Source organism: Notechis scutatus, chromosome 7 (assembly GCF_049901735.1).
Source record: "Notechis scutatus isolate UNSWTSFEM ecotype Mainland chromosome 7, rNotScu1.2, whole genome shotgun sequence".
Lineage (NCBI taxonomy): Eukaryota > Metazoa > Chordata > Lepidosauria > Squamata > Elapidae > Notechis > Notechis scutatus.
The window spans coordinates 3,526,756-3,648,651 of record NC_142015.1 but is presented as its reverse complement, the minus strand read 5'-3'; the positions used below and the strand labels follow the sequence as shown (position 1 = coordinate 3,648,651).

The window sequence follows — 121,896 nt, the reverse complement described above, 5'->3', positions numbered from 1 at the left end:
GCCATGCGGACAATAGCGGGGTCGCGGCCCCTTTAAATCGCAGCTCCCTCCTAACCTCCCCCCCCTTCCCTCCCCCCCGTCTTGTTTATACCGCGGTGCCACCGAACTTGAGCCCGTCTCCCCTTCTCCCTCCACCCCTACCCCCGTCCTCCCGCCGCGCCGGCCACACCCCCGCTCTGCTCCCATTGGCTGAGCTGCGGCGGGCGGGCGCGGCCATTGGCCCGTCCGCCGCAGGCAAGTTCGGCGGCGCTCGGAGGCGAGTCAGCTGACCTTCCCCGCTCCGGCCACTCCCCCTCGGAGTTGCTCCGGCGGAGGCTGCGCTCGCCGCCGCCGCTGCTGCTGCTGCTGCTCGTTTGGTGTGTCCGTGTCCGGTCGGGGTCCAGCGGCGCCTCCGGGGATGGCGGGCGAAGGCGGCGGCGGTGGCGGCGCCTGGTTGGTGCTCTTCTGCGGCTGGGCGGCCGCGGCGGGCGCCCTTCGAGACGGCGCGCCGCCCGATCCTGAGCCCGGCGGGGATCCCTGCCCGCCCGCCTGCCCGCGAGTGCTGGGCTTCCGCCTGGAGGACGGCGCCGCGGCCACGGGGGGCCTGGTGCGGGCCCTGCCGGGGGCCACCTTCCGCCTGCGCCTCTACGGCACCGGGCTGCACAACCGCAGCTGGCCCTGGGCCGCCTTCGTGCCGGAGGAGGCGCCCTGCGGGGGGAACCCGGGCGAAGAGCCTTCCTCCTTCTCCTCCTCCTCTTCCTCCTCCTCGGGGGCCCCTCAGGTGCTGGCCCACCACGTCCTGCCCGCCAGCGAGCATGCAGGGCTGGTGACGGTGCGAGTGGCCCCCGGGGCCCCCGGAGGACGGTACCGCCTCTGCAGCCCATCGGGGCCCGGCCGCCCCTGGGCCCCGGCTGCCCCGGGCGATGCCATCCTGGTGACGGAGGACGAAGGCGGAGGGGCCCGGGTGGCGGCCGAGGCGTGGCCCCCACCCATGCCCCCCTGGCTGCTGGGCACCCTAGTGGCCCTCTTGCTGGCCCTGCTGGCCCTGCTGCGCACCTTGCAGCTCAGCACCCTGTGGCTGGATCCGGCCGAGCTCTACGTGCTGCGGGACTGTGGCTCAGAGGCAGAGCGGGGCGCCTCTAAGGCGCTGGAGCCCGTCCGGCACCGGGGGCCCTTCGTCCTGTGCGCGCTGCTGCTGGTGAGCGCCGTGGCGCAGGCCGCCCTGGCTGTGCTCTTCTATCGGGCCGTGGGGGCGCTGGTCCCGGCTATCCTCGGCGTGGCCGCCTTGTCCTTCCTGCTAGCCGAGGTGCTGCCCTTCGCCGCCAGTTCCCGCTGGGGTCTGTGGCTGGCCCCGCGGGGCCTGTGGCTGACCCAGTTCTTCATGCTGCTGACGTTCCCCGTGGCGCTGCCGCTGAGTCGGGTGCTGGAGCTGGCCCTGCGGCATGACAACAGCACCTACCTCTTGCGGGAGAAGATCCTGGACATGGTGCGCAACAGCGACCCTTACAACGAGTTTGTGCGGGAGGAGTTCAGCAAGGGGGCCCTGCGGAACAAGACGGTGGAGGACGTGCTGACCCCGTTGGATGAGTGCTTCATGCTGAACGCCGATGCCGTGCTGGACTTCAACAACATGTCCACCATCATGCAGAGCGGCTACACCCGCATCCCAGTGTATGAGGATGAGCGGACCAACTTGGTGGACATGCTCTACGTCAAGGACCTGGCCTTGGTGGACCCCGACGACTGCACTCCCCTGAGCACCATCATCAAGTTCTACAATCACCCGCTTCACTTTGTCTTCAATGACACCAAGCTGGATGCCGTGTTGGAGGAGTTCAAGAGAGGTAAATATGCGTCTTTTATATTGTCACAGCAGACACTGGGCATGTAATAAGTAGGTTGTTGCTTGTCCTGTTTTTTTTTTTTAAACAACAACAACGTCGGGAATGATACCAATGTCTGAATCCTGGTGCGCATCTGGCTATATAAGAGACGGTTGGTTTTCAAACTATTCTGAAAGTTTCTTTCGAAGCTTTTCCAGCAAGATGATCATGGATGATGACCAAACATCCCCAGAAAACATCTGTAGTGGATGGTAGAGGTAGGATAGGATAGCATAGCATAGCAGGAACCATAGGATAGGATAGGGAATAGGATTGAGAATAGAATAGAAGGGAATAGAATTGAATAGAATAGAACATTGGAATGAAGAATAGAATAGAATAGAACAGAATAGAATTCTTTATTGGCCAAGTGTGATTAGACACACAAGGAATTTGTCTTGGTGCAAATGCTCTCAGTGTACATAAAAGATACATTTGTCAAGAGTCAAGAATCATACGGTGCAACACTTAATGATAGTCATAGAGTACAATAAGCAATCAAATCATATTAAGAAACAGTCAATATAAATAGCAAGGATGGTTGTCACAAAGGTGCTTTTTCAAGAAGTAACTGGACTTTCTGGTTTTTCTTTTGAAGACCTTTCGCTTCTCCTCCAAGAAGCTTCTTCAGCTCTGACTGAACATCCCACCATCCAGTCAGAGCTGAAGAAGCTTCTTGGATGAGAAGCGAAACGTCTTCAAAAGAAAAGCCCAGAAAGTCCCAGTTGCCTCTTGAAAAAAAAAATCACTTTTGGGGTCCCCGGAAGACAGCTTTCATAAATAGTTTGCTTATTGCCACTGATTTTTTTCCCCTCCACTCACAGAATGTGGTTGAACTTCTGCCTGTTTGGAATCCTTTTGGTAAGATCCTGCAAAGTTTGTTCACGCCTGCGTTTGTCGCGTACATGTCTCGTTCTCACAGTTCAATATTGCCTGCATGATATTTTCTTTGCACAGCCAATCATTTCATTCTCAGAATAGCCCTGTTGAGGTTGTGCTTACAGTTCGTGTCTGACCCAGAGTTACCCAGTGAACTTCAGTAGAGAGTTGGGGTTTGAATGGACATCTCTCTTGTCCCAGTTCAGCATTCAATTGCTCACATTTTCTGTTTTGAGCACATTCTCTTGAGGGTTTTTTTTTAACAGCAGTCTGCGATTCCATATTGAAAACAACTAATCAAGGCAATTTTTTCCTGAAGTAGTGAAAGTTACTGTTGCCTTGTCCTCTTAAAAAGAAGAGAATCATTTGAATTTCCTAGAACAAACCAAAAGTGTGCAAAAGATGATCCAGGATTTTGACTTCTCTAGAACTGTTAATGGGGGTGTGTGGGGGGGGGGAGAGCAAGAATTGTTGATCATAATTTTGAAATTGTCTTCCTTCTTCCCTGTTCCCCCACTGTTTGTAGCATCCTGTCTCATGAACTAGACTCTTACCCTGTTTTAAAGTGGTCCAGGGGTGGTATTACCTGGGGTGTTTTGAAGTTAGAAAATTTGCAAGGATGTATTGTTGGTTTATTTCATTTAAAGGGATTTAGCAGTACACTTGATGAATCAGTTTTGCACTACTTTGAAAGACATTTCCAAAGTTGTCTTGTAAGCAATACCCCTAGCTTCATACCGCTTTGTGCTTTTGCCCCTCTTACTTTGTCGCCAGGGGAAAAAATGGCATTAGCACTTATATACCGCTTTACAGTGCTTTTCAGCCCCTCTCTAAGCAGTTTACAGAGTCAGCCACCGAGGGAGGGAGGAAGGAAGAAAAATGGCAATAGCACTTAGACTTATATACCGCTTTACAGTGCTTTTCAGCCCTTCTCTAAGCAGTTTACAGAGTCAGCCTCTTGCCCCCAACGATCTGGGTCCTCATTTTACCCACCTCGGAAGGACGGGAGGCTGAGTCAACCTGAGTCAAAGCGAACTTGCTTTGGACACCCGAAGAGAACGAACATCCCTTTAACTCCTGCGGTTGGGCAAAAACCACCTCAATGATTCAGTGCCTCTTTAGATCCAGGTGCAGTTCTTACCAGCCGGTAAAAATTGAGGCGACAGATCCGTCTCTGCAGCCGATGAGATAGCATAGTAGGAAGTGTATGAAGAAATAATTCCATGGACTTAAAAAGACAGCTTCTCTAATGCCAGTACATTCTGATCTTGGTGCTTTAATGATTTATCAGTTGTTACAAGAGCCAGAGTAAAATGATAAATTTTATTGGGCCGGCTAATTACCTGTGAACATTGCTGGCTGTTGAACTCTCTAACCTCTTGGTGCGCTCTTGAACTATGCAAACCTATCAGCAGAAATGCATCATAAAAAGGCCCACGGGGACTAACGCAATTCAAGCTAGGAAAGCCAGTTTTCCCTCCAGATTGGACTTCTCATGTCGAAGCTAAAGAGAAACACATCCTGAAAGGACACCAGGATGGGAGGTTGCTCCAAATGTCATTCCTCAATAGGCATTTCCCTACATAAGTTGGCACACTGTGATCTTTCAAGAGGGAAGCAGTTGATTGTTTCACATGCATATCCCTTTATATTATGGACCTTTGTATCTTCCTGAGATATATGTGCGTAAGATGTGATCACCGTGGCCATATCTTGCCTGCTGTTTTCTTGCATGTGAGAAAGCAGTGCTTGGGGGCTTAAAATGATCCTGTGGCCATAAGATATGGGATTGGGGGAAAGAAAGAAAGCTAGCAAGCCAGCTTTTTCAACCTCAAGGACTGCTTATGAATAAGTCTCTGTCTGGCTTGGGACACAGTGAGTTGAGTCCTGCAAAAAAATAAACACCACTGGACTGGCCCAGTTCTGCAGGCTGGGACTCATTGGATGGAATACATGTTTTTCCCCCCCCATATCCATCATTATAATTGTTCATAGAAAATGATTGCTCAGTCAGAATAGAGTTGGAAGGAGCCTTGTAAGTCATCTAGTCCAGGGGTCGGCAACCTTTTGGACCTCAGGGACGACCAAAATCACAATTTTAAATCCTGCGGAACAGAGACCCTGGGAAAATCGCCCCAAAAGTCTGCAGGAAAATCCCCCACCCCCATGTTGTCCTACTGACTGATTGTTCTTTATTTGGGATCACAGGATACCGTCTTCAGCTCCGTTCTCGGGGAGAGAGAAAGAGAGACTTTTGGCTTCATGCAAGGAAAGCAGCAGAAGTCTTTCTTTCTCTCCCCCAAACTTATTTAGTTTAGTTTACTTTATTGTCATTGCACTCGTACAATGAAATTAAATACCATATTCAGTGTACAATTTATGACTATGAAAATAAACACAAACACACATCCTTTGCATTCTATGCAATTGAATTGAAAACCCCTGATATTGCATTCATGCAAGGAAAGCAGCAGAAGTCTTTCTTTCTCTCCCCCAAACTCCGCCAGAAATGAGTCTTTGCCGTCGCAGCCTCTTGGAGCAGGAGGCCTTGCAGGGTCCCAAAGACTCATTTCTGGCGGAGGTTGTGGGAGAGAAAGAAAGACTTCCGCTGCTTTCCTTGTGCGCAGCCAAAAGGAGAAGAAGAAAGAAGCGGAAAGAAGCAGCCCGGTGGCCAGGCCAGGCATGTGGGGCAAGTTCCCCCCACTGCCCTTTCTCCCCTCCCCTCACTACCTCGTGTTGTTCACAATACAAGCGATGCAAGCCATGTGTTCCCATGGGTCATGTGGGTGGAACAGCCTTGTGTTCCCGTGCAGCCTGGATTCATTGCTTTGGGGGTGACGTTTCTCTGCGGGCCACCAAAATTTTCTCGCGGACCACCAGTGGTCCCCGGCACACTGTTTGGTCACACTGGGTTCTGGCACATGCATGCGCGTTGGCCAGCTGGTCTTCGCATGTGCCTGCGTGCCAGAAACCGGAAGCTCGGCTTCCTGGTGCGTGCATGCACGCTGGGGAGCTGCTCTTCCAGTTTCCGGCCCTCTCCCCGCGCGCTTCCATTTTGGCACTCGATGCTGAGAAGGTTTGCCAACACTGCCCTATACAATTTAGGACAAGTGGCTCCCCCGGTCTCTTCTTAAAAACCTCGAGGGGTTTGTTTGTCCTGTGTTAAACAATACGTGGTCATTAAGTGAATTCAGCTTCGCCCACTGCTTGTCGGAGGTGGCTGGGAAGGTTACCAACCATGATCCCATGATCCAAGGACCATGGCGGTTATCATGAAATCAATGTCGGTGGCCAATTTTTGATCACGTTACTGTGGGGTTTGGGTGCCATGGTCATAAGTGCGGAAACTGATCATAAGCCATTTTTTTTCAGCGCCGTTGTAACTTCAGAGCATTCCTGAATGAATGGTTGTAACTCCAGGATCCTTTGCCCTGGTTCCATTAGGCAATGTAACATTCAAAAATTATTTCAGTTCTCGGTGACTCAGTGATATTATCTGCATACAAAAGTACATTCGTGTTCAAAGCCAACATTCCTCCTCCTTGTTATTACACCACAAACATTCCATCAATATATAAACAACCAAGGGAATATCACACATCTTTGTTGTGCTCCTTGTTCGGTGTTGAATTGTCAGGCATTCTGTTTATTCTGCTACATGCTTCACTTCCATCATGTACTGCTCTTACCCCATTTAGCAATGAACTTTTGAGGTTTTTTTTTTTTGTTATATATAGCCCTTTAAAATTCTGTGCAATTCTGTGTACAGTTGGGTTCAAATCATATTAAATCCGATTAAAAAGAAGAGCTATTAAAATGCAGCAAAGCAGCAACTCTTTCTATTGTAGTCTCAATCAATATTAATCAGAATACAGCTGGAAGGGACCTTGGAGGTCTTCTAGTCCAGCCCCTGCTCAAGCTGGAGAACGTATACCATTTCAGACAAGTGACTGTCTAGTCTCTTCTTAAAAACCTCTAGTGATGGATCACCCATGATTTCTGGTGGCAAGTTGTTCCACTGGTTAATTGTCCTCACTGTTAGGAAGTTTCTCCTTAATTCTAGGTTGCTTCTCTCCTTGATCAGTTTCTAACCATGATCAGTTTCTAACCATTGTTTCTTGTCCTTTAATCCAGGGATCCCCAACCTCCAGGCTGCGGCCCGTTATTGGGCCATGAGCCATTTGGAACTGGGCCAGGGAAGCGGTGGGGAGGCATGCGCCTCCCCACTGGAGCAAGCAGCGGGCGAGCATGTGGATGCATGCTCCATTTGTGCAAGCGATGTGCGCTTTGCCCATTGTGCTCGTGCAAATGGGGCCGTGCACACATTTGCCAGTTGCAAGCGTGGAAACATCCCCTGTCGCCCACCGGTCCACAAAGCTGGAAAAGTTGGGGAACACTGCTTTAATCCCTTTATTCAGGGTGGAATCTGGGCGACCGAATGGAGCTGAGCGTTTACTGGCCGGATGCCCTTCCCGACGCCTATGTGGAGTTCGCAGCAGATATATATATAGTTTTTTACAAAAGTTTTTTTGAGTAAATTCTTAAAAACATTGGATGTGGTGTGATCGTCCTGACAGTCCTGTTTGTCATACGTATTATGGCATAGAGTACATGTTTTATATACATTTATACAATATTTTATATTTCTAATCATCCGTTCTGCCAACCCTACTTCCTTTTGATTCTAGATCCTTCCTTTTTTCCCCACCATTGAAAGAATTTATCCCATACTTTTATAATATTCTGTCTCATCTTTATCTTTCATTTCCAAAGTTAATTTGTCCATCTTAGCGCAGGTCCATACCTTTTTTATTACTTCACTTTTATCAGGAATCTTTCCACTTTTGACCAAAGGCTAACCTTGCTGCTGTGATTACATGTATGATTAAATAAATCACCTCTTTATTATATTTTTCTGTTACGATTCCGAGTAAGAAAAATTCCGGTTTATATTCCACTTTATGCCCGCAGCAGATATATCTTCTCTTTGCACCTTGGTAGAGAAACATTTGCCGCTGCCTAGGATCGAACTGTCAACCTTCCAAGTGATGGGCAATCCTCTTCACTACTTTTTTGCATCCTTATTTAGCATTCCATGATTCAAGGCTACTTGCTTGATCATACACTTTCTCTAAATTAACATAAGATATTCTTTCTCGTTTGCATACATTTCTGTTGTGGTTCGCCGGCAGCAGGCCTTGGCGAGTGAGGACTCAGATGAGGGGCCTGCGTGTGATGCAGGGATGGGACCAGGACCATCAGGGAGTGGAATGCTGCCTTCGGAGAGTGTGGAGGCTGGCAGCAGTGAGGAAGAGGCCCCCGAGGAGCCTGTGCCCAGTGCACGTGCGCGCAGGGCTTCTCGAAGGAAAGAGCAGCTGCAGCAGCACCGGCAACTCGGGAGTAAGGCTGCAAGGTGACGTCCCCTCCCTTAAGAGATAAAAGCCAGCTGAGAACCCGGAGTTCTTTGCAGGAAGCAAAGAAGTTTTTGCACTCAAATCTTGTGGATGTTTGGACTCTCTTAGTTTGTGTTTGGAGACGCTTTGATTTATTGTTTAGGAACTTTATCTGTTGTTCTTGGCACAGACTTGGCAAGGGTCTTTCTTGTCAGAGCTAATTAGTTGGAAGCAGCCCTTTATCTGTGAAGAAACAGGATTCACTAATGAAACAATAAAAGGTTGTGCTGTTACCTTTGTTTTGTGTTTACTCTCTGGAACCAGGTTGGGTCAGAACAATTTCTCAGCTGCTACGGAGTAAACCTCTGATCTGCACATTTCCTGCCCACTTAAAATTTCTCTTTCCAAATCCTGCTCATTATTACATCTCGCACTCTTTCAGTCAGAATTCTACATAGTGTCTTTTCAGGGAAATTTGACAAACAAACCCTCTGCAGTGTTTATATTCACTCTTTTCCTTTATATACAAGAAATGTAACCATGTTCTCCCTGCAGAGATGCAGCTTTCCCAGCCTTCACACACACTTTTTAAACAGATCGAAGAGCCATTCTTGAAAGAAACCCCTTCCATATTTTAATATTTAGTTTAGTTTACTTTATTGTCATTGCACCTCGTACAATGAAATTAAATACCATATTCAGTGTACAATTTATGACTATGAAAATAAACACAAAACACACATCCTTTGCATTCTATGCAATTGAATTGAAAACCCCTGATATTGCATTCCTATTGCACTATACAGTGGAATTCAGTAGAGTTACTGACCTAGGATAGAAGCTGTTTTTCAACCTATTTGTCCTTGTTTTTATTGCCCTGTACCAATAGTTCAAAAAAAAAAAAATGGGTTCCCAGGGTGAGATGGATCTTGGAGAATGTTTTGAACTTTCTTAAGGCAGCAGGAGCTATAAAGCTCTTCCAAAGAGGGGAGAGGGCAGCCAATGATCCTCTGGGCAATGACGTTCACCCTCTGGAGTGCTGTCCTATCTGCCCCTGTGCAATTGGCAAACCCTACAGAGGTGCAGTAAGTTAAGATAGTCTCTCTGGTGCAGTAGGAGAAGGTCACCGGCACTTTTTCATTCAGTTGTTTTCTGAGAAGCCTCAGGTAATAGAATCTCTGCTGGGCCCTTTTGACCAGGGCTGCAATGTGAGCCCCCCAGGTCAGGTCCTCTTTTAGGGTAACACCCTGGAACTTAAAACTGGCCACTTGCTCCACTCGGGTTGCATTGATAAGTAAGGGCTGGATGTCTGATCTGATCCTTCTATAGTCCACTTGTTGAAGTTTGCCAGCAGCAGATACAGATGGCTGAGGTCACGGAGAGCGAGGACTCAGATGAGGGGCCTGCGTGTGAGGCAGGGATGGGGCCATCAGGGACCATCAGGGAGTGGAGTGCTGCCTTTGGAGATTGAGGAAGAGGTCCCCGAGGAGCCTGTGCCAAGTACGCGTGCGCGCAGGGCTGCTCGAAGGAAAGAGCAGCTGCAGCAGCACGGGCGACTCGGGAGTCAGGCTGCAAGGTAATGGCCCCTCCCTGAGGAGATAAAAGCCAACGGAGAAACTGGAGTTCTTTGCAGGAAGCAAAGAAGTTTTTGCACTCAAGCCTTGTGGACGTTTAGATTCTCTTAGTTTGTGTTTGGAGACTCTTTGTATTTGAAATACTTCTTGGCAACCTTATCTAGTGTTCTTGGCAGCCTTGCACAACCTTGGCAAGGCTCGTTCTTATCCGAGACCATTAGTTGGAAACAGCCTTTTAACCGGGAAGGAACGGAATTCATAAAGAATCATTAAAAGGTTTTGCTGTTCCCTCCGTTTCGTGTTTGTTTCCTTGGAACGAGGTTTGGGTTAGAACACCACTATAAGATCCTCGGTCTTATTGGTGTTGAGGACTAAATTATTGTCTCCACACCACGAAAGCAACTGGTCCACCTCATCTTGCTTATATTGTCTACACCTGCAGATGTGACGCTTAATTTCCACACTGCTCTGCATTTTCCACCTCTTCTCCTTTTCATCTTAACCATGCCTTCCTCTTTTCTAAACGGCACCCTTTGCAACGACTTCTTTCTCTCCAAGGTGCATTAATTCAGTACAGGTCATCTTCCACGTAACAAAACTACAGGAACCATTTGCATCACCCAGGTGACCCTGAAGACACAGATAAACCTCCAAGTGGCCTCAACGACCCTCAGAAAGGATGCAAATGACCAGCTGTCTGCAAGGAGTATCAATCCTTCCATTCCTCACTATCCAGTCAGAGTTGAAGAAGCTTCTTGGATGAGAAGTGAAACGTCTTCAAAAGAAAAAACAAGAAATGTCCAGTTGCCTCCTAAAAAAAGCCCCTTTGGGAGAACCAGGACCTGGAGGTCTTGAGAATCTCCATAGACAGTTCTTTCAGTTATTAATACTTTTTCCATATTGCAAGATTTTTGGTTTCTCTTCCTGCAGTCACACTGTGTGTCTTTTACTTCCTTTTCTTCCAGTTATTATTATTTTTTGCTAAGACGCATTTTGATACTATTAAAAAAGAAAAAACTTCTGTCCCACATTAACACACAATGGTGCCTCCGCTCTTTTCTATCCCTCACTAATCCGCCTCCTTATAAGTAGTCAAGCCAGTCATGCTTTTAGATTTATAGTAATTCCTTTCCTTTGTGAACGTAGGAATAGACGTAATGCTTACGCTAGGTATTTCAAAGCAGCAGACCTTAATAAAAGCAGGTACATTTTTATTTTTATTTTATATATAGGAGACCCTACACCATTTCTGACAAATGGCAGCCCAATCTCTTCTTGAAAGTCTCAAGTGATGAAGCTCCCACAACTTCTGAGGGCAATGTCTGTTCCATGGGTTGATTGTTCTCACTGTCAGAAAGTTTCCCCTTATTTCCAGGTTAAATCTCTCCTTATTCAGTTTCCATCCACTGTTCCTTGTCTAGCCTTCAGGTGCCTTGGAAAATAGCTTGACCCCCCTCCTCTCTGGGGCAGCCCCCTCAAATATTGGAAGGCTGCTATCCTGTCTCCCCTGGTCCTTCTCTTCCCTAGACTAGCCAGGCCCAGTTCCTGCAACTGTTCATCGTATGTTTTAACCTCCAGTCCCCTAATCATCCTGGTTGCTCTTCTCTGCACTTTTTCTCGAGTCTCAACATCTTTTTCATAGTGTGGTGACCAAAACTGGATGCAGTACTCTAGGTGTGGCCTTACTAAGGCTTTATAGAGTGGTATTAGTACCTCACTTGATCTTGATTGTATCCCTCTGTTAATGCAACTTAGGACTGCATTGGCTTTTGTGGCCGCTGCTGCACACGGCTGGCTCATATTTAGCTGGTTGTCCACTAAGACTCCAAGATCTCTCTCCCAGTTACTGCTATCGAGCCTGGTTTCACCCAGTCTCTATGGATCCATTGATCCATGCCAGATATTACGACCTTCATTGCTAGGTTATTAAGCAAATACTGTAATTAAGGGAATCACCCAGCCGTTGAGCAAAACCACACCCCCACACCCCAATTGACTTCGCTTGCCAGAAGCTGCTTGGGAAAGTTGCAAATGGAGAGATCGTGTCACTCCAAGATGCTGCAGCCGTCATAAATACGCACCAGTTGCCATGCTGTTGAATTTTTATCACAAGACCGTAGGGATGCTCTAATCGTCATAACTTTGTGTACTGCGTCCAGTTTTGATTGCCACGATATAAAATAGATGTTGAGCCTCCAGAAAAAGTGCAGAGAAGAGCAACCAGGATGATTTGGGGACTGGAGACTAAAACATACGATGTTGCAGGAACTAGGCCTGGCTAGTCTAGGGAAGAGAAGGACCAGGGGAGACAGGAGAGCAGTCTTCCAGTATTTGAGGGGCTACCATAAACAAGAGGGAGTCAAGCTATTTTCCAAAGCCTTAAAGCCTTAATAAGGCCACACCTAGAGTACTGCATCCAGTTTTGTTCGCCACACTATCAAAAAGATGTTGAGACTCTAGAAAAAGTGCAGAGAAGAGCAACCAGGATGATTAGGGGACTGGAGGCTAAAACACCCAATGAACGGTTGCAGGAACTGGGCCTGGCTAGTCTAGGGAAGAGAAGGACCAGGGGAGACAGCATAGCATCTTCCAATATTTGAGGGGCTGCCACAGAGGAGGAAGCCTTTTAACAATCACAGGATTCATTTAACAACTGCAGCAAAAATGGTCATAAAATGGGGCAAGCAACTGCCTCACTTAGCAACAGACGTTTTGAGCTCAATCGTGGTGATACGTCAAGGGCTTTTAGTGAGGTAGAAACTGGGAGATGGGGAATTCCAGTCCTCCTTTGTGCACGAAATCCAGCTGGGTGACTTTGGGCCGATGACTGTCTTTTAGCCCAACCCACTTCAAAGGGTTGTTATGGGGAAAACGGGAGGGCATTACGGGCGCCATTACGTATTCTTTTGGGTTGTACAAAATAAAGGCAGGATAAAAATCTAATGACTAATTGCAGGATGTGGTCAGTTGCAAGCTCTTTGACACACCCTTGAGATTGTCAGCTTCCATATTTCAAAAGAAATGATTGGAAGGATCTTTTTTTTTTCCTCCCAACGCCAAATATATTCAGTTTTTTCATTGCATTAGCATTCATTTGAACGTAATGTTTTAAATTAGCAAAATTGGTGTTGTCCTTTTCTGGATTCACACAGGACAGAATAGGGAATAGAATAGAATAGAATAGAATAGAATAGAATAGAAATAGAAATAGAAATAGAATAGAAATAGAATAGGGAATAGAATGGAATAGGGAATAGAATAGGGATAGGAATAGAATAGGAATAATTAGAATTAGAATAGAATTCTTTCTGAGCTGGGTTGGTAGAAAATCCATCTTGTTAATCTTCTGCTCGTTACTTAGCATATTGTATGAATGCAGCCCGTTTGTGCAAATCCCGCAAATGAATTGATATTAAATGAAAGAAATAAAGCATCTTGTATGAACATAGCCATGATACGTGGACTATTCCTTCCCAGTCTGGCAAACTGTGTCCGTGCGGGACTGCAGTACCCATCTTTCACAGATAAAGGCTGCTGTCTGAGGAAGATGGGAGTTGTAGCCCAAGATTAAAACTTAATTTATAAAAATGATGTTGAGACCCTGGAAAGAGGGCAGAGAAGAGCAACCAGGATGATGAGGGGACTGGAGGCTAAAACATACGATGAACGGTTGCAGGAACTGGGCTTGGTTAGTCTAGGGAAGAGAAGGACCAGGGGAGACAGGAGAGCCATGCTCCAATATTTGAGGGGCTGCCACAGAGAGGAGGAGGGGATCAAGCTATTTTCTAAAGCACTTGAAGGCCAGACAAGGAATAATGGATGGAAACTGAACAAGGAGAGATTCGACCTGGAAATAAGGAGGAATTTTCTGGCAGTGAGAGCAATCAACCCATGGAACAGAAGTTGCCTTCGGAAGTTTTGGGAGCTTCATCCCTGGACGCTTTCAAGAAGAGACTGGACCGCCATCTGTCAGAAATGGTGTAGAGTCTCCTGCTTGGGTAGGGGGTTGGACTAGATGACCTACAAGGCCCCTTCCAGCTCTGTTAATCTGTAAAATAAGTGGAAGGCCATAGATTGAGAAAAGGTGGTACAAAAACTGCATGTTAGTTAATAAAAGCCGATCACTGCTCTCTTTCCGTCCTTTAAAAAAATATTTTACCAATAAGACGAGGGTGCGTTATCGTGGTTAAGATGTTGGGCTGAGCGTTGAAATCCACCAGTCTTAAAAGTTTGCCACGTTTGGGGACCCCTCTGCATTTGAGTGCACCTTCAAACGGCTCTCGTGTCAGTTAAGTTATTTTCTCTCTCTCCCCACCTTGACTCGAGCCTTACCTTTCCAAAATCCCACCAGAGCAGCCTTTTTTTCCCCCTTCCACTTTTCCCCTTCCCACCTTCCATTTTCTATTTCTGGACTGCATTTATTTTGTAGAAACTGGGATGGTGCGTGATTGAACTCCGTGTCTTTCCAGCAACAACAAAAGTCAGCAGGTGCCCAGGAAGAAGGAGCAAGGGAGGGCAACCAGCCACGGGGGGTGACGCAAAATTCCAAAATATCAAATGTTCTCCACCGCCGCCGCCACCCCCCAGTTCCTGTTTTTGCTTTCTCCCAGGATACGCCCAAGGCAAGTAGCCCCACTGAAGCCTCCCCTCCTGGATTTCAAAGGACCAGATAAAATATTAGCAAGAGGGGGAATGTTTGTTCTGGATTTCGGTGTAATCTCCGCTTTGGGGAATTCAGGAAGTGCTGGGGGGGAAAAAAACCTTTAAATCAATAAAAACTCAGACCTGCCTAAGGCGGTGGCTCCAGGAATATATTTGTTTGTTCATTATTGTTTTTTTATTATAAACTTTATTCAGTTTTCAAATTTTAAAAACATAAAATAAAATTACATACATCATTATGTCAACGTCAAGACATCATTTACATTTCCTTAACGTGTTTCTATATATACTTTCTTATTACATTACCGTTGCATATTTCTTTCCTTATTGTTATTACAAATTAGTATATAGTACAAATTAATATATTTCATATATTTCCATTTTCTCCACAACAGATATATACATAATTTCCTATTCTTTGCCTAATCACCATTTTAGTTTCTTTTATTCTTAAGCCATTTGTACCAGGCGTCCCAGACTGTATAATACGTCGAATCCTCTTTTATTTCTTTAGTTTCAAAGTCAGCCAGGAATAGATTTGCCGTTGCCATTTTTTTTTTTTTTTTTTGGCAAGACAGGGTTCGCCAGAAGCTGGTCTTCTGCAGAACGAACGTCGGTCGTCGGTCGTCGTGGCGGTTGCAAAAGGCTGCAATTCTCCACGAGCAGCGGACCAGAACGAATGGCTCTGCCCAGCATTTCTCCCGTCCACAAATCTATTTAAACTGGAAATGGTCTTAAACAGACTTTTCAATGCAGAAGCCAAGAACAAACCCTCAGCTCCGTAGCTGGCACGCTTGGGAGGGGGAAACAAGTCAGGTCTGGTTTGCATGGCTTTCTAAACAAAGTTGCACCTCCACCCGAGGTGTGCCAGGAACCTTGTCTTCTAGCAAACCCCCCCTCCCCTCCCCCTTACTATGAAAAGAAAATTCTGGAAGCTGGAAGCCCTTCTGGACTAACTGTTGACTTCTGGGCTGTTTATTACTTGTAAACACAACCGTTGATTATAATTTCAGGCTATTTACCTCTATAAAGTTTAGGGAAGTGTGTATATATACACACACATTCCCCCCCCCCCCAAAGACCCGTGTGTGTAACATTCCTGGCAATAGCCCAGCTGTGTTTGCCCCTGCCTTCTTCCCCAATGTTTTCAGTTTTCCCAGCCTAGCTTTTACAGCCCAAGGAGGAGGAGGAGAATAGCTGGAAGGGACCTTGAAGGTCTTCTAGTCCAGCTCAAGCAGGAGAACCTAGACTATTTCAGACAAGTGACTATCTAATCTCTTCTTAAAAACCTCCAGTGATGAAGCACGACAGCTTCTAGTGGCAAGCTGTTCCACTGGTTAATTGTCCTCACTGTTAGGAAATTTCTCCTTAATTCCAGGTTGCTTCTCTCCTTGGCTAGTTTAAATCTCCTTGATTGCTACCAACCTGCCTTCCACGGAGGACCTGTATCCTGCACGAGTCAAAAAGAGGGCTGTGAAAATATCTAGAGACCCCTCACATCCCGGACATAAACTGTTTCAACTCCTTCCCTCAAAACGACACTATAGAGCACTGCACACCAGAACAACTAGACACAAGGACAGTTTTTTCCCCAATGCCATCACTCTGCTAAACAAATAATTCCCTTAACACTGTTCAACTATTTACAAAGTCTGCATTACTATCACTATTAGTCTTCTCATCACTCTTTATCGTCCATCCCCTCCCACTTGGGACTGTATGACTGTAACTTTATCGCTTGTATACTTACAATTTATATTGACTGTTTCCTAGTAGGATTTGATTGCTTATTGTACCCTATGACTATCATTAAGTGTTGACGAATGTATCTTTTCTTTTATGTACACTGAGAGCATTTGCACCAAGACCAATTCCTTGTGTGTCCAATCACACTTGGCCAATAAAGAATTCTATTCTATTCTATTCTATTCTATTCTATTCTATTCTATTCTATTCTATTCTATTCTATTCTTCATCCAATATTTATTCTATTCTATTCTATTTCTATTCTATTCTTCATCCAATATTTATTCTATTCTAGTCTATTCCATTCCATTCTATTCTTCATCCAATATTTATTCTATTCTATTCTATTTCTATTCTATTCTTCATCCAACATATATTCTATTCTAGTCTATTCCATTCCATTCTATTCTTCATCCAATATTTATTCTATTCTATTCTGTTCTGTTCTATTCTTCATCTAATATTTATTCTATTCTATTCTGTTCTGTTCTATTCTTCATCTAATATTTATTCTATTCTATTCTATTCTATTCTATTCTATTCTATTCTATTCTATTCTATTCTATTCTATTCTATTCTATTCACTCTACTCTACTCTACTCTATTTCTATTCTATTCTTCATCCAATATTTATTCTATTCTATTCCCCCCTCCTTCCATGAAATAAACCACGGGGTAAACTCAGCTGCTCTTTTGATATTCCCAAAATGATCTGTTTCCCTCTGTGTTGGAGGGACAGCGCAGTAGGGAGCAAACCGTAGAAAGGCCAGGCCAGGGGCATGTCATCAGCTACCTAAGTTCTGCCCTTTGATCTGCCCTGGGCAGTTCTTTAAGGCAGCTCATCCTGCCCCTCTGCCCACAGAGAGGTTCGGTTTACCTGTGGTGGGCGTTTGTGCAGCTCCTTGCCATCCTGCTTCAGGAACAACGAACCAGTGGAACAACTCGCTTCATCCCTGGAGGCTTTGAAGAAGAGACTGGACAGCCACTTGTCTGAAATTGTTACGGGATCTCCCGTTTGAGCAGGGGGATGGACTAGAAGACCTCCAGCGTCCCTTCCAGCTCTATCCCGATGGTGATGGTGATGATTGTAAGATCCATCCTTGACTTGGGATGGGAATTGCACCCGGAAATTGAAGCAATTCAATTCATAAATCCTCTACGTTTATTTCCTGTAGGGTTTTTTTTTTTTTGGCAGAGAAAAAAAATCATTCTGCATTAGTAAAGAACCTGCATCACCCTCCCCGTGTGTGTGTGTGTGTGTGTGTGTGTGTGTGTGTGTGTGTTTGTTTTCTCCAGCCACCTCCCGAAATGCTTGACACCCATGACCTCAGCATAGCTGTGGGGATCTGGCTGGAGAACAAAACAACCGATTCACAGGTTGAGTTCGCCACTCCTGCGCTTCCTTCTAAGAGGGCCAGGTTTAAATCTCCCGAAGAATCTTGTGCTTTTCGTACAGATTAACAGAGCTGGAAGGGACCTTGTAGGTCATCTAGTCCAACCCCCTGCCCAAGCAGGAGACCGTACACCGTTTCTGACCAATGGCGGTCCAGTCTCTTCTTGAAAGCGTCCAGGGATGAAACTCCCACAACTTCACAAAGGCAACTTATGTTCCATGGGTTGATGTTTCTCACTGTGAGAAAATTCCTCCTTATTTCCAGGTTGAATCTCTCCTCCTTGTGCAGTTTCCATCCATTATTCCTTGTCTGGCCTTCAAAGGTGCTTTGGATAATAGCTTGGCCCCTTCTTCCTCTCTGGGGCAGCCCCTCAAATATTGGAAGACTGCTCTCCTGCCTCCCTTGGTCCTTCTCTTCCCTAGACTAGCCAGGCCCAGTTCCTGCAACCGTTCATTGTATGTTTTAGCCGCCAGTCCTCTCATCTTCCTGGTTGCTCTTCTATGCACTTTTTCTAGAGTCTCAACATCTTTTTAATAGTCTGGTGACCAAAACTGAACGTTGGTGTGGTCTTCTTACTAAGGCTTTATAGCAGGGGTCTTCAAACTTGACAGCTTTAAGACTTGTGGACACCCAGAATTCCTCCTCCAGTTGTGTTAGCTCAGGAATTCTGGGAGTTGAAGTCCACAAGTCTTAAACTTGCCAAGTTTGAAGACCCTTGCTTTATAGAGTGGTATTAGCACCTCCCTTGATCTCGATTGTATCTCTCTGTTAATGCAATTTAGGATTGCATTAGCTTTTTTGGCTGCTGCTGCACACTGCTGGCTCCCATTTAGCTGGTTGTCCACTAAGACTCCAAGATCCCTCTCACAGTTCCTGCTGCTAAGCCTGGTTTCACCCCGTCTGTAGGTGTCCTTCTGGTTTTTCTTGCCTAAGTGTAAGACTTTACTTTTCTCTACATTGAATTCTTCCCTCTCTCCCCGCCCAAATCCCCTTCTCTTTGATTGACCTCATAACCCAGAGACTGCGCACCCGACACCTGTCAGGAATTAACGGGCTTTTGCTCCGATTCATCCCGACAGCCAAACCAAAGGAACCTCTTTGTGAGTCTGTCTGTCTGCGTGTGTCTGTGTGAAGTGGCTGCCCGCCTACCGTGTCGAATGGAAGGCAGCGGCTGGGTATTTGGCGTAACTTGTTGGAATTTAGAAAGCTCCAGGCACTTGGATTCCAGCTGGTTACGGAAGGCTGTACCCTACAATCGCACAACCTTTTCCTGTGTCCAAGCTGTGCGCAGTGTGTGCAGAGATGGTGTTTGCCTCGCCCGGCCTGCGCTCGCCAAACGGTTTATAGGAATGCATCGGATTCAAAACCTGAGGGTTCCACTCAGCAAGGGGTCCACGCAGGCCTGTTTGTACATGTCAATATTTTTTTTAGCTTGGTTCGGAGAGAGTGGGAAGAATGTGGCGGTACACGCACACGGCACATTTGATCCCTGCTTAACCTATGGCTTAGGGACGTGGTGGCTCAAAGGCTCAGACGCTGAGATTGTCGATCAGGAAGGTTGGCAGTTCAGCGGTTCGAATCCCTAGCGCCGTGTCACGGAGCGAGCTCCCGTTCCTTGTCCCAGCTTCTACCAACCTAGCAGTGTCATGCCCCTGGTGGCGACGGACTCTGAGGGAGAGGAAGAACAGCCGACGGAGTGGAAGTGTGGGTCCGGAGGTTGTAGAGAAGGCTGGGCAGAGGCCTGCTGGGCAGTCAGAGGGGGACCCAGGCCCATCCCCTCTCCATCCTAGGGCACGCAAGGAGGAGAGGATAAGGGAGCGACGTGGTCTACTGGTGAGGAGAGGGCCTTGATCCTCTTCATAGGCTGCAGCTGTGACAACTGGATAAGAGGACAGAGATGCGTACAGGCGAGTGCTGGAAACAAAGCGTGGAATATCTCTAACTTTATTGTTCCTCTCTGAGTTTGGCGTCCTTCCTAGTGTGTGTTCTGATATCTGTGGACATCTTCAAGCCCTTATCTTGCCTGGTTTGTGTTGTTTTTTATTCTTTATAATTTAACGCCATTTCCTCCTACTTGTAACTATTTGTGGGGGAGTTTTTTGTCTCCAGTCAAGGATATTTGGAGCTTGGAAGCAAAGTGAAGGAATAAAAGGGGCTTTACCTGTTTTTTGTCACTGTGTTTATTTTGTATCCCACCCTGGGTTATCACGGAAAGCATGTAAAAAATGCAAGTAGAAAAATAGGGACCCCTTTGGTGGGAAGGGAACAGCATTCTATGCGCCTTCGAAGGCGTTTAGTCCTGCTGGCCACATGACCACGGAGACGTCTTCGGACAGCGCTGGCTCTTCGGCTTTGTAACGGAGAGGAGCACCACCCCCTAGAGCTGGAAACGACTAGCACAGTGATGGCTAACCTTGTTGCGTGTCAAAAGTGCGTGCGCAAGAGCACACACGCATGCCTGCACCCATAATGCAATACACCCATGCCCCCTCCAACACACTCCCCCCGCCCCCCTGCACATGCGTCTTCCGCATGCGCCCTGCCCTCCCACGCATGCACGGCAGATAACCCAAAATTAGCTGGCTCGCAGGAGGCACGCACGCATGCACAGTGGAACTGAACTGGGGCGACGGCTCGTATGCCCATAGAGATGGCTCTGTGTGCTACTTCCAGCACGTGTGCCATAGGTTCTGTCTCCCAACAAATCCACCCCCATTCAAATCATAGCTGCATCTCTCAGAGAAAATAAAATTGATTTATTAGAAGTGGCCATCTTGGTGTTAGCTGGATGCAGCCGATACTAAAATACACCATTCATTTCCCCCTTAACCCTGGTCTTCCCCCCACCCCCTGGGTGTATATCCTCCAATGGGACACATCCATAGCCAAGAGTCATCGGTTCACCATCACGGGACCAGCGGGGGTAACCTTTACCTTTACCTATGGCTTATCCAGTTAACTAATGCTATTCCAACCAGGGCCTTAAGAGCTGCTCCAAAGGTTTCCTTTCCTTGGAAAACTCTTTTTTCCGCTCTTCTCAAAAAAGCTTTAACAAGGTGTTTTTGTACTTCAGGCATACTAGAAGCTTCTGCTTTCAAGTGATGCTTTCAGTTTTGTTTAGGGGGGGCTATCTGGCTGCCCCCTCTGCTGTCTCAATTCCTTTTCTTGAAATTTAAAAATCCAGGGAAACTTCAGGCTACTGCAATGAACACGACACCGGGATAGTGAAGCAATAGAAGACACCTCTTGGCATTCAATCTATCTAGCGTAGCATCTTCTCCCCTTGACAAAAAAAATTCTTTTCTGCAATTTTCTTTTGAAAGGGAATTCTTTTTCTCTTTTTTTTTTAATCGCATGACAGTCCCTCGGTAGGAAAACCTCCCAGCCACGATGGTTTCACTTCAGTTTCTCTTCTCTAAAAGTTTGAAACAAATTATCTCGCGTCGGGTTAAAATGAGCAATAGAAGAAGAACTTGGGGCTTGTGGTGAACTGGTTGTTTTTTGAGCATGGCTGAGTGTGCTGAACCATAAGTTAATTGTTCTCTGCGTGCGTTCGGACTCTTTGCCAAATGTGGTGAGGGTTAGCTTGTGGTTAAACGTGGCCTTGTGTTCAGCGACGAAGTAAAGACTTTCCCTTGACAATTCGACCATAATTTAGGACAGGATCTCCATGAAGGAACTGGAGAAGCACAGTGAAAATACAGGAAATACAGAAAATCCTTTTAACTGCTGGATTTGGAGAAGGGGATGTGATGTTCAAGCCCAAAGCAAATTAGGAATGCCCACTATGTTTTTCTCTTCCCTAAGCACCAGGGCAAATACTTTTCTCCGGAGGGTCCTTTTGCTTTAAAAACCATCTTAGATATTGCTCTGCGCCTCTGATCTCGCAGTGCTGGCGTTCTTGGAAAGCTAAAACCTGTCACCTGTGCCAGAGTGTATGGCTCTTCCCTGCTTTTCCATTGAAATATCCATTAGTTGTGCAGTTCCCTTAGATGCTCTGACTCTGTCCAAATTCTCCAGTTGCCTGTTCTCAAAAGCACCCGAGGACAAGACCAGAAATAACAGATGGAAGCTTCAAAAGAGACCCAACCTAGAACTAAGAAATGTCCTTTTCAGTGAGGACACTTAGTCAGTGGAACAACTTGCCTCCAGAAGCTGTGGAAGTTTTTAAAGAAGAGATCGGACAGCCATTAGTCCAAAATGGCATAGGGCAGCGGTCCCCAAACTTGCCAACTATAAGACTTGTGGACTTCAACTCCCAGAATTCCTGAGCTAACACGACTGGAGGAGGAATTCTGGGAGTTGAAGTCCACAAGTCTTAAAGTTGCCAAGTTTGAAGACCCCTGGTATAGGGATGGTCTCTTGCTTGAGTTGAAGGTTGGACTTGAAGATCTACCTCCAACATCCCTTCCAACCCCGTTACTCTGTATTCTGCATCTTCTGCTTCTAACTCCAGGTTCTTCAAACTTGGCCATTTCAAGATGTGAGGACTTCCAAGTCCCGGAATTCCTCAGCCATCATGAATTCTGGGAGGTGGCCCACACATCTTAAAGACAAGGGTCTTCAAACTTGGCAACTTTAAGACTTGTGGCCTTCAACTCCCAGAACTTGGCAACTATAAGACTTGTGGACTTCAACTCCCAGAATTCCTGAGCTAACATGACTGGAGGAGGAATTCTGAGAGTTGAAGTCCACAAGTCTTAAAGTTGCCAAGTTTGAAGACCCCTGGTATAGGGTCTCCTGCTTGAGCTGAAGGTTGGACTTGAAGATCTACCTCCAACATCCCTTCCAACCCCGTTACTCTGTATTCTGCATCTTCTGCTTCTAACTCAGGGTTTTTCAAACTTGGCCATTTCAAGATGTGAGGACTTCCAAGTCCCGGAATTCCTCAGCCATCATGAATTCTGGGAGTTGGCCCACACATCTTAAAGACAAGGGTCTTCAAACTTGGCAACTTTAAGACTTGTGGCCTTTAACTCCCAGAACTTGGCAACTTTAAGACTTGTGGACTTCAACTCCCAGAATTCCTGAGCTAACACGACTGGAGGAGGAATTCTGGGAGTTGAAGTCCACAAGTCTTAAAGCTGTCAAGTTTGAAGACCCCTGGTATAGGGTTGAGTTGAAGGTTGGACTTGAAGATCTACCTCCAACATCCCTTCCAACCCCATTACTCTGTATTCTGCATCTTCTGCTTCTAACTCAGGGTTTTTCAAACTTGGCCATTTCAAGATGTGAGGACTTCCAAGTCCCGGAATTCCTCAGCCATCATGAATTCTGGGAGTTGGCCCACACATCTTAAAGACAAGGGTCTTCAAATTTGGCAACTTTAAGACTTGTGGCCTTCAACTCCCAGAACTTGGCAACTATAAGACTTGTGGACTTCAACTCCCAGAATTCCTGAGCTAACATGACTGGAGGAGGAATTCTGAGAGTTGAAGTCCACAAGTCTTAAAGTTGCCAAGTTTGAAGACCCCTGGTATAGGGTCTCCTGCTTGAGCTGAAGGTTGGACTTGAAGATCTACCTCCAACATCCCTTCCAACTCCGTTACTCTGTATTCTGCATCTTCTGCTTCTAACTCCAGGTTCTTCAAACTTGGCCATTTCAAGATGTGAGGACTTCCAAGTCCCAGAATTCCTCAACCATCATGAATTCTGGGAGGTGGCCCACACATCTTAAAGACAAGGGTCTTCAAACTTGGCAACTTTAAGACTTGTGGCCTTCAACTCCCAGAATTCCTGAGCTAACACGACTGGAGGAGGGATTCTGGGAGTTGAAGTCCACAAGTCTGGAAGCTGTCAAGTTTGAAGACCCGTGTGAAGAAGTTGCCAACTTTGGGGGAAACCACCGAGAATTGATTGGGAGCATCTCTTCTTTCTTTTCCATGGAGGCAGGAAAGGTTTTCATGGGTTGTGGCCCACGGATGGAGCTCAAGCGACCTCTTGGCCAGCTCCTCCTTGCTTCTTCAGCTGGTCTCCTTGGGTTCCTTCCAGCTCGCTGCAGGTCTCAGTGACGGAAAGCCAACTGCCCGCTTTTGCCCAGCTCCCCCTCCTCTGGCCTGAGCTGAAAGGCGTGCGTCGTGCCACTGGTGGGCGGCGTCATTCGGAATTTAAGAAGCCTGGAGTGTGTGCCTGAGAACAAAAACAACCTCCCGCTGATATTTGGAACGAAGCTCTGGGCCGGTTTGGGGGCAGGGCGCCAGGTTAGCGCACGGAGCAAATTCCAGGCCGTTGGGCTAAGCCTCGAAACGTTGAGGCCCGGAAGGGCCTCTCCTTGGAGAGAAGAGAAACAACCTAGAACTAAGGAGACGTTTCCTCACCGTCAGAAACAATTAATCAGCGGAACAATTTGCCTCCAGAAGTTGTGAATGCGCCAACACTGGAAGTTTTTAAAGAAGAGATTAGAAAACAGTTTGTCTGAAATGGTATAGGGCTTCCTGCCTGAGCAGGGGGTTAGACTAGAGGACCTCCAAGGTGCCTTCCAGCTATTCTGTTCTCTTCTTTCCTATAATTCCCATTCCTATTCTCTTCTCTTCTATGTCTTCTCTTCTCTATAATTCCCATTCCTATTCTCTTCTCTTCTCTTCTATTTCTTCTCTTCTCTATAATTCCTATTCCTATTCTTCTATTTTCTCTATAATTCCTATTCCTATTCTTCTATTCTATTCTATTTCTTCTCTTCTCTATAATTCCTATTCCTATTCTTCTATTTTCTCTATAATTCCTATTCCTATTCTTCTATTTCTGCTCTTCTCTTCTCTTCTCTTCTCTTCTCTTCTCTATAATTCCTATTCTTCTCTTCTTTTCTCTTCTCTCCTATTCCTATTCTTCTATTCTATTTCTTCTCTTTTCTATAATTCCTATTCCTATTCTTCTCTTCTATTCTATTTCTTCTCTTCTCTTTAATTCCTATTCCTATTCTTCTATTTTCTCTATAATTCCTATTCCTATTCTTCTATTTTTGCTCTTCTCTTCTCTTCTCTTCTCTTCTCTTCTCTATAATTCCTATTCCTATTCTTCTCTTCTTTTCTCTTCTCTTCTCTCCTATTCCTATTCTTCTATTCCTTCTCTTCTCTTCTCTTCTCTTCTCTTCTCTTCTCTTCTCTTCTCTTCTCTTCTCTTCTCTTCTCTTCTCTTCTCTTCTCTTCTCCTATTCCTATTCCTATTCCTATTATTCTATTCTATTCTATTCTATTCTATTCTATTCTATTCTATTCTATTCTATTCCTTCTCTTCTCAACACACTCAAGAAACATACGAGAATGGATGTTTCTCTTGCTTTCTGCAAGGTCCTATAGGGTCTTGCGGCATGCAGTGGGATGCCCAAAAGAGTGAAATCAGGTGCTTTTAAAGAGCTCATTTGTATTTAAGAAACATCAGCGCCCCACTTCCTGCATGGCAACGGGCAAGGCGGCTCGTAAACAAAGTCGGCATTCAAAACCAGCCAGGGGAGGATTATCATGAAAGCAAACAGCTCAGAATTGTCCAAAGGCAGCCAGCCCATCAGCTGCCTCAACTCAGTAAGCCAAGCAAAGCATCCCAAAGATTGGAGATGAACGTTTGGCATCATTGGAATTGTTTTGTGTTTTGTTTTTTGTCTCCAGGCTGTAAGTGGTCTTCTTGCATAGATTTGCGTCCCGCCTTCCCTCCCGTCCCAAAACAATCCCTTCTTCTAGGTGCAAAGAGGGAGAGAATCAAAAGCAACCTCAGGATCAGTTCTGGGTTGCAGAACTCTAATGTGCCACCAGATGGCAGCATTTTCTATCTCATTGCCCCCTAGTGGCTCTCCACTGTTCTTTGCAGCCCAGGTGCAGGAGCTCTGCTACCATGGCTTGGTGAACATTCGTTTGGCTTTCGCAACCATGTCGGCATAAATTAACTAGGCAAGTAACCACAGTTTAAAGTACCGACGATAAGAGCAATAACTCCTACATCTGTGAGCACAAAGACACCAAGATCCAATTCAAAACATTCTTGAGTCCTTCTGAAGAAGAGAGATGCCGTTCACAAAAGCTTCTGCCTTTTAATAAAAAGTATTAGTTGAAAAAGACACTAGTCTGATTTGTTTAATAGGCAGAAGTTGTACTAAGCAGGCTTGCTAAGATTAAACTTGGAGTAACAACTTGATGTTATAATTATATACATTCATGCATGCATGCATACTATACACACACACACACACACACACACGCACGCATATACACACATATACATATATACATACATATATAAAACCTCATGGGACGCAGTGGCTCAGTGGCTAAGGCGCTGAGCTTGTCGATCAGAAAGGTCGGCCATTCGAATCCCTAGCGCTGCATCATGGAGTGAGCTCCTGTTCCTCGTCCCAGCTTCTGCCAACCGAGCAGTTCGAAAGCACGTAAAAAAAAAATTCAAGTGGGAAGGGAACAGCGTTCTGTGCGCCTTCGGCGTTTAGTCGTGCCCGTCACATGACCACGGAGACGTCTTCAGACAGCGCTGCCTCTTGGGCTTTGTAACGGAGATGAGCAGCGCCCCCTAGAGCCACAAAACGACTAGCACGGATGTGCAAGGAGGGGAAGCTTTACCTTTAACAACCTGAGCTTGCCAAGATCCAAATCTCAGAGGGCAGAGGGTCCCGTGGATTGCACTATGATTGTGGCCCTACACCCAACAGTTTCCCCACATCCATGGCTTTGGAAAGGTTGGGGAGCGCCCCCCCCCCCCCGGGTAAGCCTTGGCTGCTGTCCTCTTGCTCAGGGTAGAGAACCATGGCAGCCTTGTCTCTTTTATTTCTAGACTTCACCACCGTGTTTGGAGGCTTCCTTCTCTTCCATATAAAGAACATATAAAGAACAGTTTCAGGAATTGAGTTTTGTCTAGTTTACCGGAAAGAAGGACTAGGGGGGACATGAGAGCAGTGTTCCAATCTCTCAGGGGCTGCCACAAAGAAGAGGGTGTCAAGCTATTCTCCAAAGCAGGGGTCTCCAAACTTGGCAACTATATATAAGCCTGGTGGATTCTGGGAGTTGAAGTCCTCCAGGCTTAAAAGTTGCCAAGGTTGGGGAATTCTGGGAGTCGAAGTCCACCAGGTTTAAAGTTGCCAAGGTTGTGGAGACCCCTGCTCCAAAGCATCTGAGGGCAGGACACGAAGCAACGGATGGAAACTAATCAAGGAGAGAAGCAACCTGGAATTAGGGAGAAATTTCCTGACAGTTAGAACAATTAATCAGTGGAACAACTTGCCACCAGAAGTTGTAAATGCTTCAACCTTGGAAGCTTTTTTTTTTTTTTTTTTAAAGAGATTGGTCAGCCATTTGTCCAAGGTGGTGTAGGGTTTTTTTCCTGCCTAAGCAGGGGGCTGGACTAGAAGTCCTCCGCGGTCCCTTCCAGCTCTAGAAATATTCTCCTTCTATTTCCAGGGAAATCCCACATGGCTATTGTGCAGAAGGTGAACAACGAAGGGGAAGGGGACCCATTCTACGAAGTCATGGGGTTGGTGACCCTGGAAGACGTCATTGAAGAGATCATCAAGTCGGAGATCATGGATGAGTCAGACGACTACAGTAAGTGGGTTCCAACACAGGTATGGCCTGTTTAAGGGCGTCTTCTCTTCTGACTCTCCTTGTTTTCCTTAGCTCAGCTAAGTTTGCGTTGCTAGGACGACAGGTCTCTTTGCCTTCTAGAGCCGTGAAGCCCACCACCCCAGAGAGAGAAGGTTCTAGAACGAGGGAACAAAGCAACTTCTCGGCATACAGTTCTCTCAGTGCTTCTTAAGCTTCATGAGCGACTTTATGAGCCACAGTGGCGCGGTGGTGAGAGTGCGGTACTGCAGGCTGCTTCTGCTGACTACCGGCTGACTGCACTTTTGGCAGTTTAAATCCCACCAGGCTCAAGGTTGACTCAGCCTTCCCTCCTTCCGAGGTGGGTCAAATGAGGAGCCAGATTGTTGGGGGACAAGAGGCTGACTCTGTAAACCGCTTAGAAAGGGGAAGGGTAGGGTAGGGTAAGGTAGGGAAGAAGGGAAGGAAGCAAGCAAGCATCTAATAAGGGAGCTATAAAATGTGCAATGCTCACGTTGATGAAGCTTCTATTCACTTGGAGAACCAGCTTCAAAGTATGAGCCACAGTGGTGCAGTGGTTAGAATGCTGTACTGCAGACTAACTCTGCTGACTGCCAGCAGTTCGATCCTGACCAGCTCAAGATTGACTCATCCTTCCGTCCCTCTGAGGTCAGTAAAATGAGGACCCAGATTGTTAGGTGCAAGAGGCTGAAGGCTATTGCTTGGGAAGGGGAGGGAAGGAAGGAAAGTGAAGGAAGGAAGGAAGGAAGGAAGGAAGGAAGGAAGGAAGGAAGGAAGGAAGGAGAAGGAACCACCCACCTAATAAGGGAGCTATAAAATGTGCAATACTAACATTGATGAAGCTCCTATCAACTTGGAGAAAGGAGAACCAGCATCATAGTATGAGCCACAGTGGTGTAGTAGTTAGGATGCTCTACTGCAGACTAACTCTGCCCACTACCAGCAGTTCAATCTTGACGGGCTCCAGGTTGACTCAGCCTTCCGTCCTTCCGAGGTGGGTCAAATGAGAACCCGGATTGTTGGGGGCAAGAGGCTGACTCTGCAAACTGCTTAGACAGGGGCTGTAAAGTACTATAAAGCTGTATATAAGCCTTAAGGGCTATTGCTATGTGTGCACATCAACTCCAGCATGCCGGAATTAGGGGAATTCTGGGAGCTTATTCATTTATTTAGGAAATTTATATTGCCTATTCGCCCATGGTGACTCGAGGTGGCTTACAAGGATATAAAAACCTCATATGAAAACCGATAAAACTAACCAAAGAGAGAATCATATAATAAATTAATAAAATAATACAATAAAACAACCCACCCCCACTGCACGCCCTGGCGACAGCACTTCACACAAGCCATTTGATGGGCTCCATCCTGCTCTGGGTTCCCCAGGCCCACTGGCAGATCCAGGTCTTCAGTGCCTTCCGGAAGAGTATTAATGAGGGGACCGTTCTAATCTCTGGGGAGGATGATGTTCCAGAGGGAGGAGCCACCACAGAGAAAGCCCTTCTGGGTCCCACCACGTGTATCTCCCTAAGGCAGAGCTCTCCAAACTTGGCAGCTTTAAGACTTGTGGACTTCAACTCCCAGAATTCCTCCTCCAGTCACGTTAGCTTAGAAATTCTGGGAGTTGAAGTCCACAAGTCTTAAACTTGCCAAGTTTGGAGACCCTTGCAGTAGACCGATCCCAACTCACAGACCAAACCCTGCTCCCTTCTAGCACTGATGATATTACCTGGTTGGGTAATGAAACATCTGCAAGAAAACCACCAAAGCTCAAGAGAACATCAAAGACCCCACTGGTTCAACTCTGAGCTACAATTATTCTCTTCTATTAGGACAGGGGCCTCCAACCGTGTCAGCTTTAAGACTTGTGGACTTCAACTCCCAGAATTCCTCCTCCAGTCGTGTTAGTACCAGTCATGTTAGTTAAAATTCTGGGAGTTGAAGTCCACAAGTCTTAAACATGCCAAGTTTGGAGACCCTTTGTTCTAAATGCTCCATTTTCAGCCCTGCTCGCTCACCGAACCAGTTGTTAAACCGGCAGCATCCCACCTGGTCGCATAGATGTGACCGTCAACCGATGTTGAGAGTTGGAAGTCCACCCATTTTAAAATCGATGCGGTTCAGGAAAACAATTGAGTTATTTCAAGGGTTTAGCAAGCAGTCTTCACACTAGCTTCCATTTCAAGCTTTCCTCCCCAAATTCTATCACATTTATTGCCCGGTTTAGCACACCCAAGCATTGAGGACAGGAGATTAATTCTACTTACAAAGCCCACGAAAGCTTCCATTTCTGCAGCAAAGGTCAAGAAACAAACATGGCCTCTAGATGTTTTGGGCTTCAGGACTCTTCTGTCCCTCCCCTGATGGCAGGAAGATTGTGGGAATTGTTGGGAACGTTTATTGAGAGGGAAGTTGGAAACATTTCGGGCTTTTTAAAATGTATTATCTTTTGTCAAAATGTAGTAAAGTATAAAAGGAAATATTTCTCTGGAGCTTAATCGTATGTTCACTGGAGTTAGCAGAACATCCTTAAAGTGAGCTGAAAAGCACTGTTCATAATTTTTATTATGGCAGGTAATGCATATCTCCCTCAGAGTCCATATAATTGTTTCTTGACTGAGGGGTGCACCCTGAACTCGGTTGGTTTTCTTGTAGACGTTTCATTACCCAACTAGGTAACATTATGAGGCTAAAGAGGAGGAGGAGGAGGAGGAAAAGGAGGAGGACTGTGGGGTCCTTGGTGCTCTCTGAACTTGGTTGTTTTCTTGCAGACATTTCATCACCAAACTAGGTAACATTATCAGGATAAAAAGGAGGAGGAGGAAGAGGGGGAGGACTGGGGGGGTCCTTGGTGCTCTCTGAACTTGGTTGGTTTTCTTGCAGACGTTTCATTACCCAAACTAGGTAACATTATCAGTCCTAGTACATCACTAGCACTGATGATGCTACCTAGTTTGGGTAATTGTCTACAGAGATCCTCAGTCATCCAGGTCATGGTTGACCCAAAAGGTGCTTTTTTCAAAAGGCACCTGGGCTTTTTTTTGTGTTTCCTGGAAGACATTTTCTTCAGAACTGAGGAAGCTTCTTGGATGAGAAGCTAAACATTTTCAAGGAAGACCAAGAAAGTCCAGTTGCTTCTTGAAAGGGGGGGGGGGGGACACCTTTGGGATAGTTTGCGAGAAAACCACCAAACCCAGAGCGCACCAAGGACCCCACAGGTCAATCCTGAGCTGCGAATCTTCTCCCTTTGTTGTTTCTTGACTCCTTCCAAGTTGTGTAGCTTACTAAAAGAAAGAAAGAAAGAAGTATTTTTTTCCCTCCTACTCAATGTCTGTAAAAGCAAACCCCGGCTCAGGAGACCTGATACCATTTCAGACAAAATAGTTGTTTAAAAAAACCCTCCGTGATGAAGCACCCACCATGCCTGGAGCTTTGGCCTTTGAGATTCCTTCCTTGGGGTCCCTTGGAGAGGTTTTAAGGCCACGAGGGCTGGAATCTTGCAGCCGTGGGGATTTAAAATGACACCAGGATGCAAAATGGAAGCCTGCACCCATAACGATGTTCTGTGTTGGCCCAGAGTTGTGCAAGATCTTGGTCCACAACCGTTTGTGCAGTTTGATTCTTCTTGCTGTCTCTTCGCCTCCTCCTCCTCCTCCTCCAAACTCCAGGGGAGAACCGATTGAAGAAGAAGCCGCCTCCGCTTGGAAGCCTGATGGACCGCCGGAAAGAAGATTTCTCCTTGTTCAAAGTTTCCGACAACGAGTACAAGGTGAAAATCTCCCCTCAGCTACTCCTAGCTACCCAGCGCTTCTTATCTAGAGGTAAGGCCAGGGGAGAAACGCTGTCCTATTGTGGAACCGTGGTTATTTTATTTTATTTTATTTATTTGTGAGGTCAAAAGGTAAAGGTTCCCCTCCTTGCACATCCATGCTACTCGTTTCTGGCTCTAGGGGGCGCTGATCATCTCCGTTACAAAGCCGAAGAAGAGCCAGCGCTGTCCGAAGACGTCTCCGTGGTCATGTGGCCGGCAGGACTAAACGCCTTCGAAGGCGCACGGAACCCTGTTCCCTTCCCACCAAAGGGGTCCCTATTTTTCTACTCGCATTTCTTTTACATGCTTTCGAACGGCTAGGTTGGCAAAAGCTGGGACAAGGAACGGGAGCTCACTCCGTTACGCGGCGCTGGGGATTCGAACCGCTGAACTGCCGACCTTTCTCATTGACAAGCTCAGCGTCTTAGCTACTGAGCCACCACATCCCTTATTTATTTGTATCTCGCCTTTATTGTTTTTACAAATAATAAAGAGGGTAACAAACATCCTCAAAATAACTCCAGGCAACAGACTCTCAACACAACTTTCTCCTCACAACAACAACCCTGTGAGGTGGGTTGAGCTAAGAGAGAGAAGGCCTGGCCCCAAATCACCCCAAGACGCTGGCTTCCATGGCAAAGGCAGGACTTGAACTCATGGTCTCTCACTTGCTCACCCTGGTGCCTTTAACCACAAGGCCAAACTGATTTTTAGAATTGGAAGGGACCTTGAAGGTCTTCTAGTCCAACCCCAGCTTATCTTTTCTATTTCTTTCTTTTGTTTTTTGTTTTAACTGGGGCCACCTGGAAAAAAATAGAAAACATCCTGTAGAGGACTAGCAACATTTTGTGCTGTTTAATCTTGAACTGTAAAAAAGGAAAAGGATCTCCCTTAGGCTCCCGTAGGTAGGATGGTCATGTTTTTGGGGTATCAAGAATCTCTAGCACAAGATTGTTCTCTTAAATTCAATTTATTTGCTGCAGTATTTTAATTTCTAAGCATAAGATTAAACACAGGGTCAAACCACACGGGGTCAAACCAGTCAAACCACATACCCCAATATCTGAAATATATTTATTTTTACTTACTGAGTGGAGTTTGTTTAGCCAAGGAACCCAAAGGGGCTTTTTTCAAGAGGCAACTGGACTTTCTGTTTTTTTGCTTTGAGGACGTTTCACTTCTCATCCAAGAAGCTTCTTCAGCTCTTTAGCCAGGGAAGAAACCCGTCTTCCAGTTCCACCCCACATCCCCTCTTAAATTTGAGCATCCATGCAGATTAAAAAATGAATGCATAAAAGAATAAATGAAATTTAAACAAAAAAAAACAAAAAAGCTGGAAAAAGCCCAAGACATAATATTTACAGGATCCAATCAGGGTCGGTCCCTGGGATCACAAATTTATTCTTTCAAGGTTTTAGACCCAATAAGCTGGTGGCAAACAGAATAAATAAATAAAATAGCCCAAAACACTCATTCTGGTGACCCAGATTAGATCCTGCAACATTATTCTGGAACGTGTGTGTGTGTGTGTATTTATTCGCCTTCATTCGTGACATAATATTTAGAGACATAAATACATCAGTAAATACCATAATGATTAACTGCAGTCCCTCATAATCCACATTTTAATAAATTCTGCAAACCACTTAATAATTGGAGCCCTATCTTTGTGTTTCTGATGCCAGATACGTCTTTTGATTGCAAGTCTATTTTCTTTATCTGGAACATCTCCCCATGTTCTAGAGATAAAATATAAATATAACAAATGAACTAATGATATGATTCAAAAGGGAAAAAGACCCATGGTTTTTGTAGTCAGTTAAAGAACTCTTCACACGCATAAAACAGTGTTAATAATCTGTTTTGCTGTCAACGTTCACATCATTTCACTTTGATATCTTCAACATTTATTGCCAACTCAACTGTTGGTTCAACTGTTGTTACAAAATCCCTCCAAATTGGCATAAAGGAATGTAAAATTTGTGTATTGTTTTATTTAGTTTCCCAGTACAATTGATGTTGCTTATTTAAGTATCCTGTGACTATCATTGAGTGTTGTATCCTATGATTCCTGATGAATGTATTTATGATGACTATGATCGCGATTTATCCCTTGTTGCTTATATGTGCACTGAGAGTTTGTGCACTGAAGACAAATAGCTTGTGTGTCGAATCCCACTTGGGCAAAAAAAAAAAAAGAATTTCTATAAAGTTACCCAGGTGTCAAACAAACAGATCAAACAGATAATCAGAGTTGAAAGGGACCTTGTAGGTCATCTAGTCCAACCCCCTGCCCAAGTGGGAGACCCTACACCATTTCTGACAAATGGCAGTCTAATCTCTTCTTGAAAGTCTCAAGTGATGGCACTCCCACAACTTCCGAGGGCAACTTCTGTTCCGTTGGTGGATTGTTCTCACTGTCAGAAAATTCCTCCTTATTTCCAGGTTGAACTTCTCCTTGATTAGTTTCCATCCATTATTCCTTGCCTGGCCTTCGGTTGCTTTGGAAAATAGCTTGACCCCCTTCCTCCTCTCTGGGGCAGCCCCTCAAATATTGGAAGACTACTCTCATGTCTCCCCTGGTCCTTCTCTTCACTAGACCAGCCAGGCCCAGTTCCTGCAACCGTTCATCGTATGTTTCATCCTCCAGTCCCCTCATCATCCTGGTTGTTCTTCTCTGGACTTTTTCTAGAGCCTCAACATCTTTTTTATAATGTGGTGACCAAAACTGGATGCAGGATTCTAGATGTGGCCTTACTAAGGGTTTATAGAGCGGTATTAGTACCTCACTGGACCTCGATTGTAATGCAATTTAGGATTGCATTGGCTTTTGGGGCTGTGTGAAGACTCCTGTTTTTAAAAAAAACAAACGATGCCACCGTGTTTTCTGCCTCCCCTGCTGCCACTCACCCTCCTCCCTTTCTCCTCCAGAGGTGGATCTCTTCAGCCCAGGCCGGATCTCGGAGAAGGTCCTCCTGCATCTGCTGCAGCATCCCAGCGTCAACCAAGAATTGAAATTTGACGACTGCAACCGCTTGGCTGCTGAACATTACCTGTATCAGCGCAACCAGCCGGTCAATTACTTTGTGCTCATCCTGCAGGTACGATACGTTTAGGGCAGGGGTGGCTAACCTTTTGGGGGCTCCCGTGCCAAAAACTGCGCTCGCGTGCCAGCTCTCAGAAGGCAAGGCGCACGCCCATTGCACATGCGTGCGCGATCCCCCCCCCACGCCGCCCCCTTACTGGCACTGCGCATGCACACACACCTCCCAGCCTGATTTGGGGCCCGTTTCATCGCTTTCGGTATTTCCGGAAATACAGGAAATGACGAAACGGGCCTGTTTTTCGGCCTCCAAAGGCTGCAGAGGCTTCCCTTGAGCCTCTCAGAGGCCGAAAAAAGGCCTCCAACGGGCCAAAAATCATCTGGGAAGCATGCGCAGTGCAGGTAAGTTTGCTTGGGGTTTGCGTGCCCGTGCAAATGGCTCTGCGTGCCACCTGTGGCATGTGTGTCATAGGTCCGCCATCACGGGTCTAGGGGCACGCAGGGAGGACCTTGAGGGAGGATGGAGGCCCTGGTTCAAGAACCGGGTTGGAGGCGAAAGCAACTTCTCAGAAAGAAGGCAAAAGTCTATCAAACAACGCAACAAAGCAGACTTTGGCCTCCAGACCCAGCCCAGGGGGAGCAGACGGTCACACGGAGTGAGGAGTACTTCCCAGTAGAGCCAGGGGTGTCCAACTCAAGGCCCGTGGGGCATATCTGGTCTGCGGGGTGCTTAAACCTGTGTAAGTTGCGATCGTATGTTGAGGTAGGGCAGGGATCTGGTAACTTTAAGACTTGTGGACGTCAACTCCCAGAATTCCCCAGCCAGCTAGCAGCCAGCCTGGAAGGCATTACATGGAGAGAGTGTGTATATATATATATGTATGTATGTATGTATGTATGTATATGTATGTATGTATGTATGTATGTATGTATGTATGTATGTATGTATGTGTATATATGTTTTCTTAAGTTTTAGCGGGTACTTACATGTATGGTATTCAGCTTTGCTCGGGTATTTTTCCATGTCATTGTAGTTGTGCTTTTAAAGTTGTAGCAACGTTTCGGCAGAATCTCATCTGCCATCATCAGGCTTCTGTATTGTGTATATATGTATATGTATATGTATATATATATATGTGTGTGTGTGTGTGTGTGTGTACACATACACATACATGTATAGATATAGATATAGATATAGATAGGTATAGATATAGATAGATAGATATGTATATATATAGATATGTATAGATATAGATATTTGAGCATCAGTAGCACAGTGGTTAGAGTGCAGTACTGCAAGCTACTTTTACTGCAATTTGGCAGATCGAATCCCACCAGGCTCAAAGTTGACTCAGCCTCCCGTCCTTCCGAGGTGGGTAAAATGAGGACCCAGATTGTTGGGGGGCAAGAGGCTGACTCTGTAAACCGCTTAGAGAGAGGCTGTAAAAGCACCGTGAAGCGGTATATAAATCTAAGGGCTATTGCTATATGAGGGGGGAATGCACCACTGTCTATAAATGGGGAGGCATGGAACCAACCACTTTCAATCCTTCCATAAATCCTATTGCAACTGGAAGACCTGCAACTTAGCACTTAGCAGGTCTTCGTTTCCAAGACTTTAATTTTGCTCAGTTTGTCAAATAAAAAGGATGCCTTCTGCGGCGTCGCTTCTTACCCCCGGAATTCAAAATGGTCCAGTCCATTGTGCCTTTTTGCTGGCATGCCCTTTCTGATGCACGAGTAGAACTCGGCGCAGGGCTCCCCATCTCCTGAATCAAAAGCCTGAAATGCTGCTAGCCCTCGCTCTTCGGCCACTCCGTTGAGGAGGAGGGTGTCGGGGAGGGGGGAAAGCCACTGGCACTGCAATCTCTCTGGGATGAGTAGTGAGTCCTAATGCCATCTGGGAGCGGATATGGAGAAAAGGTGAGATGCCCGGGCCAAGAGGAGGCTGGATTGCTGAGAAAGGAGGATAACTCGCCACAGCCAACTCTTTGAATGATCCCATAATCCCTTGCGGGGGGGTGGAGTCTGGGCAACTGAATGGAGCTAGCTGAGTGTTTTACTGGCCGGGTGCCTTTCCTGTCGCCGTTGCAGAGTTTTGTTCAGCAGGTAGATTCTCATTGTGCCCAGAGAGAGAGAGAAATATCTGCCTCTGCCAAGGATCGAACTCACAGCCTCCCGATTGAGAGGCGAGAGGCCGCTGCGCCACGCCTCGCCACAGCCAACTTGCCACGGTTAATTCGCCGCAGAACAATTCCGTTTTAATTATTTAACATAATTTGAACATGGTTTTTAAGTTTGGTCATTTACAATTTCATTTTGTCCCTTTGGCATCCTTTCTTTAGGATGGCTCTCTATTTTCCACCATTTGCACTTTAAACGAGCAGAGGACAGAGTTTTATCATCATTGCCTCTGATGAAAAATGGGTTTTGGTATCTGGGGGGGGAAAAAAAGCAAAAAAGCAGATGGATGATTGCTGCGTGCGTCTTTGTGGAGCATGTATTTGGGGTGACCCCCTAAACAGGGAAAGGAAGAATTAAGGGGTGGGGGAAGCAGCCTTTTTTCTATAGAAGAAGTTAAGAGAGCAACCACAATCCCGGGCTTTGGGAACCTTGGAAATTCATACTGTTGCTTCTCCACGCACAACGCACACAAAAAACACTCCTAGGTCAAAGGCTCATGTTGCCTTTTTGCTTCCTCTGCCAGGGCAGGGTGGAAGTTGAGATTGGGAAGGAAGGACTGAAGTTTGAAAACGGCGCCTTCACTTATTACGGTGTGTCTGCACTTACCGCTCCTTCTTCAGGTGAGTCCTTCGCTCAGTCTTGAGGTGAGCGGCCCTGGGATGACCCAAAGGGACGTGGCCCGAGGGCAACACAGTCAAATAAGCAATAAGAGTCCCTTTATTATCTCCAACTTTGCCCCCAATGTCCAGGTTACCTCCTGGCTGGAGAAAAACTCTCCCAGGAACAGCCTTTAACTGTAGAAAATTCAGTCCAAAACAAGGGACACGCAAACTGTAACTTAAAATCCAAACCAACCAACCGGAAGTAATTAGTTTGGCAGGGCAGGAGCAGGAATTTCAGACTTGAAATCACGGCAAAACACACACAGTTGGGAAGACGCCAGGAACACAGATAAGCCACGACGGTGCCAGATAAATTTACGTTTGCTTCCAACAACTTGCTGTGCGCAGCTTCCTCTTTTTATACACTGTGTTCCCAGCTGCAGTTAAATGAAGGGAATCAGGGCCCTTTCCTCCTCCGTAAGCCACGCAACTCACGTTGCTCCCTTCTCCATTCCTCCCTGCGTGCCCTAGGGTGAAGAGAGGGTGGGCCTGGGTCTTTTTACTTTTTAGCCAAGGCAACTTTAATACCTTTGGAACTGTGGGCTGGTTTCCGTGAGAAGAAAAGTTTAAAAAAAGAAAACAAAGTGAATGGCTTTGATATCTTATTCCCAAGCCTCCCCCAGTGTTGGAGGCTCTGTTGGAGTCTGACTCCGAGGGAGAGGAGGAACAGCCGACAGGGAGTCGAAGTGTGGCTCCGGAGGTTGTGGAGGAAGCTGGGGAAGGGCAGAGGCCGGCTGGGCAGTCAGAGGAGGACTCAGGGCCATCCCTTCTCCATCCTAGGGCATGCAGGGAGGAGAAGATAAGGGAGAAACATGAATGGCGTGGTCTATGGGGGTGGAAAGGGCCCTGATCCCCTTCATGGTTGCAGCTTGGATGACTGTTTAAAAGGACAAAGTGCGCATGGCCCAGTGCTGGAAGCAAAGTGTGTTTTATTGTTGCCTGAGCTTGTCTGTATTTTGGTTTCCTCCCAACTGGGGTGGCTGCATTATCTGGTCTGCAAGCGTAGTAATTCCTTCAGTGCGGTTTGTGTTTGGTTTTTTTTTTTATTTCAAATTAACTTTACTTTGGGTGCAGACTGCATTTACTCCCTTCGTAAACTGTTTTCTTTAAGAGTTTGATTTCCAGCCGAGGATAATTGGACATTGGGGACCAAGTTGGAGGCAATTCTATTTTTTGTGACCTGGTTATTTTTGTGTCACGCCATTTTGTCATCACACCCAGCGTTGCTTTTTCCTTCTCGACAGTCCACCAGTCCCCAGTGTCCACTTTACGGATGAATCGTCGCGAACAACAGGTTGACGGCACAGATCCCACCAATTATTCAGCATATTGCCCTGACTACACCGTTCGGGCCCTCACCGATCTGCAGTTCATCAAGGTGAGCGCCTTCCGTGATTTGCCAGGTAGAGGCTGGGAGTGGGGAGACGGTGAAAGTTGGGGACGGCTTGGCAGAAATTTATTTATTTATTTAAAAACTAGCTGGATACCCGTGCTTCGCTACAAAACTATGTGGTGAGGCTTACTTTTTGGGGAGGAAAATAAGGGGGGGGGGGGGAATTCTGCCTCTGTCTACCAACATCCATCGGTATTCATCTGGCTAGCGTCCTGTCAGTGTGTGTGAGAGTTGAGGGCTGTTTGAAAACTGGAAGAGTATTTGCTGTGTGAGCAAGGAGGAGACAGTAAGGAGCCTGGGTGTGGCTTAGCTCAACTATTCTATACTAAAGCTGCTTGGTGCTCTGAAACTGAAACTGAAACTCCTCTGCTTGTGTTTTGCATTTGGAAGAGATTTCTTTTCAGGTGGGGAGGGGGAGTAGAACTCCTTAGCATCAGAGCGTGTTAATAATAATAATATAGGAAATACTAATGTTCTGATGGTCATTTCGAAAAATCCTTTCTTAGTGAGCCCCTAGAAGCTAAGAGGAACATATGTGCCAAATTTCAGGTTTGTAGGCTTTACGGTTCTAGTTTTTTGAGGAAAATAAGGGAAAAAATTCTGCCTCTGCCTACCAGCATCCATCAATATTCATCTGGCTAATGTCCTGTCAGTGTGTGAGAGAGTTGAGGGCTGTTTGGAAACTGAAGCAGAATTTGCTGTGTGAGCAAGAAGGAGACAGCAAGGAGCCTGGGTGTGGCTTAGCTCAGCTGTTCTGTACTAAAGCTGCTTGGTAAACTGAAACTGAAAATGAAACTCCTCTGCTTGTGTTTTGCATTTGGAACAGTTGTAGCATGTTGCAGGAGCAATAGCATCGATTATTATTACTATTAACACTGTTTCATCCGTCTTCTGCCCTGCGAAGGTCACCCGTTTGCAGTATCTCAATGCCCTCATGGCCTCGAGGATACAGAACTCGCCCCAATCCCCCGAGGCTGTCGATCTGAAAATCATCCCTAGCAGCCAGACCAAGCTCCTGAATGACAAAAATGCGGCAACAGGTAAGCCCCTTCCACGTCCGGGGCGAGCGGTTGGGACCGTCCCCTGATTATTTCGGTTCTGGGCAGCCCCCTTGAGTTCCCTTCAGAAGCCTTGGTCCCCAAAAGCTCGCAGTCTCCTTCGGCTGTTCTGACCCAAGCCCTTTTCCAATAAAACAAACACAAACCAAAGGGAAAAGAAACCTTTTAATGAGTCTTACGAATCCCCGGTTAAAAGGCTGCTGCAAACTAATTAACTTTGATAAGCACAAGCCTGGACGAAACTCTGCGAGGCTACCAAGAATCAGCAACTTAAGATACTGTAATGTCCACGAGGCTGAGTTTCAAAACGTCTTTGCTTCCTGCAAAGAATGTCCAATTCACGGCTGGCTTTTATCTTCTTGAAGGAAGGAGCCATTCCCTTGCAGCCTTACTCCCGAGTCACCCAGGACTGTTGCAACGGCTCTTTCCTGCACGCAGCCCTGCATGCACGCGCAGTTGGCACAGGCTCCTCGGGAACCTCCTCATCGCTGCTGCCAGCCCCCACAATCTCTGAAGGCAGCAGTCCACTCCCTGATGGTCCTGGCCCCTCATCTGAGTCCTCGCTCTCCTCAGCCGTCCGCACCTGCTGCCGGCTAACCATAACATCGGCCTACAAGATGGCACTGAGGAAAGTTTGGTAAAGGCCGGAAATGGGCCTTTTTCCAGTTCCAAAGAGCCTCCGGAGCCCCGGGGGAGGCCGTTTTCGCCCTCCCGGAGGCTCGGGGGAAAAAGCCTCAGGAGCCCAGGTGCAGGAGGCCGACTAGGCCACGCCCACCCAGCAACCGGGCAGAGAACCCCCTCGCTGAAATTTCTGAAGCCCACCCCTGGAAAAGGGAATTAAAAAGGCCAGGTTGGCACCTTAAAAGCATCGGATATGGAGGGAAGGGGCTGCCCGCATTGCTTTGCGGTTTATGAGGGAAAGGAGAAAAGCTGGCGTCCTTTTTTGAGGCCAGAGATTTGGGGAGCTAAAGGGCTTAGGGAGAAGGCGATGATGGGGCAGGAGGAAAGGATGGTCCAGGTGGGGGTGGGGTCACATCCAGCCACTTAGGGGGTGCCCCCTTTCTCCAGGCGCCTCGCTTGTCATCTCTTTCCGTGGCGTCTGCTTTCTGGGCGCTAAAGGCTCTTTCTCCCGTTTCTCTTTCTTCTTCCTTCCAGCCTTCCCGCTAAATCTCTCTTTCTTTGGCACAATTGAGAACCACATTTAACACAGGCCTCTCTGCCATAGCCTGGAGTCCCTTCCTTTTTTAAAAAAGTCACAAGGTAAATATCTTCAGATTTCTCCTTCATTTGTGTTTTCTTTCTTTCTTTTTCTTTCTTTCTTTCTTTCTTTCTTTCTTTCTTTCTTTCTTTCTTTCTTTCTTTCTTTCTTTCTTTCTTTCTTTCTTTCTTTCTTTCTTTCTTTCTTTCTTCTTTTTCTTTCTTTCTCTCTCTCTCTCTCTCTCTCTCTCCCCCTCCCTCCCTCCCCCCCCTCCCTCTCTCCTTTATTGTCAATGCACAACATGTGTACAGTGAAATTGGACGAGCCTCCCTTGGTGCAGCCCACCCAAGAACACAGAATATATTTCAATCAATCAATCAATTAAAAAAAGAAATCCCCAAATAAGTAATAAGCTAGCACACATTTTCCCACCTCTCTCTCTCTCTCAATCTCTGTCTTTCTCCCTCTCTCAGTCTCTTTTCCTCTGTCTCTCTTCCCCCTCTTTCTCCCTTTATCTCTTTTCCTCTCTCTCTTTCTCTCAATCTCTTTTCCTCTCTCTCTCTCTCCCTCTTTTCCTCTCTGTCTGTCTCTTTCCCCCCTCTTTCTCCCTCAATCTCTTTTCCTCTCTTTCTCCCTCTTTCTCTCTTTCTCCCTCTCAATCTCTTTTCCTCTCGTTCTCCCTCCCTCAATCTCTTTTCCTCCCTCCCCCACCTTCTCTCCTTGGTGTTCCCCTTACGGGGCTTAGGGGCCAACCCTGTGTGAAATCCTCAAAAGTTCCTAACCCTCAAGGAAGATTTCAAACATCCTGGCTGGGATTGGGAAGCCAACATGACATTGCCAGGGGTTGCTCCTCCTCCTGGGTTGGCTCAACCACGCCATGAGGCTCCTGAGATATGGTAGCCAGATTGCTGGAGAATTCTGGAAGTTTGAAAGCTGCCAAGGTCAAAAAAAAAAAAAAAAATACCAGCCTAGACCTTACGGTGATTAGCATGAGTTGGACAAAATGGGCAAAGGATGGCATTTCCTGGAGTGGTGGGAACCAAGAGAGTCCACCTGCCTCCAAGCAATCCCTAAAACAAGAATGTCAGCTTTGCAGGATAGTTCATCATCATGTCCATTAATGTAAGGAAGGAAGAGACGTTTCTTATTTAGCTTATCAATCTCAGGGTCCCCTAACATACCTGTTAAGTAGGTTAGCCCCATTCATTCCCCCTTGCAGGTAGGAAGGCTGATATTGAAAAGAAAAACATCTTCTCTCTTCAGAAATTGGGCCCTGTTGAGATTTCAGCCAAGGCTTTCGGGAATTGTTCCGCAGCTTGCAATGTCCGGCTTTCCCCGGAGAGAAAGTTTCCCCTGTCAGGATTCCAGCAATTGCCCTAATCAAGTCGTGATTCTCGAACCAAACTTCAAAAAATGTCAAAAGGATTTATTAGAGGCGATATACTGGCACTGCCCTGCATGAAGCGAACTCTGGCCTATGTAATTTAAAATCCCCCGTGACCCTGTTTCCTCCCCCTTGGGTGTGTCATAAATAAGTTTCTCCAAGGCTGGGTGTCATCATTCACATCCTCCAATTCAATATATTTGCAGGCAAAAAGCTCTGGTAGTTTAGTTACAATCTTTTCAAGAGAAGAGTTGGGGTGTTCTTTCACTTTCAAACTGTTGCTCTGCTCTTCCAGATGGGCTTCCTCCTCCTCCTCCTCCCCCTTTTTTTATGGCAACTACTAAAACAGGCCTAGGAATGTTTTAGGAGTTGACATCCCCTCTCTTAGATTATTATCCTGTTTGGCTGCCCTGCCACTGCGACGACGGTTGCGCCGTTGCCTTTCACAGCGGCTCCTTGTCTCTCCGCCTTCCAGGGAAACGCCGAAGCAAGTTCAACCTTCAGGAAGAGACCAGCCAGAGCACGGGGGTTTGACTTCAAAACACGTGTGGCGTTTAAGAACTGCAGGCGGGGTGAGCCCAGGAGGGGCACCTCCCCCCCCGTCCCCCGCCTCCCTTAAAACCTTCAGCACTTATTCTGGCTTCAGACGGACTTCTTGTCGGGCACCTGCGTTTCCAAAAGACGGTAGAAGCCCGGCCTTCTCGGGGGGGAAAGAGACAGGCCTGGCTGGACCCAACACCAGCAGCTTCCGGCGCCCCGGCTGGGCTACTAACACATAAGACATTTGTAAGCAGTGCTTGACTTGTGGAGGGTTGGTAGGACCTGGGCCAAAATGTGTCGGTGGCAGAGAGCAGCGGGCAGCAAAATACAGACTGACGCTTTTGATATTTGTGGTGCCAACGGGGAGGCGGCTGCCAGGCCCTTCCTGCTCATTGCCTTCTCCGTGTCACCCGGCCTCTCTCTCTCTCTCTCTCTCTCTGCTTCCACTTCCTCGCCGTGCTAATCTCTCAACCTTCCTTAAAAGCACTTGCCAGATTTTGCGGCAGCGGCCTCAAAGGTTCATGGGTGCCACTCGTCCTTGCCTCGCTTGGTCTACAGGCCCCGATCTCGGCTCTGGGACTGACCCCGCGGGCCTGCCATCTTGCCACGGGTTCTGGGTTCTTGCGGATCTGGGGATGCAAGCCATGACTCTCGTGAGTCCCCAAGTTCACCCGAGTGCCTGTACAGGCCCAACAATGCTCCCGCCCCACCCAGTCCCTCCTGCCTACCCAAACAGTGCCAAAGATCCACTCTGGGGACCCTGCGTCTCTCTCTCTCTCTCTCCTGCCTCCTTGGCATCAGACTTGCCAGCTTGCTGTTTGCCCTGGATCAGCTGCCCTGGACCAGACGGGACTTCCGCCAAGGGACTCCTGCTGCAAGAGGAGGGGCAGGTGGCTACTTACCCTCTCCCCCCCCCCAAAAAAACCTGTTCTCCCTTCCATGGCGGCCGGCCTTGAAAAGTCGAATGTCGGGACTGAGTCCTCCCCGCTTTCTCTGGGGCGGCCCCCCCCTTTTTTTGCCTTCGTGGGAAGGACGCCCGTTTCTGTGGCTTTCCCTGGATTATCTTCGGTCTTGGATTTCTACTTCTCTCGCTGGCAATGCTACGTTTCCCTTGGGCGAGAGAAACTTCCCACTCCAGCTTTGGCAGAGAGACACGTTCTCCCCGTCCTCCTGCCCTCTCGTTGCTCTACACAGTGTTTTCCCCTCAATCCCTCAATCTTATTTTTTAAAGTCAATAATAAAGAATCCGAGGGATTCCGGGAGAAGAGAATCCCCGGTCCCTTTCTCTCCTTCGTTCGGCCTCTTCCCTTTCCCGCAAGCAAACAGCGGAACGTATCCGAATCGTTTGCGTGTCTGGTTTGGGTGTAAATTAATTGTAACCTGCCCACCAGCTGTACCTTCCCAGGGAATTGTCTGTCCTTACACACCTGTATATAAGTCCCTGATGGCAGCAGAAGAAACCTGCAACTTCTCTCTCTCTCTCTTTTAATGGAGGTGAGTATCGTCACGATTCAGGGGCAGAAACATACCATGCTGGAGAGGTGCACTGGTTATTATTATTATTTTTTGGGGGGGTCTCCCAGCCACAAGAACACCTAGAGATGAAGGCCTGATTTTGGGGGTGGGGTGTGCAGAAGGAACACCCCTGTCCTCTCTAAAAAGAAATGTGCTTTTTAGCCTGTTTGCCGTGGTGAGACCCAAGCAGTGCATGCAGGATTAGACACAGTTAAATTTCTTAAGGCAGCAATTTGGCTGAGATGGGGAGGAGGAAGGAAGGGGTACCATGGGAAAGTTCTGACTCTCTCAAGATGTCACACGCGTGCGGTGGCTCTTACACACCAAAGAGAACAGGTCTCTTATTCCTCATCCTTTTGAGGTCACTGCTGGGCAGATGTGAATGTCCCTTTCCCCCATTTCTGTTGTCTCTTGGTCTGCAGTCGCACACAGGCAAAAGCCTGATCCACTCAAGGTCTAGCTCAGAGGTGGTTCACACCGGTTCACACCGGTTCAGGCAAACCGGGTGTTAATTTTACATCTGGTTCACCGAACCCGTAGTTGCAATGACTGGCTGGCCCCTCCCCTCCCTGGAGTCTCCATGCAGCCCACCTTGAATCCCAGGTAAGTGCAGGGCACATGGGGAGGTTCGGGGAGAGGGAAAGTCCTGGAATGGTGGAAACAGGCCCGTTTCTGGCCTCCAGAGCCCAAGGGAGGCTGTTTTTGCCCTCCTGGAGGCTTGAGGAAAGCCTCCGGAGCCCGGGAGGCCAAAAAAACACACACACAGACACACCGCCACTGTAGTGTCAAAAAGGGGGAATTTCAGAAAACGGGTTCCTCCTCCGGTAACCAGATGAAGGGAGTGGATCTTCCTCCTGCCTTCCTAGAGAAGCCGCTTCTTTTTCTTTGGGGAGCGTTAGAGCAGCTACCATCGCGCTCATTCTGCGGGCCGTCATACTTCAAGGAAACGTGTATCCGAGATGCTTTCAAGAAGGCAACCGTGGTGAATGCTGGCCTGCAGGTAGAAAGGTAGCACAGCAAAGGCCAGGCTAACGTTTTGTTGCCTGGAACTTTGGCCTGAAGGACCCCTGCAATCTACATCCAGGGTGGTGACTTTTGGGGAGTTCCTCCCTCCCCACGGAAATTGGGGGCCTTAGATGTCTGTTCAGTGGGTGTAAATAAAAACAATTTTCCTCTCAAGTCCTGTTCCAGCCTAGAAAAGACAGGCGGTTTTTCAAGGCCAACCTTTTGTCGCAGCCACAATTGCTCTCCAAACTCATCATTCAGGACACAAAAATAACTTTTATTATTTACAAAAGAAAAACCACATCACAGCAGCACCGCCCTCACAAAGTTTTTAGGGAAGGAAGCCTTAGTAGCACTGTACAATCTGCTTCCTAAGTGGAGTATTTTTCTGGAAAGCCCGCCAGTCTCGCCCATGCGCCCCCTCCATTCATGGTCAGGGGTCTTGCGGTGGGCATGGACGGAGGGTCCAGTCCTGGGGTGATACCGGAGACCTTGGCCCACGGCTAAACCACCTCAAAAGTCAATCTTGACGCCAGACTGGCGAATTGCCTGCGCACAGGGACCTGGCATGACTTAGACCAGAAATCTCCAAACCTTGGCAACTTTGAAGAACTTGTGGACATCAACTCCTAGGATTCTTCAGACGGCCATGTTGGCTGAGGAATTCTGGGAGTTGGAAGCCCACAAGTCTTTAAAAATGGCCAAGGTTGGAGACCCCTAACAGACCAGTCAGGCGATGAGGAACTATGGTCCTCTTTTATGACCTGTGGACTTTTAACTCCCAGAATTCCTGGCTGGCTTGGGAACCCTGGGAGTGGAAGTGCGCCGGTCATGAAGGAGCCATCATTCCCCAGACTTTTAAGACAAAATGGAGTACAGTATCGTTTGTGACTGCTTTTCGGTTTGTGGGTGGGTGTGTCACAAACCGACGCAAAGAAGTGACGTTGGCATTGGTTTACAAAGGAAAATTCAAGTAATCGTCTCGGCTGCCCTTCCTCTGGAAAAGGGAGAAGAAGGGCAGGCCGGAAATAAATAAATAGTCACCAGAGCCGGTGTAGTACGAATCCCGTTCCAGCTTTAAGAGAGAGAGAGCAAGGCTGGCTTTCATGGATTCCTGTCCCGGCTCTGGGGCACGTGCTCGTTGAAGGCAGATCTTGAAGTCACGAATAGGTAGAGGTCAGTAGGGACAACTCAGTTCCCCCTCCAAGCAAAGGAGTTACTATGGAGTTACTATAGTCCGTCATGGGGCTTGCAAAAGGATAGCCAGCTGGCCCAGTGCAAACTTTGCACCGTTGGCCGTACTTGGCCCCTTTGTTCATTTGGAGGAATTGCGTTGGGAGGTATTGGTGGGGGAGAGCTCTGCCTGTCCAGCAGGACCAAGGAAGACCACCCCCTCTTGTCTAATGTACCAAGGAACAAGGGTGAGGACACTCAGGGACGCAGGGTCAACAATGGGTGGAAACGGTGGCAGGGGAACAGCCGCTGGTGGCAACTTGAGATGGTCAACTTGACATGGCCAACTCAACGCAGGACAAGAGTTACACAAATAGGGAAGAACAGGGGTGTCAAACTCTTTCATTGAGGGGCTGCATCAGGGTTGTGGCTGACTTTGGGGAGCCAGGTGGGCATGGGTGGGGTGGTTGCAGCCAACTGGGTGGGCGTGGCCAGCCTGACATTCACGTCGGAGGCGCCTGGGGTGGCCCAGCTGGGGCTGGGGAGTTCCGTTGTCTCCAGCGCATGCCCCGGGGGGGGTTGGCGGAGGCCCCTCACCGACTCCAGAGCGGCTCCACAGATCTACGGCTGACTGCATTCCAGCCCAGATGGCTGCCACCAAGTTTTAGGTCAGTGCCCGGCCGCCTTCGGTTTCCAGGACAGCCTCGTGGACCCAATCTAACCACACCGCAGGCCGGATCTGGGCCCCAGGGCCTTGAGTCCAAGACCGCTGAAATAAGGGGAAGACGATCGTTAAAAGGATGCCGAAGGAGGGACAAAATAAAATGGGAATGGCAAAAATTAAACTTAATTTTTTTAAAACTCTTTTTCAATTTGAATTGCTGAATTGTCCTGCGGCGAGTTGGCCATGGCGAGTTGTCTCGTCCCAACTACTGGTGGCTTCACAGACTGAAGAGATGGGGGCCCAAAAGGAAGGTGGATATACTGATCACCTGCTTCACCAGGGGATGTTTGACTCATTCCAGAGAAGGGGGGGGGGGTAAGAAGCTCAAGAGGATTTCAATCTGGCCTCCCCTCCAGTGGCCGCAGGCTCTTTCCACCTCTGGAAGAACATTTCCCAGCCCTCAACCCCAGCATCAGGGAGGACCGTGACGAGATGCCCCTTCCAGGGGAGCTGCCTCCCAGAGACCACCAGCGTATGTGCTTTGAAGCCAGGCCTTATCATCCTCCTCATTTAATAATAGAGTCTGGGCAACTGAATGGAGCTAGCAGAGTGTTTTACTGGCCGGATGCCTTTCCTGTCGCCAGTGCGGAATTTTGTTCCAGCAGATTTATTCTCAGTCATCTCTGCTTCTACCTAGGATTGAACGCTCAGCCTCCTGATTTTCGTGAGGCGGGAGCGCCACCTCTGCTTCTTCCCCTTAAAATTTGAGCTTGCTCCTCCACAGATCCAGGCAGCGGCTGAGCCAGCGGCACCGACCCGTGGAGCAGAGAGGCAGCGGCAGGGCTCAACTTTCCGCCATGGACAGTCCCCTAAAAACCTGCACCCCGAATGGGTAGTAGCTCCTTGGATTTGGTCCGTTTTGGCCACCTGGGCAGGGGAACCTCGCACCCTCTCTCTGGCCTTTCTCCTTGCAGCAGGCATGATATTCTGCTCTGAAAAAAAATCGGGGCCGGCCAAAGAGACCCCCCGCCGCGCGCCCGGGGAGCACCCACTGCCTTCCCTCGCCAGGGCCGGGCGGCGGCGTGTTGCACGGAGGCTGGTCTGTGGCTGGCCCAGCTCCCTTTTCCTGCCGCTCAGCGGCCTCCGCTCGCACCGCCCGGGCTCCGCTCAGGTATCCGGCTGGGGCTGTCAAGAGTTGCTACCGTCGGCGCAGCTCCACGCGGCTCCAGTCCGCGTTGCCTCGGGAAGGAAAGGCAAAACCAGGAGCCGCTGCTGCCGCTGCAAGCGCCGCCGCGGCTCTTCCTTTTGCCTTTCCCTTCCTGAGGCAACGCGGGACTGGAGCCGCACCAGCAACTCCTGACTCGGGGCCTCCGAGGGGAGGGAAGGAGGAGAAGAAGGGGTGGGGGGAAAGGAGGGGCGATTCCCAAAAAAATCGGAATTCCGATTTTAATCGGAAGAATATCATGCCTGCCTTGCAGCCCCCTGGGATGCTTAAGCCCCCTGGACTTTGGAGGCTGGAAGGCAGAGCTTTCTTCTTGCCCGAAGCCCCACCAGGCTGCCCTCTATGGGTAGCCAGGAGGAATGCAAGCGTGCCTGTTCCTGTCCCTTACCCAGCTTGGCTAACACGCACAAAATGTCTCCTCCTTGGGAGACAAAGCTTCAAGGAGGTCCTTAGAACAGGGGCCGCCAACCTTTTGAACCTCGGGGACCACCAAACTCGTCATTTTAAATCCCGCGGACCACTAAGATGAATGTTGACTGAGGGTGGCTTGCTGACGTGGGTGGGAAAGTCGGTCCCATATTCCAGAGCTGCAGGAGTCACAGGACGGGCCCTTTGGTCATCCCGGAGCAGCTGCTCCTTCTCCTGGGTGCACCGGCCTGCCACGGACTGGAGCAGCCGCTCTGGGATGACCAAAGGGCCCGTCCTGTGGCTACTGGCAGCTCTGGAATATGGGACCGACTTTCCCACCAACGTCAATAAGCCACCCCGGGGCGGATTTCCCTCCCCGGCCGTTGGTCTCCCCTCCCAGTTTCAGCTCGCGTGGCTCTACTCAAGGTTTGCGCTCGGCCAAAGGGTGGGCAGGCCAACGGAGGGGCAGGCCATGTGGGCGGCACAGCCTTGTGTCCCCGCGCAGCCTGGATTAATTGCTTTCATGGCCGAACATTTCTCTGCGGACCACCAAAATATTCTCGCGGCCCACCAGTGGCCCCCGGCCTGCCAGTTGGCCACCACTGCCTTAGAGCCCAGATGGTTGCCCCACATCAGCTGGGGATGCAAGAAGCCCAGGATTGTTATTACTGTTGAAGGGGGTCAAAGAGATCTGCCCAGTTTGGTGCAAAAAAAGGGGACAAGGATGGTGAGTTGGTCACAAGGTGGAGGAGGCTTGTAGAGTCAACACCTCATTACTTCAAGCCCCCTGCCCTCCCCAAACACACACACACATTCAGCAGCTCCTGGCTAGGCCCTGCTGCCGGTTGGCGCACATTTGAAGCGTTTCCCGGATGCCCGTCTGCCAGTCCTTCACCAGGTCGACTGGGGTGACCGCCTCCTACCAAGACACAAGGGTGGCTCATCGTGAGAAGCAACGTAGATTTTTTCCCCATTGGCCACAGGATGCCATAAAGCTCCGTCTCTGCGGAGATTTCAGATTAAGAGTTGGAAGGGACCTGGTAGGTCATCTAGTCCAACCCCCCTACTCACCCAAGCAGGAGGTGGTATTCAGCCGGTTCTGACTGGTTCTGGAGAACCGGTAGCAGAAATTTTGAGTAGTTTGGAGAACCGGCCAATCCCACCTCACCTCTGACTGGCCCCGCCAACCCCAATCTATTCTTCGCCTCCCTCCCAGCTGATCGGCTGGGTCTTCTTTGGTTGCCCTGCACAGGAGAACGGAGCTGGAAAGCAGGTTAGTGGGGTGGGGAGGGAATGGGAATTATGCAGTCTATCCTTTCCCAGGAGTGGAAAGGGAATGGAGAGTTTGCAGTGTCCTTCCCCTGCCATGCCCAACAAACCAACAAGCCACACCCACAAATACCACGCCCACCAAGCCACGCCCACAGCTGATCGGCTGGGTCTTCTTTGGTTGCCCTGCACAGGAGAACGGAGCTGGAAAGCAGGTTAGTGGGGTGGGGGAGGGAATGGGGGATTTTGCAGTAACCTTTCCCTGCCACGCCCACCAGGCCACGGCCACAGAACTAGTAGTAAAAAAATTTGAATCCCGCCACTACCCTACACCATTCCTGACAGATGTCAGATGGATTCTCAGTTCTTCAGGTCCCAAAGGTGCTTTTTCAAAATGGCTATTTGTAATTCTTTTTTAAGTACCATTCACACTATATTCCCGTGCATTTTAAGTAATTTTAAACATTGTCCTTCTTAAAAATAGCTTTCAAAAAACGCTACATATGGTAAAAGTGAGTGAGGTGAAATTATTTAGGGAAGTTAGATGCAATGGCCAATTTGGATGCGGATGGGGACTTTGCGTTACATTTGCCGATTCCATGGTAACTGGTAATCTAATAAAATGCTGTCCTAATAAAGGCGATATTTATATAACAAAGTTAGATCTTTGGATTTGGCATAGGATTTCCCCCCCAGATGCCCCTTCACTAACAGTGTGGTAGCCGATGAGCACTGCTATAGTAGGAGGAGGGTGTTTCTTTTCTTAGGAACATTCACCTCTCTTGTGTAACTGATAACCTGGACTGACAGCTACAGAACAGACGAGGCTTCTGTTACTAAAGGCTCACCGGAGGTTTTTAAAAAGAGACTGGACAGCCACTTGTCTGAAATACTTGAACAGGGGGGCTGGACTAGAAGACCTCCAAGGTCCCTTCTGGCTCGATCCTGGAACTTTTGTTTCAGTTGCTTTTTGGAAAAAAAAACACCTTTGGGACTTGCTTTGTCTTGTTTCAGCAGCATGCTAGTCCACACGAGGAAGGGCTAGCCTGTACCTGGGCTCAATGGCCACTCCCAACTCTTTGCTGCTTCAATTTACTCATCATTCGGTAGGATGGTTTTTTACTATATGCAGAGGATGTAAAGAAGTAGCTGCTATAAAAGAACCTAATATTCCCACTAAACGGGAAGGCAGCTGCGGAACATTTTCACCTACTGTGCATTGCAACTCTTCCCCCCCCTAGTAAAGTCTACCTTCCAAATGCACCCCGTGCCTGCCATTCCTCCCCAAAACTACAAGATCATTTTTTTTTCTTTCGCTTTTTACTCTCAGTAAAGGTGTGAAGGATTCCCCTCCTTGCACATATGTGCTACTTGTTCCCGGCTCTAGGGGGGCGGCGTTGCTCATCTCCGTTACAAAGCCGAAGAGCCAGCGCTGTCCGAAGATGTCTCCGTGGTCATGTGGCCGGCAGGGCTAAACGTTGAAGGTGCACAGAACGCTGTTCCCTTCCCACCAAAGGGGGTCCCTATTTTTCTACTTGCACTTTTTTTTTTAACATGCTTTCGAACTGCTAGATTGGCAGAAGCTGGGGATGGGAGCTCACTCCATTACGCGGCGCTGGGGGTTCAAACCTCTGAACTGCCGACCTTCCTGATCAACAAGCTCGGCGTCTTAGCCACTGAGCCACCGCGTCCCTTATTTACTCTCAGGAACACTTCATAAAAAGAAGCACGTGTAATTGGAGGTATGCTTCATCCTGAGCTATCTCTGATCGCTTCGGCCACTGCAAGAGACTCCTTGGGGGGACTCTGCTACACGCTGTCCTGTGATTACTTTAACTTGATTGTCATTGCACCTCGTACAAGGAAATTAAATGCCATCTTCAGTGTACATTTATACACAAGAAAGCTATAAAAATAACAGAAAAAAACATCCTTCACATTCTATACAATTGAATTGGAAACCCTTCATATTGCATTCATATTGCATTATACAGTAGAAAAAGTAGGGACACGTTGGCTCGGTGGCTAAGATGCTGAACCTGTCGATCAGAAAGGTCGGCAGTTCAGCGGTTCGAATCCCCATCGCCGCGTAACGGAGCGAGCTCCTGTTTCTTGTCCCAGCTTCTGCCAACCTGGCAGTTCGAAAGCACGTTAAAAATGCAAGTAGAAAAATAGGGACCACCTTTGGTGGGAAGGTAACAGCGTTCTGTGCGCCTTTGGTGTTTAGTCCTGCTGGCCACATGACCACGGAGACGTCTTCGGACAGCGCTGGCTCTTCTTCGGCTTTGGAACGGAGATGAGCAGCGCCCCCTAGAGCCGGAAACGAGTAGCACATAGGTGCGAGGGGAACCTTTACACAGTAGGATTCAATATAGTTACTGCCCTGGGATAGAAGCTGTTTTTCAGGCTATTTGTCCTTGTTTTTATTGTCCTGTACCATCTGTCAGATGGTAATAGTTCAAAAAAAAAAAAAAAGGGGGAGCCCAGGATGAGATGGATCTTTAAGAATGTTTTGAACTTTCTTACGGCAGCGGGAGCTACAAAGCTCTTTGAAAGAGGGGTTAAGGGCAACCAATGACAAGGAATGGTTAAGGGGTTAAGTTAGGGGTGTCCAATCGTTGGCAATTTGAAGACTAGTGGACTACAACTTCTTGAATTCCCCAGCTAAGTTTTTTTTTGTGTTTTTTTTTTGCTCACCTCATTCTGGATGCTAAGATTTGCCCCGTACATCAACAAGGTCTTCACCGCCTGGAATCGTCCTAGCCTGACTGCGTCATGAATAGGTGTATCTCCTTCCTGGCCAAGGAAAAAAGGGATTGTCTGCATTCGCACAACACGTTTGGTTTGGTTATGAATTATCTCAGGGTTTTGTTTTTTTTCCTGGCCTTGCACAGTGCTTTGGACTAACCAAAAAAGACTGGGTTTGGGTTTGGGTTTCAGGTTAAGCCACCAAAACCCGGTCTCGAGTAGGTAGTCCAAATACATCTATTGCTGTGTCGTCCCAACCTTGCCAACTTTTTAAGATTTATGAACTTCCAATTCCCAGAATTCCCCCGTTTTGGCCACCGTACGACATTCTTTTGAGCATTTTAAGTCCCGATCACCCAAGGTTCAGACTGAAGCAAATACTTTCCTTACTCTCAATGTTTCTCCCACAAAAAAAAAGAAAAAGAAAAGATAATTAGGAGAATATCACTATAATGAAGGCAGGTGAGCCCCTGGCAAGCCAGATGTCTGAAACACCACCTGAAGATGCACCACGTGACATTATACATGTCTCAGATTGGATGGCCAGTTTTAACTATTGTGGGTGGGAACTTTGTATATGTGATTTTTCGCACCCAATGACTCAGATCTTGAATTCTTTTGAATGCTACCATTTTGATTTCCAGTAAAAAGTCCTTTTCTCTATAACCACGGAGTCTAAGCGTTTCTTTCTTGGATTCTGAATGGAGCCTCACCTGACAGCAGGAGGGAGATTCTACCGGTTTGGACTGGTTCAGGCAAACCGGATGTTAAATTCGCATCTGGTTCACTGAACTGGTATTTGAACTGACTGGCTAGCCCCGCCCCTCCCAGGAGTCTCCATGTGGCCCATTTTTGATGCAGGTAAGTGCAGGGCCTGCATGGAGGCTCGGAGGGGAAAAACGGGCCTTCTGAAAGTTCAGAAACGGGCCTATTTCTGGCTTCCGGAGCCCAGTGGAGGCCATTTTTGCCCTCCCAGAGGCCTGAGGCAAGCCTCCGGACTCCGGGGAAAGCAAAAAACAGTCCTCTTAGAGGTTCCAGTAGGCCATGCCCACCATAACCACACCCACCCAGCAACCAGACAGCGAACCAGTTGCTGGGATTTTTGAATCCCACCCCTGAATGAAGGTTGGGATGGAGACGGCCAAGATAAGGTACCCCTCGACCCCATTCCTTCCCCCGCTTCCTGCACCTTATCTTGGGCGTTGATCTTTGCTCCACAGGCAATGAGATGTTCAGCGCAGTCAGAGTGGCCGGTACGGACCGCCACGTGCAAAGGGGTGCTCCATAGCTACAACCGGAAGGAAAGGTCCATCGTGAATCCTCGGGAGGTGGCTCATTTAGGTACAGGATAGGCGACCCCTCCATCTTTCCACCACTTACCTTGTCCCGGGTGGAAATTTTGGCTCCGCGGCTGATCAACCCCTTGAGGATGTCCAGATGTCCCCCGCGGCAAGTCCAGAGCAAGGGGGTTGCTTCCAGCTGCACCAAACAAAGCAGAAGATACCAAGATCCTTCTTAGGCCGGCCTTCTCCAACCTTCCAAACTGTGCTCAGCTTTCCATTGTTGGGGGGTGAATGGAGAAGACCTTCCAATGCACCTCATGGAAAGTTTTAAAAGCTGATTTAGAGAAAGTCACTGGGCATTCTGACTTGCTGGTTATTCCTATCCTGGATAGGAAAAAGCATCAAAAGGTGCTAATTGGCTTCCTAGTTCTAAGGTTACCAAAACTACCTTCTAGAACAGGGGTCTCCAACGTTGGCCACTTTTAAGACTTGTGGACTTCAACTCCCAGAATTCCTCAGCCAGCTCTGTTGAAGTCCACAAGTCTTAAAGTGGCCAACGTTGGAGACCCCTGTTTTAGAGGGCCTGGGAATACCATGCAGCAGGCAGTCAGCAGGAGCCTGCAGTCCTGCACTCTCACCACTGCGCCACCGTGGCTCATAGATCGTAGCAAGTAGGCAGAAATGCGGCAAACCCACATCACTTAGAAGCACAGGGTCCTTGGAAGTCTAGACCAACTAGAGGCAAGAGTCCTTAATGCCATCCCAGATAAATGGACGTCCAGTCATTGGCATGCTTTAACCAGCTTTCCGCAACCTGGGAGTGCTGCATCTGTTGAACCCTAACTGTCATGGCCCTGGTGGAGAGACTGAGCAGTTAGGGGAGGACCCAGGCCCATCCCTTATCCATCCTAGGGCATGCAGGGGGGAGAGGATCAGGGTAAAATGTGGTCTACTCAGGAGGAGAGGGCCATGATCCTCTTCATGGGTTGCAGGTGTGAGATCTGCATAAGAATTTGGACCTGCGTGCTAACAGACGCTGGAGACAAATTAGTGTTTTATTCCTAAAGAAGGTTCATCTTGGTTGTCGTTCTTCCAATGGACTGTACCTGGTTATCTTCCTGAAGTTGGCAATTTACTTATCCTGGTCTGTGCGGTTCGTTTTTGGTTTTTGCTTTGTTATCGGCTCTTTGAATTTGAACTGTGTTTCTTTCCTTTGAAATGTTATTTTGAAAATAGTTTACTCCTACGCTGTGAACAATTAAAGTAGTGAAGCCAAGTTGAAGGCATTCAAGGACTTTTAGTTATGTTTTGGGTTTTGTTATATTTCTGATACACTCTGGGTCATCACACTCACTCTGCCAGGGAGGAGAGTTAGGGAGAGGCTGACAAACCAGGGATTCAATCCTCTTTTTTTTTTTTTTTTTTTTTCTGCTGAAGGTCCAGGGGTCTCCAACCGGTTTGCAGGGCTTCAGCAGCGGCAGGAATCCGCGATCGTGCGCGGTTTCTGCTTGCGCTCGCCGCTGGAGTGCCCCGATCCAGCCGGATTCGGGGCTATAGTTACCCCGTAGAGGTAACTGAAGATAGGGGAGATCCGGCAGGTGTCGGGGGGAATCGCAACTCTCCTCCTCAGCCGGCTTAACTCCCTTTTCCGAAAGCGGTGGAGCGGCGGTCAGAAATGGCCGCCACAAAGAAGCTCTCATCCGGAAGTCCATAAGTCTTAAAGCAGCCAAGGTTGGAGACCCCTGTCCCAGATTGCAAAGCCAAGAGAGAAAGCAATTCTTGCTCTTTGCGCGAGACACCTGCAACACCAGCGCTCTCCGGCATCTCGGAAACGCTGGGATTGGGGATTTGTAAGCCGCCCCATCGAGACTCACCATGTCCCTTGGCTCCAGTTTGGCCCCCGCTTCCAGCAGCTTGTCCACGATCTCCTTGTGGCCCCGCAAACAGGCTCGGTGCAGGGCTGTACATTTGAACTGTAGCAGAGAGCAAAGAGGAGGTTATCTCTTGGGGAATAATTCTCCAGCCTAATGATTCTTTGAAAAGATGTTCCAATTCCAGAGACCAACATTTTTTTTTTCCTGAGACAAGCTTTTTTATTTTATTTTATTTATTTTTTATTTATTTATTTGTCAAGCGATTATAAGATAACAGGTATAAGGATAAACATAGTTATGAATACATGAAATGGATATATATAAGAAAAATAAAAGAAACAATAGGACAGGGACGGTAGGCACGTTGGTGCGCTTATGCACGCCCCCTACAGACCTCTTAGGAAAGGGGTGAGGTCAATAGTAGACAGTCTAAGGTTAAAGTTTTTGGGGTTTGGGGAAGAAACCACAGAGTCAGGTAGAGTATTCCAGACATTGACCACTCTATTGCTGAAGTCGTATTTCCTGCAATCAAGTTTGGTGCGGTTTACCTTGAGTTTGTATCTATTGTGTGTTCTTGTATTGTTGTGGTTGAAGCTGAAGTATTCATTGACAGGTAGGACATTGCAGTAGATAATTTTATGTACTATAGTTAGATTGGACCGAAGGTGGCATAGTTCTAGGTTATCTAGGTCTAGAATTTCAAGTCTGGTGGCATAAGGTATTCTGCAACAAGTAGAGGAGCGGAGAACTCTTCTTGTGAAATATTTCTGGACTTTCTCAACTGTGTTAATATCAGATACATAATGTGGGTTCCAGACTGATGAGTTGCATTCGAGTATTGGTTTAGCAAATGTTTTGTATGCTCTAGATAGTAGTGTGTTGCCGGAGTTGCCGGAGAAAAAGCTACACAGGATTAGGTTAACAACTCTTTTTTTTTTTTTTTTTGATAGCTTTTAAAAATAAAATACTATTTTCTTGGTGGAAGGAAAAGAGAATCTGAGCACCTCTTCTAAAAATAATGCCCTTTCCAAACTTCCAAGGCTAAAAAAACAAGTGGATTATTCTGAACAATGTTTCTTACCCAAACTATTTTGCCTGTATTATGAATGGCTCAACTAAAACTCCCAAAATTAGCTGAACACCGAAAATCTTTGCTGGGAACCTCATAGGTTGGTGAAGGACTGCTCCCATCGTCCCTAACCATGGCCATGATATGGTTTATCACTGCTAGGAATTATGGCCAAGCAAATTCTGGAACATTTTAATTTTTAAAAGGTTTTTAATTTTTGATATTTCTGCGAGTATCCATCGGGTCTATAGATGGGGCTCCGTCAACGCCCCTGGTGGCCAGCAGGTGGCGCTTGAGTACCTTGGTAGGGTGTAGTGTTATGAGACCAGCTCAACTGGTAGAAAACCACTTGGGGGGGGGGGAGCAAAATTTGGGATTGCATAGTTCAGAAAGAGGGGAAAAACACCCCAGTTTTCTGCCTCCATTCATTCAGACTTCCTGATCTATCACCCAAAAAGAAGCAGCATGGAGCTAAGTTCCCTATTTATGACCCTGTGGTCCCTACTCAGGGGCTATAAATATAAAATGTTAGAACATGTGAAATATTAACATGAAACTGTTTTCGATTGCAAACTTAAGCCCTCTAAAATGACTTGGGATTGGACTTCCGGTTTGAAGGGCTTCGGCGACAGACAGGAATCCGCGATCGTGCACGGTTTCTGCCTGGGCTCGCTGCCGCAGCGCCCCAAGCCGGCTGGTTTCGGGGCTAAGCCACCCCGTAGAGGTGGTGAAGAAGGGGGAGACTGCCAGCAGGGTCGAGGAGAGCCGCATCTCCCCTCCTCAGCTGGTCAAACTCCTTTTCCCAAAGGCGGTAGGAGCGGTGGTCAGAAATGGCCACCTCAAAGAAGTACTCAACCAAAAAAGAACGTGCAGGAGGAAGATAAGAAGTGAAAGTTTTGGCTGACCGGGCTAAGTTGAAAAAGCAATAACTAAGGTACCCTGGAATCTAAATTTTCCCCTTGGAAAATCTGTTGGGGGGGCAGCGTGAGTTCCTTGTTGTCCCCCACCATACCTTGTCATGGGTATTGGGGTCTCCTCCATCGGCCAGGTATTTATCGATCACAAGGATCCGGTTCTCCAGCGCGGCATCAAGAAACTGCTCTGGCTCCACCGATTCAATCTAAGAAAAGACAAGGCAGGAATTACCCAGAAGTGTTTACTGGGGTGCTCGAAAGGAGAGAGTTGGGGTACAGAAGGGAGGGAGAGTCAACGTGTGGGGAGTTTCCGGTGGCCTTATTGACTTTTTTGACTCCCTGTGGCTCCTGGAGGAGGGTTTGTTTCCTGACAATGAGAACAATTAATCAGTGGAGCAACTTACCTGCAGAAGTTGGGAATGCTCCAACACTGGAGGCTTTTAAGAAGAGACTGGAGAGCCACTTTGTCTGGGATGCCATAAGGTCTCCTGCTTGAACAGGGGGTTGGACTAGAAGACCTCCAAGGTCCCTTCCAACTCTGTGACTCTGTTATTCCTTTTATTAAGAATGGCAAACTACCTTCATCTTGTTGCCAAGGAAACACCACAGGCTTTATATAAAAAAGCCGAAAGAGAACCATAATTTTATCTTCTCATGGCAAGTTTTCATCTGCCATCCTTTTTACATTTGTCCTTTCCAGAAATAGAGGCTTCCCCCGAGACTGAATTGGTCTTACAAAATAGTGCTGAGAAATGAACGAGCAAAGGAGAGCCAAGAAATCTATACATGTATCTTCTCCTTCTTCCCCCTTTTCTTCTCCTCCTCCTCTTCTACATCTTCCTCCTTCTCCTCTTCTCCTTCTCCTACCTCTTCCTCTTCTACCTCTTCCTTCTCCTCCTCCTCCACTTCTCTCCTCCTTCCTCTTCCCTTCTGAATTAGATAGATAGAATAAACTATCCCTTTGAATGTACTCTAATCTACATACATTAAAATGAAATTTTGTTCCATAAGCTCTCAAAGGGTCCCCACCTCCAATTTTACACTACATAACCATGACAGAATAAATAGATAGATAGATAGATAGATAGATAGATAGATAGATAGATAGATAGATAGATAGAAAATTATGTATATATCCACATATATTATATGACACAAGGAACAACATAGTGCTTATGGCAAGAGAATTCAAATCTTGCAGTTTTACCAGGCAGATGACCGAGGGAACAAAGCTGTTCCAGGATCTGGTAGTCCTGCTAGAAATAATTTGAAACTTCCCCCCAGAGGGGAGCAACAGAAACAGGTCATAAAATGGGTGTGTGGGGTCTCTAACGATGCTTTGAGCTCAAAGCATATAGTGCTTATAAGCAGCATTCTGAATAACGGGAAGCCAGCTTCCTATAATATTCTTGGTTGTCCTCACCACTCTCTGTAGGGGCTTTCTATCTGAGGCGCTGCCGCCACCAAACCAAACAGGGATGCGGTTTGTTAAAGTGCTCTCAATCGTGCCTCAGTAAAAAAGTGGCCATGATGAAGGAGGAAGATGTGCTCTCCTCATCCGACACACGAAATGCAGGTGCTGGTTTGCACGTTTCACTAAGGATGCCGTGTGGAGAGATCAGTTCAGATTGTTAGTTATCTGCACCCTCCAGATACTGAATATGTATCTATTATTAGTATCTAATATTAACTCCGATAAGCAAAGCCATTTTTAACCCTTGCCAATGTCTAATCAGGATGCTCAAGGCCAGATCTAATTACACTTCTGAGCTGGACACTTGGATCTTTCAGCGGAGCCCGACGCCTTCTCAAACATGCTGGAGATGCCCTGCACATCGAGGTTCTGCACATTGGAGAAACCTTCCCGAATACTTACAGTGATTTCCGGCTCCTGCGGTTTGGGGAGGACCACTTTCTTACACTTTTTCTTCCTCTGCTTGTGATGCTTGACAATGGCCGCCAAGTCTTCCAAGGTGTCGATCTTCAACCTGGCATTATTGAGAGCCTCAAGCTGGAAAAGACAACGAATGCGAGGAATAATAAGCGGACTCCACCGTTGTTAAGTTGGGACACCAGATCTGAGCTGCAAATATCTAAGGACCCCCTCCTAAGAGTAGCAACGGTGGTTCGTGGACCACTGGTGGTCTGTGAGAAAATGTTGGTGGTCTGTGAGAAAAATTATTTGCATTTTTTATATTGCATTAAATCAGGGGGTCCTCAAACTACGGTCCCCTTTTGTGGCGCTGCAGAGTCTCCCCCTTCGGGGTCTTTTTGTCCTGGTCGGAGGGGGCCAGAAATTCCAACCTGGGGCCTGGTTCAGCCTCCTGGTGTGGGGGGCTTTGGGCAAAGGCTGGAGGGAAAGGCCACTGGTGGCAAAGACCCAGCAGGACTGCATCATGGCCTGGAACTGGCTGACCATCTCAGCCCGCTGAGCCTCCAGGGGCCAGGACCTGGCCTTGCACTCCTGCAGGTCTTCCCTCTGCTTGGAAAGCCTATGCTCCTAGTCCTCAGGGAGGTGCTTCTACTGAACCTCCTTCTCGGCCAGATCCAATTTGATTCAGAATAATGTCAGCTGGTGCTCCGTTCAAAATCCAAGAAAGAAATACTTAGACTCTTGTAATTAGAGAAAAGATATCTTTTACTGGAAGTCAAGTGGTAGCAACAAGAGAATTCTGAATCTGAGGAAATAGGCACGTACATCACATATATCAAGGGAGTGAAATGTTCCCACCCCCCAATAGTTCAAACGGTTCTTCCAATGAAAAGTTGTGAACCTCATCATGTGGACATCTCCAGGTGGTGATGATTAGTTGACCTTGGCTTTACTCAGATAAAGGTTTGCAGTTGCGCAGAGAAGAGAAAGCTAAGCAAGAAATAGAAACCCTGCTCAGTTTATACAATATTAGTTAGTAACACCTCCAGCTCACTTCCCATACATTTCCCCCTTCCACCCCCCGTTACTCATGACAGCCAGAAAGAAGCAAAGCAAAGGAAGAAGATCTTGAAGGCTGACACCAGCTGTTTTGTCAACTCTTTCTCTAACAACTACTTCCTGTTGGGGCCCTAAGGAGCTCGGGCAGGTAGGTGAGGAGGGACTGGGAGGGGAAGGGCGAGTAAAGGCCAGCGAGGCACCCCCACGATGTGTGTGGCATCCAGTTGACCATGCCCACCCAGTCACATGCCCACCAAGCCATGCCCACCCAGCCAGTCATTAGGCAGATCATATTAGTGGTCCGCAGAAGTTAAAATTATGAGTTTAGTGGTCCCTGAGGTCCAAAAGGTTGGTGACCCCCTGATCTAGAAGACCCCCCAGGGAAGCAAGCAGCATTCTGGGTCTCCTTGAGGGCATCTCCACAGCTTTTACAGAAACTCCGCAAACGGCTCACACCTTTTTCTTCTTCTCATCTTCTGCTTTCTGCTTCTCTCTTTCCACCGATTCCCACCAGGGCCCAGCCGGGCCAGAGCGCCAACGTTCAGACTCCCAGGCTGTGCCTCTCGTCCGTGCTGCAAAACAGCCGACTTTCTCTTCGGGACATTCCTCACTTACCTAGGGAAGGAAACCAGGGAGGAAAAGAGTCACAAGAAGGAATGCTATGTGGGTCACATGAGGCCTTCCAAGGCATTTTTTAAACAGAGGTAACAGATAATAAGAGCTGGAAGGGACTTTGTAGGTCGACCCCCAACCCAAGCTACACCATTTCTGACTGACGGCAGTCCAGTCTCTTCTTGAAAGCCTCCAGGGATGAAGCTCCCACAACTTCCGAAGGCAACTTCTGTTCCATGGGTTGATTGTTCTCATTGTCAGGAAAAATTCTCCTTATTTCCAGGTTGAATCTCTCTCCTTGGTCAGTTTCCATCCAATATTCCTTGTCTGGTCTTTGGATGCTTTAGAAAACAGCTTGACCCCTTCCTCCTCTCTGTGGCAGCCCTTCAAATATTGAAAGGCTGCTATCCTGTCTCCCCTGGTCCTTCTCTTCACTAGACTAGCCAGGCCCAATTCCTGCAACCGTTCTCTGTATGTCTCATCCTCCAGTCCCCTCATCATCCTGGTTGCTCTTCTCTGCGCTCTTTCTAGAGTCTCAACCTCTTTTTTATAGTGTGGTGACCAAAACTGGATGCAAGGACTCCAGGTGTGGTCTTACTAAGGCTTTATAGCAGGGGTCCCCAAACTGGGCAGCTTTAAGACTTGTGGACTTCAACTCCCAGAATTCCTCCTCCAGTCGTGTTAGCTCAGGAATTCTGGAAGTTGGAAGTCCATAAGCCTTAAACTTACCAAGTTTGGAGACCTTTGCAGTAGACCAATCCCAACTCACAGACCAAACCCTACTCCCTTCTAGCACTGATGATATTACCTAGTTGGGTAGTGAAACATCTGCAAGAAAACCACCAAAACTCAGAGAACATCAAAGACCCCACTGGTTCAACTCTGAGCTACAATTATTCTCTTCTATTAGGACAGGGGTCCCCAAACTTGATATCTTTAAGACTTGTGGATTTCAACTCCCAGAATTCCTCCTCCAGTCATGTTAGCTCAGGAATTCTGGGAGTTGAAGTCCACAAGTCTTAAACTTGCCAAGTTTGAAGCCCCTTGCTTTATAGAGTGGTATTAGTGCCTCCTTTGATCTCGATTGAATCCCTCTGTTGATGCAATTTAGGATTGCATTGGATTTTTGGGCTGCTGCTGCACACGGCTGGCACACACCAAACCGGAAGGGGAGGGCTGCTGGGAGCCAAGGAGGCATGGATCTAATAATCAAAGGGGGCCAGAAGTTGGCAGAAATTAAAAACAAAAACAAAATATTGACAGCCTTAATAAAGGCGGTGATTTTGTTTCCTCAAATAGATGACATGGGAGCCAAGCCAGGGAACAGAAATAGAAAGCAGCAGTTGGAAAGGGGAGGAGAGGGAGAGGGAGGGGGGAGAGAATTGGCACAAACTTCTTAAGGAAGATTCATGTTGCATATTTTTTTAACACATGCCCTCTTGTTGGTATTCTGCTTTTGGCTTCCTAATTAATTCACCAGCCCAAGCAGGAGGTCCATCATATTAAAATAATGTTTTGGCCAATATAATTGGTTTAGTTCTTGGAGCTAATGAGTGTTTATTCTTCAAACTCTGTTGTTCTATCAGCAATTCTTTTTTAATATTGCTTTTCTTGGTCGGTTGTTGTCGTTACGTCTCTGTTACTTCTTCAAGCAAGGAAAAAAACGAATAGGGAAATGGGGAAACAACCTTAGATTTCAAAAGGTCAACTAGGAAGGCATCCCAAAGTTGCTTTTCCAAGAGGCAATTGGAATTTTCTTTTGTTTTTTCCTTGAAGACGTTTCGCTTCTCATCCAAGAAGCTTCTTCGGTTCTGTAGAAAATTTTGTATTTTAAAAAACTCAGCTAATAATTATGGGAATAAGGAGAACATCCATCTCTTTCTTCCTAGAGGTGCCAGTTCTTCACATTTAGAGATCAGTCTTAGGGAAATGTTATAGCTACAGCTGATTGGTTTTATTTCATTAGCCTTCCAGAACCATGCAGTTGAGATGGGCAACTAGACAAACTCAGTTAATTAACTTATTCATTGCATCACACCCCCTTCCTCGCTTGCATTCAGAAAGGCCCCCTTGAAGGAAGGCTGCATTCAGACAATATTCTTAACCTTACTCAATTCATTTAATCAAAATTAAGTTTGTTATGATATGTACAGAATAACCCTTGAGTAACAAGGATATAATATGCACATGGAAACGTTTATGAGAGTAGTTATGAATAATAATTTAGCCCCAGAGTTTTAAAGGAGCTGGCAGAGGTCATCTCAGAACTACTGCACTGTATCTTTCAAAAATCCTGGAGCACCGGGGAACTACCAGAGGACTGGAAAAGAGCTGATGTGGTTCCCATCTTCAAAAAAGGGGAAAAAAAACAGACCCAGGAAACTATAGACTAATCAGCCTAACATCAATACCCGGGAAGATACCGGGAAGATAATAAAAAAACAGATCTGCCAACATCTAGAAACAAGTAAAGTAATAACTAGCAGTCAACATGGGTTTGTTAAAAACAGATCATGCCAAACCAATCTTATTTCATTCTTCAACACAGTGATTAAATTAGTAGACCAGCAAAATACTGTGGATATATTTAGATTTCAGCAAGGCATTCGATAAAGTAGACCACAACCTACTTCTTAGTAAGCTAGAAAAAAGTGGAATAGATAGCACCACCACTAGATGGATTCGCAACTGGCTGGCAAACCGTTCTCAACGAGTAGTCCTTAATGGGTCTAAGTCTACATGGAGGGAAGTAAGCAGTGGGGTGCTACAAGGTTGCGTCATAGGACCACTACTCTTCAATATCTTCATTAACGACTTAGATGAGGGAATAGAAGGGGAACCTACCAAATTTGCAGGTGATACTAAGCTGGCAGGAATAGCTAACACCCAAGAAGATCGGCTCAAGATCCAGAGGGATCTCAACAGACTTGAACGCTGGGCCCTTTCCAAGAAAATGAAATTCAGTGTAGAGAAAAGTAAAGTCCTACACTTAGGCAAGAAAAACCAAAAGTACACATATAGACTGGGTGAAACCAGGTTCAATAGCAGGAACTGTGAGTCGGATTTTGGAGTCTTAGTGGACAACCAGCTAAATATGAGCCAGCCGTGTGCAGCAGCCATCAAAAAAGCTAATGCAATCCTAAGTTGCGTTAACAGAGGGATACAGTCAAGATCAAGGGAAGTACTAATACCACTCTATAAAGCCTTAGTAAGACCACACCTAGAATCCTGCATCCAGTTTTGGTCACCACATTATAAAAAAGATGTTGAGACTCTAGAAAAAGTACAGAGAAGAACAACCAGGATGATTAGGGGACTGGAGGCTAAAACATACAATGAACGGTTGCAGGAACTGGGCTTGGCTAGTCTAGTAAAGAGGACCAGGGGAGACAGGAGAGCAGCCTTCCAGTATCTGAGGGGCTGCCCCAGAGAGGAGGAGCGGGTCAAGCTATTTTCTAAAGCTCCCTATAGGCCAGACAAGGAATAATGGATGGAAACTGAACAAGGAGAGATTCAACCTGGAAACAAGGAGGAATTTTATGACAGTGAGAACAATCAATCCATGGAACAGAAGTTGCCCTCGGAAGTTGTGGGAGTGCCATCACTTGAGACTTTCAAGAAGAGATTGGACTGCCATTTGTCAGAAATGGTGTAGGGTAGAATAGAATAGAATAGAATAGAATAGAATAGAATAGAATAGAATAGAATAGAATAGAATAGAATAGAATAGAATAGAATAGAATAGAATAGAATAGAACAGAATAGAATAGAGTAGAATATTGGAATGGAATGGAATGGAATGGAATGGAATGGAATGGAATGGAATAGAATAGAATAGAATAGAATAGAATGAGGGATGAGTATTAATACTGGGCTTAACCGCACACCCTTGTTTAGTCGGGTTTCAGGAGAAATAGCAAAAATTCATTGTAGGGAAAAATTTGGCCATAAAGAGTCACCCTCGCAGCTTAACAAAACCTCCAGATTCAGGCGAAGTCTACTTGCCAAGGCTCTGGCAATGGAGCGACAGGAATAGAAAAACCGGGGATTGTTTTATGCATTCCGTTGACAGCTTTCCCTGCCCTGCCGGCATTGAGATGAACACAGAAAACAATTCCATCACATTTTTGTTATTATTTTAATTCTGGGCTCCTCATGCTTTTTTTTTTTTAAAAAAAAGTGACAGTGGCTTATGAATTATTTCTGGTTGATTGCGTTGTCATGTTATTTTAATTGTGTTTTAAATCAAACTCCAGCCTTGTCAAACGGCTGGCTATGTGCCTTGTTGTGGAACAACGGCAGGATATAAATTAGAGAAGTAAACAAGCACAGACACACCTCAGGCAGCGAGAAGCAGGGCTGGATCCGTTCCCATAGCTTTCACCCCTGTTGGGTTCCAGTGCCCATCACCTTGGGGAATAATTTGACAGGTTGGGGAGGATGGGGGATGGAATCTATTTCCTCTAGAACAGGGGTCTCCAACCTTGGCCACTTTAAGCCTGGAGGACTTCGACTCCCAGAATTCCCCAGCCAGCTTTGCTGGCTGGGGAATTCTGGGAGTTCGAAGTCCTCCAGGCTTAAAGTGGCCAAGGTTGGAGACCCCTGTTCTAGAAGGCACAAGGTTGGGGGAATTGATCAGAGTTTGAATGGGAGAGGTGGGATAGGGGGAAAAAAAAAGATTTCCTTCTCACCCACTCAGAACAAGCAACAGATGGGAAGCTCACCGGGAAAAACTTGGATGGGTTCGATTTGGAGAATGGGATGTGCCCACCCTCTTCAAAAACCTGAAAAGGTACCAATAAAGGAGAATATTGGCTCAGAGTTGACATGAAGGGGGTCCTTGGAGCTCTCTGAGCTTGGTGGTTTTCTTGCAGACGTTTCATGATTCCAACTAGGTAACATTATCAGTGCTAGAAGGAAGTGTGGTTTCAAGGGAGGAGGAGGAGGAGGAGGAGAAGGAAGAGGAGAATTGTGGGGTCCTTGGAGCTCTCTGAACTTGGTGGTTTTCTTGCAGATGTTTCATGACCCAACTAGGGAACATCATCAGTGCTAGAAGGGAATGGGGTTTGCACTTACGGAGGCTCGGAGAGGGCAAAAAACAGGCCTCCCGGAAGTTTGGCAAGCCTGGAAATGGGCCAATTTCCAGCTTCCAGACAGCCTCCGGAGTCTGGGAAGGGCAAAAACACCACCATGGTGCAGGAGGCCGACTAGGCCACGCCCACCATGGGCATGCCCACCCAACCACTGGGCAGAGAACCCCTTGCTAACATTTTTGAAGCCCCCCTCCCCGTGCTTCGCCCATCTGTCTCCTTGGCCAAGGCAGTTTTGGGTTTCCGCAGAGGGCCGACCCGTCGAAGCTGTGCCCCTCCCATCCCTCACTGGGAGAACGGTGCCAGGTCCTCCTATGCCACCGTCCCTCCTCGCCCCAGATGAAGCAACTGTCTATTCATAGACAGGCCTCAGGGTGTGACACTCGGCAGAAACATGATGTGGTGTCAGTGCCCGGTTACATTTCCAGTCGGGGTGGCCAAAGGGCAGGCCAAGACAGCCAGGCGCCAGAAGCAAAGCATGCCCCAAATCCCCTCTGTTGCCTGGGGAAGGATCTCGAGTCCCCCACTCCCCTAGGTCGGAGCCCTGCAGCTCACCTACTACAACCTCTGCCCCCAGGATCCAGTAGAGCACCAGGGAGGAGCTTATGCAAAGGGGCCGCCTGATGGATGGAGACCCTGATAGGGGAAACAACAAGGAGCACGTGCCCCTCAGGCAAAGCGTCTGCCCTCCATCTCTCTCCTTATTCACAGAGCCTTCCCACGTCATGAGACCGACAAGTTGCGTTCGCACGACACATGAACACCACTCAGCAGCGGCATTTCTACCCCAGGGCCGGCGAAAGGATGTTACGCTGGGGCCTTCTACCCAAGACTTGTGGCTTCGGAAAGGATACTTAACCAGCTTTGCTGTTTGGGGGCTTAGCAAGGTTGGACACCCTGCTGCCCAATCTTTCTCAAACTTGGCAACTATTAGATGCGTGGACTTCCAACTCCCAGAATTTCCCAGCTGGAGAATTCTGGGAGTTAGAAGTCCATGCCTCTGGAACTTGCCAAGATGGGGAAGCAGTGTGGTTCAGCCATCTTGGTTTGTTTATAATCCATTGTACGGTTGCAGGAACTCGGCCTGGCTAGTCTAGGGAAGAGAAGGACCAGGGGAGATAGGAGAGCAGTCTTCCAATATTTGAGGGATTGTCACAAAGAAGAGGGAGTCAAGCTATTTTCCAAAGCCTTAAAGCCTTAGTAAGGCCACACCCAGAGTACTGCATCAAGTTTTGGTCACCATACTATAAAAAAGAGGTTGAGACTCTGGAAAGAGTGCAGAGAAGAGCAACCAGGATGATTAGGGAACTGGAGACTAAAACATACGAAGAACGGTTGCAGGAACTGGGCCTGGCTAGTCTAGGGAGGAGAAGAACCAAGGGACACAGGATAGCAGTCTTCTAATATCTGAGGGGCTGCCCCAGAGAGGAGGAGGGGGTCAAGCTATTTTCCAAAGCATTCCAAGGCCAGACAAGGAATAATGGATGGAAACTGAACAAGGAGAGAGATTCAACCTGGAAATAAGGAAGAATTTTATGACAGTGAGAACAATCAAACCAATGGAACAGAAGTTGCCTTTGGAAGTTGTGGGAGCTTCATCCCTGGAGGCTTTCAAGAAGAGATCGGACTGCCATCTGTCAGAAATAGTGTAGGGTCTCCTGCTTGGGAGGGGGGTTGGACTAGATGATCTTCAAGGTCCCTTCCAACTCTGTTAATCTGTACTGGGCAAACCCAGAAAACAAGCTTCTTCAGTAACTTCTTCAGTAAAAAACCAGCCAAGCTGCTTGCTTTATGTTTGGTGAACCGAAGGCGTGGAGAGCCATCCTGCTTTCAATCACTGTCATATTAAAGAACACAACTGGGGAAGGGCCTTTTTGGGGTCCACGGGTGGACTCAGGAACTCCAAGTCGAGCACTTTTCCCTGGAAAGGTCTTCTGAAACGAGCCACCTGAAAGCATCCCATCGCTCAGGGCCCAGGAATCCTGAACCTCCATTGCTCCAGAAATGCGATCCCGTCTTGGCATTTCCACCTTCTCGGGCCAAGCAGCCATGGAATGTCTCCACTGCTCTCCGTGAGGAATTTCAGACCCTCCAAGAGGGTCAACCTGCTTCTTTGCTTCCTTCCTTCTTAGGCTAACAGATTCCGAGGGATCTTGAATGGTTTTCGTAAGAGGGCAAGCAGGTTTGAGGCCTGATGCAACCACCCAAATAAGACCACTCCTCTCCCTGCTATCTTAAGACCAGGAATTTGTTGATGTTTCTAGGTCGAGGACCCAGGACAGAGGTCTCCAAACTTGGCAACTTTTAAGACTTGTGGACCTCAGCTCCCAGAATTCTTCAGCCAGGGGGCTGAGGAATTCTGGGAGTTGAAGTCCAGGTCTTAAAGTTGCCAACTTTAAGGACCCTTGTCCCAGGAGAACCTCTCTCCTCCACTGGCATCTATAAAGTACTAGCTCTATATCCGTGCTTTGCTACGAAACTATGTGGTGGCGCTTAGTTTTGGGGGAGGAAAATAAGGGGGAAAATTTCTGCCTCTGCCTACCAGCATCCATCGATATTCATCTGGCTAGCGTCCTGTCAGTGTGTCAGACAGTTGAGGGCTGTTTGGAAAGTGAGACAGTGTTTGCTGTGTGAACAAGGAGACAGCAAGGAGCCTGGGCGTGGCTTAGCTCAACTGTTCTGTATTAAAGCTGCTTGGTGCTGTGAAACTAAAACCGAAACTGAAACTCCTCTCCTCTGCTTGTGTTTTGCATTTGGAACAGATTTCTTTTCAGGTGGGGAGGGGGAATAGAACTCCTTAGCATCACAGAATAATAATAATAATAATAATAATAATAATAATAATAATAATAATAATAATAATAATAATAATAATAATAATAATAATAATAATAATAATAATATAGGAAATACTCTAAATGCTCTGATGGTCATTTCGAAAAATCCTTTCTTAGTGAGCACCTAGATGCCAAGAGGAACATACGTGCCAAATTTCAAGTTTGTAGGCTTTACGGTTCTGGAGATTTTGTGATAATTAATACGTGAGTCGTATTTCGCTTTTATATATATATATAGATTCAGAAGGTTTTCTGGGGAGTTGTGAAGGCCGCCACACAGAAGAAACAACAGTGTGATCTTAATTCAAGGGGTTTCCAACCTTAGCAACTTTAAGAATTGTGGGCTTCCAAGTCCCAGAATTCCTCAGCCAGCATGAGGCTGGCTGAGGAATTCTGGGAGTTGAAGTCCACAATTCTTGAAGTTGCTAAGGTTGGAGACCCCTGCTCTAGCTGACCCAAGGCTTCTCTCCATCAAAGGAAGTTCCCACCTCCTTCATGTCCAGAGGGAAGGTCTCTGGATCATCATCAGGTAACAGAATCGCAGCCATGCTACTTCTCCTTCCAGAGAGGCCTTGTGGCCCAAACAGGCCATCATGCCAGGTGAGGCTTAAGGATGGGAACCTTCTGGTCCCTGTCATAGTGCTATTGCATTGGGAATCAGGACGCTTGCAAAGTTGTGGGCTCAGAAGTGTGGGAATTGGTGGGATCGGCTTAAATTGGAACAGCTGGTTTCTGGTTTCTTGGGTGCGCCGTGCCAAGTGAGGATTGAGGAATTGCGGGGAGCTGAGAGCCAGATCTTTATTGATACCACAGCAATAACTGGGCTCATCTCCTGCAACCCTTTCGGATCCCTAACTGTACCATAAACTATTTGTTCGTTCCTTCTAAGGCAGAGATTTTCTTGACTATTTCCCCTCCAGTCTGGAGCTCTCTTCTTGGCATCCGTGCTTGTCGTTTCCGGCTCTAGTGGGTGGTGCTCCTCTCCGTTACAAAGGCGAAGAGCCAGCGCTGTCCGAAGACGTCTCCATGGTCATGTGGCCGGCAGGACTAAACGCCTTCGAAGGTGCACAGAACGCTGTTCCCTTCCCACCAAAGGGGTCCCTATTTTTCCAGTTGCATTTTTGTTTTTTACGTGCTTTCAAACTGCTACGTTGGCAGAAGTTGGGACGAGGCAGGGGAGCTCATTCCGTGATGTGGCGCTGGGGATTCAAACCGCCGAACTGCCAACTTTCTGATTGACAAGCTCAGCGTTCTTAGCCACTGAGCCACCGCATACCCTGAGGCATTAGAACCTTTTAAAAAGGGATACAGGGAAACCCAACAGCCTCGTCACATAGAAGGAGACTGCCCCAAAAATATAATTCAGCATTTGGAAGGCGTGGGATTGTTGTCGTCGTCCAGGGCAGGAAAACTGACTGGTCCAAGGCTGAGAATTTAAGAGTCTCCTTCATATTTCTAATTGCTAAGTTGAGAGTGTCACTGGATTAAAAATCATTGGGGGGCGGGGGGGAAGCTATACTGATACATGAGAAAAAACTCAGGAAGGACATAATCCAACAAATCTGAGCCACAGGTTGCGCAATCTCCCCAAATGTGCATAGGCCAACTCCTAAACTTATGATTGTCAAATTAGCAACTTCAAGAGGTGTGGACTTCAACTCCTAGATTTCCTAGCCAGCCTGAAGTCCACGCATTGCTAAGGTTGAGAAAGACAGACCAAAAACCATGGTTGTCCGCTCTACAGAACTTGAACTCCTAAAATTCCTAGCCAGCCTGAAGTCCACGCGTTGCTAAGGTTGAGAAAGACAGACCAAAAACCATGGTTCCCAGCTCTACAGAACTTGAACTCCTAAAATTCCTAGCCAGCCTGAAGTCCACGCATTGCTAAGGTTGAGAAAGACAGACCAAAAACCTTGGTTCCCAGCTCTACAGAACTTCAACTCCTAAAATTCCTAGCCAGCCTGAAGTCCACGCGTTGCTAAGGTTGAGAAAGACAGACCAAAAACCTTGGTTCCCAGCTCTACAGAACTTCAACTCCTAAAATTCCTAGCCAGCCTGAAGTCCACGCGTTGCTAAGGTTGAGAAAGACAGACCAAAAACCATGGTTCCCAGCTCTACAGAACTTGAACTCCTAAAATTCCTAGCCAGCCTGAAGTCCACGCATTGCTAAGGTTGAGAAAGACAGACCAAAAACCATGGTTCCCAGCTCTACAGAACTTCAACTCCTAAAATTCCTAGCCAGCCTGAAGTCCACGCGTTGCTAAGGTTGAGAAAGACAGACCAAAAACCTTGGTTGTCAGCTCTACAGAACTTCAACTCCTAAAATTCCTAGCCAGCCTGAAGTCACGCGTTGCTAAGGTTGAGAAAGACAGACCAAAAACCATGGTTCCCAGCTCTACAGAACTTGAACTCCTAAAATTCCTAGCCAGCATGAAGTCCATGCATTGCTAAGGTTGAGAAAGACAGACCAAAAACCATGGTTCCCAGCTCTACAGAACTTGAACTCCTAAAATTCCTAGCCAGCCTGAAGTCCACGCGTTGCTAAGGTTGAGAAAGACAGACCAAAAACCTTGGTTGTCAGCTCTACAGAACTTGAACTCCTAAAATTCCTAGCCAGCCTGAAGTCACGCGTTGCTAAGGTTGAGAAAGACAGACCAAAAACCATGGTTCCCAGCTCTACAGAACTTGAACTCCTAAAATTCCTAGCCAGCATGAAGTCCATGCATTGCTAAGGTTGAGAAAGACAGACCAAAAACCATGGTTCCCAGCTCTACAGAACTTGAACTCCTAAAATTCCTAGCCAGCATGAAGTCCACGCGTTGCTAAGGTTGAGAAAGACAGACCAAAAACCTTGGTTGTCAGCTCTACAGAACTTGAACTCCTAAAATTCCTAGCCAGCCTGAAGTCCACGCGTTGCTAAGGTTGAGAAAGACAGACCAAAACCATGGTTCCCAGCTCTACAGAACTTCAACTCCTAAAATTCCTAGCCAGCATGAAGTCCATGCATTGCTAAGGTTGAGAAAGACAGACCAAAAACCATGGTTCCCAGCTCTACAGAACTTGAACTCCTAAAATTCCTAGCCAGCATGAAGTCCATGCATTGCTAAGGTTGAGAAAGACAGACCAAAAACCATGGTTGTCCGCTCTACAGAACATCCTATCCCCACACCAATCCATCATCCTGTATTCTGGTTTAACATAATAGCATGGTTCACACCTGTGATGACTTAGATGGACTTCCTTCTAATGTGCTCAACCAGAAACAATTTTCTCCTATTTCACTCTAATCTAATCATGTTAGAAGAGCCCATTGAGGGAACAAGGCAGAACTGGAAATTGTCCAACAGCAGGAAGATGATGGCTGAGTTCAGTTTTAAAAAAGGACATCACACGTCGTGCAGGCAGATAAACATGCCTGCGCCTGGGAATGAAAACCCGGATTAATTCCCAACATCACTGTGGTTCTTCAAGCACTTGCCTGCAGGCACCACCGAGGCGCATCTATGAAGTCATCTTTCAAATGATTGATTCAACTTATTTCTTATTCAGAGAACATTCAACCCTGGGATGCAGAGAGAAAATTTGGATTGGAAATGGGAGGAGGGGTTCACATGAACAGGTGAAACCCCAACCAAATCCAGGATAACAAGAACCTTGCTATTCGCAAAGTGTGTCACGTCCAAACCAACCAACCAACAACCAGTATTCTGGCGGTTTCACACAACGGCCTGAATCAATGGACAATGTTCTCGCAAACAATGGACCACAAGTCACCATTCTATAGGAGCCTACTTTAGAGTTGCACAAACTCATGTCTCTCATTTGGGGAGATGGATTCAGACAACCCAAAGCTCTCCAATCAACTAGACCCAGTGGGATTCAGCCGGTTTGGACCGGTTTTAGCGAACCGGATGCTAATTTTATATCTGGTTCACCAAACCGGTAGTTGCAACGACTGGCTGGCCCCGCTTACCCAGTCTCCACATGGCCCATTTTGGATCCCAGTGCAAGGCCCGCGCAAAGGCTCAAGGATGGCAAAAATGGGCCTTATGAAGGGCCTGGAAGGCTGGAAATGGGCCGTTTTCACCCTCCTGGAAGCTCGTGCTAAGCCTCCAGAGCCTGAAGAGGGCAAAAACGCCTCTCTCCACCCCCCCCGCTATGGTGCAGGAGGCCGAGTAGGCCATGCCCACCATGGTCACACCCAACTGGGCAGAAAACCGGTTGCTGAAATTTTGAATCCCATCCCTGACTAGAACAACCAGATAGCCGGGTCTAACTATTACAATATGGATCTTCGTCAAAAGTTTGAGAAGGCACGGAGAACCAGTGATGAATATATGATTATATTTTACTCGACATTTAATCTCCATTATTCATCACAGTATTCGTCACTTGCTACTGGCAGAAGATATGATTCATTACCAGCTAGAAAACGGATCCATCACAGCGTAAGTTAAAATACACTTTAGGCAGGATCCCGATCCCAGCTCAGTGCACACTGATAAGGTTAAACAGAAAGGTTTTAAAAGGATTCTGAATTTCAATCCGTTTTTTAAGTTTTCACAAGTAGGCCTTCGTCAGCCTGAATGCTGATGGCTTGCACAGTGCTGTATATTTGTGATTTGATTCTTAATTTCCCCCTTTTGTGGAAACAGCCTTTCCAAAGTGGGTGAGAAATTCTCTCTTCCTGGCCCAAGGCTGAGAATTGCTCCGGTTACCGAAATGACCCAGTTTCTGGCACATTCCTCATGCACACTGGCTTTGCCTCACTATGCAAGAATTTAACACATGCAAGAATTCAGCTAAATTGGCACAGGGAGAAATACAGGGGAGGTTTCCATGTGAGTGAAAGGCAATCATTTGTGTGTGTGTGTGTGTGTGTGTGTGTGTGTGTGTGTGTGTGTATTTAAAGATCTGTGCTTGAAAACAAAAATGAAATTCGAGTAGAGTCTGCCTGCATTCGCATCACATATTTAAATAGCTTTCTCATGAACCCATTTTCTGGGTTCATACAATACATGGAACCAAACCAAGCTGGTTTCACATATCACACTCACCGATGGGTGCGGCATTGAGGGGGCGGAGGAGAGAGATGTTGGAATCACAGTTTGAATTAATCCAATTCCTATGAATGTGATGCAAAAGCAGGCATCTGAAGATTAACTGACCTGGGGGATCCCAGAGGTTTTTTTTTTTTCAGGAGGCCACTGGACTTCCTTGCTTTTTCTTTTGAAGACGTTTCGCTTCTCATCCAAGAAGCTTCTTCAGCTCTGACTGGAGGGTGGGGAATGGGAGGATGACTGAGAATCTCTAGAGACTTTTAGCTATGCAATTTGAGATGAACACCCTGGGTGTGGGAATAGAAATGGATTTCCAGAGTGGGGGGGGGAAATGCAAACTACAGGAACCATGTGCGTTACTCAGGTGACCCTGAGGACACAGACAAACCTCCAAGTGGCCTCAACACAACCCTCTAAAAGGATGCAAAGGACCAGCTATCTGCAAGGAATATGAATCTTTTCATTCCCCACCATCCAGACAGAGCTGAAAAAGCTTCTTGGAGGAGAAGGGAAATGTCTTCAAAAGAAAAAAAACAAGGAAGTCCAGTTGCCTACTTAAAAAAAGGCACCTTTAGGACAACCATCACTTGGATGACTGAGAATTACAGACTTTGACCTGGAGGATAATTTTCTCCACAGTTCTCTGCATCCCCCTTTCATAACAGCTCTATGATTTGATTTACAAGCGGGCCACTCTTCCACCCTGCTTTACTTACTCAAAACAAACCCAAGGAACCTGCCGTGTTGGCCTGGATTGGAATAATAGGATTGGAAAGGATCTTGAAGGCCTTCAACTCCTGTCCAAGGCAGGATGTCTTATTGCATCCTGGATAAATGGCTGTCCAAACTTTTCCAGAAGATCTCTGGGGATGAAGCCCCCACAACCTCTGAAGGCAAGCTGTTCCATTGATTTATTGTTCTCACTGTCAGGAAATGCTCTCTTTAGTTCAAGGTTGGATCTGCCTTTAAGGAGCTTCCACCCATCGCTGGTCGTCCTGCCTTCCTTTGCAGAATAGGTTGACCCCTCCTTCCCGGGGACAGCCCTTCAAGCGGTTGGGAGGCAGCTATCACGTCACCCCTAATCCTTCCCTTCGTTAGACTAGACCAGTGGTCTCCTCAACCAGTGGGCCAGGGACCACTGGTGGTCCACGAGAAAATTTTGGTGGCCCGCAGAGAAAGGTCACCCCCAAAGCAATTAATCCAGGCTGCGCAGGAACACAAAGCTGCGCCGCCCACATGGCCCATGGGAACACAAGGCTTGTGTTGCTTGCATTGCGAAGAACACGAGGTAGTGAGGGGACGGGGGAAAGGACGAAGGGGGGGGGAGTTGCCCCACTCGCCCCACACACTTGGCCTGGCCACTGGGCTGCTTCTTTCTGCTTTCTTCTTCTGCTTTTGGCCGCACACAAGGAAAGCAGCGAAAGTCTTTCTTTCTCTCCCCCAAACTCCTCCAGAAATGAGCCTTTGAGACCCTGCAAGGCCTCCTGCTCCAAGAGGCTGCGCCGGTGCGACAAGTCTCACAAAGACTCATTTCTGGTGGAGTTTGGGGGGAGAGAAAGAAAGACTTCTGCAGCTCCTGCTGCTTTCCTTGCATGAAGCCAAAAGTCTCTCTTTCTCCCCCTGAGAATAGAGCTGGAGATGGTATCCTGAGATCCCAAATAAAGAACGATCGATTGGTAGGAAAATGGCGGTGGGGAATTTTCCTGCAGACTTTTTTGGGGATTTTCCCAGGGTCTCTGGTCCACGGGATATAAAATTATGAGCTTGGTGGCCCCTGAGGTCCAAAAGATTGGCGACCCCTGGACTAGACATACCCAATTCCCTCAGCGGCTCATCCTACGGTTTATTATGTACAGTTGGTTCCCCCCCTCAACCCCAACCCAACTCTTCTCAGTCTTACCAATTGCTGAATGCTGAGAATCTCCATGGTCCTCCCTTGCAGAGCCGCAGTGCTCTCTCTCTCCCCAGCGCCTTGCCTGGACAGCTGCATTTATTCTGTCCCGGGGAAGGGTGGATTTAGGCTGCCATCCAAAAACTCCTCTGGCACCCACTTGGGCCCAGCAACTGGATTGCTGGAGTGCCATGTAACACCCGCTAAAATAACTTCATTAAATGCCTCTAGTGACTGCCCATATCCAGAGAGATGAAGGTATGGAGGGGAGGGAGCGAGGGAACAGGCCATTAATTCAACATTTCATCTGGTCAGTTTCCCAAGCCTTTGATGAAACCGGATTGGCTTTTCCTATCAGCCCAAGAGAAATGGGCTATGGAAACGCCATTTCTGGAAAAAAATTCCCTGCACAGTTGCAGAGTTATGGCCGAGGATGGGCGAAGTAGTGTGTGTTCTGGACCAGTGGTCACCAACCAGTGGGCTGGGGACCACTGGTGGTCTGCGAGAAAATTTTGGTGGTCCGCAGAGAAATGTCACACTCAAAGCAATTAATCCAGGCTGCGCAGGAACACAAGGCTGCGGCGCCCACATGACCCGTGGGAACACAAGGCTTGTGTCGCTTGCATTGCAAACAACACGAGGTAGTGGGGGGGGGAGAGCGGAGGGGGGGGACTCACCCCACGCACCTGGCCTGGCCACCGGGCTGCTTCTTTCCGCTTCTTTCTTCTTCTGCTTTTGGCTGCACGCAAAGAAAGCAGCAAAAGTCTTTCTTTCTCTCCCCCAAACTCTGCCAGAAATGAGTCTTTGGGACTCCTGCTCCAAGAGGCTGTGGTGGCGTGACAAGTCTCACAAAGACTCATTTCTGGCGGAGTTTGGGGAAGAGAAAGAAAGACTTCTGCTGCTTCTGCTGCTTTCCTTGCATGAAGTCAAAAGTCTCTCTCTCTCCCCCCGCCCCCCGAGAACGGAGCTGGAGACGGTATCCTGCGATCCCAAATAAAAAACGATCCATCAGTAGGAAAACAGGATGGGAAATTTTTCCTGGACTTTTTTTGGGGGGGATTTTCCCAGGGTCTCTGGTCCGTGGAATTTAAAATTATGAGTTTGATGGTCCCTGAGGTCCAAAAAGTTGGCGACCCCTGTTCTGGACTATGACTCCCACAGGCAGGGATGGGATTCTACCGGTTTGGACTGGTTTGCGCGAACCGGATGTTAAAGTTATAGTTATTTTAACCGACCGGCTGGCTCCACCCCTTCCCTCCCAGGACTCTCCACACGGCCCATTTTTGATGCAGGGAAAGCCTCTGGGCCCTTGGGAGAGCAAAAATGGCCTCCTCGGACTCCGGAGGCCCACCGGAAGCCTGAAACAGGAAGTTCCGGAAGGCCCTGCCACCAGGAAGTGAACTGGTTGTTGGGATTTTTGAATCCCACCCCTGCCCAGAGGGCCTTGTTAATGGCCCTGGTTGGCATTGGAGTCCAACATATTCAGAAGATCCAAGAATTCCAGATTCCTGCAGCTCTGCAGCAAAAATTAAGCTTTCTCAAGCTAGTTAGTAGTCAGGCTTCAAATCTGACATTTTTCCATGATAGGCTGCTTCTACCATTAGCTAACAGCAATTGGTATATTTATGGTTGAGTAACGGAGAACGTAGGAGCGTTAAATACAGAATCGTGCACCTGAGGGTGACTCACCCCGTCTTAGGAAAATTGTTTCTTGTCACTTGGGAGTTTTAATTCCAAAGACAAGACTGAGAATCAAGTGCCGACCTTTTTTTAAAAGAAAAATCGAAATAAGCCTCATTTCATATACATTTCCACAAAAGTCCCATTTTTACAATGTCAAATTAATTCCACTTTGCTGACTGGATAGAGGGTGACCAAAAACCATAGCTGTTGGACTTCCTTGCATGGCCAGAAGTAGGAAGGGTGGTTTGAAGCAGGGGTCCCCAACCACCGGTCCGCAGACCGGTACCGGTCCACGGAACAAATCCTACCGGGCCGCTGGTTTGCTGGGCGCCGCCATCTTGTTTTGATGAAAAAGTGCTTCCAGTGAGCTTTTCCGGGTAGAAAGCTCACCGGAAGCACTTTTTCATCAAAACAAGATGGCGGCGCCCAGCGCTTCCGGAAAAGCTCACTGGAAGCGCTGGGCGCCGCCATCTTGTTTTGATGAAAAAGTGCTTCCGGTGAGCTCACGGGAAGCACTTTTTCATCAAAACAAGATGGCAGCGCCCAGCTGATGCCGGTACCGGGCCGCGGCATAAAAAAGGTTGGGGACCACTGGTTTGAAGTATGAGACCACAATTTTCCGATGGAATACAATCAGAGCGCTTCTGTCTTAATCAAATTAGTAGTCAATTTAGTGGAATTTTAGAAGCATTGATCACGGATCGAATCTCAACAAGCTTAGGGTTGACTCGGCCTTCCCTCCTTCCAAGGTGGGTAAAATGAGGACCCAGATGGTTGGGGGCAAGAGGCTGATTCTGTAAACCGCTTAGAGAGGGCTGTAAAGCACCGTGAAGCGGTATATAAGTCTAAGTGCTAGTGTTATTCCTCCTTCCTCCCTCCCTCCCTTCCATGGTGGCGCAGAACGCAGTATTGCAGGCTGATTCTGCCCACTACCAGCAGTTCAATCCTGACCAGCTCAAGGTTGACTTAGTCTTCCATCTCTTCTGAAGTCGGTAAAATGAACACCCATATTGTTGGGGCCATATGCTGACTGTGTAAACCGCTTAAGAGAGGGCTGGAAAGCACTGTGAAGCGGTATATAAGTCTAAGTGCTATTCCCCTCAGGTGATAGGCCCATCTGGGTGGCCAATGGGAATCAAGTGATGTCACCACATCAGAGAATGGAGCAGCTGTAGAATGACATCATGACGTGCCATGACATCATCCGGGCTTCTGCTGGGTGCCGATGAGTGAAATAGAAAGGCATGATGTAATCAATTGCCAAGGGAAATGTGAATTCCTTCAACACGGATACCTGAGTCATACAGGGCGAATGGCTGCATTCACACAACACTCTTAACCTGATCACTGAATCAAACCCTTTTTCTAGGTTTGTACATGGACTGAATTATGAACTAACCCAACAGGCTGGTTGTGTCCAACACTCTCAGCTAAAAACATCCCAACCAAAGAAAACAATACACTTTAATCTTTGGCCCCTCTATAAACAGGTTGTGTGAACATTGTTGTGTAATAGTGACCTACTTAGGGAAGTCATTGGGAGAGTTGGGGATTAGTGTACAAAAAGTTATGTTGGCTTGACATTTAAAGCAGGCCACTCATTCGCTTTAATGAGTTGTATTGTATTTTGTATTTGATGTTTTAAAATGTTTAATCAAGGTTTTTTTGTCAAAATAAAAAATAAATAAAGAACATCCAGAGTTTCTTCCTGATAATTTGCTCACAAAAGAAATCCTAACTTTTGGAGCAAACCTTTGGAGAGGTTTTCCAGCTCCCTTACACCGAGCTGTGGCTTATCATGGTTATGCAATTAGGTAGTTGTGTTTATCAACGACAGTTTAACATTTGAAGCATTGAGTGGGAACCTAGCCAGGATCCCTCCTGTTTTCCTCTCGCCCCCAACCAACTTGGTTCCCTTGGCTGCTGTTGGGAGTGCCTGCATGATAAGAAAAATTGCCCCAAACGATTACAGCAATGCCGAAGTCAGGACTGTGTGTGTCACTAGGTTGTGTCGGAGTTCGTGTTACAGCTACAGACAGAAATAGACTCTTGCAAGGATGGCTCTTATGGCGTTCCCCTCCTTCTCTTCCCACTCAAAACAAGCCTGGACGCTTGGCTTCCAAGGACAGCAGGAATTCCAACCCTAACCCCAGCAGGGCTTCTTCCAAAGGTGAGATCCAGAAAGAGAGGCCCAAGGAGAAGACCCCCCCTCTTCCAAGGTCCTTAGCCGTAAGTGCCAGGTGCTCCCTGCTTAGTGACGTATCCCACGGCGGGAACCGGAGTGCCATACCTGCCCTAAGAAGGAGGTGAAGTAGTTCACCTGTCGTTTGCCGAGGCGAGAGATGCCAATGGCTAAACGTTGTGCCCTACTTCGCTTTCCAACTGGCAGCCCCATCGCCCGGGGATGATGAATGGAGACAAAGCCCAAACAGGGGATATGTTTGGTTTATTTTGGGACGCTCCAGGAACTGCCTGGGAATGTGCACTCCTGAATTCAACTACAGGATCAGGAGCAGCCTTGGCTCGTCTCAAAAAAACCAAAACGGGCCTGAAGCCGGGCTCCTGGAAGAGAGACCACCAGGAAACAACCTGGCTACAGGCCGGGCTGTGAAAGGGAATGGAAAAGAGGGCGCCAGAAGAAAAGAAGACATCCTTAAAACATGACAAACAACTGCCATTTCATTGCCAAAGCTCTACATGGGTTCATCCACAAAGTGACAGGTTCAATTTGAGGGAGACTTTCCCCCATTTTCTGTCGAGCAGAGGCACACTAAGAAGGCTGCAGCCAGAGATAATTCTGTCAAAGGAGAGAAAAGTCAGCCTCCGTTGCTGCTGCTCCCACAAAGGCAGGCGGCCATTTTCCATGTTGACATTTATATTTGGGCCTGCTGAGAGTTAACAGTTCTCTTCACGAAGAAGCGAGAAAGAAAGTGCTTCCATTACGTCTTTCCTCACAAAAGATGTGCTTGGTGTCAGGCTATCTTCTATACCAGGGGTGTCCAACCTTGGCAACTTTAAGCCTGGAGGACTTCAACTCCCAGAATTCCCCAGCCAGCTGGCTGGGGAATTCTGGGAATTGAAGTCCTCCAGGCTTAAAGTTGCCAAGGTTGGACACCCTGCTCTCTACCTTGATAGAAAAAAAACAAACCCACCAGAAATCTAAATGTCTATGGAATTTCTCAATCATCCAGGTCATGGTTGTCCCAAAGATGCTTTTGCCAAAAATCAACTAGATTTTGTGTTGTTGTTGTTGTTTTCTTTACTTCTGATCCAAGAAGCTTCTTCAATTCTGACTGGTGAGGTATTTACGGTATATAAATCCTTGAGTGAGTGGTACTTGGCTTTTTGCTTCGTTACGAAACGATGTGGTCGGGCTCAGGTTTGGGGGAGGAAAATAAGGGGGGGAAATTGCACCTCTGCCTACCAGCATCCATTCATCTGGCTAGCATCCTGTGAGAGTCGAGGGCTGTTTGGAAAGTAAAACAGTATTTGCTTTGTGAGCAAGGAGACAGCAAGGAGCCTGGGCGTGGCTTAGCTCAACTGTTCTGTACTAAAGCTGCTTGCTGCTGTGAAACTGAAACTCCTCTGCTTGTGTTTTGCATTTGGAAGGGATTTTTTTTTCATGTGGGGAGGGGGAGTAGAACTCCTTAGCATCAGAGTGTGTTAATAATAATAATAATAATAATAATAATAATAATAATAATAATAATAATAATAATAATAATAATAATAATAATAATAATAATAATAATAATATAGGAAAGCTAATGCTCTGATGGTCATTTGGAAAAATCCTTTCTTAGCGAACACCTAGAAGCCAAGAGGAACGTACATGCCAAATTTCAAGTTTGTAGGCTTTACCAAACTATATGGCTGGGCTTAGTTTTTTGGGAGGAACAATTTGTGCCTCTGCCTACCAGCATCCATTGGTTTTCATCTGGCTAGCACCTTGTGAGAGTTGAGGGCTGTTTGGAAAGTAAAACATTATTCGCTTTGTGAGCAAGGAGACAGCAAGGAGCCTGGGCGTGGCTTAGCTCAACTGTTCTGTACTAAAGCTGCTTGCTGCTGTGAAACTGAACCTCCTCTCCTCTGCTTGTGTTTTACATTTGGAAGGGATTTTTTTTTCAGGTGGGGAGGGGGAGTAGAACTCCTTAGCATCAGAGCGTGTTAATAATAATAATATACGAAATACGAATGCTCTGATGATCATTTAGAAAAATCCTTTCTTAGTGAGCACCTAGAAGCCAAGAGGAACATACGTGCCAAATTTTCAAGTGTGTAGGGTTTACGGTTCTGGAGATTTTGTGATGATGCATGAGGGGCATTTTGCTTTTATCTATATAGAAGATAGAAGTTGGATAGATACTTCAACTGGCCAGAAGGATGTCACAGAGAAGGAAATCAATTTTTGATTTACAGGTTTGATGGAAAGGAGGCAAGGCCCAAACAACCCTTAGGGAGAACTTCCAGACTGTTAAGGGCAGCAGAAGCAAGGATCTAGAAAAACCCTGGGTTTCCCTTTCGTGGCATGGGATCGAACAAAGATTAGGCAGCCATCTGTCAGGGGGTCTTTAATTTGGAATCAAGTACTGACTAAACTCAAGTATCCTCTTAAAAGTCTAGGACTGCATAGGAGGAGGGGAAAAAAACCCTAATTAGTCTGGGGGATTTACTTGATGAAGTTGTTAATTGATCCAGAAATTAAACAATGCAACAGATATAAGATATAGAAGAGGTATTTAACAGAGCTGTACAGGTAACAGTTCATTCAGTGACCGTTCAAAGTTACAACAGCACTGAAAAAAGCGACTTACGACCGTTTTTCAGATTATGACCGTTGCTGCATCCCCGTGACCGTGTGATCACAATTCAACTGGCAACTGACTCGTATTTATGACGGTGGCCGTGTCCCGGGGTCACATAATCCCCTTTTGAGACTTTCTGACAAATCAAGTCAAGGGGGAAGCCAGATTCACTTAACAACCATGTTACTAACTTAATGACCGCAAGCAATTCACTTAGCAACGGTGGCAACAAAGGTTGCAAAACGAGGGGGGGGGGAGAAAGCGAATATCTTGCTTAACAACGTAAATTTTGGGCTCAACTGGGGTTGTATGTACAGGAAATGGAAGATAGGAAAAAGGAAATGGAAGCAGGATCAGAATGGCAGGGAATCAGGATGATGAGGGGACTGGAGGCTAAAACACACAATGAATGGTTGCAGGAACTGGGCTTGGCTAGTCTAGTAAAGAGAAGGACCAGGGGAGACAGGAGAGCAGCCTTCCAGTATTTGAGGGGCTGCCCCAGAGAGGAGGAGGGGGTCAAGCTATTCTCCAAGGCACCCGAAGGCCAGACAAGGAATAATGGATGGAAACTGAACAAGGAGAGATTCAACCTGGAAATAAGGAGGAATTTTCTGACAGTGAGAACAATCAACCAAATCCGAAACCTTATTCCCTGGTGTTTATCTCCAGAGGCCTGCCTGTATTGTAGAGAAAAGTAAAGTCCTACACTTAGGCAAGAAAAACCAAAAGTACACATATAGACTGGGTGAAACCAGGTTCAATAGCAGGAACTGTGAGTGGGATCTTGGGGTCTTAGTGGACAACCAGCTAAATATGAGCCAGCCGTGTGCAGCAGCCGCCAAAAAAAGCCAATGCAATCCTAAGTTGCATTAACAAAGGGATACAATTGAGATCAAGGGAGGTACTAATACCACTCCGTAAAGCCTTAGTAAGGCCACACCTAGAATACTGCATCGTTTTGGTCACCACAGATGTTGAGACTCTGGAAAAAGTACAGAGAAGAGCAACCAGGATGATTAGGGGACTGGAGACTAAAATATATAATGAATGGTTGCAGGAACTGGGCATGGCTAGTCTAGGGAAGAGAAGGACCAGGGGAGACAGGATAGCAGCCTTCCAATATTTGAGGGGCTGCCACAGAGAGGAGGAAGGGGTCAAGCTATTTTCCAAGGCGTCCAAAGGCCAGACAAGGTATAATGGATGGAAACTGAACAAGGAGAGATTCAACCTGGAAATAAGGAGGAATTTTTTGACAGGGAGAACAATCAACCCATGGAACAGAAGTTGCCTTCGGAAGTTGTGGGAGGCTTTCAAGAAGAGACTGGACTGCCATCGATCAGAAATGGTGTAGGGTCTCCTGCTTGGGCTTGGGGGTTGGACTAGATGACCTACAAGGTCCCTTCCAAATCTGTTATTCTATTAAATCTGTTGAACTTCGACAAGATAGAAATGTCATCTTTCTAAATCAAAACATCTCATCTTTCTGCTTCTAGAAAAACAGAGATTCCCTACACCTTTCAGAGTCCACCATAATCCTGGGATGGTAGCTCCCATCTTCCCAATCCGTTGGCTTTCTGTGGCCAGGCTGAAACCTTCTCCAAAGTTCAGGCCACAGACATCTTCCTTCCCCAACCAAGTGCTCTGCAGAAGCCCTGGAGTAGCATGTTGATTGGAGGATTTTGAGTATTGTGGCTTCCACCCACCTCTGAAGAACCCCTAACTGAAAAACAGCCCACTGCGGAGATAAAAACTGCTGTGTTTCCCCCCCAAAATAAGACCCTGTTTTATATTATTTTGAGCCCTGAAATAAGAGCTTGGCCTTATTTCTGGGGAGGTCTTATTTTGGGGAAAACACAGTTAGAAACTGAATTCAGTTCAGCTGCTCCTGTGTAATTTCAGAAGAGAAGACGCAACATGGACGTTTGGCTTAAGGAACAGGCAGGTTTTTCAAGGAACAAATCACAGATCTAAAAGTTTCTTCCGCAAGCCTTCATTCCTGGCAGGAACCAAGTCACCAGCACGTCTCTGGCTGTTGTCCTGCATGTGCCTCAGCTGAGGGTGGCACTCCAAGATAAGCTCACAGAGTTCCTGGTGCCCATTCTCTGCTGCCTGGAGAGAGAGAGAGAGAGAGAACCATCACAGTGGAGCAAGAGAAAACCCTTTGTTATGGCCCGCCAGCAGCAGACTGGGACAGTGAGGTGGTTGGGCAGGAACATGGGCCGGTCCTGGAGTCTGGGGAAGGCTCTGATGAGGGCTCTGTGTCAGAGGCAGAGATGGGGCCAGGGCTGTCTGACAGTAATCAGCTGCCTTCAGAGTCAGACATCAGGGAGGAAGAAGAACAGCTGGAGCCTGTTCCCAGAGTGCGCATGCACAGAGCTGCCGGAAGAAGAGAACAGCTAAGGAACAAGGGTCGACTCGGGAGTAAAACCACAGGTGGACGGTGAATGGCCCATCTCATAGGGAATAAAGAGGAGCAAAAGGGGAATGGGGTTTGCAGGAGACAATTAGTTCAATTCATTAGGGCAGTGGCCCCAAACCTTTTTTGTGCCACGGCCCGGTACCGGCATCACAAAATGATCCGCGGCCCGGTACCGGCATCAGCACGCATGACAAGGCAAGGCGAGCCGAGCGACCGGCCAGCCAGCCGTCCCCCGCTTCTCCCCGCCACCTTCAACTCCTCCTTTGTACCTTTTTTGTGCTTTTTTGTGCTTTCTTAATCTCCTCCGCCATCGGGACGGTTCTTCGTTCAAAGCCGCCCCCCCCCCTCGATGAAATTAAGGCGCAAGGATTCCTTCAGGACCCAAACGCCGCTTTCCAACCGGAAATGCTCACCCGGAAGCACTTTCTCATCGAAACAAGATGGCAGCGCCCAGCAAACCGGCGGCCCGGTAGAAAATGATCCACAGACCGGTACCGGTCCGGGGCCCGGTGGTTGGGGACCCCTGCATTAGGGTAAAGATCTGTTTCTGACCACTTGCCAAGTATTGTCTGCTACAGAGTGGCATTTGGAAGATATCAGCCTGGCAACTCTCCAAGCCTGATAAAGGTCTGTAATTGGGAAATATCTTGAAAGACTGTTGGCCAGGACTTTGCTGGAGGGGAATTCACTGTAAACTAAATAAAAGGGGTTTATCGGGATGAAGGCTTTGTGCTGTTGGGAAAGTCTAGATCAGAAAAGCCATCCCATGGCCTGTCTCCCTTGACCAACTGAGCAATGGAGGTGGTTTAGCGGTGGGGGAAGATGATGGAAGAGAAGGAAGCGAGGGAAGAATTGTCTTACAAACAACACTCAACTGCATGTTGAGTCCTGGGTGATAGGGATGGAGACTCAAAGCTTAGCCTGTCAGGGGTCTCCAAACTTGGAACTTTTAAGACTTGTGGACTTCAGAACAAGCCAAAGAAACAATGATTGTATGGGCAATTTTTTTTGGGGTTATACTATAGAATTGGATAAATGGCAAAAAAACCTTTGGGATAGGAACTATAAACTGACAACGGCTACTGCATATAAGGAAAATCTCTGTAAAATGTTTCATAGGTGGCACTTGCCACCGGCAAGACTGGCAAAAATATTTAGCATTATGTCCGCCAAATATTGGAAGTGTAATCAGGTACTTATTATCATATGTGGTGGACTTGTATGAAAGCAAGAAAATAATTGCACGACAATACATACCGTATTTGCCGGCGTATAAGCGACTGGGCGTATAAGACGACCCCCAACATTTCCACTCAAAATATAGAGTTTGTTATATACTCGCCGTATAAGACGACCCCCCACTTGGAGGCATGTTTTTCAGGGCAAAAAGTCATCTCATATGCCGGCAAATACGGTAAGTTGTAACACTTGGGGTATTCTGGATATAATTCTTGATTGACACCCCACCCCTTTCCCCCAAACTTACAAAGCCACCAAAATGCTTTAGAGAGGCAGCTTCGCCTTTCTCAGGCTGGCACTCAATTCCTCTCCCTTTCTTTGTGACAGCCCCGCGTGCGTGCATCGGGACTCCAAGGGTGGGGATAGACAGCTGCCAACTCTCTCTCTCTCTCTCTCTCTCTCTGTGTGTGTGTGTGTGGTGTGGAGGGTAATTCGGCTATCTCTGGCCTCCGCTCGGTTTTAAAGTCACTTGGCCGGTTCCCAAGTGCAAGCGGCGCTGGCCGGGAGACGCGCGCCGGGTGGCAGCTCGGTGCAGGGAGGCGGATCTTTCTCTTAAGTGAGGAGGACAAGAGGAGGGGTGGGACGGGACGGGGTGGGAGGAGGTCCCTCGCCTTCTTCCACCGCTCACGGACCCTTTTCTTCCCAAGGGGACCCTGGAAAGCAGCTCGGGAGCCGGGTGGCCCTGCCCAGCAGGGTCCCATCAGGAACTTCCCGAGGAAACCCCCCGCCCCAAGCACAGCCCTCCCGGTCTTTCAAAGAGGGAGGGAGAAGCGGGAGGAGCAAATTGCCGCCCCCGCCCGCTGCCCAGAAGGAGGGCGCCACAGTCCACCACCACCTTCTCCTCCCACTCCCCGGGCCATTACGCGGCTCGGGGCTGGCTGGGCGAAGCGGCTCGGGGGCTGGCTGGGCGAAGCGGCCCCGCCAGAAGACCCTCCGCTCCACCCCCACCCCACTTCCAGATTGGCCTCCGCAAGCGCCCCGAGCCGGGCGGAGGGGTGGGTGGGGGAAGGAGGAGGAAGAGACTCCGGCTGGGCTTGAAGGGGCTTCGCAAGTTGCGGAGCCCCGCCCCCATCGCTCTTGCACCGGTGACAACGTATTTACCGGCGTATAAGGCGACCCCCACTTGGAGGCATGTTTTCAGGGCAAAAAAGTCGTCTTATACGCCGGCAATACGGTACTTTGTTGGAAAAGATGATCGAGCACCAAACATACAGTTCTGAAACCAGAAATATTTTTGTTGGGTATTATGCCGGAGGGCTATGATAAAAGGACTATATATTTAGTTTTGCATGTATTGACAGCTGCAAGGATTGTATTTGCATAATACTGGAAAAATGAGAACACTCCATCAAATGAGGATGTAATTAGGAAAATATTATATGTGCAGAGATGGACAGATTGACATTAATAACAAAGGACAAAGACGCAGAATATTACTTAACATGGAACAGATTTTATGAGTGGTTAGAGATAAAAGGTAGAAATTAGATGAATGAAAGATTATTGCTATGTATGAATTAAATATAAAGATGGTTTAGAATTATAAATATGACAATATAATCAACAGAATTACAAGTGAGCTAATACAAAGAGAAATCTAGTTAAAACTATCCTTACACTATTGTTATTAGTATATGTGTTAATATTCTTTTTTGTTCTTTCTTTACTTTTTTGTAAATGATATGCCCTGACAATACACTGTATTCAAAATGTTTATGAATTAAAAAAAATATACTAAAAAAAAAAAAGACTTGTGGACTTCGATTCCCAAAATTCCCTAGCTGGCTGAGGAATTGTGGGAGTTGAAAGTCCAAAAGTCTTTGTGGAGTAAGCCAAATTCCTAAGTATTTAATTTCTTTTTGTCACCTGTATTCCCATTATTGTCTCTAGTTCTTTATTCTGGTCTCCTGTTAAATTTTTAGACATTAATTTCGTTTTTCCCCTATTAATTTTAAATCCTGCGACTTCTCCAAATCGTTCTAGTTCTTCTAATAAGTTATGTCCTTTTTCTATGGGCACCTCCAGAAAGAAAACCAAATCATCAGCGAAGGCTTGTACTTTATACTCTTCTGATTTAATCCTCAGTCCTCTAATTCTCGAATTTTGCCTAATATACGTCAAGAGATTCTAGGGCGAATATGAAAAGCAGAGGAGAGGGAGGGCAACCCTGTCTTATCCCTTTTTCTATTTTTATCGGGCCAGTTTGTTCCCCATTTATTAGAATATTTGCCTGTTGGGTGTGGTAAATTGTAGTGACGACGTTTTTGAATCTAGTGCCGAGATTCATATTGTATATTTTTTGAATTAAAAAATGCCAATTTAAAATGTCGAATGCTTTTTCAGCGTCCAAAAACATAAATGCAAATTGTTTTTCCGGATGGGCTTCATAGTATTCTGAAATGTCTATCACTGTTCTTAAATTATTCTTAATTTGTCGAAATGGGATAAATCCATTTTGATCTTCATGGATATGTGTGTTTAGAACCTGTTTTAGTCTATTGGCTATTATAGAAGAGAATAGTTTGTAATCTGCATTCAGGAGCGAGATTGGTCTATAATTATTAATAAGTCTATGGTCTAGGTCCTCCTTCGGGATCAGCGAAATTAAGGCTCTCCTCCATGAGTCCGGCATCTTGGCTGCTAGGAGTACCTCATTGAATACTTCCAGCATCAGTGGTCCAATTTGTTCTATGATTGTTTTGTAAAGTTCTACAGGTATCCCGTCCGGTCCTGGCGCTTTATTGTTACTTTGCTTCTCTATTGCTGACTTCAGTTCGGACCATGTTATATTTTTGTTTAATAATTCTATCTCTTCCTCTCCAATTGCTTTTTCGTTCGCTTCCTCTAGGTATTTCATTATTTTGTCCTCACAGACTTCTTCCTTTTTGTATAATTTCGAAGTATTTAAAAGTGATCTCTTTTTTCTTCTCTATCTCCTCTTGCAAATTGCCCCTCTCGTCCATTAATTGGTGTATCAATCTTTTTTCTTTCATTTTCTTAAGTTTGTGGGCTAACCATCTCCCTGGCTTGTTTGCATGCTCAAAATAAATTTGTTTAGTCATTTTCAGACATTTCCTTACTCTTCCCTTTTTCCTCTCTTAGGCTTTCCTCTCTTTCCCTCTTGGCCTATGCTAAGGTCTGTTTGTCTTTTTGTTGTACATAACTGGTAGTTGTGTTGTTCTTTTAAAGGTAAAACTAATAAAGTATTTTTTCAAAAAAAGAAAGTCCACAAGTCTTAAAAAGTTCCAAGTCTATGTGATCTCAAACCTGTTCAGATACGATTCCAGCTCAACTCTCCAAGGGTTATAGAAGAAGCTGCCTTGTCCCATCTCAGGCTATTAGTAAATCTACCTCCTGATGATTAAGCCTGAGTGTTTTTTTTTCAGCATAGCCTGGAGGCCCTTCATCTTGTGAAACACACCAGAACCTTCCTATCTTCCTTATCCATTGGGGCAGAGGACAATCTCCTATCCCAAGCCAAAATCACTGGCTCATCCAATATTTTCTACGGCTGGGATAACAAAACAATAGCAGTTAGACTTATATACTGCTACGTAGTGCTTTACAATATTCATAGAGTGGTGTACAATCTCACCATTTGGCCCCAACAATATGGGTCCTCATTTTACCGACCTCAGAAGAATGGTAGACTGAGTTAACCTTGAGCTAGACAGGATCAAACTGCTGGCAATGGGCAGAATTAGCCTGCAATACTGCATTCTCACCACTGAGAGAGAGTGAGGGAGGGAGGGAGGGAAGGGAAGGGAAGGGAAGGGAAGGAAGGAAGGCAAGCAATAACAATAGCAATAGGCCGTAGACTTATATACCACTTTACAGAGTCTAAGCAGTTTATAGAGTCAGTTTATTGCCCCAAACAGTCTGGGTCCTCATTTTTCCGACTTCGGAAGGATGGAAGGCTGAGTCAACCTTGAGTTCTGTAAAGGATCGAACTCTAGACTGTGGGCAGAGTCAGCCTGCAATACTGCATTCTAGCCACTACGCCACCGTGGCGCTATACTGCCTCACAATGCTTCACAGCACCTTCTGGCTGGTTTAACAATTTCACCCTATTATCCCCAACCATCTGTCTAGAGAAGAGGGCGGGAGAGCACTGGGGCTGTCCTGCACACACACACACACACATTTGCACACCTTGTGGAGGCAGGTCTTCCCATCGTCATCCATGGCAGCCGGATCAGCTCCGTGGTCCAGCAGCAGCTTGACTATTGCTCTGTGACCACAGTAAGCCGCTCGATGCAGCGGGGTGGCCCCGCCATGGGTGCGGACATTGCAGGAGGCTCCATGGCCCAGGAGGAAAAGGCAGGTGTCATAATGCCCGTTGCGACTGGCGTAGTGCTGCGGAAACAGGAAAAGGGGTCCTTTTGTGGCACCTCAACTTCCCACCGAAGCAGACGGCATGCCTGGCAGTTGAGGATTCATGCATAATATCCTCTGAGTCACCGGGACCTGGATTATGGAACGCACCTGTTTTCTGGAGTCACCTGCCACATCCACTGATGTCATAAATGAATCAAAGCACAAGCTTAGATGGGTTTACACAACCCCCCAAGTTCTCTCCTTGATCAGTTTCCATCTATTGCTTCTTGTTTGCCTTCTGGTGCTTTGGAAAATACATTGCCCCCCACCCCACTTCTCTCTTTCTAGCAGCCCCTTAAAAGCCTGTTGCCCACCACCCTTGGGCAAAGCATGTGAGCCATTTCCTCCTTTCAGTGGTCCGTGAAAGGATACCTGTAGTACGTAGATAATAAAGTCAAAAAAAAAAAGGTGATCAACATTTTTACAGAACTACACAGATAAGTTGAGGCTGGGTGTGACAAGGAATGGCTGGGAGGGGAGGGGCCAGGCGAGGCACCCCTTGACGTGAGTGACATTGAGCTGGCCACGCCCACCCAGTCACGTGACCAAGCCATGCCTGCCCAGTCACATGACCACCGTGCACACTCGCGTGACCAAGTCACGTGACCACTGAGCCACGCCCGCCCAGTCACATGACCACCAAGCATGACCACCCCCAGTCACATGACCACCAAGCCATGCCCACCCAATAAGCCACGCCCACAGAACCAGTAGTAAAAAAAATTGAATTCCACCATTGCTCCAATTCTGTTAATCATCCTGGTTGCTCTTTGCTGCACTTTTGATAGAGTCTCAACATCTTTTTCATAAAAGTGGAGTGACCAAAACTGGATGCAGTATTCTAGGTGTGGTCTTACTAAGACTTTTTTTAGAGTGGTATTAGCACCTCTCTTGATCTTGATTGAATCCCAACTTAGGATTGCATTGGCTTTTTTGGCTGCCACTGCACACGTGCTGGCTCATATTTAGCTGGTTGTCCACTAAGACTCCAAGATCCCCCTCCCAGTTCCTGCTATTAAGCCTGGTTTCCTCCAGTCTATAGGTGTGCTTTTGGTTTTTCTTGCCTAAGTGTAAGTCTTTACTTTTCTCTACCTCGAATTTCATTTTGCTAGATAGAGCCCCGTGTTAGGGTTAGTTAGATTAATATGAAGTTAAATGAATACAAAGTTAAGACTAGCACAAGGTAACTAAACAGCCTTACTGTCTTTGGATCAATTTCATTAACTTCCATAGTTTGTTTCCATGTCAAGAACCTGTCTCCATAAAATCTAAACAGTTCAAGGCTAAGAGGTACAAAAGGGACCAGGAGATTTACATTTTCTCTTAGGAAGCTGTTTATAATTTGCTTCTTTTCTTTGGTGTCCGTCCCACAATCCAGACCAAATAGTTTGGGGGTCCAAGCAAGCCAATACCTTTCTAACAGCAACATCCCGATGGTGAAATTTCCTCTGGTGCTTGCTTTATCATCCTTTAGACCCGGGGTAGCACACATGAGAAACTGGGCTTATTATGGGCTGGACAGGGACAGCCAAAGGGGGTGGCCCAAAGGCCGAAAAATGCCCAGATCTGGTTTAAGACAGTCAAGAAAGGTTGAGTTATTTCATTTACCTATTCATGATGTTAAGAGAAATGTTTCACTCCTGCTTCTATTGTCCTGACATCATGAAATTTGCTTTAAAGGACTATTGCCTTTATCGGAATATTGTTATGTAACTTGATGGAGGCAGAAAAGCTGGCAATGCTTTAAGAGCAGCGTTTGGCAACTTCAGCTGGTTTAAGATGTGTGGGCTTCAGCTCCCAGAATTCCCCAGCCAGCCATTGGGGAATTCTGGGAGTTGAAGTCCACGCATCTTAAACCAGCTGAAGTTGAGAAACACTTGCGTTTAGAGGCACTTGGAAGATGTCAATCACCCAAACACCTTCCTGATATTTATTAAAACAGCCACCTTTTTTTTCCAGTGCATCCCTGCAAACCCAAAAGATATTGTAGCTGCTTTAAAGACCTCATTTCCAGGTTTCCATACCATACCTAAAGCACTTTTTTTTTCTACATCCTTAGTTCTGTACCTAATAAATCAAGCAGAGAGCTAATTAGCTGCCCCCCCCCCCACTATATAAAAAAGTGTATTGTGGTGACTACAGGTCATAACACATTAAGACACAGAGCAGTTTAGAGCAGTTTAAAACACAGTAACTAATGCAGACGTCAAGAACAATCGAAGAACGTCTTAAAGTTACAGCTCTAAAACAAGCAACAAATTCAATCCTAGCGTTACCACATCCTTGGCATCCGGTAAAATAAACTATTGTCTATTTTTAACAGATAATAAAGTTGCCACTCGGTGCTAATATAAGGGGTAATAAAATTGGGTAATAAAAGGCTAGTGGTCTCTGCCTCAAGAGGCCTTCCTCCCAGTAGAAGCTTCCTTAATGGAGCACCAGAAAGTTCAGGTTAAGTGTCATGCCCCTGAATCTGTGTGGCTCTGTTGGCTGTGGAGGAAACTGGGGAAGGGCAAAGTCCAGCTGGGCAGAGCAGGGGAGAAGTAGAACAAGGGAGAGGGAGTTCAGAGGAAGAGCCAGGCCCACCCCCTCTTCATCCTAGGACACACAGGGAGGAACGGAGAAGGGTTGCATGGCTTATGAGGAAGGAAGGAAGGAAGGAAGGAAGGAAGGAAGGAAGGAAGGAAGGAAGGAAGGAAGGAAGGAAGGAAGGAAGGGAGGGAGAGAGAGAGGGAAAGGAAGGGAAGGAGGGAGGGGGGAGGAAGAAAGGGAGGGGGAGGGAGGGGGGAAGGAAGGAAGGGGAGGAAGGAAGGAAGGAGGAAGGGAGGGAGGGGAGGAAGGAAGGGAAAGGAAGGAAAGGGAGGGGGAGAAAGGAAGGGAGGAAGGAAGGAAGGAAGGAAGGAAGGAGGGAGGGAGAGAGAGAGGGAAAGGAAGGGAAGGAGGGAGGGGAGGAAGAAAGGGAGGGGGAGGGAGGGTGGAAGGAAGGGGAGGAAGGAAGGAGGAAGGGAGGGGGAGAAAGGAAGGAGGGAGGAAGGAAGGGAGGGAGGAAGAGAGAGGGGAAAGGAAGGGAAGGAGGGGGAGGAAGAAAGGGAGGGGGGAGGGAGGGTGGAAGGAAGGAAGGAGGAGGAAGGAAGGAAGGAGGAAGGGAGGGGGAGAAAGGAAGGAAGGAAGGAAGGAAGGAAGGAAGGAAGGAAGGAAGGAAGGAAGGAAGGAAGGAAGCAAGCAAGCAAGCAAGCCATGTTGGTGCTGCGGTTAGAGTGCTGTATCGCAGGCTAATTCTGCCCACAGCCACAAGTTCAATCCTGACCGGCTCAAAGTTGACTCAGCCTTCCGTCCTTCCGAGGTTGGTCAAACGAGGACCCAGATTATTGGGGGGGGGGGGTAGCAAGAGGCTGACTCTTTAAACCACTTGGAGAGGGGTTGTGAAAGCACTATAAAGTGGCACATAAGTCTAAGGGCTATTGCTATGGCTACCTCATTCTGAAATTTTTGGGAGTCTCCTCACTGTCCTGCCTGCTCTTGAAAGCACTCACCAAAGCTGTGTATCCGAAAGGGTCTGGCTCATTAGGTTTCCCACAGCGGAGGACGTGTCTCTTGACCCCTTCTAGGTCTCCATTCAGCGCAGCGTTCCAGATCCCTATGCAAACAATTTTTTATTTTTTTATTTTAGTAAACACGGTACAATCCTTTCGCGGAGATTCAGAATAAGGAACACCTTAAAATTAGCTACCGGCTTTCACCAATCAGAAATCTTGCCTATGTAGGAACTGTAACTCCCCAAATCCTCAGCCGCTATGGGGCTTGGGGGAGGGCGACAACCAGATCCATAGGTGAAGATTTCAATTAGCTCCAAGTCTGTAGAGATTCTCAGTCCTCCATATTATGGTTCTCCCAAAAGGTGCTTTTTCAGGAGGCAACTGGACTTTCTGGTTTTTCCTTGAAGACGTTTTGCTTCTCAACCAAGAAGCCTCTTCAGCTCGGACTGGATGGTGGGGAAGGGAAGGATTGATATTCCTGGCAGACCGCTGGTCATTTGCATCCTTTTTAGAGGGTCACTGAAGCACTTCGAGGTTTACTACCCAGTAGCACTACTCAGATGAAACCCTGAGGACACACATAAACCACCAGGTGGCCTTAATGACTTGCTAAAAGAATGCAAATGACCAGCTGTCTGCAGGGAATAAAAAAAACCCTTTCATTCCCTACTGTTCTGTCAGAGTTGAAGAAGCTTCTTGGATGAGAAGCGAAACAACTTCAAAAGAAAAAAACAAGAAAGTCCAGTTGCCTCTTGGGAGAAAAAAAAGCACCTTTGGGACATTTCAATCAGCTGTTTTATTATTCAAGTCTCTATGAAAGAATCTTTGCAGACTGACCGTTTGCAACCGAGTGAGATTAGATCAGGGGTGTCCAACCTTGGCCACTTTAAGACTTGTGGACTTCAACTCCCAGAATTCCTCAGCCAGCAAAGCTGGCTGAGGAATTCTGGGAGTTGAAGTCCACAAGTCTTAGAGAGGCCAAGGTTGGACACCCCTTGATTAGATAAAGTTCATCGGCATTCAAAGGAGATTGGACTTTGCTCCTTGGTGACCACGCAGGGATTCCAAACTAATTCTCCGTTTGACTCCTTCCCTGGCTTAGCCAACATCTACTCTCTCTTCAGATTGTGATTAAATCAAAACCCTACAAGTGTTTTTCTCTCCTCTCCTTTCAGTCCTTGATAACCAGTGGGAAGAAGGAAACTGGAGAAATTGAAAGATTGGATTTTGCAGAATTTTGACTATCTCAAAAAAACCCATACTGTCCAGCAATGGACGGACAGTAGGTGTTTAAAAACTGTTTCTCTTTTTTTAAAAAAAAAACAGATATATTTCCAAAAATACTTGTTTATGGAAATATAATTCCTATGACCGTACCACTGATGTTCAATGTAATGTGAACAAAAATGACCAAAGCCAAAAAACAGTTGTTTTCATATTAAAAAAGAAAAAAAATATATGACTTGAGCTCAGTAAAATCTCCAAATTGATAAATCATAAAAAATAAAAGGAAATAAAAAGCAAAACATCCCTGAAAATATAAATATCTGACCTCTTTCCCACTGCTTCCTTCTCCAAGCAATTTGCAGTACCTGGTCAGTATGAACTTCAGAAATCATGCTCTTATTTTTTTTTTCCTTGTAAAGCAAACGCACACCTTGAAGAATGCCACAAAAAGTGTGTTGAGGTGACAAGAGTGCTGCTGTTTTGTATTTTGATTAAAAAAAAAATCCTGCCTTTGGAACTCTCTGCCACAAGGAATCCTTATCCTGAGCCTCTGCAAGCTCCCAACGGCACTTTTTCCCAGCGTTTCCCGTACCTCTCTCGAAATCCATCTCATCCAGAGTCTGGCGAACGCTCTGCACTGAAGAGGGGTGGCAGGAACAGGTGCCATCCTCATGGTGTCCCGGTGACCAAGTCATCTGGGGCTCTTTTCAGTCTTCCCACGAAAGTCTTTATTGGCAAAGGGGAAGAGGCGGCTCTGAGGTACAAATCCACCCTTTGGCTGACGGCCCCTGGATCAGCACAAGGTCTAGAAAAGGGAAGGCCATTTCCAGAAGGAAGGTTTTCTACTCACTATGGTCTGGAACAGAAACAGAATTGTGCAAGAAAGGCGTTATATCTTAGCCTGCAATGACTGACCAATAACAGCACCTAACTTAAGTGTTAGGAACAGTGTCTAGCCTCTTAGGAACTGCTATATCTTCTCTAAAACTCTAAACCAGGAGAGAACATGATATTATTCTCTCTCTCTCTCTCCCTATCTCTTTCTCTCTCTCTCAATCTTTTTCTTTTCAATCTCTCTCAATCTTTTTCTCTCAATCTCTCAATCTTTTTTTCTCAACCTCTCTCCCTCCCTATCTCTCTTTCTCTCTCTCCCAATCTTTTTATCTCAATCTATTTTTCTCTCTATCCCTCAATCTTCCTCTCAATTTTTTTCTCTCAATCTCTCAATCTTTTTTTCTCAACCTCTCTCCCTCCCTATCTCTTTCTCTCTCTCCCAATCTCCCAATCTTTTTCTCTCAATCTATTTTCTCTCTATCTTTCAATCTCTCTCTCTCAATCTTTTTTTCTCAATCTCTCCCTCCCTATCTCTCTTTTCTCTCTCCCAATCTCCCAATCTTTTTCTCTCAATCTATTTTTCTCTCTATCCCTCAATCTTTCTCTCTCAATCTTTTTCTCTCAATCTATTTTTTTCTCTATCCCTCAATCTTTCTCTCAATCTTTTCTCTCAATCTCTCAATCTTTCTTAATCTTTTTCTCTTAATCTCTCAATCTTTTTCTCATTCTCTCTCCTTCCCACTCTTTCTATCTCTCAATCTTTCTCTCTCTCTCTCAACCTTTTTTCTCAATCTTTCTCTCCTTTTTCTCTCAATCTCTTTCTGTCTCTCAATCTCTTTTTCTCCCAATCTCAACCTTTTTTCTCAATCTTTCTCTCCTTTTTCTCTCTCAATCTTTCTGTCTCTCAATCTCTTTTTCTCTCAACCTCTCAACCTTTTTCTCTCAATCTCTCATCCTTTTTTCCTCAATCTTTCTCTCCCTCTTTTTCTGTCTCTCAATCTCTTTTTCTTAATCTCTCTCTCTCTCTCTTCTCTCTCTCTCTCTCTCTGTTATCTCTCTGCTATCCCACTCAAATCACACACTCCAGCCACATTTGGCAGTTTCCTCCTGTAACGTGATTTTTCTGCGTTCTGCAACAAATAATAATCCCCATTGTTAAAGTCTTGAAATAAGCTCAAATTGGGGTCACTGATGAGATGTTGAAGAATTGCAGCACCCAATTTAAAGCTTACCGAGTCTTCAAAGAATGGGCTAAATTTGTTTTACCCAACCATGGCTAATGCCCATTTTGAGCTATTTAGGAGAGAAAAGGGAGTGGGTTTTGCTACCTGTCAGCACACTCATGTCAGACCTCCTGCCTCCATTTAATTATAGCTCCTCTGCTCTGTCTTTTAGGAGTGGATGCTTTATTAAAGCAGGAAACGTGAATTACTAGCAGCCATCTAAGGCTCCTAAAAATTAACACCCTCCGTGTGTATCATCCACAAGCATCTCCACGTAGTAGCCATTAAAGTCACCAGGGTATCTGCTGTTTTATATTCTGCAGCCATCTGCCATAAAAAGGAAACTTTTAGCACATTTTGCAGCAATCAAGGTGAAGTTCAGCGCTCAACTATTTACCACAAATACTAAAGTGGCTTGGTGCTTAAATCAGAGACACTGGAAACCTGATGCAGAGTAAATCAGCACCAACTAATGAGGGAAATTGCTGCAATATAATGTAGCCATGAAAACAAAGAGATGCCTAGTAGTTACAAGAAAGGCTATGCCAAATCTAGACAAAATATTAACACACAAACACAGGGGATTGAGCAGGGGGTTGAGCTAAAAGACCTCCAAGGTCCCTTACAGCATTATTCTATTGTATTGTATTGTATTCTATTGTATTCTATTCTATTCTATTTCTATTTCTATTCTATTCTTCATTCCAATATTCTATTCTATATTCCAATATTCTATTCTATCCCTTAAATCTATTCTATTCTACTCTGTTCTATTTTTTTCCAATCCTTTCCTATTCCTTATTCTATTCTATTCTATCCTATCTTATCCTATCCAAATCCTATCCCATATCCTATCCTATCCTAGTCTAGTGAAGGACCAGGGGAGACAAGAGAGCAGTCTTCCAATATTTGAGGGGCTGCCACAGAGAGGAGGAAGGGGTCAAGCTGTTTTACAAGGCACCCAAAGGCCAGACAAGGAACAATGGATGGAAACTGAATAAGGAGAAATTTAACCTGGAAATAAGGAGAAATTTTCTGGCAGGGAGAACAATCAACCCAAGGAACAGAAGTTGCCTTCAGAAGTTGTGGGAGCTTCGTCACTGGAGGTTTTCAAGAAGAGACTGGACTGACACCTGTCAGAAATGGTGTAGGGCCTCCTGCTTGGGCTGGGGGGGTGGGGTTGGACTAGATGACCTACAAGGTCCCTTCCAACTCTGTTATTCAGTTAAATCTGTTGAACTTTGACAAGATAGAAAGGTCACCTTTCTAAATCAAAACATCTGATCCGTAATCCCATATCCTACCCTATCCTTATTCTACTTTCTATTCTATTTATTCTAAAGAGAGGGATGGCCAATTTTTTTTTCAGGGGTTGGAAGACAACCTCAACAGTAGCCAGCGAAACAGAGGACATCCCCGCCTTGGCGCTTCTGGAGAGCGAGAGAGAGAGATGGGCTGGGCAAGAAAGGCAGCGATTGCTATCAAACATGACTCCCCGGCCATGCAAAATCCATCTGCAGAATGGTTGCAATTTAAACTCAGCCCTTGAGCATCCTTAGCTGGCTCCAAAGCTCTCTGCAGAGCCAAATGCCAATTTGGGACTTGGATGGGGCACCACAAGGTAATCCTAACGGAGGTGTTTTTTTGTTTTTGTTTTAAATAAACACCTTGGACTGTCAAAAAGCATTTGCACATTAAAATAAATGCCCCTTCCTCCCTGCTGAGTTTTGGCAGACCAGTGAGATTCCAACTCCCCTCTTTGGTCCATGCTGGCTGTGGAGGATGGGATTGGCAGTCCACCATATGGGAATAACTACACAAGCCAATATTCAAGGATACTACTGCTCTACCCTTAATAATTCTTGCAGGGGGGGGGTTTACAATGCTCTCCCCCTCCCCTTTCAGTTAAAGACACGTGAAAATGCAGTCACACTCCCCTAAAAAAGCAACACACCCACCCATCCACCCACGCCGGTCTTACAGCCGCCATCTTGCCTCCTTCCGGATAATGAAAGGCGCTTCGTCCAATCGAAGACGAGAGGACGGGCACAGGCGACCAATAAGAAATTTCCGAGGGGCGGAGCGAGTTGTATTGCCAGCAATGACTGCGCATAGCCACTAGGGGGAGCTGGGAACTCAGGAATGGTAGTAAGAGGAGTGATCCGCCTCTTGTCTCCTTCCAGAAACCGGGTTAATTCACAAACTAGGTTAACCTTGTGTAATAATAATAATAATATATGTTATTTCTGACTTTTTTGTTGTTGTTTCATCCCCTTTTGTGAGTGCTGCTGAAGCTGGGATGAGCAACCCGGGGACTTTGGGGTAACATTTCCAGCCCTGCTAATTTTATGAACCCCCACAATTTCATTTCTTTAGTCGAGTGCCACTAAAATTTAGCAGAGCAATGTTATGCATGCAAAAAAAAAAAAGAAAAAGCAAACTGAGTTTGGTGTCCTCCCTGGCTTGCTTCTTGGAGCCCCATAACCCACCTCTCCCCAAATAGATCACTTTTATTTATATTTTTAACAATAAATTTTATTGTTCTTTTTTCACCTTTTACACACATTGATCTTCATTTTAACAGTACTGTGTCATCATTATTATACAAATTGTTGTACAAATCAATCTCAAGTAAATATCTACATTTATATACCTTTATATACATTCATATACATTTTATCTATAATCACTTTTAGATTAACAGAATTGGAAGGGACCTTGTAGGTCATCTAGTCCAACCCCCACCCACCCACCCACCCCGCCCAAGCAGGAGATTCTATACCATTTCTTCAGTGACATCAGCCATCTCTCAGCCCAGCAGTCGTTTGGGGGAAACTTGAGTCATCTATTCCCCAAATTTATTATACCTGTCCCTAAATATCAGAGCCTCCACCTGCCCCCTCCTGGTTTCTTCAAGGATTCCTTTTGATCGCTCTGCTTAAATTGAGTTTCTCCAAACATCTGGAGGAATTTGTGTCAAAGTTGGAAGGACCTTCATCCCTGGAAGCTTTCAAGAAGAGACTGGATCGCCATCTGTCACAAATGGTGTAGGGTCTCTTTGCCCGGGCGTGGGGTTGGACTAGATGACTTACAAGGTCCCTTCCAACTCTATTAATCTGAATGTCCTATCATCCAAAACACCAGCTGAGATAATGGGAGAGGGAATCCAGACCACAAAATGGAGGAGAACCAACCTGCAACTGGACCCCCGACAAGCCCTCTAAAGCAGTGGGCCGGGGACCACTGGTGATCCACAAGAAAATTTTGGTGATCCGCAGAGAAATGTCACCCCCAAAGTACCCCTCAAAGCAATGAATCCAAGCTGCGCGGGATTTAAAATTATGAGTTTGGTGGTCCCTGTGGTCCAAAAGGTTGGCGACCACTGCTCTAAAGACCGAGGGTGACCACGTGACGTTCACACTCGCAGAAACCTGAATGAACTCTGCTGTCCATCGCGGTGCGAGCGGCGTGGCTCCCACGTGGCCTTTTCTGTCTATAGGAGACCCAACCTTGACCGCAAAGCAGCAGACGTTCTCTGGCCGAGCCAGAAACCAGTAATTTTACAGCTTCCCACTTTAATTAAAGTGGCTGGATTGCTTAGGTAAGCGTAGGATGTTTTCCAGCTAGACAGGTTGCTTGCTCAGTTACCAGGTCTTGGCAAGGCCAAAAAACAACAACCCCTCATTGCAGGGTGATCCAGCGGTCAACTGTATACTTTCCGCTTCGGTGACGGATAGAAGGATATTTTTGCCTCATCCAGTTGAGGCAGGAGGGGATGGCAAGCAGCCAAATAGCACCTGGTTTTCTTCCTGCTTTGGGACACAGGTGTGTGTGTGTGGGGGGGGGAGCAGCTATAAAATACAGAATAACAAAGTTGGAAGGGGCTTCCGGAGGTCTTCTAGACCAGCCCCCTGATCTACAAAAGGAAATAGAAAAGCTGCACTTTGTGCTTGAAGGGGAAAAGAACGAAATTTTGGTTTGGGGTTTGACCAAGTAGATTGGCCGATCTTTACAAAAATAGCTCGTTCATGTTATTATGGAAAAGCAAAAAGTTGAGATGTGATGTTAATGCCTTATTTTACTGCAACAGAGAGAGTGGGAAGTCAGTGATCCTGTTTCTTTTTCTTCTCTTATCCTTCCTCACTTCTCTTCCCACCCTCCAAATGCTTTTTCTATTTACTTTTATATTCTCATTCAGGAGAAGACCCAATACCATTTCAGACAAACGGCTGTCCAGCCTCTTCTTAAAAGCCTCCAGCGATGGAGCATTCATAACTTCTGGTGGCAAGCTGTCCCACTGGTTAATTGTTCTCCCTGTTGGAAATTTCTCCTTAATTCCAGGTTGCTTCTCTCCTGGATTAGTTTCCATCTGTTTTGCCTTCTTGTCTTGCCTTCATGTGCTTTGGAAAATAGTCTGACCCCCTTGTCTTTGTCGGAGCCCCTCAAATATTGGAACGGAGCTATCATGTCCTTCCTTTCATTAGACTAGACATACCCAATTCTTGTAACTGTTCTTCATATATTTTAGCCTCCAGCCCCTCCCAAATCATTCTTGTGGCTTTTCTCTGCACTTTTTCCAGAGACTCATTTTTTTTCTAATTTCTAACTGTTTTTTTTCTAATGTTTTCTGGTAGACTGTATTGGCTGTTGGATTCACCCCAGAGACAAGAGGCTCTGGAAAACAGCATTTGGTAGAGAAAAGGCTGGACGATCATTACTGGAGCAATTTATTCTAGATTTAATTTCACCTTCAGAACAGAAATCCTCTCCCACCAAAGCCCCCTTCCCACAGACCCCCAGAAATCTTATGACTGTAATAAAGCTTTGCGGTCATAAGCTGAGGATTAATATCTAATCAACATTGTATAGGCTCCTCGCTACCCAAATAATACAAGGTATTATTTATGTTTTAAACCAATGCTTTGTCTTTTATTGTAACACTATATATATATATATTAAAAAAGAAAAATGAAAGAAGAAAAAAAGTACCCAATTTGGATCATTAGATACCATCCAGAATAACATCTTACTGCGATGGGTGGCCATATAAATTTAATAAATAAAAATAAAATAAAAATAACTTCATAAACTCAATAATCTATATATGCATATAAAAGCGAAATACCACTCACGCATCATCACAAAATCTCCAGAACCCGTCAAGCCTACAAACTTGAAATTTGGCACGTATGTTCCTCTTGGCTTCTAGGTGCTCACTAAGAAAGGATTTTTCCAAATGACCATCAGAGCATTTAGAGTATTTCCTACTATTATTATTATTAACACGCTCTGATGCTAAGGAGTTCAACTCCCCCTCCCCACCTGAAAAGAAATCTCTTCCAAATGCAAAACACAAGCAGAGGAGAGGAGTTTCAGTTTCAGTTTCACAGCAGCACCAAACAGCTTTAGTACAGAACAGTTGAGCTAAGCCACGCCCAGGCTCCTTGCTGTCTCCTCACTCACACAGCAAATTCTGCTTCAGTTTCCAGACAGCCCTCAACTCTCTCAAACACTGACAGGACGCTAGCCAATGAATACTGACGGATGCTGGTAGGCAGAGGCACAATTTTTCCCCTTATTTTCCTCCCCAAAAACTAAGGCCAACCCACATAGTTCCATAGCGAAGCATGGATATTGAGCTAGTGGGAGATATAGGACAAAAATATCCAGACAGAGCATAATAAAAGACATAGCCAGGTGCGTTCCCAAGGTCAAAAAAAGTCAAGATGGCACCCACAATGGAACAATCACAACTTTACTTGCTTTTTATGGGTGATTTTCTTCGCGCCATCCTGCAGAAACCTCTCAACTCAATTCAAGCTTAAAATGTGGATTTGATTCTCATTTTGGGCCACCAATCTGGGTGGTTAAAGGAATTTTTGGAGGATAAGGATTTTTACTGGACTTAATAAAGACAGCTATATATATATTGCATCGGTTGCTGGGGAACGTCAGCAGTTGATTCCGTGATATAAGTAGCAATTTCTTTTTATTTTGGTTAATTCTATTTATATTCTGCTCTCTGTGTGATGAAGCACCAGGCTTGGCAAAACATGCTCGAAAAACAACCCAACATGAAGTCCAATCACCAGGTTTAAATTTAAAAATCAGTAAATGGCAAAGAAAAAGATGTTTTCCCTCGCAAAGCCAAACTAGATTAATGTAAGTGACCTTCAACCACTTCAGCAAATCTAGAGAAGGAATCGAAAAACGAGCCCACCTGAGTACAACTCTTGAGGAAATCAAAAGACACAGAACAGAATTTATTGAAGAGGGAATACCAGAATGTATAGCTGAGGGGAAGACGGAGATGGTATTCAGCCAGTTCGGACCGGTTCTGGAGAACCGGTAGCAAAAATTTGGAGTAGTTTGGAGAACTACACCACGTAAGGTTGGACTTAAGCGTAATACACAAAATTATCTGCTACAATGTCCTACCTGTCAATGACTACTTCAGCTTCAACCACAACAATGCAAGAACACACAACAGATACAAACTCAATGTAAACTGTTCCAAACTCGACTGCAGAAAGTACGACTTCAGCCTGGAATGCACTACGTGACCCTGTTGTTACATCGTCTAAACCCCACTCCTTTAACCTCAAACTAACCACTATTGACCTCACCCCATTCCTAAGAGGTCTGTAAGGGGGACGTGCATAAGGGCACCATTGTGCCTACTGTCCCTGTCCTATTGTCCCCATTTAGTCGTACCTATTTCCTGCATTCCTACTCATGTTTATACTTGTACCAATTTATCTTGTAAGGGGTTGACAAATCAAATAAATAAATAAACCAGCAAATACCGGGGGAGGAGAAAAGGAGAAGAAGAAGAGGAGAAGAGGAGGAGAAGGAGGCGGAGAAGGAGGGGAAGGAAGAGGAAGGAGGAGAAGAAGGAGGGGGAGGAGAGGTGGGAGGAGGAGAAGAAGATGAGGAGAAGGAGAAAAAGAAGGAGAAAGAAGAGGGAGAGGAGGAGAAGGAGGGGGAGGAAGAGGAAGAGGAAGGAGGAGAAGAAGGAGGGGAATGGAGAGGGGGAGGAGGAGAAGAAGATGAGGAGAAGGAGAAAAAGAAGGAGAAAGAAGAGGGAGAGGAGGAGAAGGAGGGGAGGAAGAGGAAGGAGAAGAAGGAGTGGGAGGAGAGGGGGGAGGAGGAGAAGGAGATGAGGAGAAGGAGAAAAAGAAGGAGAAAGAAGAGGGAGAGGAGGAGAAGGAGGGGGAGGAAGAGGAAGGAGAAGAAGAAGGAGAAGAAGGAGTGGGAGGAGGGGTGGGAGGAAGAGAGAAGAAGATGAGGAAAAGGAGAAAAAGAAGGAGAAAGAAGAGGGAGAGGCAGAGAAGGAGGGGAGGAAGAGGAAGAGGAAGGAGAAGAAGGAGAAGAAGGAGTGGGAGGAGAGGTGGGAGGAAGAGAAGAAGATGAGGAAAAGGAGAAAAAGAAGGAGAAAGAAGAGGGAGAGGCAGAGAAGGAGGGGGAGGAAGAGGAAGAGGAAGGAGGAGAAGAAGGAGGGGGAGGAGGAGAGGTAGGAGGAGGAGAAGGAGATGAGGAGAAGGAGAAAAGAAGGAGAAAGAAGAGGGAGAGGAGGAGAAGGAGGGGAGGAAGAGGAAGAGGAAGGAGGAGAAGAAGGAGTGGGAGGAGAGGTGGGAGGAGGAGAAGAAGATGAGAAGGAGAAAAAGAAGGAGAAAGAAGAGGGAGAGGCAGAGAAGGAGGGGGAGGAAGAGGAAGGAGGAGAAGAAGGAGGGGAGGAGAGGGGGAGGAGGAGAAGAAGATGAGGAGAAGGAGAAAAGGAAGGAGAAAGAAGAGGGAGAGGAGGAGAAGGAGGGGGAGGAAGAGGAAGGAGAAGAAGGAGAAGAAGGAGTGGGAGGAGAGGTGGGAGGAGGAGAAGAAGATGAGGAGAAGGAGAAAAAGAAGGAGAAAGAAGAGGGAGAGGCGGAGAAGGAGGGGGAGGAAGAGGAAGGAGGAGAAGAAGGAGGGGAATGGAGAGGGGGAGGAGGAGAAGAAGATGAGGAGAAGGAGAAAAGGAAGGAGAAAGAAGAGGGAGAGGAGGAGAAGGAGGGGAGGAAGAGGAAGGAGAAGAGGAGAAGAAGGAGTGGGAGGAGGGGTGGGAGGAAGAGAAGAAGATGAGGAAAAGGAGAAAAAGAAGGAGAAAGAAGAGGGAGAGGCAGAGAAGGAGGGGAGGAAGAGGAAGAGGAAGGAGGAGAAGAAGGAGGGGGAGGAGGAGAGGTAGGAGGAGGAGAAGGAGATGAGGAGAAGGAGAAAAGAAGGAGAAAGAGGAGAGGAGGAGAGGAGGGGAGGAGAGGAGGAGAGAAGAAGGAGGGAGGAGAGGTGGGAGAGAGAGAAGAAGAAGAAGGAGAGAGGAGAAGAGGAGGAGGAGAGGAGGGGAGGAAGAGGAAGGAGGAGAAGAAGGAGTGGGAGGAGAGGTGGGAGGAGGAGAAGAAGATGAAGAGAAGGAGAGAAAAGGAAGGAGAAAGAAGAGAGGGAGAGGCAGGGAGAGAAGGAGAAGGGAGGAAGAGGAAGGAGGAGAAGAAGAGGAGAAGGAGGAGGAGAAAGAGAGGGGAGGAGGAGAAGAAGATGAAGAGAAGGAGAAGGAAAGAGGAAGGAGAAAGAAGAGGAGAGAGAAAAAGAGAGGAGGAGGGAGAGGAGAGAAGGAGGGGAGGAGAGGAAGGAGAAGAAGGAGAGGGAGGGGGAGGAGAGGGGGAGGAGGAGAAGAAGATGAGGAGAAGGAGAAGGAGGAGAAGAAGGAGGGAGGAGAAGAGGGAGGAAGGAAGGAGAAGAAGGAAGAAGGAGTGGGAGGGGGGAGGAGGAGGAGAAGGAGAAAGAAGGAAAGAAGAAGAGGCGGAGAAGGAGGGGAGAAGAGGAAGAGGAAGGAGGAGAAGAAGGAGGGAATGGAGAGGGGAGGAGGAGAAGAAGATGAGGAGAAGGAGAAAAAGAAGGAGAAAGAAGAGGGAGAGGAGGAGAAGGAGGGGGAGGAAGAGGAAGGAGAAGAAGGAGAAGAAGGAGGGGAGGAGGGGTGGGAGGAAGAGAAGAAGATGAGGAAAAGGAGAAAAGAAGGAGAAAGAAGAGGGAGAGGGAGAAGGAGGGGAGGAAGAGGAAGAGGAAGGAGGAGAAGAAGGAGGGGAGGAGGGAGGTAGGAGGAGGAGAAGGAGATGAGGAGAAGGAGAGAGGAAAGAAGAGAGAGGGAGAAGGAGAGGAGGAGAGAGGAGGGGGAGGAGAGAAGAGGAGGAGGAGAGGGAGGAGGAAGGAGAGAGAGAAGGAGAAAGGAGAAGGAGAGAAGAAGATGAGGAGAAGGAGAAAGGAAAGAGAGAGGAGAGGAAGGAGAGAGGAGGAGAGAAGGAGGGAGAGGTGGGAGGAGGAGGAAGAGGAAGGAGAAAAAGAAGGAGAAGAAGGAGAGAAGGAGGAGGAAGAGGAGAGGAGGAGGGAGAAGGAGTGGGAGGAGAGTGGGAGGAGGAGAAGAAGATGAGAGAAGGAGAAAAGAAGGAGAAAGAAGAGGGAGAGGAGGAAGGAGGGGGAGGAAGAGGAAGAGAGAAGAAGGAGAAGAAGGAGGGGAGGAGGGGGAGGAAGAGAAGAAGATGAGGAAAGGAGAAAAGAAGGAGGAAAGGAGAGGAGAGGAGGAGGAGGGAGGAAGAGGAAGAGAAGGAGAAGAAGGAGAAGAAGGAGGGGAGGAGAGGTGGGAGGAGAGAAGAAGATGAGGAAAGGAGAAAAAGAAGGAGAAAGAAGAGGGAGAGGCAGAGAAGGAGGGGAGGAAGAGGAAGAGGAAGGAGGAGAAGAAGGAGGGAGGAGAGGAGAGGTAGGAGGAGGAGAAGGAGATGAGGAGAAGGAGAAAAAGAAGGAGAAAGAAGAGGGAGAGGAGGAGAAGGAGGGGAGGAAGAGGAAGAGGAAGGAGGAGAAGAAGGAGTGGGAGGAGAGGTGGGAGGAGGAGAAGAAGATGAGAAGGAGAAAAAAAGAAGGAGAAAGAAGAGGGAGAGGCAGAGAAGGAGGGGGAGGAAGAGGAAGGAGGAGAAGAAGGAGGGGAGGAGAGGGGAGGAGGAGGAGAAGAAGATGAGGAGAAGGAGAAAAGGAAGGAGAAAGAAGAGGGAGGGAGGAGGAGGAGGAGGGGGAGGAAGAGGAAGGAGAAGGAGGAGAAGAAGGAGTGGGAGGAGAGGTGGGAGGAGGAGAAGAAGATGAGGAGAAGGAGAAAAAGAAGGAGAAAGAAGAGAGGAGAGGCAGAGAAGGAGGGGGAGGAAGAGGAAGGGAAGGAGGAGAAGAAGGAGGGGAAGGAGAGGGGGAGGAGGAGAAGAAGATGAGGAGAAGGAGAAAAGGAAGGAGAAAGAAGAGGGAGAGGAGGAGAAGGAGGGGGAGGAAGAGGAAGGAGAAGAAGGAGAAGAAGGTGGGAGGAGGGTGGGAGGAGAGAAGAAGATGAGGAAAGGAGAAAAAGAAGGAGAAAGAAGAGGGAGAGGCAGAGAAGGAGGGGAGGAAGAGGAAGAGGAAGGAGGAGAAGAAGGAGGGGAATGGAGAGGGGAGGAGGAGAAGAAGATGAGGAGAAGGAGAAAAGGAAGGAGAAAGAAGAGGGAGAGGAGGAGAAGGAGGGGGAGGAAGAGGAAGGAGAAGAAGGAGAAGAAGGAGTGGGAGGAGGGGTGGGAGGAAGAGAAGAAGATGAGGAGAAGGAGAAAAAGAAGGAGAAAGAAGAGGGAGAGGCAGAGAAGGAGGGGGAGGAAGAGGAAGGAGGAGAAGAAGGAGGGGGAGGAGAGGGGGGAGGAGGAGAAGAAGATGAGGAGAAGGAGAAAAGGAAGGAGAAAGAAGAGGGAGAGGAGGAGAAGGAGGGGGAGGAAGAGGAAGGAGAAGAAGGAGAAGAAGGAGTGGGAGGAGAGGTGGGAGGAGGAGAAGAAGATGAGGAGAAGGAGAAAAAGAAGGAGAAAGAAGAGGGAGAGGCGGAGAAGGAGGGGGAGGAAGAGGAAGGAGGAGAAGAAGGAGGGGAATGGGGGGGGGAGGAGGAGAAGAAGATGAGGAGAAGGAGAAAAAGAAGGAGAAAGAAGAGGGAGAGGAGGAGAAGGAGGGGAGGAAGAGGAAGCAGGAGGATTTTTGCTAGACTGCTGTACCAGAAGGAGAGTAAAAGAACAGAATTGATTGAAAAAACAGTTCAGGGAGAAAGAAAGCAGGAGACGAAGCCCAACCAGAGGGCAGCCGCTGCTTCGCTCCAAATCCTCCTGTCTTGATTTGGTCTTTGATCTACCTCTTCAATCCAGGCTCAGCTGCCTCCATTACACCCAAGTTCAATCCCCGTCAAGAGAAACCCCACCTCCTTTAGCAGAGCTTATTAAATATTTGAAGACGATCAACCTGTTTTCCATCCGTCTCCTTTCCCTAAGCTGAAATGACTCAGGGCCTTCAAATGTTTCCTTCATTTCAAATCCTCTGTCTCCCCTTTGATGCACGGCTTGGCCTTCGTGCCAATTTCCTAATCATGCCTTTGGTAATAAGGGTCTAAAATGAGATCCCTCGCTGCAGGAAAGCATCTGGGTTGAAATGGAGCCTGTTCCTTCCCTCAGGTAGATTTCCCTGCCTAGTGATCCTTTAAAAAGGGGGGAGGATAAGCCCCCTACCCCCCCAAATCTACAGGCTTTTAGATTCCAGCTCCCAGGGTGTGCCATCCATAGTCCCTTTGGGTAAAGATGAGTGATGGGCTTGGAATAACTTAACGACCAGCTCTCTGGCTGGGTGGGTGTGGCCAGTTGGTCCTGTGACGGGTGGGTGACGTCACTCATCACACCCAGCCCCGCCTCCCAGCCACTCCCCTCAAAGGCAGAGGTTGGATTCCGCCCTTTGGGGCTAATCCCACCACTGTCTGGTCCCGTCCCGGCTGTTTTTTGGCATTTTTCAGCCTGTTTTGGGGACGTTTTTCAGACGTTTTGGCCCCCAAATGGTCTGAAAATTGGCCCCAAACAGGCTGAAAAATAGCCCACAAAATGGCTTGGAAACACCATACTACAATCATACTATAGAGTAAATAATAATAATAATAATAATAATAATAATAATAATAATAATAATAATAATAATAATAATAATAATAATAATAATAATAATAGGACTAAATCACAAATGCCCTGTTTGATTCAAGACAATTCCTGCCTTGGAAAAGAAACTGTTTGTCTATTAGTCCTCATTTTAAGACACCTATAAAGCCTCCCTGATGGTAACAGTTCGAAATATGAATGTCCGGGATGAGAACAGTCTGTGGAGATTTTTAGTGCTCTAGAGAGGAGTCTGGTCTTCGCAATCTCTTCCAAAGAAGAAAGAGAGCAACCGATGATTTTTTGTGCTCGGTTTATAACTCTCTGGAGCATCTTCTTATCCACTACAGAGCATCCAGCATACCACACCGTTACACAGTAGGCCAAAATGCTCTCGATGGTTGACCGGTAAAAAGTAACCAGCAACTTCTCACCCAAACTACTCTTTTCCAGCAGCCTCAGAAAGTGCAGGTGCTGTTGGGCCTTCTTTGCAGTGGCCATAGTGTGGACTGATCAAGTAAGGTTGTTGGAAATATGAGTTCCTAGAAATTTAAAACAATGAACTCTTTCCACATAGTCTCCATTGGGGGCGTGCATAAGCGCACCAACGTGCCTACCGTCCCTGTCCTATTGTTTCTTTTATTTTTCTTTTATTTTTCTTATATGTACCCATTTCATGTATTCATAACTATGTATACACTTATACTTATTATCTTGTAAACAATTGACAAATCAAATAAATAAATAAAATAAATATAGTGGGAGAGGCTCTGCTTTGCATCTTCTGAAGATAATCAATTCTTTGGTCTTTTTGATGTTCAGGGCGAGGTTATGACTCTTGCACCACAAGACCAGTCTGAGAACCTCTGACTTATTGGCCATCTCGTCTTCTCCTGATATGAGTCCCACCAACGTGGTGTCGTCTGCAAATTTTATTACAGAGTTAGTGGGACAAGAGGGAGTGCAGTCGTAAGGTGTAGAGTGAATACAAAAGGGTGCTCAGCACACATGCCTGTGGAGAGCCAATGCTTAGAGCAAGAGTGGAGGAAAAATAGCTGGGATTTGCTGGTTCGCCCAACTGGGCAGAATCTTAACTTACTGGTTCATGTGAACCGGCAACAGCCCACCTTTGGTAAGGATGATCGTGAATGGAGTCCCACAACCCTTTTGGGATGGTTTCCTTCTAGGAAAAAAGGAGTTGGAATGCTTTTCGGGAAAGACAACGTTGTTCGTAAGGAAAGAGCAGCCATCATACGGGGCTAATAGGAAAGAGCTTTTTGATTGCTTTGTTTTCAATCCCAGTGCTTTTTTTATTCGTCACTTTTATTGTCCAACTTTACCCCAGTGGAAACCTTGATATTCTGAAGGAAGTTTACCAATGGGGATGAATTGAATCAAGTCAGTGTAAGAAGAGGGCAGAGAGAACCTGAGGGAGGAGTCAAGAGAGGAAACAGCCTGGGCTCCTTACATCACCATAAACAGCCTATTGTCCACCCTCTCTTGAATTCAAGCAATTCTTCTCTAGGGCCAATTTAGACCTGATTGCTAGTCGACAAGATGCTTATTCTATAGGTGTGAACAATAAGTTAGCTAGGCTGAAACTTGGTCTTGAATCTTGGCACTTGACCATTTCTTTCTCCACTTTCTTTAATTCACTTATCTGTTAACCGTACAAGCAGTGGTGGGATTCAAAAAATTATTACTATTGGTTCTGTAGGCATGGCAAGGGAAGGATATACTGCAAAATCCCCATTCCCTCCCCCACCCCACTAACCTGCTTTCCAGCTCCGTTCTCCTGTGCAGGGCAACCAAAGAAGACCCAGCTGATCAGCTGGGACTCAATGGGAGGCAGGGAATAAATGGGGGCGGGGCCAATCAGAGGTGGGATTTGCCGGTTCTCCAAATGACTCAAAATTTCCGCTACCAGTTCTCCAGAACTGGTCAGAACCGGCTGAATATACCACCTCACAGTAACACCAACAAGGAAAAAACCAAATAGGAGAACCCCTGAGTCTGACAAGAAGCTCAGTGTCCTATATAGCAAAAGCTGAAGGATCCAGAAGGATCTCTAGAGAAGAATGACTAGGAGTTAAAAAAAAAAAAAGACTGTGAAACTGACTAGACCATCGTGCCTGCTCAAAGGCAGAAAATGAGTGGAGAAAGATAAAACTTTACTCCCCAAGATAAAATCCTGCTTTTTTTTAAAAAAAGGGAATTAGCATATGGGAAGCAAAAGATTGTGGTGTGTGTGTGTGTCTGTGTATTTCAAAGAACCTCGTGCAAATCACAAAACGGAAGGAACAATTATTTGAATCTTGACCCATCTACAGACAACAACAAAATGGATTAAAAAAACAACAAAATCAGGCAGAGTGGCAATTGAAGCCTGTAATTGGCTACTGGTTGCCAAAAACATGTGGTTTTTCTAACACCTTCTGCTTCTCTCCAGCTGTGAGGGGCATGCCTCATTTCACACTCGCAACATAGCAGAACCTTTGCCAAAGCATTTTGCTGCCTGCCAAATGAGCACCGTTCCAAGGATTGCTCTCCATCCTGCAAACATTTATATTTTCACAGAGATGCTGAGTTAAAGTCCCTTCTGTTCAAGGATACCCAAAAGGATGCGTTCAAAACATCAAAGCAAAAGCAAGCAGGCAGCCACAAGGGGGTGAAGGGATGCATGTAACAAGGGTGGCGGCTGACATGTTGACTTTTGGGGCCACATCCTGTGGATGCATCCTGAAAATATGCAGGAGACACAGAGGAAGCCAGCTAGACATCCCCAAAAGTTGAGCGGGGTCAAACTTTGTTAGTTTGACTTGGGAGGCCACCAGGTGATCCCAGGATTGTTGGGTAACAAACCCAAGAAAATAGGCATATGTCATCACTTCTCTATTGTTCCCCATCAAGTGGTCTGCTCCTCCTCCTCTTCATCCCCCCTGAAAACCCCACTCCCTTCTAGCACTGATGATGTTGCCTAGTTGGGTAATGAAATGTTTGCAAGGAAACAACCAAACTCAAAGAGCACCAAGGACCACACAGTCCTCCTCCTCCTCCTCCTCCTCCTCCTCCTCCTCCTCCTCCTCCTCCTCCTCTTTCCTCCTCCTCTTCTTCTTCTTCCTCCTCCTCCTCCTCCTCCTCCTTCTCTTCCTCCTCCTCCTCTTCTTCTTCCTCTTCCTTCTCTTCTTCTTCCTCTTCTTCCTCCTTTTCCTCCTCCTCCTCTTCTTCTTCCTTCTCCTCTTCCCCTTCCTCTTCTTCCTCTTCTTCTTCTTCTTCTTCTTCTTCTTCTTCCTCTTCTTCTTCTTCTTCTTCTTCTTCTTCTTCTTCTTCTCCTTCTCCTTCTCCTTCTCCTCCTCCTCCTCCTCCTCCTCCTCCTCTTCTTCTTCCTTCTCCTCTTCCCCTTCCTCTTCTTCCTCTTCCTCCTCCTCTTCTTCTTCTCCTTCCTCCTCTTCTTCCTCCTCCTCCTCCTCCTCCTCTTTCTCCTCTCCTCCTCCCCTCTCTCCTCCTCCTCTCTCTCTCTTCTTTCTTCTTCTTCTTCTTCTCTTCTTCTTCTTCTTCCTCCTCCCTCCTCCTCTTTCTTTTCCTCCTCCTCCTCTTCTTCTTCTCTCTTCTCCTCCTCTTCTTCCTCCTCCTCCTCCTCCTCCTCCTTCTTCTCTTCCTCCTCCTCCTCCTTCTTCCTCTTCCTTCTTCTTCTTCCTCTTCTTCCTCCTCCTTTTCCTCCTCCTCCTCTTCTTCCTTCCTCTCCTCCTCCTTCCCTCCTCCTCTCTCTTCCTCTTCTTCTTCTTCTTCTTCTTCTTCTTCTTCTTCTTCTTCTTCTTCTTCTTCTTCTTCTTCTTCTTCTTCTTCTTCTTCTTCTTCTTCTTCTTCTTCTTCTTTCTTCTCCTCCTCTTCTTCTTCTTCCTCCTCCTCCTCCTCCTCCTCCTCCTTCTCCTCCTCCTCCTTCTTCCTTCAGATTTTTGCCCACCCTGGTCAGGAAAAGGTTAAAAGAACCGGAGAAAGACATTGGAGCAGATAATTAAAGAGGGAGGAACTAATAGTCCGATAACAGGCTTGGGATGCTCAATTGCCTCCTTCCATTTGCTGGTAAAATCTGCCCTCCTTGCATATCGCACTCACTTTCCTTCACGCACTCGCGCCTGTAAAGCCTTTTTCTTTTTCCCTATGTAAATGAAATCTGGAAATAGGAAGGCATCTCAAGACTCATTTGGGATTGTGGTGGTGGGGGAGACAATCTTTTTGCTGAGTCTACTTTGCAGTTCCTCCACCATTAAACCATCTTTCCAAACTGCCTCCATGTTTCCAGTGTCTTTTCCCCCCACTTGGAACTGAACCCAGAAGGACATTTCTCCCAAGACAGTCAGCCCCACATTTTAGCGTGGGGCAGGGTGGAGGAAGATCAACAGCCTCCATCGTGCCATGGCAGACGCCACCTTATTTGGTGCTCCTTGAAAAAGCAGTAAAGAGTTATTTCCCTCCTGCCACTTGACAAATCGTCTGTATTTCTTACTATTCAAAGAGACGTTGGCTGATTAAAATAGCTTTGCAGCAATTCAGCAACCAAGTTAATTGCTTCTCCCGCCCAAACAATTAAACATGGTATGAAAAATTAGCCTTAAGGCATTCTCTGAGGGCTAAATAAAAAGATCACATCTTAGGTGTGGAGGCTGAATTCACACAACATCCTAAACCCAGGTTAGGAAAATTCCATTCCTCCACTCACCTAACATGCAGCAAACATGGTTTGGGGTGACCTGATTCGTATAATATGTTAAGAAATAGAAAGGGTTCCTACAACACATCCAGTCCTATTTTAATTTAGCCTAATATTTTTGTGGGGATCTAGTTACTTTGGCCATCTTTTAAATAATAACAATGAAGATACTGTTTTTCTTCTTTTGGAGGTGGAGAAAAGCAGAACGCTTTGATTCACGTTTGATGGTGATGTAGGAAATGAGCAACCATTGGCACGATAGGAAGAGCAAGATAGCTGTCTCAGGTAACCAGGGTTTAATAAGTAGGATTAAGGAATTGCTGAAAAAGCATATTTTGTGTCTTTTTCTTCTAAATCAGGGCTGTCCAATACTGACCACTTTAAGAGCTGTGGACGTCAACACGGAGAATTTCCCAGCCAGCCATTTTAGTTGGCCCACTGGTTGGGGAATTCTGGATGTGGATATCCACAGCTCTTAAAGTCCACAGCTCTTACAGCAGGAACAGCTAACAGCCAAGAAGATAGGCTCAAGATCCAGATGGACAGACTGGGCCGTATCTAACAAAATGAAATTCAATGTAGAGAAAAGTAAAGTCCTACACTTAGGCAAGAAAAACCAAAAAGACACCTATAGACTGGGTGAAACCAGGCTCAATAGCAATAACTGGGAGAGGGATCTTGGAATCTTAGTGGACAACCAGCTAAATATGAGCCAGCAGTGTGCAGCGGGATCCAAAAAAGCCAATGCAATCCTAAGTTGCATTAACAGAGGGATACAATCAAGATCAAGGGAGGTACTAATGTCACTCTATAAGGCCTTAGTAAGACCACACCTAGAGTACTGCATCCAGTTTTGGTCACCACATTATAAAAAAGATGTTGAGACTCTAGAAAAAGTGCAGAGAAGAGCAACGAGGATGATGAGGGGACTGGAGACTAAGGCATATAAAGAACGATTACAGCAACTGGGCTTGGCTACTGTGGTGAAGAGAAGGACCAGGGGAGACAGGAGAGCAGTCTTCCAATATTTTTAAGGGGCTGCCCCAGAGAGGAGGAAGGGGTCAAGCTATTTTCTAAAGCACCTGAAGGCCAGACAAGGAATAATAGATGGAAAGTGGTCAAGGAGAGATTTAACCTGAAAATAAGGAGAAACTTTCTGACAGTGAGAACAATCAACCAATGGAACAACTTGCCCTCGGAAGTTGTGGGAGCTTCATCACTTGAGACCTTCAAGAAGAGATTGGACTGCCATTTGTTAGAAATGTAGGGTCTCCCGCTTGGGCGGAAGGTTGGACTAGATGACCCATAAAGTCCCTTCCAACTCTGATTATCTGTTTCATCTGTTACAAAGTATCCAAGGTTGGACACCCCTGCTTTAAATCGTCAATCCAGTTGGTTATTTCATATCAATCAATCAAACATTTATTGTCAATGCACAACATGTGTACAATAAAATTGAAACATTAGAATTCCAGAATATCTAATAACAGAACAACAGAATAACAGAGTTGGAAGGGACCTCAGAGGTCTTCTAGTCGAACCCCGCCACTCAAGCAGGAAACCATTTCAGGCAAATGGTTGTCCAATCTCTTCTTCAAAACCTCCGGCGTCGGAGCACCTACAACTTCTGGAGAAGAGTCATTCCACTGATTAATTGCTGTCACTGTCAGGAAATTGTCCAGTGGACATTGCACATAGACACAAAAAGTTTCCCCCACCCATTCCATTCCTCTGCTAAACAACTAATTCCCACAACACTATATTGTCAGGCTGTATTTCTATTCCTCTTTTCATCTTTCCTATTACCGAACTCCTTTTCTGCTTACAACTATAACTTTGTTGCTTGTATCTTTACGATTTATATTGTTCTATTTAGTTTCCTAGTATGATTTATGTTGGTTGCTTATTTAGTATCCTGTGATTATCACTAAGTGTTGTATCTTATGATTTAAGATGAATGTATTTTTAGGATGACTATGATCATGATTTATCACTTATAGCCAGTGGTGGGCTTCAAATAATTTAATAACCGGTTCTTTGCTCGGTTGATGGGTGGGCGTGGCCTCGTCGACCCCGTGGTCTAGTCGACCCCCCCCCCTGGCTGTGGCGGGCCCGTTTTCCACCTCTCTGGTCTCCTGAGGCTCTCTGGAGGCTGGAAATAGGCCGTTTTCACCCTCCATGAGCCTCTGGGAGGCCCATTTTCCACCTCCCCAGGCTCCACACACACCTTGTACTTACCTGGGATCCAAAATGGGCCATGTGGGGACTCCTAGGAGGGGAGGGGAAGGATGGGGCCAGCCAGTCATTAGAACTACCGGTTTGCCAAACCGGTTGTAAAATTACTATCCGGTTCGCCCGTACCAGCATGAACTGGCTGAAGCCCATCCCTACTTATAGCTTTTGTCTATACCAGGGGTCTTCAATCTTGACAGCTTTAAGACTTGTGGATTTCGACTCCCAGAATTCTTCCTCCAGTCATGTTAGTTCAGGAATTCTGGAGAAGTTGAAGTCCGCAAGTCTTAAACTTGCCAAGTTTGAAAACTCTTGATCTACACTGAGAGAGTTTATGCGCCGAAGACAAATTCCCTGGGTGTCCATCCACCCTTGGCCAATAAAGAATTCTATTCTGTTTCTCCTTTGTTCTAGGTTGTTCCTCTCTGATTCATTTCCATCCATTACTTCTTCCCCTGCCTTCAGGTGCTTTGGCGAATAGCTTTGTTGAAAGGCTTGGAAAATGCTTTTCTTCTGAGGATTCGATTTTCCTGCTGGGGGAGCTCCGGTGCAAGGATACAGACAACTGCTTGAAAGCTGGATCTTTTTATTTTCAGGAAGGCGAGAGATAGCAAGAAGTCTGTGTTCCTGGGGCTAGCTAGCTTTGTATGATAAGCCCCTGATTTTTATACCTTTTCTCCTTTTTGTGTGTGTGTGCTTGTGTTTGTATTTCTTAATGTTTTAAATCCTGTCGGGGTTGTCTTCATTTCCGCCGGAGGGTAAACTCCGCAGGGTGGTTTGATTGGATTATCAGTTTCGTCCTAGTCTTTTTTTTTTTTTTTATTAATGGTTTCTTATATTTGTTTTGTGGCAATCTCCTGTCTGTCTCCTTTGCAATATATTTTGTGTCTTTTGTCTGCTTGTTTTGCTGATTTGGCATGTCTTGTGTTTGTAAGGGTTTTCTTTTCTTGTTTCCTTAGTTTTCTTAATTATTTGGGCTTTTGTCTAAGGGGCTTCTTTAATACCTTTTATTTGATTCCTTTTCCTATGCAAGTTTGTTATATGGCTGGCTTGATGTTCCCTTTGGGCTTTTCCTGCTCGGGTGACACCACTGTCCTCGTGAAGTTCCCTTTCCACAGCTTGACTCTCTCTTCTTGGTGGCAGCCCCTGAGATATTGAAAGGGATCTAGCTGGCTCTTGGTCTCAAACATCCAATTGTCTGCACTGCCTTGAACCCATGTTTCTGTGGGCCCTGACAAACCAACAACTACCCCTCTGACGGAAATACACAATGCAACCACTGACATAGAAAACTTGTGTAAGGCATTCTTTGCTACTCAGTCCGACTGTTCTCCTATTCTTCAACTCCTCTTCAAGTTCCCCTTTCAAAGCCACAATTTAGTGCATTAATCACTCCATCATTCTGATAAATTGACAGAGCCTTTCAGCCCTAATTACACAGCTTTCTTTTTAAATTCTATCTGATTTCTCTCCAAGGGTTTCCTGGCTTGGAGCCATCTGCATCGTTGATCAGTAGCCATGTCGTTTCCACCTTCAACCCACGATTTGAAAGCATAAACAAAATTCCCAGACAGGAAGCTTTGAAAGGTGTATTTTGATGTTGCCAGAGAGATAACTTCACAGGTTAGGACCATGAAACTTATCAAACCACGATGTAACTTGCTGGATTTGGGAAACGTTCCTCCAACACAGAACGTGGGGTATGCAAAAGATGTTTATCACTTTAGTGTGATAAACCAGCTCAACAAAGGATAGATTAAACCAGGGCCCTCCAACCTTGGCAACCTTTTAGACTTGCAGACTTCAACTCCCAGAATCCCTCAGCCAGCTATGAATTCTGGGAGTTGAAGTCCACAAGTCTTAAAGTTGCCGAGTTTGGGGACCCCTGCTTTAAATCATGTATGCATGTATGATAAGACTGGTAATGAGAGATTGTAACTTTAAAGCAGAGTCTGTCAACCTCAGCAACTTTTAAGACGGATGGACTTCAATTCCCAGAATTCCTCAGCCAGCAGGGGAATTCTGGGAGTTGAGGTTCACCCATCTTTCTTTTTTAATAAACTTTATTAGTCTTTTATGTCTTTTACAAAACAAAGATAATCATTACATTAACCGTTCTGTGACATCCATTTCATACATTTCTATCTTTTGTGCATATTTACAAATATATATATAATTTGTGCAAATATATACATTTAATCTATAGATTGCTTATCTTAAATTGCTTCATTTTCCTTTTTTTTCTTTTAAACTATACTTTATTAAACTTTTATTACATTAAAAGCATCAAAAATAAATAAATATATCACTCAACACCAGCAATTTGTAGTGATTCTCTTATGACAATAATCCATACATTATTTACAGATATTAAATTATGTGTAATTACTTTCTTATTTTATTTATTACTTAGGGTTAATAACTATCTATCTTTAATCTATCTCCGTTCTATCCAGTTATACCATTGTCCCTACCTCTTATAAAATATCTATGTCTTTATCTATTAAGCTCAGCGTTAATTTGTTCATTTCTGCACAGTTGATTTTTTTTTTTTAAACAAGTTTCTCTGAGGATATTTATGGCTGTTTCCAACATTGAGCAAACGCAATCCTGCCAGCCGTTAATATGTGCAATAGTAAATATTTTGTACTCACCCATCTTAAAGTTCCTGAGAAACACTGGGTTAAACAACAAACGATGCCATGGTTAAAATATAAAGAGGACAATTTGGTATTAGTGGTGAAGTGGTTAAAGACCATGAATTCGAATTTTGGGCATGAAAGTATGGATGGCCAGACTTTCTCTCACAGCACCTCACACCTCACAAGTAGTTGTGGCAGGGAAAACAGGTAGAGAGGGAGTATAATCCACACTGCCCTGAATTGTACAACCAAGCCAGGATTACAGTTTGCAAACCACATTTTCTGGCTGACTGTCTGATGCCAACCTTTTGCTATTTTATGCAGCCCCGTCTTCCGCTCAGTTTAAATACCAGCTGCAGGTTGGCATTCCCTGCTGTACATCTACTCAAACGTTACCTCCATGGAGCTACCTACTCTCTGGTTAAGTGTGGATAATTGCAGGCTTTTAATGCCCTTTTTATGTGTGCACGCACCCTGGGAAATAAGAAAGGAGTCTTTACAGTTTGTCACTTCTCTTTCTCTGTAAAGGCTGCTTCGGAGTCAGACATACGCGGTTTGATTTAAACCGGTGTTTCCAAGCTCAACAACGTTACAATGGGTAGACATCCACTCCCAGAATTTTCCAGCCAAAGGGCTTTAAGATGTTGATTGGGAAATTCTGGGAGTGAAAGATGTTCACTTAAAGCTGCTGAGGTTGAGAAATACTGGTTTAAAAGCTGTTAACAACAAGCGATTGTTTTCTTGAATCAAAAGCCCGAGCTAACTGTAATTTTACAAACAAAAAATAGATGAAGACATTAGCAAAGGAAAACAGGATCCATATGCTTTAAAGCAGTCATCTAGATCAGAGGTCTCCAACCTTGGCAACTTGAAGACTTGTGGGCTTCACTGGCTGAGGAACTCTGGGAGTTGAACCCCCTACAAGTCTTCAAGTTGCCAAGGTTGGAGACCCTTGGTCTAGATGGGGCAGAAGAAATCATGTGCCATGCTGGCCACTTTCTTAGTTGTCAAACTTTGCTGTAAGGAGTTTTTTTTTTTTTTAAAGTTTTATTGATTTTAACAACAAACCAAAAAACACATAAAACATAAAACATAACATAAAAACATCATCATCCTTCATAAATTTACAGACAGTGTATCGGTTGGTTTACCACTTCTTTTTGTGCATTCATTTCATAGTCATTATAATAATTATATTACATAATAACTCATATTATCAATCAACAATTATATATCCTAATATCATTATTAAACAATCATTTGACTATAATTTAACTAATTCATACTTAAGCGAGATAACTATAGTTTAGTTAATTTTTTCCCCAACAAATCATAAAATCATACCAAATCTATCTTAATAAAGTATTATAAAAGTATTATCAACCCCCACAAAAAAAATGTATATTCATTATTTCCTAAATCTCTAAATATTTTATTATTATATTGCATTATCCAACCATTGATAAAAAAGATCCCAAACTTCATAAAATTGTTTATCTTCTTGTTCTCTAATTTCAAATGTCAATCTACTCATTTCTGCACATTCCAATATTTTCTTAATAACTTCTTCTTCTGAAGGTATTTTCTCATTCTTCCAATTTTTAGCAAATACAATCCTAGCCGCTGTTAATACATTTACAACCAAATACTTTAAGTTTTTATTATATGTATCAGGTAAGATTCCCAATAAAAAAATCTCTGGTTGCAAATCTATATGTTTCTTTGTCATTTTTTCCAACCATATGCGAATTCTAGTCCAATATTTTCTAGCATCCTCACAAGTCCACCACATATGGTAGTATGAGCCAGGTATCTGTTGACATTTCCAGCACTTTTCAGATTTATTCTTGAACATTCTTGCTATTCTTGTCGGGGAAATGCCACCTGTAAAACATCTTATACAAATTTTCTTTATATGCTGTTGACATTGTCATTTTATAATTTTGAGACCACAATTTTTGCCATTTCTCTAAATCAATCCCATATCCAAAATTCTTCCCCCAAGCAATCATTGTTTCTTTAACCTGCTCTTCCTCTAATTTAATTTCCAACAAATAATTATATAATTTTTTAATCACTTTTTCATCAGTACCTGTCAAAATCCTATCTAAATCAGTCAATTTATCATAGAATCCTTCCATTTTAGAATCTTTAAGATACCTTGAATGTATTTGCATATGAAAACCAATTCATCTTTATGCCTTGTTCTTCTAAATTTTGCATCGTTTTAAGTTCACCCTTTTCATCTAACAATTCCCCATATCTAACTGTTTGTTCCTTCTTATAGGTTATAGGATAAGAAAAAGCTTCAATAGTTGATAACCAAACTGGGATTTTCAAATAACATTGTTTCTTAGTTTTCTCCCAATTCAACCATAACGATTCCCGTATATAATGCCTTCTAAAGTAACCCTGTGATTTAGTTCCCTTATACCATAAAAAAGCATGCCAACCCAATAATAAATCATGTCCTTCTAATGCCAACAATCTGGTCTTTCTTAACGTTATCCATTCTTTAGCCCACATTAAGTTTGCAGCTTGATAATACAACTCCCAATTAGGGAGGCCAAATCCTCCTCTAATTCTAGCATCCTGTAAAAGTTTTAATTTTATTCTCGCTTTCTTACCTTGCCATATATACTTCAACACAATTTTATTCAGTTCTTCAAAGTAATCCTTACCTAACCTAATTGGTATTGTTTGGAACAAATACAAAATTCTAGGTAAAATATTCATCTTAATTGTTGAAATTCTGCCTATCAATGACAATTGTAAGTTTTCCCATTTTTTCAAATCAGATGCTATCTGCTGTTTAAGTTTAATATAGTTATTATCTTTCAGTGTAGAACATCTTGACGCTCAAATATATCCCCAAATATTTAACTTTGTTCGTAACTTGAATTTTCAATAAGTCTGCCAGCTCTTCTCTTTGTCTTAACAGCATGTTCTTTGTCAAAATCTTTGTTTTGTCTTTATTTATTTTCAAGCCAGCCATCTCACCATATATCTCTATCTTTTCCAATAGTTTTAAAGCTGTCTCTAGAGGGTCTTCCAAGATAAAAACCAAGTCATCGGCAAAGG

The 121,896-nt window shown here is 46.3% G+C and overlaps 3 protein-coding genes across 5 annotated transcripts; 1 reads left to right on the top strand and 2 right to left on the bottom strand.

The window, feature by feature from the left end:
- Positions 1 to 291: 291 nt before the first annotated feature.
- Positions 292 to 46,923, top strand: CNNM3 (cyclin and CBS domain divalent metal cation transport mediator 3). Of its 2 annotated transcripts, XR_015750296.1 has the most exons (9): positions 315 to 1,823; positions 26,906 to 27,049; positions 30,736 to 30,888; positions 33,810 to 33,979; positions 36,629 to 36,725; positions 38,012 to 38,145; positions 39,065 to 39,200; positions 40,374 to 40,478; positions 42,276 to 46,923. XR_015750296.1 is itself a non-coding variant. In XM_026688187.2 (8 exons), the coding sequence occupies exons 1-8, from the start codon at positions 398 to 400 to the stop codon at positions 42,332 to 42,334; spliced, it is 2,319 nt and encodes a 772-aa protein (XP_026543972.1). In that variant the 5' UTR covers positions 292 to 397; the 3' UTR covers positions 42,335 to 46,923. The 2 variants fall into 2 exon arrangements, 1 of the variants encoding a protein (XP_026543972.1); XM_026688187.2 differs by lacking the exon at positions 40,374 to 40,478 and having other exon boundaries at positions 292 to 1,823.
- ANKRD23 (ankyrin repeat domain 23) lies at positions 45,117 to 76,048 on the bottom strand. Its single transcript, XM_026688183.2, has 10 exons — positions 75,916 to 76,048; positions 60,873 to 61,031; positions 59,361 to 59,495; positions 57,583 to 57,690; positions 55,502 to 55,600; positions 53,725 to 53,823; positions 53,534 to 53,632; positions 52,294 to 52,392; positions 48,169 to 49,246; positions 45,117 to 47,664 (listed from the first exon to the last, which is right to left on the bottom strand). The coding sequence occupies exons 1-9, from the start codon at positions 76,003 to 76,005 to the stop codon at positions 49,142 to 49,144; spliced, it is 993 nt and encodes a 330-aa protein (XP_026543968.2). The 5' UTR covers positions 76,006 to 76,048; the 3' UTR covers positions 45,117 to 47,664; positions 48,169 to 49,141.
- Positions 76,049 to 82,147: 6,099 nt separating this feature from the next.
- ANKRD39 (ankyrin repeat domain 39) lies at positions 82,148 to 99,276 on the bottom strand. Of its 2 annotated transcripts, none has more exons than XM_087969916.1 (5): positions 99,231 to 99,276; positions 95,785 to 96,048; positions 93,963 to 94,066; positions 90,205 to 90,408; positions 82,148 to 84,503 (listed from the first exon to the last, which is right to left on the bottom strand). In XM_087969916.1, exons 2-5 carry the CDS (start codon positions 95,885 to 95,887, stop codon positions 84,354 to 84,356), a joined length of 561 nt encoding a protein of 186 aa, XP_087826042.1. In that variant the 5' UTR covers positions 95,888 to 96,048; positions 99,231 to 99,276; the 3' UTR covers positions 82,148 to 84,353. The 2 variants fall into 2 exon arrangements, with proteins under 2 accessions (XP_087826042.1, XP_087826043.1); XM_087969917.1 differs by lacking the exon at positions 99,231 to 99,276 and adding an exon at positions 99,208 to 99,229.
- Positions 99,277 to 121,896: the final 22,620 nt, after the last annotated feature.

Excerpts from the sequence above, each read along its gene's own strand:
- ANKRD39 (XM_087969916.1), bottom strand. The coding sequence starts at position 95,887 with ATGACTTGGTCACCGGGACACCATGAGGATGGCACCTGTTCCTGCCAC. Across the intron at positions 94,067-95,784 it reads TGAGATGGATTTCGAGAGAG|GGATCTGGAACGCTGCGCTG; the intron begins GTACGGGAAACG and ends TTGTTTGCATAG. Across the intron at positions 90,409-93,962 it reads CTTTCGGATACACAGCTTTG|CACTACGCCAGTCGCAACGG; the intron begins GTGAGTGCTTTC and ends CTGTTTCCGCAG.
- CNNM3 (XM_026688187.2), top strand. The coding sequence starts at position 398 with ATGGCGGGCGAAGGCGGCGGCGGTGGCGGCGCCTGGTTGGTGCTCTTC. Across the intron at positions 1,824-26,905 it reads GTTGGAGGAGTTCAAGAGAG|GGAAATCCCACATGGCTATT; the intron begins GTAAATATGCGT and ends TTCTATTTCCAG. Across the intron at positions 30,889-33,809 it reads CCAGCGCTTCTTATCTAGAG|AGGTGGATCTCTTCAGCCCA; the intron begins GTAAGGCCAGGG and ends TTTCTCCTCCAG.
- ANKRD23 (XM_026688183.2), bottom strand. The coding sequence starts at position 76,005 with ATGCAGCTGTCCAGGCAAGGCGCTGGGGAGAGAGAGAGCACTGCGGCT. Across the intron at positions 61,032-75,915 it reads TTCTCAGCATTCAGCAATTG|GTAAGTGAGGAATGTCCCGA; the intron begins GTAAGACTGAGA and ends TTCCTTCCCTAG. Across the intron at positions 53,824-55,501 it reads AACTGGAGCCAAGGGACATG|CTGGAAGCAACCCCCTTGCT; the intron begins GTGAGTCTCGAT and ends TGTTTGGTGCAG.